Source organism: Camelus ferus, chromosome 21 (genome assembly GCF_009834535.1).
Source record: "Camelus ferus isolate YT-003-E chromosome 21, BCGSAC_Cfer_1.0, whole genome shotgun sequence".
In the NCBI taxonomy this organism is placed as follows: Eukaryota; Metazoa; Chordata; class Mammalia; order Artiodactyla; family Camelidae; genus Camelus; species Camelus ferus.
This window is the reverse complement of record NC_045716.1, coordinates 27,196,621-27,339,295: the sequence shown is the minus strand read 5'-3', so window position 1 is coordinate 27,339,295 and position 142,675 is coordinate 27,196,621. Positions and strand designations below refer to the sequence as shown.

At 51.9% G+C, this 142,675-nt stretch overlaps 2 long non-coding RNA genes across 2 annotated transcripts; one reads left to right on the top strand and one right to left on the bottom strand.

Moving 5' to 3' along the window:
• The first annotated feature begins 36,652 nt into the window (after positions 1–36,652).
• LOC116658778 lies at positions 36,653–127,832 on the top strand. The gene is made up of 5 exons (XR_004314081.1): positions 36,653–37,179; positions 38,382–38,918; positions 94,555–94,687; positions 108,315–108,360; positions 127,621–127,832. It is a non-coding gene; the product is annotated as an uncharacterized LOC116658778 (long non-coding RNA).
• Positions 93,873–97,551, bottom strand: LOC116658777. The gene is made up of 2 exons (XR_004314080.1): positions 97,046–97,551; positions 93,873–95,577 (listed from the first exon to the last, which is right to left on the bottom strand). It is a non-coding gene; the product is annotated as an uncharacterized LOC116658777 (long non-coding RNA).
• Positions 127,833–142,675: the final 14,843 nt, after the last annotated feature.

Below are 142,675 nucleotides of genomic sequence, written 5' to 3'. Positions count from 1 at the left end.
TGCCAAGGCCTCATCTGCTTCGATCTCATTCATGTTGTCACATGGGCCTTTCTGAGTCCAGAGGAGTGGCTTTGATGGTAGAATTCTAGCCGCTTTGGCCAGGGCTGGAACATCAGGACATCAGGGAGGTGGTTTTCTGGAGACTTTTTTCTTCCTTCCACTCACATCTGTTCAAGTCTACACTCCAGTTGAGTCCCCAACCCCCGTCACTGCTCAGTGGATACCTAAGGACGAGGACATTGATTTTTCCCACATTTTAGCAAACGGGAAAGGTGCTGGCACCAGACAGCGGGGTGTGAGGGAGAGATTTCTGTCTGTTTCGTCTTGGGGATGAATTGCTACCACTTTGCTATATCCAGCCACAGCGGAGAGCCAGCATGAGCCAGGGTGTGCTGGGGGCTGGTGTACATCAGTGTGTGAACACACATAGCCCCCACCCTCCCGGAACTTAGCATTTATCAGGAAGAGAGTGTAAACCCAGTGACCACACGCATACTCACTTAGGTTTAGAAGCTCTGATGTCCAGAGTGACAGCTGGGAGAAGAGCACTCACAGGTGGGAAGAGCACATGCAAAGGCCCTGTGGCAGGAAAGGGCCTCTCCCACTGTGTGCGGCTGGGGAGGGAGACAGGGCCAGTCCAGCACGTCTTGGAGTCCACGGGAAGGGCTGAGGTTGTGCTCTGTGAGTCCTGAGTGTCATGGGAGGGGTTTCAGCAAGGGATTGACAATCCAATCTGTGTTTTTTTCCCCTCATGTTAATAAATGCACATGGTTAAGAAAAATTAAATAATTCTGGAAACCTTTGAATGGAAAACACTGGTGTCCTGCTCTGCTCGACCCCATCTCCAGTTCCATTCCCCAGAGTAACCATTTTCAGTTTTTCACTTTTGTTCGTCGTAATCTTCTGTGCTTTCATCCTGCTCACAGTGGTGGAGAACATCAGCCAGCACTGAGTGAATGAATGAATGAATGAGTGGGTTCCCAGCCAAAACACACAGGCCAAACTCAGCCCAAAGGTTTGGAAGTTCAGAGCAGCCAGCAGCCTCTCTTCGCAGCAGATCCAAGCACTACTGTGGGCATGTTAGAAAGGGTTCCTGCTGTATAAATAAGAGTGCTGTGTTCTCTTGGGGGCTGAACACCAAGCAGGATGAGAAGGTGTGGCCAGAGGTGGTGCTTCATCCTCCCTGAGACAGGGAGCAAACCCAGGGGACCTTCCCATGAGGGGTGTGCAGACAGGGGGCATGTGTGCTTTATTACTTCTCTCCCCGCCCCTGTCTTCCCATGAGTGCTCTCCACTGAGCTGTTAGGAGGCTTCCAGAATTCCTAAATGTTGCCGGGTGAGCAGGGAAAGCGCTGAGGGAGGGCATCCTGAGACTGGCGGGAGGATGACACCAAACCAGACAACTGCTTGGCACCTCCAGTGTGCTGGAAGCAAAGGGCCAAACTTTCCTCTCAGGTGTAGAAGTTCTCCAGATTCTAACCCGCCCCTCCTGGCCCCTGGGCCCACACAACCTCCAGAGCTCTGAGTGCTGCTGGCCAGAAGGCGGGGGCTTGCTCCAACACCCTGGGGTCTGCATCTGGCCCCACTCCCCACGGAGAACTCCCCATAAGACTGAGAGGACATGTGTGCGGGAACCCAGAACCACCGGGCCAGGCCGACTCCTATATTTAGCCCTGCGCTGCGGCCAGGCCGCTGGGCCCAGGCCCTCCCTCTGTGGCAGGGGGCTATGACCCCTGGAGACTTGGAGCCCAAGAGCAGCTGTGGTGGGGGACATGCAGGAGGATGACCAGGAGGCAGGGGGCTCGGATGAAAGATGAAGAGGGCGGGGACAGAAGAAGGGATGGATGCAGAGGAAGAGGGGGCACGGCAGGGGAGGGCGCCCAGCCCGCTCCTTCTCCAAAGGACCTTCTCAGAGAACTTCCTGCAGCTCGTCCTTCCTTGAGAAAGCCTTGCAAAGAGGTAGTTGGCTCGTTTCAGTTCAGAAGTGTATTCGGAAACTGAGATAAGGTTTTAAAGGATCACTAGGTCCGGGGGAGTTGCAGGTCCTGTGTGGGTGGAGCTATGTGTTGGAAGTGACTCTTGAGTGTGTGGTGGAGACTTTGTGCCTCAGGGACACAAGCAGTTGGAAATGTGACAGGAAAATGCATATCCCAGGAGAATGTCTATTCACGCTCATTGGAAACGGCCGTGACTGGCCCAGAAAGTGAGCTGACAGCCGAGTGGAGGAGGCAGGGACCGGATGACTCATTCATTCATTCACTCACTCACTCACTCACTCACTAAGTACTGCAGGGTCCCTGGCTCTGCTCTCTGCGCTGGAGGGGCCGACCGACACCCCAGTCCCTGGGAAGCTTACCGTCCAGTGTCAGACAGTGAGACACGAGAGACTGTGTGGTGAGCTTGCAGATTCAAGTCTGTGAAGAAAAGTCAAGGAGCTTGAAGGGGGCAGGAGGTGTGGACAGTGCTGTTTCAGTAGGACCGTCCTGTAGCCTCTCTGCTCAGGTGACATCGGATTGGAGGGGGCTGTGGACGCCCAGATCCCTGCCCTCCTGGCAGAGGGGAGTGAGTGCAGGGATGGCTCCGTGGCTGGACTGTGTGAGGGGCAGTGGGGGCGGTGAGAGGTTGGGGTGGGGGCAGCAGGTAGGGACAGGGACAGGCAGGGCCTGGCAGTGCGGGGTCCAGTGTGGGGGTCCCCTCGGCCACGGTGAGGACCTTGCATTGTACTGGGCTGAGGTGGAAGTCATGGAGGGGTTTTGACTCAAGTGAGGTTTAAAGAATCATGTAGGCTCTTGTGTGAGAGTTGGCCGGTGTAGTTCCGGTGCAGGCAGGGCTGTGCTCATGGAGTGGGGGAGGGATGGAGGCTCCGGACGGAGAGGGAGCTGGGGAGGAGGGGGTGAGAGTGCCCGGCCAAGTGTGCGGCTAGGGACGTGGACGTGGACGGGGGGGGGGGGGGGTGCGGACAGAGAACGCGAAGAAGGAAAAGAGGACAGTGCCTCTAGAGTTTGGGTGAGAGCCCTGGGAAGGGAAGGATGAAACTGCTGGTCCTCTGCAGCAGGAAGACTCCGGAAGGAGCGGGAGGAGGGAGGTGGGGGCGTGAGGGCAGCCTTGGTGAGCACTCAGGGGACATCTTGCAACCCTGGGATGACGAGGGAAGGTGCGGTGCACGGCCTGGGCTGGGCAGCAGGGCCCCCTGGTGCTGTCCCCATGGGTCCCCAGACAGAGGTGCCAGGTCCACATTCCTGCCTGGCCTCCTGCTGGGAGTTTGCACTTACAGGACAGTGGCTGGAGGGCCAGACAGACATTGAAATATACAGATAGTCTGTATAAATATAGTTCTATATCAATACACTTATTTCTCTATTATATATAAATATGTAAAATATATCTTATATTACATATAAAATATAAATTATATGCTATGTCAATTATATAATTAATCATAATATAAATATATTTATAGATCACATAATATTTTGTATAAATATAAATAAATATATTTATAGATCACACATTTTGTATATAAGTAAAATTATAGATTTAACTATTATATTTTATATTATATATTATAAATATTATATTCTCCATTATAAATATAAATATTATATTATATAGTATAAATATTATATTTATATATTTTATAGTTTATGTAATTATAAGTATATAATACACAGCATATAAATATATTTAAATATTTACATTGTAATATATAAACTAGTCTATACATTATAAATGATAGTTTATAGAATATAATTATTTTTTATAATATGTGATTCAAAAATAAATACAAATACACAAAAATGTATAAAACATGCAACTAAATGTACATAACTTTCAAAAGAGCTCGTTCTGGGCCAGCTGTCTAGCCCCAGGGAGGCAGAGATGGGTCTGTCTTGTGGCCAGCGTCGAGACCCAGCAAGGCTCTGCTAGGCACTGTCGAGCGGCTAAAAGCCATTTCTTGGGGAGGATGCTGCCACCCCAGGGATGTGGTCCTGGCCCTGGCGGACCCAGGCAGTCCGTGGGTCCATCCCCCACCCGCCTCGCTGGTCCAGCACAGCGCCTTTCTCAGGGTCCCTGTGAAAGCTGGTGGGAAAAGCACATAAAACGGCCCTCGGGAGGTTTACGAGTGTGGTCGGTTCCTCTGGGCAGTGCCCCGAGATAAGATACCACTACCATGTAAAGGGGCTCCCTGGGGATGGCCTCCCACCCTGCAGAGGCAGCTCCCGGGCAGGAGGAGCCCTGTGTCCCTCCTCCCAGGCCCTCCGGTCCGGTTCCCAGAGGCTCGCTGTCCACGGCCGGCTGAGTGACCATCTCAGGGCCAGCGCCCGGGGCTGGGGCCAGCCGGCCTGGGAACTCACAGAAGATAAGGCGGGCCCTGCTGCTCCGCTGAGCCCGGGCCTGGCAGCCCCACCGCGTGAAACCGTGTGCTTGCCGCATCTGCTCTGGGAACTTGATAAGCATCAGGAGAGAAAAGAACCACGGTTGCAAAACTTAAAAACACCCATGGAAAAGGTACATATTGAAATGGCCATACCGTAGGCATGCAGCTTGATGAAGTTTTGAGAAATAAACAGGCCTGGAACCAGCCCCTGCGGCCCCCAGAGCCCCTGTGCCCCTTCCCGCTGTGCCTCCGCCACCCCCGCCCCCTGATAAGGCTTATCAGGCCTGCTCAGGTCAGGGAGGCAGGACTCCCCTGAGTGATGGAGGCTGGCAGATTGATTTTAAGGGACTGGAGTGGGATTTTAGGAAGTGGGAGCGGCTGTGGAGGGTCAGAGATGAGTCCTGCCCCAGCCTCCCGGAAGCATCAGTGCCGTGGAGTGGGGCTTGCAGGGGACCCTGGAAAGCAGGCTGCGTGGGGGTTGCCAGATTGGAATCGGGCAGGAGGGTCCTCTGTGGAGGAGAGTTGCTTCTGTGACGGGTGGTCCAGGGGTCACTGGCTGTCAGCCAGGCTGGCGGGTGGGTGGGAGAGGAGACTGGAGCAGGTGAGACCCGCCGGCCCCTCCGCGCCTCTCCCACCAGGGCAGCCTTGGACTTCGGAGGGGGCGGCGCTGCTCCCCTCTCCCTTCCAGACTGAGTGCACGGCCCACTTCCCACCAGCTCCAACCTGGGGCCACGCGGTGAGAAGTGGGCTCAGCTCAGGCAGGTTGACACAGCCCCAAACCCACATGAGCGCGGATCCGGGGTCCCCTGCTGGAATAGGTGTTTGTGCCAACTCTTTGGCTCAGCGTGACGTGAGTGAGATTCACCCACGGGGCTGTGCGCGGCAAGACCGGGTCATTCTCAGTGCTGCATGATAATCCATTGTGTAACTATCCCGTAATTATTCAGCTGTCGAAAGGCATTTAGTAGTTTCTAGTCATTGCCTGTTACAACCAGCGCTGCCTGCATACGTGGCGCATGTCCTTTGGTGGACACGCACACACGTTTCTCCTGGGAAGCGCCCGAATGTGGGATCCCTGGCTCACGGGCTAGGCTTGTACTCGCTTCTGCAGGTACAGCCAGCTTCCCAGAGGGGTCTGTTATTCTGAAGGCTGCTTGTCCTTATCTGATCCGTGTCTTGAGCTCAGATTTTGACTCTGTTACTTACAAGCCGAGCTTGAGCCAGATGCCCTTGGGTTGAGGGGAGGGGCACGTGTGGGAGGAGGACTACTGTGAGGTACCTGCAAACACATTGATTCTTCGTTTACTCGTTTATGGTCTGCCTTTCGCCACCCTCACCTCCCACCCCAGACTGAGCTCCGTGCGGTCACAGACTGTGTGAGCAGGATGGTGGCTCCCCAAAGACGCCAGGTCCTAACCCCCAAAACCTGTGATAATGCTGAAAAGGGCAAACGGCGGTGAGGGTCGCAAATGGAACTGAGGCTGCTAATCAGCTGACCCTGAGCGGGAGATGATCCTGGATGACTTGGGGGCCCGCTGTGATCACAGGTCCTGAAAAGCAGACGAGGGAGGTGGAAGAAGGACTAAAATTGCAGCCTAAGAAGGACTAGTCTGATCTTGCTGACTTCAAAGATGGAGGACGAGGCCACGAGCCAAGGGACGCAGGTGCCTCTAAAACTGCAAGGAAAAGGATTCTCTCCTGGAGACTCAGGAGACACCAGCCTCGCCACCACCTTGCTTGAGCCTGTGAGACCACTATCGGACTGCCGACCCCGGCACCGTGAGAAAATACACGTGAGCTGCTTCAGCCCTGAGAGGCGTGGTATTTACCACGGTGGCCGTGGGAGACAGATACTGTTCACTGCCCGCCGTGTCCCCAGGCTCTGGCCCCAGTGGACTCACAGTGAATATTTACTGAATGAATGTAGTGAAGAGAACTCTGCTGAGTGCGTTTGGGATGCCAGTTGCTTAATGTGCAGTGAAGGTTGCTGATGCAGCCAAAAAAAAAACACAGCGTGTCCAGCTAAATTTGAATTTTAGATCCACCACAGGCCATCTTTTATAAAAGTATGTCCCTTGCCATACTACACAAAAATCATTGTCTAATTGCAATTAGAATTTACCTGGGCGTCTTGTACTTAGCAGGCCGCCCAGTCATTTCCCAGATGGTGAAACGTGCCCCAAAGTCACAGCTGGGTAGGGCAGACCTGAGGCCTGAGGGCAGCCCGTGACTCCCAGGCCCCCTGCTCCTTCCGCCCCGCGCCCGCTGCTGATCCTCGGAGTGGCGGGGATGGGCACATGCGGCCCCCCGGGGCCCGGCACCCTCTCCAGGCAGGTCCCTGCCTGCTCTGCGGAACTAAGTCCAAGGGGCATCTCTGCGGAGCCAAACCAGGGTGAGTCTCTGGGCCAAGTCCCGTCTGGTCCAGGGGGAAGGAGGGGCTGAAGTGGGACCCCCAGCCAGACAGCTAAGACTGTGAGACCTTGGCTGCGTGTCTTCCTGCCGAGCTGGCTTCCCCCTGCGCGGGGGTCGAAGGAAACCTACTGAGGAAGCAGGAGGCGGGGGAAGTCCTTCCCTCCGAGGCGAGAGCTCTCCAGGAGGTAAAGCCACCGGAACGCAAGCTGGACAGGAGCTTGCCTTTCTATTCTGGGGAAAACAGTACAAAAATAGGGTCCACATGGAATTCTTTCCCCCCGAAGTGCACTGCTGGAGGAGGACCGGTCGGTGGCTTGCAGGGGCCTCACAATCACCTCCAGGAAACGCCTTATCAACACACTCACCCGCACAAAAATAACCTCTGAACCCAGGACCAAGAATGGATACTGAACTCACTCTGGCAAAGGGCTTTGCAATTATTTTTATTAGTGAGGACTCCAAACTGCCTCCGATTTTTTGAAGGAAGTGAAAACGCCAGAGATCAAGGGATTTGCCCAAGGTCGTGCAATACAATAGACGCTTCCCTAACCCTCCACTTTTCAGGCCTTTGGATGGCCTCTCCTTTGAGACTTTAAATATAGCCAGCGGTCAAACCTCCCCCTCCCGAGCCCTCCATCCAGGTCGCCTGACCTGGGTGTGATGGTTCTGAAATGATGCCAACTTCAAACAGATTTCAGTTTTTGTGAGCTCTCCTGCAAATATGATCTTCCTGGAGGTGGAGAAGCTAATTCTGAATTGTTGCCCCAAATAATAAGGTCGGGGTGGCGGGTGATGTGTATTGTCAGGCTTCTGGGAGGAAACCGGACGATGGTAGAGTCAGATTGGGAAATTTGAGGAGAGTCGGACAAAAGGACTATTTACAAAGTTGAGGACCGGTTATGGGGACTGTAATGAACTGTGGTACGTGGGGGTGGTGTTGTGGGGGCTGTTACTACCTCAGGACAAGAAAGAGGGTTTCTGGGAGCTTGGAGAGAGGGGCTGCCTGGCAGGAGCACGGATGGCCGGATGGACGCAGCCAGTGGACCCGGTGGGGAGGGAGCTGTGGAGGTGACACCACAGGAGGCTCATCACTGCTCCCACGTTACAGACCAGGAGGAGAGCCTCCATCACACTGGACGCCATGGGGAACCAGAACTCGCCTGTCTCGTTTATTCAGCAAACGCTTCCTAAGCAGACACGCTTCTGTGTCCTCAGCAGAGGCCCGCTGGCCAGTGCCGTGGCCAGGCAGCTCTCGGTGCCGCTGACGGGGCAACCACAGCGCCCGTGTTCTTGGCTTCTGGCTTCTCAGCCATCCCCCTTCTTTGCTGCCTGGTATCCAGAGTGTCAAAAGCCAGTGCTTCATAGACCATACACTTTCTCAATTTTTTGTTTCTGATGCGAGGAGCTATCCCGTCTGTCACTGCGCCTTGATCGTAAGAGGAGCTCACCTGCTATTATTATTAACCTTCTACAGGAGTCCTCTCCTTCCCTCCTTGTGTTCAGCCTATTGATAAGCCTTGTTCCCTCATGGCACTGGCTGTCACAGGTCCTGGCTTGGCCCTGGGGGTCTCACGTCCAGCACCATCCACAGCCGTCTCTGTGCTTCTGATGTCATGGCTCCTGAGAGTACCTGATGTGCCTCGCTCACAGCCAGAGGATGAGCTGCCCTCGAGTGTGCAGCCAATCAGCTGTGCCAGTGGGGGCCACAAACATGGCTGCCTCCACGCAGCCCTTGAGCAGCTGCATGAATGGGAGGGAGCTTGCATCCGCAAAGATGTGGGTAGAGTTTTCATTGACTGAGACGGGACAAAACCCCAGGAACATGTGGCTCCTGCCCTTACAGACTGTCCCTCCCCCATCTATGCCCATCGAGGAGACTCTTTCCATATGGAAGTGCAAATAGGAATTCAAGCACAAGTGGGGTCCAGTTATCACCAGTGCAGGTCTCTGGTAAACCTGATTTGGGACATGCAGCCAGGCCCACTCCCAGATCCACCTTTTGACCAATATCAAGATGCCAAGATATGAGGGACAGCAGCTTTGTGGTACAGGATCTAACCCAGGGCTCAGATGTGCAAAGATGTGGGCAGAGTGATGATAAATAACCTCGTGACTAGTCATCAACCAGTTGAGAGTTGAAAAAAAGAGGGAAGCAAAAGGGAAATGAAAGTGTCACCTCTTTTACTGATCAATGTGATAGTGTAGAATGTGGCTCATATATGCAGGTCAGGGTGCTTTCTAGTAAATCTCATATTGAGGCGGATTTCTCTTCCCTAGTCACAGGCAGCCCTGGACCGGCTCAGCCTCCCCTCTCCGAGGGACCTATCCCTGCAGAGCTTACAGCATGAAGGCCCCGAATGGGATGCATGCTTCCTGTGCAGAACATCCTCCCCAGAGAAGCAGGAGGCCACTGAGCAGGGCTGGGCATGCCCAGCTTTTCCTTCCAGCTTCACTCACCCTGGGAAGGAAGGACTGGGAGAGAAAGCAGAGGGACCAGGAGTCTTACTTAAACGGGTTCCTTCCACATGGAAACATCAGGAATGAGGATGAATCATTCTCTCCCTAACAGTAACAGAAGTCAGAACTTAATGGCTTAAGCTTTAAGCTTTTCTAGTCTCAAGACTGGGTGAGTCTAGGGGTATTTAATTTAGCTTCTCCATTCTTCCTTTCCCTTCTGCCATCTTCAGCTTATTGGCTCTGTCCTCAGCTAGGACCCTCACGGTCACAAAGTGGCTGCAGAATCTCCAGGTATCATATCATCACACAGCATCCAAGAACTGGTTAGGCCACTTTCCCCTATGTCTCTATTTTATTTCTGTCCCAGTAGGCTCCCAGCTGACACCACACCTCCCTTCTCAGGTGGCCAGAATCATATGTCATATCTATGTGAAAACCAGGTATGGACAAAAAATGGAGTGAGCCTGATTGGGTTAGATTAGCTAGCGAGGAACCAGGTTACTGGAAGGGCATGGCAGCCCCACACCTGATCAAAGTCAGGGGTCTATTATCAAACAACACGGTGGAGGGAGGCCCAGAGTGCAGTCACAGGGTGTGCAAGGTGGGGTTGGTTAAGAGATCGTGTCTGGCAGACTTACAGCCGAAGTGACTTACAGAAGCAATTGCACACCAAGCCCTGCCAGTCAGAGCCTTACCTCCCAGGGAAAACGATGAGAAGCTGAGATTCTGTGTCACAGTATAGAACTTGATTATGAATAGTAGATAAAACGCAAACACACTTTACCAGGCAGACATCACATCTGTAAAACCAAAACATTTCTCAAAAGCGCTCTCACTTTTGCTCGTTCAGGGGGACTCTTCCGAGTAGGCTGGCCTGGCTAGGGGCCTGGAAGTGTCTCCTGAGGCTTTAAGCTTCCTGAGGGCAGGAGCTGTGCATGCGGTGTCCACTGCTTCAGGCCCCCGCCCGGCACACAGCGGCGGCTCCAGAAACGTCCCACAGCCCGGAAAGGACCACAGTTTGCTGCTTTATTTCCCTGACCAACCTCCTTGGAGACGGGGGAGCACCGTTTACTCCTTTAAGGGTCTTCTGACTTGGTTTGAAATGAGGATCCTGTCTGGAAAATTTCTGTTGCTGATTCAGAGTTGGTGAAATGCTTTGGAATGTCAGTTCGGAGGGAGGGAGCAGTTTCCGTGGCGACACGGCTTTCTCTGACGTGGTCCTTGCTCCGGGCTGGGCTGAGTCACTGAAACAGGAGCACAGTGACTCACACGGGGTCAGAGTTCACAGGGATGGTCGACCTGTGTTTTGATCCTGATTTTGGAGTCCTTGTTCCCGACCATAAGGGCCCTCAAAGCGGGGATAGTGGGCGGGGAGATTGCCGGGTGAGTCTCCCCAGGATGAGGAGACGGCAGACTGGCTTCAGACTGACGTGGGGCTAGGTCCTGCCTGTGATGCGCAGGGGCTGCGAGGCCCTGGCGAGTTAGTTGATGTAAGCAGAATCTTGCCTCTGCCGCCTCACCCGCAGGCTGGGGAGAGCCCCGATGAGCCAGACACAGAGTCTGCCCGCGCAGCGCTGGGGTGGGAGACATTTCTGTTTTCTTAACCTAGAACAGAGTTGTCCTGTCAGCTGACGGTCACTGGCACCAGTGAAAGCCCCCATCTCTTGGTCTCTGCAACTCGTTGTCCAGCAAACATACTTCATGTGTTCCTTTTCATTTCCCAGCGAGCCAAAAAGAAAACAGATGGGAGGAAGGGAGCCAAATGCTGTACGATCTGTTCTTCCCCCAAAAGCATGACAGCATCTTCTCTGCAGGGTGATGTAGGGATGAGGCCTTGCGCTGTGGCCCTCTCACGGCTGCCTGACTCTGCCAGGCATCTGGTCGCTGGAAAGCCTCTGGTCCATTTCCATCCAGATGAAGCAGTCCTGCAGGGCCGCGTTCTCAGCGCCAAGACCAGCAAGCCATCCTCCAAAGCCATTACCTGAGATCATCAGTGCCTTTGGACGTGTCCCCGCTTGACTGTTCAAATCCTCTGTTGCTGGAAAGCGGTCTCCTCAGCACATGGTGCGGTCGGTAGCTCCGGGGCCTCGTCTGGTTCAGCCCTGCCTCGGTAACCGGTTGAGTATGTTAACAACCCCGAGCTCGGGCTCTTCCGAGTCCATCCTTTGTCAGCGGCTGTTGAGAGGATCACAGTAACGTAACCTAACGTGGCCCCGTGGCCGTTTCTGGACTATGAGTCATTAGACCGACTTGGTTGAGTTCTGCTGTCAGTGCCCTGGGGAGGCTGTTTGGAGAAAGGAACTGGATTCAGCATTGCGAGGACAGCCCTGCTGGGGCACACGGGTGATGCTGGATGCGTTCTGAGGAATCCAGAAGAGGGGAGCCTTTTGCTCTTTGTTTCACCTGAGTTGTAATAGCAACTCCTGCGGGGGTGCGGTACCTCACGGTGAACACTAGGCTGGCGTTTTCAGCAAGAATCTCACGTAATCCTCACAACTACCTTGTGAATGACGTGAGCACCCCCACGGACACACACAGCCGGAGAAGCTTTGTGTCCGTGAACTCAGGCAGAGCCCAACAGCCAGGACAGAGAGGACCCGGGAAGGCCCACCTGGGAGGGCCCACCCAGGGCCGGGGCTCGGAAGTCCGCCGTCTAACTCGCTCCACTCACCGCGCTTCGTGCTGCTGGTTCCCTCTCGCTGTGGACACACGCTTGTTATTCCGCGATGACTGGCCTGGCCTTGCTGATGGCCGGGACCTCTCCGAGTTGAGGATTGGATGTTGTGCCCGCCCCAGAGTTAGTCTGTGCAGAGACACCAAAGTATGTAAGTCCTGGACCCCCCATCAGGCTGTCACAGTCGGGGGACAGGTCGCCCGGAGTGGAAAGGCTCACTGAGAGTGTCAGGGTGAGTGAGGGTGTCACTGACTGACCGCCAGGAACGGGAGGGAATGCGCTGTGGCCACCTGGGGACCGAGGGGAGGTGCACATGTGTGTGCATGATGCAAAATCATTCGTTTATTTCTGAAACATTCTATTTTGAAATAACTTTAGACCTTCAAGTGACGAAAGGAGTGAAAGAATTCTTGTAAACCTTTAACCCGGCTTCCCCAATGCTGGCGCCTTTCCATGCTAGCCGCGTCACGTCGGCAGACACGACGCCCCCTACCGCTCACATCCCAGTGTGTTTCCTAAAGACAGGGGCGCTTGGTCGCATCGCCGCAGCACAGCTACCGAGACGGAGAGCTCCTCCCCGACCCGTGCTCTCTCCTGCTTTAGCGAGCAGTGGTCCCAGGAGGGTCCTTTACTGCCAAAGCGACGGGGAGACACGTCTCTCTCCCTTTGAAGGGTTCAAAACCCAGTCCAGGCTCTCAGGTCCCATCCAGTTGTCCTGTCTCTTTAGTGTCCTTCACTCTGGAACATTCCTCAGGCTTTTTTATTCTTTCATGACTGTGACATTTTTGAAGCGGGAAGGCCTGTTCTTTTGATGAATGGCTCTCAGTTTGGGATTGTCTGATGCTTCCTTGTGATTAGATTCAGTTTATGAATTTCTGGTGGGAGCACCCCAGAAGTGATGCTGCATCCTTGTCAGGGCATCATATCTGGGGCCCATGGCGTCATTTGTCCCATCACCGGTGATGGTAACTGATCACTTGGTGGTGCCTCTGTCTGTAAAGTTATTATGTCCCTCTTTGTGACTGACACATATCTTGTGGAGAGCCACCTTGAGACTACGCGAAAATCCTTTTACTCACCCTCCTTCCTCCTGCCAGCTCTAGCATCCATTGGTAATTCTTGTATGACAAGAGTGGCTTCCAAACAGTGACTTATTTTCTTACCCCATCACCCTTTCTAAAGTTTTTCATTGCACTTTTATTGCAAGAAAGCGCTTTTCCTTCTCCCCCAGTTATATATTATAACAGCATAGATTCATGAATTCTTATTCTCGTCTCTGGTTGTAACAGGCGATCAATAACCAGTATTTACTCTGTGGCTCCAGTTGGCCTGGATGTGGCCAGTGGGGGTCCCTTTAGGTGGACCCTGACTTGTGCCCATTATTCATCGAGCACTTCCTAATGTCTGTCACAATGAGACGGTCCAGGCTCTGAGCTGTTCTCCCGCAGCAAATTTCAATTCCTTTTTCCCACGTACTTGCATGACCATAAGTAGAATTTAAATCCTCTGGTTTGTACTCAGGTACCAGCCAGATTTTCACACATCTGCCTCTATGTGAAACGTAAGGGGCTCTTTTCTGGAAACAGCATTCTAGGGCCAGCAATCGAGATGACTGAAAAATAAAGTGGGTCAGACAGGTTTCTTGGATCCGTGCAGACATTCCAGCATGCAGTTGTCCATCTAGGAAGCGTGCTAGTCACCCAGGATTCACTTTAGCCTCCCCAATTACCTTCCTCCAATTTTGCAAGTAAAGCCCAGCTGATAGACAGTTTATTGTTGCAAGATAGTCATTTAACTTGGAGAGTGGAGGATTAAAGCAGTCCTAAGTCAGGATAATGCTCTAGGGTAAGAACACTTAATCTCCAGGGAGTGCCCCGAATCCCCACGACATGCCTTCAGTGCTTTTTTGTGCATTTGGAAGCCTTGATGAGCAAAAAGAGGTAGAATCTACACAAAGACAGGGGCTTTATCAGTCAATGATCTAAGCCGTCTGCCACTAGCCCGTAGAGTATCTCTGTGCAAATTAGAAAAAGATGCTTTTGTCTGTCCCCTGGTAAACAGAGCCCAGGCCATTGGCAACCCTTGTGAGTGCAGTGTGGGCTAACCACTTGCCCCTTGTGGAGGTACCTTGTGCAGTGAACAACCTGCACAACTAGACCCAGCAGCCCAGAGTCCAAGAGAGACTTGGATGTTTTCTTTCTCCATAGAGGTTCACTGTCAGTAGAACCATAAAGAGTAAATACGGGCAACTGCACAGGTAAACGTCAGCGTTTGGTTGTCAAATGCCAGCTCCTTGAAATCTTTGCTTTCATGAATTCTCATCACCTGGGTTCTTGCTAAGGAACAAGTAGGTTTAGAGGCCTCTTGGCAGCACCTTGGCTTTGCCTGTACCTCTCAGGTGGTGGCAGGAGAGTGAAGGACGGTCCAGTCTAACAGCTGCCCTCGCCAGGGAGGTTCCTCTGTGGAAGACAGCATCTCTGCAGCTGCAGTGATCACTCAGTGGCAGGGGCACTGAGCAGCCATAACACAGGGACTCGGGTTTCCCCAATCACAAAGCCTCTGAGGATGTGGCTGGACACCTCAGGGGCAGAGACAGGCTGCGAGGTGAGCATGGAGTGCAGGAGGGAGAAGCCGGAGCCAGGAGTCCAGGCGAGGAGGTGGCCCCTCTGTCTCATGTTGGCATTTTCATCTCCATTTCATGAAAGAAGCTGAGACTCAGGAAGCAATGAAGCACCTTTATACCCAGATATGATCATGTGACAAAGTTCCGCCCAGACTGCATAGCTTGTGTTTTGCTCCCGTGTGTTACCTCACCTCACCTTTGCGGGATTCCTACATTTTTAGATGCAAGGAATGGGGATATTGGGATTAGCGCAGATACCTTTCACAGAAAACCCAAAATAATTGTGATTGTAACATACAAGGGTGTGTTCTTTTCTTTTGTGAAAGAAGTTTAGAAGTAGGGAGTCCAGGGTCAATACAGTGGCTCCAAAGTTATCAAGGAGTCAGAGTCCTTTGATCTTTTGCTCCACCATCCTTAGCACCTCATGGTTCAAAATGGTTGCTGGAGCTCCAGCCATCATGTTTGCCTTGCAGGAAGCAGGAGGGAAAAGGGAATGTACTACTCATCTGTTCATCTCTCAAGGAGCTTTCCCAGATGCCCTGCCCAGTAATATTCACTTACATTTCATTAGCCAACCCTAGCTGCAAGGGAGGCTGGCAAAATTGTAATCTCTTCCCTGAGCACATTGCCTTCTGGGATAAACATGAATTAATCAGGATAGGCTAAGTGCTGAAATAAATAAACTCCAAGTCTCAGAGTTTTCATAAAATAAATGTTATTCTGTGCTCCCATCACAATATAAGACAGGTTGAGGGGTGGGATAGTGTCTTGTGGATGTTTGCTCCACCAAGTCACTTAGAGACCCAGGTTTCTTCTGTCCTGTGGCTCCCCCTCCTCTAGGTGCTTGGGGGCAGCAGATGGGGGAAGACAGTGAAGACTGGGCTCAGGGGGTCTTCATGGGCGAGGCCTGGAGGGGCACACCCACCTGCTGCTCACATGCCATTGGCCAGAACCCTATCATGTGGCCACCTAACCACAAGGAGGCTGGGAAAGGTAGTCTTCGCAGCACAGAGGCGCATGGGGGTGCATGGCGCTGGCAGGCACCAGGGCCATTGGGTAGACGACGCACAGCTGGCTGGGCTGCAGAGAGGGATGTCTCCATGTGGGTCTGGAACTCAACCCAGGGACCCAAAGATGGAAGGGCCAGCTTCCCTGAGCAGCAGAGAGCCAAAAGCCTGGGGCTGGAGGCTCGGTGACAGCCCTTCCACCGCAACAGGAAGAGTCCCCTCCCCGGAAGCACGGGGCCCGCCCCCGCCCCCACCGCACTTCCTCTGAAGGACACAATTAGTGCAGCTCCCCCGACAGGGGCTGACAGCGAGGCCTTCCCGCCATGACCTGAATGGCTCATTTGTGGCTCGAATGACAGACAAATGCAATAATTAGGCCTATTTAGTAAAGAGGGGGTGAGAGGTCAAACTCGAAGGCCAACGTCTCCTGTTACTGGCCTGGTGACCAAGTCAGGTGATGTTTGCACAGTTAACCGCTGCCCCGCCAGCGGGACCCTGAGGCTGGCTGCCTCCCTGGGGCTTTCAGAGGCTGCGTTTAGAACCCCATGGGCTTCGTTTCCAGGAGGTCCTTGTAGGACCACATCCCTGCCAAGGCCCGGGGGCTGAGATGCCTACGCCAGACCTGGATTTCGGCTAATGGGACCCCAGCGGTGGCGTCCCCGGCGGGGCCAGGGAAAATGGACTTGGGTAATCCACCAGACGATGGGTCAGGGCCTCCTCCCACCCTGCACTCAAGACCTTTGCTTATCTCTCTCTTCTCCTTTTTTCCCTTAAAAATCTGATTTCTCTTCATTTTAACCCAAAACAGATGATCTGGATACTTTTCAGCCTTTACATTGCTCCCTGCCTGGGAAGATTTTCTGAGGGTCCCTCGGGCTTGGGGGCTGAGCAGGGCAGGGGCTGCTGGCCGGGGACCCAGTACCACATGGACATGGGGGGAGGACAAGCACGTGCAGTGCTGGCTCCAGTGTCCCTGCTCGCCCCACACACACCACCTTCTCCTGCCCCATCCCCCCGGCTCCCCGCTCCCCGCACCCTGTGTATAGACAGGTGGGGGGGGACGGGGGAGGGGGACTGGAGTCTTGTCTAGTGACAAGCCAACACGGTCCCCTGAGCCTGTGCCCACTGCCACCTGCAGAGGGTCTCAGAGAAGGTTGTGCAGGCTCGCGGGACAGGCTCTCAACAAACACTGCCACACTGGGATCGTGGACCGATTCCTTCTTAACCTGTATCAGGCATCTCAGGCTGGAGGACGGAAGCTGGGAGCAGCCCCCTCCCCCGCAAGCCACCCCTTCTGCCTCTGACCTGCGGGTTAGTTTATACAAGGGCCAAGGGCCATAAAGAAAGATCTGATCCCCTCTTCACAGCTAGGGACTTCAAAGACTGACAGAGTGCTCTTCTAGGGAGGAAACTCCAAGCCCAGGCCCTCCCTCAGGGACCGCAGGGTGTGCACAGAATCCCCCATCCCCTGGCTGGTTTCACGCTCCGAAGGCCGCTGATGGTCTCACCATGACTGGGCCAGAGGCTCAGGACTCTAGGTCCAGCAGGCATTGGTGGGGGTCAATGGGAAATTCTCCTGCCTTCCGGGGCTCAGTTTGCCCATCTCTGAAATGGGGGTAAACTCAGGGCTCGTGTCACAGGGTTGATGTCAAGATACCAAAGGCGGGCAGGGCCCAGGGTTTAGAGTCTCTGCATTTTCTTGTACAGATTATGCAGAGCCCTCACAGGACAGGATGGGCCCTTCTGGCTTTAGGAGACCCCTTCGTGAAACCTTCTAGCATTCTCTCCACTTTCCTACCTGGCTGTTCTTGCTTTAGAAGGTGGATTCAGCTGGGGAGGGGGCAGAGGTGAGCATCCTGGTCTTCGTCGGGAAAGGCTTCCTCCACCCAGTCGCTCAGGAAACATGACCATCCTAGCGTTCTGTCCTCTTCGGCCTCGCTGTGACCAGGAGGCGGAGGCGCCAGGACAGAGCCGGTCTCCACCCAAGTTTGGCAGATTCTGCCGTGAACTGATGGGGCCTTTGGCGGTGGTTGGGCGGGGACAGGAGGGTTCAGTTCATTTGTTCTTAGACAAATACAACTTCCTGCTCCACGGAACACGATTTCTAAAAAATAGTTTAAAAGAAGTTTCCATCTCTTTCCTGCCTGTAGTTTAGCTTTTTGCAGAGGGACACTGGGGTGAACGAGAGGTCCGGGGATCAGACGCCGGGGGGTCTGGGGGCCGGAGGGCTGATGGGAGGGGAAGCAGGCAGCCCGTCCTGCCCAGGGTGGGAGGGGGCCCAGAGGCGCCAGCCAGAGAGGTGAGGGTCGCTCGAGACCACGCTCACCCGGCCGCCAGCCCCGTGGGGCTGCAGGAGCGGACGACAGGCCCTGTCGCCCAGCCGCTGTTGGAAGGGGAGCCGGAAGGAGGCCTGGTTTGTTTGTCTGTTTGTTTGTGGAGGAGGTCATCGTGTGCCTCAAAGGCTCGCCTGAGTCCAGGGGGCAGACCAGGTCCCTCGGGAGGGGTGGTTTTTGTTTTCTTGTGCAAATTAGAGCTCAAGTGTTGAAGTCACCAAAATCTATAGCCCTGGAAAATGAACAACACTGTGGATGAATTGGGCTACTGGGGAAAAGACAGCCTTATCCAAAACCAGGATGAAATTCAGCTCAAGAGGTGCCCGAGACCTGCCTCACATCAGGGCTTGGCTTCCCGCAGAACCTGACATTCACTGTGTGAGACTGTTTTTATAACTGGCAACCGAGTTAGTTTCTCATTCCCAAGAACTCACCTTTAATTCTTGCGTAAAACCACAAGCTTAAGTCACTTCGGAGAGGACCCAGGTATCCTCTCGTTCGGGCTTATCTGGAGCCAGAGGTGGGAGCTGGGCTTTTAGGGGGCGGGGTTCTGAGCGGGACACCTACCTCAGCCCCGGTGCAGGCAAGTCTGCCAGCGTCTCCCCACGTGGGGCTTGCCGTGGCTCACGGGAGGCCACCACAGCTGCCGCTGCTGGTCCTCGTGGCTCACCTATGCCGGGGGACCTCTGTCTCTACTGCTTCATCTACTCACCCTCCCCATGGTGTCAGTGCCATTTTACAGATGAGGAAACTGAGGCCCAAAGAATCTAGTGGCTGGATGCAGGCACTGAATTGTCTTTCAGGAACACATAAGGCTTTTCTTTCCATGCCTGGCTACACGTTTGCTGGAAACCTCATGATACTGCCAACATCCAACTGCCTTTGACCTACAAAAATGGCAGTTTAGAGGGTAGGGAGATAGCTCCGTGGTACAGCACATGCTTAGCATGCGTGAGGTCCTGGGTGCAACCCTCAGTACTTCCATTAAAAATAATAATAAAAATTAAAAAATAAATAATTGCTTGAAGTGGCAGTTCCATGCCGTCCAGCCTAATAAAGACCACCTAGTAACAGGAGCCTCTACTGGCTGAGCAGGGCGGGCGCTGTTCTCACATGACCGAGGCAGCTGGGCCAGCCGGTCGCCACGTGTGCAGCGTGAGTGTGTGGGCAGGAGGAATTGCGACAAAGGCTTTAGAAGAGCAGGGTGACCGCGGGCAAAAGAGCCTCACTTGCAGAGAAAAAGAAATCAGCTGGGGCTGGGAGGCTGAGCCCATTTTTAAGCTAAAGATGTAGAAGGACCCATCCCACCTTGGACTTCGCAGATCCTCCTGACGTTGCTTAACCCAAAATTGGGAAACCTGGCCTTTCAGGATGAGTTTAAAAGTATGAATACTGATCAGGCTAGCCACCCGTGCTGACTTCGGCCCCTTGCATGTTGCAGACGGGGGAGATGAGTGTTGAGCATTTAGCCAAGAAGCTACGTCGTAAGTTCCTGATCTTTCTTTCCAATGAATCACAGCCGTTTTCTTCTCTGCTGTTATTTCTTCCTAAAGAGCTTTGTGCTGCCGGCGCAATGTCGCTGAAACCAATTAAAACACTCAAGCTGGTACCTCGCTTTTAACCCATTGCAGATCAGATTTGGTAATACTCTGATTTCAAGTCTCTCGCAGTGGGTAAAGAGGAAAACTCTCTTTTCTGTGAGATTTTGGTTTCAGGTGCCTAATTAGGTTCATTCTACCGTTATTGCATTTTAAAAGTAAAACATGATTTTATAATGAACAGTGAAACCACAGACGAGATGGTGTTGCAGCGGCAATCATTCAGATAAGCAAGAAAGTCGTACCAGATGCTCGCCCGAGATCAGACTCAGCAGATGTTCTGATGTCTGGGGTTGTCCCAAACATTCCGCAGTTAAATGACTGGCCTTTCCCTCGATTCTTTACTCTGCAAAGGGAACATTAGAAATGGGAGGGCAGGGATGGGTCAGACTAATCAGAGACTTTTCCAGAATCCAACCCTGGCTGCATTTCTTTTCCAACGTAAAACGCTCTGGGCTGCTTCTTGGCAGCTCTCGACCCCACCCTCCCTCCTCTCTCCTGGCTTTCTGGTTTCTACCCTGGTGCAGACGGAGATGGTCCCCAGAGCCCTGAACGCCAGTCCTCGCCAGAGGAAGGGTCCAGGCTGGCCGCTTCATCCGGCAGATGCTCTGACCAGATCTCCAACCCAATGGTGTGGCATCTTAATGAGGGGGACTCTTGTGGGCAGTGTTTTCTGAGACCTAGGAGGCTCCCCCTCCCCATTACTAAGTGTACTTGCGTGAGCCCAGTTCTCTGAAAACACAGAGGAAAACTTGGCCCCAGGGCTGTGATAGCAGCCAAAGGTGCACACAGCCAGGAGTAAGCCAATGTTGGCCAAAGCCCAGGGCAGGGAGGTGTCGGGGTGGGAGGCAGATTTAAATGTGCTCCAAACATGGGAATGTCACAATTAAAAAAAGAAGAAAATTCTGGAGCAACCAAATTCCCGTGCTTTCCTCGCCCCTCCCCTCTTTCCCTACATCTAGATTGGGATTTTACACTTTTGAAAGAAGACTTTCAAAGACCTTAAAAAAATAAAGTACATTCACTCTATGAATTTCCCTCACTGCAGATCAGTTTCATAATTATCTGGTAGATTGCACGATCAAATGCAGTGACACTGACCAGCTAATAGCCTTTGGGTTGGGCAGATGTGTTGAGCACCTACTGTGCACCAGACACCATCCTGGGTGCTGGGGAGAGAGCGGAGAATGGAACAGACCTCATGGAGTTTCCATGCAGGGAGAGGGGAGAGGACAATAAAATAAATAAGGATGGTGATGGGTATTTTGGAGAAAAGAGAGAAGCAAACAGAGGAAGGAGGATGGGTAATTGCAGTTCTAAATGGGGAGCAGAGCGATCTTTGCCAGATTGCCCTCCGGGTGCGCTGGGGTGGGTGTTACTATTTGTGTCCGTTTTACTGGTGCGAGAGCTGAGCCTCAGCCGTGAGGTTGTCTAGAAAGTGGCAGGACTCAGATTTAAATCCAGATTTGCCTGACGCCACTGTCCATGCTCAGCTATTTTTTTATTACTCGGTCCATTATGCTTTTTCCTAATCATTTAGCATGCTTTCTCACATTGTAGCTCCTCCTGCCCACCACACCCCGCCCCCAGCAGAAATTATTGTTCCTTTTATTGGTGAGGAGGTGGAGGCCCAAGAAGCGGTTTGCCGATGGCCCCACCAGCACTGGGCAGCCGGCCGGGATCAGCCGCCTCTGAGCTTCAGGTCAGCAGACCCTCCCACCAGCTCTGTCCTGCTGGGGCCACCGGGCACATCCGACAGAGAAGGACCCTTGTCTCTGGCCAGATCCGTAAAGAGTGAGAGTGACCCCTGACATGATTTGGTCTGGAAGCTCCAGCTTGAGCCGGCCATAAAGCTGCGAGCTTAAGATTTCAGTGAAAATCGGGGCATTTATCACAGGAAACCTTCCTTCACTGCTGTTGACGGAAACCCCTCTATGCCTCATGACCGCAGCTGTAAGTCTTGATTTGTGTTTCAAGCCTCAGGGACAGAGAAGGGGACCAGATCTGTCAAGGGTCCCTAGGAGACAGGCAGCTGCCACTTCGCGTCTCTTCCACTCATCTATTTGTTTCTGTTTTTTAATTAAAAAAAAAAACCCCAGAGTTGAAGTGGCTGGCTGGAGCCCACCTGCGCCGGGCAGGGCTGGTGTGGATGAGGTGGCGTTCCCGGAGCCCCCTGACTGCCGCAGGCTGGAGGAGCCTGCAGCTGGCAGGGGCCGGCACACTTGGCCGTGGGGAGCCTGAGGCTTTTCTCCGGATGGCTTACCAAGGCCTAACCCAGCCTCCACATAGAGGTTTCCTGGGAGAAGCTTTCCTCCTTTTACATGTGTGTTCAAGTACACTCCCCCCTTTTTTTTAATTAGGAAAAGAATAGATGCTTGTTTTAACAAACTCAACCGATATAGGTGGATACAAATCAAAGGCACCCGTTTCCCTCTCCTCATCCCACATCCTGCAGGGAGAGCCAGGTGGGAGACGCGGGACTAACATCCAGCATTTTCCAATATCGGTTTTGTCTTGTGCTTTCTTTACAAAAAGGGGGTTGCTGTATACACATTACTCTCTAACTTGCTTTTCACTTACTCATTTACTGGATATTTCTCAAAGTCAGTATGAAAATTCAGTCTTTTCCAGATGATTGGAGTAACTTAGCGACCCATCCTGTCAATGCAGGTTTTAAAAATCAACCTTCTTCTTTAAGCAGTGAGACTCGTATCACTCTACCCACTTCACCTTTAGGCTGAATTCCACTTCGGCTGACGTCATTAATTCCCTCCTCTGTTCTCTCCTGGCATCGGTGGGCAACACTACCCCCAGCCTTCCACTTGGTAACACCAGAGTTATTCTGCGCGTGTCTCCAACCTGCTCTAGATGCTAAACTTCTTGGAAGCAGGAGACGTGTGCTTTCTCCCTCCGCCCTGTGCCCAGATACGCACCACGGATTGTGTTTGAGGCTCAGTGGTGGTGATGGTACCTGGAGTGTCCGGTATCCTCTGTTCCCCTGTGCTTTTCACTGGGTTTTGTTCTGTTAGAATTGTTCAATTATTCTGATTGCTATTCTGCTTTGTTTTAAAGGGCATGTTAAATCATGTGGTGTTTCTATTGGACAAAAACAGGTTGACCAAACGCAGCAACATGAAGGGAGGAAACAGATCACAGAAACGACTCTGAAAACATTTGAAATGATCCTGATGTCAGGACAGCCTGAGCAGAGGGGGGCCTGATCAGGGTGATTAAATGACGATTTATGCAAGGGACTGTTGGCACCTCCCACCTGCCAGACCCTGTGTTAGGTGATTAATAGGACAGACCAGCGCTCTTCCAAGACGGGGAGCTCCCGACGCCCACATCCCATCTGAGGGCCTGGGGCATCAGCCTTGACGGGGGGAGTGCAGGGAAGTGTGTTGCTTTTACCCAGGTCATTTGGGGGGACTTTGGCGAGCTCCTGGTGCAAAGTGGGAGGTCACCAGCGCCCACGGAGCTTGGAGACCAGCAGGGGAAATTGCACTGGGAAACTGTCCCGACACTGAGGCCCCGAACAGCAGGGTGGACAGTCTCTCTCCGTCTGAACAAGCTCGCCTCTGTGGAGGAGACCTGGGGGCAGTGTCTGCCCAGAGCCACCACTCTCAGCCCCTTTCTCTGCAGCCACCCCTTTCTAGGAGCTGCTTCTATCCATTGCACCTCACCCCGGGCATCAACAGCCCAGCTGCACCACAGACTTCCTTCCTCCTTGGCAGGTCACCCACAGCCATGACGTACCCCGTCAGTGACATGAAGGCCATGGTGCCCAGTGATACCCAGAGATGCCCAGCAATGCCCAGTCATGTCTGATGGTGACTGTAGTGCCCAAAGATTCTCAGTGGAGTCCAGTGATGCCTGGTGGGAAGGGCCCCTTCCACAGCCCCAGCACCAGCCCACTCTGGGCGCACTTCCCTGGCCACACAGCCAGGAAGACTCCTGGCTCCCTGCCCCCTCACCTCCCTCAGATCTTCCCCACTCAAGCCCCACGTGCCCCTTACCTGCCCCGCCCTCATGCTCCAGCGTTTCCACCCGGCTCATGCTTGTGGACAGTTGTCATTACTCCAAGCCATCCGTGTTTAGCTCTCGTAAAGCCTTCCTGACAAATCCGTTCAGCTCCTTCCTTAATCATCCTGTTGCAATTCTCTAAACAACCTCCAATTTGTTGACATCTCCAGGATGTGCAGCCAAGAGCTGCGCACAGAGTCCAGGTGCAGTTTCAACAGCCCCAGATAAGGAGGGGCTGGGAGGCAGCACCCCCAGCCCGGGCCGAGTCCACGCGGACAAAGGCAAGGGGAAGGGGGCCCGCCACCCCAGTAATTTTCACCCGCGCAGATGGCAGTGTGGAAGATGCCACCTGGCCTCCGTGTTCAGGTAGTTTTATGAAGCCCTCACTTACAATTCAGTGGCTGCATGTTCATCGTAGGAAAAACGAGAATCCATACACGCAGAAAGAAAAAGAGGGCAAGACGTCTGCAGCGCCAAGCCACAGACCCAGCCAGCACCGACGCCGGGCCCCACAGCCAGCCCTGGGCCAGGGAGAGTGCGCAGATCCCGGCGTTAACCGCCTGGGTCCAGGGCGCTGCAGCTCTATCTGCCTCAGTTTCCTCGTTCTGAACGGGCTCTCACTAGAGTCCCGGTGCTGCTCCTGACTCAGACGTGACCAGATGACCTGACGCAGCAGAGCTGCAAGAACCACGTCTCACGCTCCTGGGTCCACGATCTTCCCTCCTTCCGGCACGTTCCCTGAGCAGCTATCCTTCTAAAAACTGGGTTATGCTATTTATAGTGTCTCCCTCAACTTGCTTTTTAAAAATCTTACAGCATACTTGGACTTTTTATGTCCATAAAGACTCTTCCTCAAATTATATTTAACAGCACAGGATGTTCCAGAGTCTGAAGGCAGCGTGCTGGGTAACACTTTCTATATTGTTGGATTCTTAGGTTTTAACAACTACGGAAGGCTTTGGTGGCCATCTCCGCAGCCAGAGCTGTGCCCACGCCTCACTTAGGTCCCCAGGGCCGTGCCTGGAAATGCAGGCATGTGAACGAACACACTGCCAAACCGCCCTTCCAGAAGGTTCCAACCACCCATACACCCCAGCAGTGCAGGAGTGTGTCCGTCTCGGTGACAGACTTTTGAGAGCCTGATTTCCCCAGGCGCTGTCCTTCAGGAGTCTGGAGGAGCAGAGACCACAGGCCGCTCAAATAATTTGCACTGAGTAGTTTTCCGCCGCCCAGCTCAGGAGGAAGTCGCCCTTTCATAAAACCTGCTTGGGTTCCTTAAACTGCAGTGCGTCTGAACCGCGGGGAGCTTGTTCACAAGGGGCAGGGGGGTCCTGGCCTTTGCCTGGGAGCTGCAGAGCAGCCTGGGAGTCCCAGATACTGATGCCAGCTCTTAGGGGTCCCACTCTGGGAGGCACGCCAGTCAGACCCCCAGTGCTGCTTGGACAGGCAGGGAGTCTCCAGAAAGGCTAGTTCTTGCCTTTGAATGTTCATGTCGACTTTTGCTCGACAGTCGAAGCAGCAGCAGTTTCCACGTGGCTGGGCATCAGCTGCGGGTGCCCAGGGCCCGTGAGGCAGGAGAGATGTTTTGCCAGAAGAAAGTTGACTATTCCTAAGGACATGCAAGGTTCTTCCTTTTCCCCACAGCGTGTCCCTCTCTCATGAGTGAGCGACTTGTGCGTTTTGGGACTGGATGGGATTGAACAGAGCCGAGGCCAGGGCTGCCCGGATTTCCCATTTCCAGAGGAAGCCTAACGTGGTCACATGGGCGGCTGTGGGGCTCCAGGGCTCAGGATGCTGGCAGCCTGGAGAACATGTGAGAGCACAGGGACCTGGGCCTGGAGCTGGTGCTTCATACAGCGAGGGGGGACCGATGGACAGAGAGACACCCGAAAGAGGGGCGGGGAGAGAGAAACTGAAGGAGGAGAGAAGAGGGAGAGTGGGGAGGGTGGGGAAGCTCACACGCAGACAGACAGACAGAGACAGTCGGAGCAGAAGCAGAAAGAGAAACAGATGGAAGGAGAGAACAGGGCAGAGCCAGAGAGAGACCCCAGAATGGTGGTCAGCCCCTCCTGGCCTTCGTCCGTGAGCCGCTCACGTTTCCTCTCCCCGCTGTGTCTGTCCCCACATGTGGCAGGTCCTCAGGCTGCAGCCCCCGTCATCCTGTGTAGACAACAGGAGCACAACCCTGAGAAATGCAGCCTTTGTAGATTTTTGCAACCTTCTGAGGAAGTTTCCACGGGCAGCTCCATCCAACAGCGTCCAGCTTGCCTGTGGGCATTGCTTTAAAAACCCTGGGGCCACTGCTTGAATCCACCCACACGGATCTGGGGGACCCAGACCCTGGCTCTTCACCCCAGAGCCTTGGACACAGCAAGAGAACCTGGCATCCCATGGGTTTCCAGTGGGACCGCCTGGGTGGACGAGGGGTGCGGTCCCCCATCCCAAGTCAGGGGACCCCACAGCTCCTGGGACAGAGGGGGGCCTCGGCGAGTTATTAGTATAGTGCGACTCTTTGGGGTCTTTTCTGGGAGGAGACACCCAAAGAGCCACCTTTTGCAGACACGGACAACGGAGCCAGAGGGCTCGTGGGTTTCAGCTGACTGGACGTAAAGCCAGCATCTGTGGGAAACCGCCCGCGCCGCCACCTGCCCTGGGGCGCGCAGGGGCTCCGCCACGGAAGTGCCGGCTTAGCGCAGGTGCCGCGCTCCCGGAGAAGGCCTTGGAGGCTGGCGCAGCCAGAACACCGAGGCTGGGGGCAGGTGTGGGCCAGTCAGCGTGAATGGGCTGGGATGCTGAGGAGGAGGGGGAGGAGGGGGAGAGGAGAAGGGAAGGGATAGGGCAGAGGGGAGGGGGGCGGAGGAGGACGTGGGGGAGGAGGGGGGAGGGAGGAGGGAGGCAGAACTTGATATACAAGCTGCACTTGGGAAAAAACACCTCTGCTCAGTTTTCCTCGAAATATCCCAGGAGCCGACAGCGAGGTGCTCCTCCGTGTCTGAACAGCCCCGCAAACCCTCCGTTAGCTCTGCGAAGTGGCGGGATGAGACTCGGTATGCCTGCCGTCCCTTCCGGCGGGGACATTCTGGAATTCCGTGAAGTCACCCCGACCCCGGGTCACACTCAGGCTAGCGACACCCAGCGAGCGCTGCCCTGTGTGCGCACTGCACCAGCAGCGAATGAATATTATTTCATTACAAGAACAAATCATTATTATTGCCCAGTGGAGGGCCGACGGGGCCCGAGGGTTATTGAAAACATACTTCCGAGGGCTATGAGCTCCCAGACGTGGATCGCTCCTCCGGGCAGCCGAGCCTGGAGAAATCCACTTTTTATTACCAATCGGCATTGGCTTAATGCACCATAGCTGTCTTACCACATTTAAAGAACTTGTCTACTTAAGATATTTAATTTAAAGTGATATCCTTAATTTCCTCATGGTTTCCAAAGTTTACGTTAACTTTAACGTACTAGTTTGCAAATGCACTCTCTCTTTGATTACCTCAAGTCAAATTCTACACGTTTAGCCCCAGTTACTTCAGGGATGATACCCAAGCTTGGCTTTATCAGCACTGCCTGGTCCTCCCACACCTGAGTGATAACAGGCCTGTGCGTCAGGCCAGGGCTTCAGACACACAACAGCTACACTGCCCGCTGACCCTGAACTGACCTAGCACCTGACACAGGGCAAGGTCTAAATGCATCCCCTCCTGGTGTTCGCCCAGAACCTAGGGGGCGGGTGCCATCGTTCACCCGCTTGCCCAGGAGGAGAATGAGGCCCTGGTCACACAGCTGCCCTTTTAAATGTGGTGCCCACCTGGACAGACGTCATGCCGTGGCCCCAGCACAGGGCACACTGGAGAATACCCAGCACTGCCAAAGTGTGGCCCAGCAATCGGTCACGTGGAGCCTTTGGGGGTGGGGTGGGGAAGATCTGGTAGCATCCAGCCCCTACTCTGCAGACAAGCACACCCACGCCCAGGACGCCTGCCTTGCCCAGGTCACTTAGCTAGAGGCCATGTCCACTTGGGAATCTCTGAGGCCAGCGTCCGAGCCCTCCCTCCATGCCCCTCTCCCCGGGTGGACACAGTCCTTCTCGTGCTCCTGCCAATGGGGGCCACTGGAGATGGGCAGGAGTGAGCTTGGGAGTTTGCTGCACTGGTCAGAAGGGGCAGGACAGGTCTCCCCTTTGAATCTGACAGCAGAGTCCGAGGGCTCAAGACCCATGCTGTGGCAATGCCCCCTGTCTGCACCTGGTGCAGCCCCAGGGCCGGGGGAGCAGCCAAGTGCCAGCACATGTTGTCTCTACACGTGGGTTATCTGACTTGACGGAGTCGTATGAGTTCATCACGGTTTATCTGACTGGCCATCGTCATCCCCTTGCCCGAGTATCTTCTGGTTCGTTCTGTGTAAACGTCTGTGAATAGATGATTTTTTAAATTTTAGATGAGAAAAATGAGTTTTACTTTGAGGTGTGTGACTTTCTGTAGAAGAGCGTGACATACGAGGCTCACAGCACAGTGAGTGACTAAGAGCATCGATTCCGGGGCTGAGCAGCTGGGTCTGGTCCACCGTTCACAAGCCTGGGCGCCCGAGACCAGCTGTGAGCCTTTTCCTGTGCCTCCGTCTCTTCCTCTGCCGGGCGGGGGTCACGAGAGCTACACGGTAGGGCTGTCGTGAGGACTGGATGAGCTCTGTGTGAGTGCTTACCAACGCCCTGATCTTAGTGACTGTCATGTCAGCATGCGGCTTATTATTATTATTATTAATTAATCAAGGGGGAGGGTATAGCTCAGTGACAGAGCACATGCTTAGCATGCTTGAGGTCCTGGGTCCAATCTCCAGTACTTATCTTTAAAAATTAAATAAATAAATAAATCTAATTACCTTCCCCCTGAAAAAAAATTTTTAAGATATGTAAATAATAATTAATCAACAAGAATACTGCATTATGCCAGGATTCTGGTCAAACACGACCTCAAAAATCAGAACCCTCGTGCAGGGCTGGTGAGGCTATGAAACGGAGCCCTACCTGAAGAACTTCCTTCCAGATGCCTGAAGTCCTCAGAGTGTGTGGCTGTCTCAGTTCCGCGGCTAGGTAGTGGGTTTTCTCCTTTTCTGAACAATGGATTCCATTTAGAATATGAAACTGTAACATAAATGACTCCCAGACTTGGAGTCAGGAAAATCAAATCATATTTCTTTCATCCATTCTTCTCGAAGTATCCAGCCACCGACCTTTATCCCAGCATTCCGTTTGCATCTCAGGATCTTCTACGAGAACTCATGAGACACTTCCTCACAAGTGAGGTACAGAGTGTGCCCCGGCGGGAGCCGGGTCCAGGGCATTTCTGTGCTTTATTTCCTTTTCTGTGAGGCAGGCACCCCAATTTAGAGGTAGAGAAACTGAGGTTTTCAGGAGTTTGGTGGATTTTCCAAGAGCACACGTGGAGCCTGGGTGCTGCAGCCGGGCCTGCCACGACAAGGGAGTGAGGTGACTGACTCTCAGAGACGGGCCTGCGTGCTAATGTTTCATGGAGGGAAAGGAGTCGTGTCACTCTTGATCCCATCAGACAGCTCACGAGGCGTGGAACCGCGCAGGAGAAGCACGTGTGACTGTTTTCGCTCTCCCCTGAACAAGGCTGTGCCCGCTTGTAGCCCTTTTAAGCATGCTAACATGCACTGCAGATTTACACAGCTTGTAAAATCATCTGAAACTTTTGGGGGGGAGTTGGGTAACTCCTTCCTCTGCGATGCACTCAATGTCTTAAGTTTCTGAGAGAATTTTATAGTTTCTCAACTTTAGCAAAAACAAACATTTTCCCTGTTGAATGTCAACAGAGATTGCTCAAAAAAAAAAAAAAGTTTTGTGATCTTCCTAGAATTATGGATTGAAGGGATTCCAGGATAATTTTGGAGTTGGGTCACAGAGGAGCCTGTTAATTAATTAACCCTGAGACCTGAGAATTCCTGAGGGGCTCAGTAAGGGCTGAGGGGCTGGGAACCCCTGAAGTTTGCGTGGACTCCGGGATTGCCCTCTCCGGCACAGGCTCCATGCTTCCTTTCCTCTCGTTCTCCACGCAGCTCCTGACTCACAGACACAGAAAACAGACCACCCTTAACCCCCTCCCAGCAGGGGCGCCACTCACCACCACCCCTAGCAAGCATGTCCCAGACTTAGCTGGGGACCCCGCCTTGAGTCTCACAAGGAAAGGGGCTGGCCACTCCCCTTCCTCTGGGCACTATCAGGTCAATATTTGGAATCCACCAGGAAGTAGGTACTTGGGTTAACAAAAAATGTCTAATATTTTTGACCTAATTTCAGGAAATCACAAATAACCATTCCAGAGCAGCTATTCTATTTTTTTCCACTGGTAAAGGAAGTCTGCATACTTTAAAACGTTTTTTTAATTATAAAGGAATAATGAAATAAATTATGGCACCTCCAGAAGATGGCATATTAGGCAGCCATTAAAACGATGTTTATAAGGGATCTTTAATGACTTGGGAAAGTGGTTATGAAATACTGACAAGAGCGCAAAGCGCAGTATGGAATTCCTGACGCCGGCTTTGTAAAGGACGCAGCACGTGACACTCACGTTCACTTGAAGAAAAACGGATTGAAAAGAATTTACCACCATGTTAATAGTGGTGACTTCTGAGCAGTGAAATTTAACGTCACCTTAATTTTCCTTTTTCACCTCTCCTAAATTCTCTCGCAAGAAAGAGCCTGATGTTTATAACAGAAACCAAAGGATTACAATAAGACACCATCTCTCCAAGAGAAAAGATGTTGAATTGAGATACAAAGAGAAAGTTAGCAGCGATCATGTTATTAAGTTGGAAGGTTTCAAAATGACCTTTAAAAGCCTAAATCCAAGTCCTCAGGTTTTATTTATACTTTTGAAAAGTAGCAGATCCTGTTCCATATGCGTCTTTATTTCATATGTAAGCAACTGGGTCGAGGCATCAGATTCTCTTTCCTCGTCAGCGTTAAAACATGCGGCCATTTCCATTTCAGACAGCCGTGCGGAGAGTTCTGATTGCTGCCAGGTTCCGCTTCCCGCTCCGGGTGCCTTGGTGGAGAGGTCCAGGGGAGCGAGATTCTAATCCAGTTTGCAGTGTGGCCCAGGGAGAGAGGGACCTGTCCCCATGTGGGCTAATCTCTTCTTGTTTCGTCTAAAAAGCAAGAGAGGTTGACGTTGGCCCTGAGAGGGAGTTTGCAGAAGGTATGGAGTGCAAGATGGCAGGTCACTGCAGACCTGCTTTGCAGGGTGTTCCAGTCCCCGGGTGCCCAGTGGGAAGCGGCTGCCCCTGACCTCCCCAGCCCCAGCCCCAGAGCAGCCCTCGCCAGCCCCACTCCCCCTCGCCCGCTGTTTTTCCCAAGCTGGCGAGTCTGGACGCAGCCCTGGGGTCAGCGCCAAGGCGGGGCACAGCCTCCCTGAGCTCACGCAAGGGCCCTGGCCCGAGGATGGAGTAAACAGACTCTCCTTAAAGGTCACTTCTTCAGGCTCTGGCTCCAGCAGCCGGAGGAAGCTGCAATCATTTTTCAGGGCTGTAAATGCCAGAAGAAAAACGCACTGACTCACAGCTTTCCTCCGTGCCCCTGGTCAGCGAGCGCCTCTCACAAGGCATTTCCTTGCCAAATAAAGCTTCTCCCCCCACCGGCCTGAACCCGGAATAGACCTCAAGTAACCTTTGCTTAAGGGTCTTGGGATGCAAGCTTTTAAACTTAGTTTGCAAGCCATGGTGGTTCCCAGCTAGTGGACTTTACACGAAAAACTTTGGGCCCAGGGTGGCATTTTTACATTAAAAAGGATCACAGTGGGCACTTTTGTTTTGTTTCTAGTTTTGTTTTGTTTGGTTTTTTGGGTTTTTTTCGGTGTTTTTTGGCTGATTGCTGTTTGGTTTGGTTTGCAACAACATGAAAGATTTTATTTCGATGGCCCCACCTTCCTCAGATTAGGAGCCCATAGCTTAACCTGCTACTTGTACATCCTGAGGACAGACGAATGTGTGTCCACTGAGATGAAATTTAGGGATTACTTTCAGTGAGGCTGAGCAGTGTCCTGTCCAACTAAATGTATCCTTCCCACTGTCCAGTTCACAGACATCCGCCTCAAGGATGAATATGCCCGCTTTTTTTTTTTTTAAAACAGGGGGTCACCGGAATTAAATGTTTGCAATACTTATAACAAAAAGTTAGCATATAGAATAACAAATTTTTGAATATTGATGGTTAATTCTTAAGGGATAATTAAAAAAGATGAACATATTGACAAAGAAAAATATAAGAAGATGTTCACACTAAGAATCCACAAAAGATGATAAAACTTGGATAAAGTGGTAGAGAACTGGACACTCGTACCATTCATTCCTCAGGAGAATATAAACAGTTACATCCTTCTGAAACACAATTTAGGCGTGTGCATCAAAATGTAAAATCCATAGCATCCTTGATTTGTAATCCTGATTTTAAAACTATAGCTATAAAATACTATGAAAGTATGTGTATATATATATATATATATATATATATATATATATATATATATAAATGTATGCTTAGTGTAGAATTATTTACATAGCAAAAATATAGGCAATAGCTTAACTGTCCATCAATTGAGAAATGGTTTTAAATAAATAAAGGTATAGTTATATAGTAGAATATTGTGTCACTATGAAATAATGAGTGATTATGTGGATAGGTTATTATGTGAAAACAATCAGTTCCACATCTTTAATTCAAGGCAGCATGTGATGGGTCACAAAAGATACAAAACTGCCACAGAGAAAGAGCCTTCATTGCTGGTTGGAATACATTTTTTTTCTTGGTCACTTAGGTAACACTGCATCTACACAGAAATCCCTCTGCCCTCTGAAACTCTTCATTATCTCCCTGGAGCAACAGGATAGAAATTTTAGGAAGAAAAGTGTTTCATAAAATAATATTTATACATCTTAAAATGAATTTCTAAATATATTTAAATACCTTGCTGAATGAATATGCCCGCTTTTAAAAAATGCATGATTACTCCTGGCAAAGTACAACTGTTTAATTCATTGGACTAATTCATACTAAAGTGGGGTTGACTGAGGCTAGACCTGAGGACTAATCTGATCTCTAAAAACAGCTCCCAGTCGGGGGAAAGATAGGAGTGAGTGCTTTGGACTAATCTGGGGTCTCTGTCGAGTTAGACTTTTTTTTTCCATATGGGATGTGTGAGCCAGCTGACGGGAGGGAGTCATGGGACACCTTTGAGGCTGGGCTGGCCTCCCGCTTCTCGGGAGCCCCAGCCGCCAGCAGTGCACTGTGCATAAAGCCCAAACTCAGCGAGTGTCTGCTGCGGCTCTAGTTTTCTTGGGCAGCTGAAGATGGTGTCTGTAGCAGAAGTCTTCAAAAATCTGTAGTTACATTTTCTAAGTTAGATTTCAAAGCAGCTTGACGTCTCCTTTGTGAGCCTAAGTGGTGCCATTTCCACGTGTTTGAGAAACAGCACAACTCAGCCACTCACCCTGCTGCTTTATAGCTGTGGGACCATCCACGGGTTCCTTCACCTTTGTGTCTCAGTGACCTCGACTGGAACAAAGATGAATGTAGCCAAACATGCATCCAGCATTGTTGGAGGCTTGAGACCCTTGCTCCCTGAAGGGCTTACTTAGTGCCATTTGTACTACGGCAGGGCTATTCCAGACGTCCTGTCTTTTAAGGGTTAACAAAGCAGAGCTGGGAAGGCAGCAGACCATCTTGGCGCGGAGCTCCCCATCAAAGGGAGTGTTCAAACACCAGATTCAGGGTGACTTGTTTTGAGAGAAACAGTTGGGCTGATTCAAGTATTCGATGGATGGATGGAGGTGTGGAGGGGGTGGGGCATGACCATTAAAGACCTTTGCATCATGAAGATCTAGGGCTAAACAGCTGCCCCAGTTCACAGGGGCAAAATGACAGAGGGAAACAGGCGGAAGAGTGACAGTGAGATGCTCCTTTGTGCCTCCAGTATTGGCACATGGGAAGGACCGTTGGCGCCCAGCGTGAGGTAGGAATGGAACGGGACCCAGCAGTAGCTGGTTTGTGGAAGGAAAATCGGCAATCCCTTGTTTGTGGACGGTTTGCTCTGACACATCACTATTTTGAACGCCAAAGCTTTATATTCCAGGAATTGGAATATAGAAATATATTCTACGAATATATTCAGGAATATATTTCAGGAATTGACCCCAGGAGATACTTAGGTGGATCCTCAGTGCAAAGGATGTTCATTGCAGCGTGGTTTGTAACATGTAATAGCAAAACTTGGGAAAAGTCTGAATGCCACCGTTGGAGTTTGTGGGACACGACAGGAATATGTGTAGATGATGTGGATCTGTATTTACTGACATGAAAATACATCCGGGCCTTACCGCGGAGCTAACAAGAGAAGCAAGTCTACAGCAGCACGTGGGGTACCATGCCACCTTTGTAAACTAGTATACGTTGATCTCTCTGGGTATAATTTGCATAGACAAACGTTTAAGGAAATTTTACCAAAATATTATTTCTGCATAATGAGGTTTTAGACAGACAATCATTACTTTTTCTTTACATTTTGATGCTTTTTTCGGGCAATTTATAATAAGAAACTTTTATAAGAGCTTTAGAGGACTATTTATGTCCAAATTTTGCAAATAAAAATGGAATAACTCACTGAGCCCTGCAGAAACTCTCTAAGCTATCCTGCCTGGCCTGGTCCATCTAATAAGATGACATTCCAGGACAGGGAGCTTGCGGTGGCAGTGGAAGACAGTTGACGGATGGCAGAGCCCTCCAGCCTATCTGGGCTGATGGGCTGATAACCCCTCACATGGCCTGGCTCACTCTGGACCACAGGGCTGGCTGCAGACCCCGCAGTCCCCAGCCTCCCTCCGAAGTAAACAGGAAGCAGAACCAGCGCTGGGAGCTGGCGGGGGACCTGGCTTCCCTGCCGTGAGCGGAGCAGATCTGGGTCCCCGGCGCTCGCAGCACAGCCTGAAATTCCCAGGAAACAGGCGGCAGGCTTGGATGCTGGAGGCGGTGGGGGCGTGAGTCGTGAACTAAGCTCCTGAGCTTCTCCCGACAGGGAGGGACCACGGGGAAACAGTCAGACGGAGATAGACAGAGGGGGACACGAGGGGACCGTCGAACAGAGGAACAGGGACAGAGAGAGACAGAGACCGACGAAGGGAGAAAAAGGGGGTCAGACCCACTTTATGGCAGGGTCAATTCAGGAAATGAGGATGGGAGTGGGGATATCGAAAGGGAGAACCCTGAAAACTGCAGAGTTGCCCCCTCGGCGTGGAGACGCCGGTTGTGATCACTCACGGCCACCCCAGATGACTAATGCCACCGAGGAGGCCTGGGGTCCTTATTCCAGGGTCCGTCTGGCTGGGCTCAGGCTGAACGCTGGGAAAACAAAATCCCATTTGTTCTGCTTACCATGTGGGATTTCCAAGGTGATGAATGAAGTACAGCCTGGATGTAAAATGATTAAAAATCATAAAGTGCTGCGCTAGTGCACAGCATCCCGTTTATATTCTAGAATTACTTTGAGTAAATTAAACCAAATTGTAGGTCACTCTGAGCTGAAGAATAAAAACAAACAAACTCACAGAAATTACCTGTCCAAAAATGTTCTAAAAAAACTCACGAAAGCATCCTCCTTGTAAGGTTCATTTTGTTTTCCATTCATTCATTCACAATTATTTATCAATTTCTTCCTGAGTTCCAGACTGTCCTATCCCAGAGGACAGTGTGGTGAACAAAAGACAGAAATCTCTGCCTCCCCAGGGTTCATTTTTGGCGGGAAACAGAACAAACTTGTAGAAAATGTGGCCCCATACAGCCACAGCAGCCTGGGGGGTGATCAGTACTGAAGGAGTGGCCATCAGAGGATGGTCCTCATTCCAGGACAGGGGACACAACGGATGCTGGTGAAAACCCAAGCTGAAGTGGACCCAAGGCCTGGAACTGAGCCCCTAATGTCAAGCGTCCGCGTCCACACTGTGCGTGTGCACACACAGATGCCCTCCGACCCCCCGGGGTCCTGACTGCAGAGGGCAGCCCAGCTCCAGCGCCCACAGGTAGCTCCTCAGCTGGTGTATTTCCAAGGAGAGCAGCTCTTGAAGCTGTTCTGTGACAAAAGACACAAAAACATCTATGTGTTACAAGAACACCTGAAGGCAGGATTTATCTGAGTAGGAGTTTTGCAGGACTTTTCATATCATCATCATTTTTGCCAGGCTGTTGTTTGTGCAATACTTTGTAAAGATTTTATACTGAGAGTTTGGGAATAGCCTTTCTCCCTACAACGATGACAATAAAAGCCAGCTGACTGTGAGCCAGGGACAATTCTTAGTGCTTGGCATTTATTAACTCATATTATCTTCACAACCATTATTGTCCTCATTTTACAAATGAGAAAATCAACAGAGGCACACAGAGAGGTTAAGTAACTTGCCCAAGGTCACAGAGTGGGCAAGGGGCAGAACTGGGATTTGAACCCAGGCCTGTGGGCTCCATCATCTTGTGTTCACCTTTACCACACTCCAGCTGTGGGTGAGAGTCACTGGTACATGAAGCTGGCTCTGTGTCTGGCTCTGCTGGGTCATCCGTGTTCTCACCTCTAATTAGCTCACATTTTGGGGGGCTAAGTCTCAGCCCCACCCCCAGTCTACTAGTGAAGGGGACACCAAGTAACCTATCCAAGACCACAGACCCAGTGAGTGGAGGGGCTGGGGTCACACCAGGTCTGTGTGACACAGTGGCTGTGTCTTTGCAAAGAAAAATAAAACACAGAGAACACAGAACACAGACAAACAAAATAGCATCACTGTGTTAAATAATTGTGATGTTGATTACATGAGTCTTTGAGGCCTTGGAGAGGATAAACTTTGGGGGAGAAAAACCTACCTAAAAAAGCCACCCAAATCCAAATTAGATTTTCTCCCAAGAAGAAGCAATTTCAGAGAGCTTACGTTCAAAGTCTGTGGCATGCTATAAGTCATGAACGCAGAGACTGTTTCCAGGGAGCCTTTCCCCTTGTCTGCACCGTTCCTGGGAGGGAATTAATCAGGGAGTGTTTACTGCACGCCCCGGAGCTACTCTGAGAATGTGTCCCAGGCCAGCAGAGCGGGGTGAACGGCGCTGCCCCGTCCTCTCGCTGCATGTCCTGCTTAAAGCGCAGCAAGTGAAACTGGTTTGCTTTCCCTCTCCCTGCGCTGTGCCAGCGCCTCTGGATCGCATTAAGCTGCATAAATAACAAGGCTGTTGTCAGATTCCCCGGCGAGGCGAGGGCAGAGGGGGAGCCCCGGGGCATGACCTCCGTGTTTCTCAGCGGGAGCGCAAGCGCCTCAGCGGCCCGCGCCAGGGCTGGGCCGGGGGAGGGTCTGCGCGGCGCTCGCGGGGCGGCCGGACCTGCGGTGGTTCCCGTGCGGGAAGCCACGCGAGATTCCCGCCGCCGCCGCGGGCCGCGAGCCTCCCGGCCGCGCACCTGGGCGCCGAGCTGCGCAGTGCTCTGCGCATGCGCCTCGGGGTCCGCAGCCGTCGAAAGGGGCGTGCGTGGCGGCGACACCTGGACAGAAGCGTGAGTCTACCTGGGACCCAGGGACGCAGGGAAGCTGGCGCCCCCTCTCCCCCGCCGTCCTGCCTTGGGCAGCCGCTTCCAGGTACACAAAAGCCTGCTGCCTGTGAGAAGGCAGGGGTCAGGGCTCTGCTTCCCCGGCTTCCTGGCCTAACCCACCTCCGCACCCTGCTCCCTCGGGCGGAGGGGGCACGCTCACTCGCTCAGCGTGAGGTGGGTGCTTGTCCAGATTGGCTGTTCCTCCAGGTTCTGCCCCCCCTTGGTGGGGGCACTGGGAATTGCTCTACCAATGAACTATATCCCAACTTGTTTCTCCAGTTTTTAAGTGCAATATGTTAGTGGTTTAAAAAAAAAAGGAAGGAAGGAAAAGGCGTGGGGCGAAGGGAAAGGAGATGGAACTGCTGACCTACTACGTGCTGGGCACGAGCTGCACCTTTCAAAACTCGATGTCCACAACCCTCCTGGTGACAGGGTTATAGGCCCATTTCATGGATGAGCAAACTGAGGTTCAGGGGGATTTGTAATTTGTCTTGATCACACCCACGCGCAGCGTGGGATCCAGCCAGGATTCAACCTGGAAGTTCTAGTGAGAGGAGGCCCCAGAATGAAAAGCACCCTCTTATCACCTTTCTTGGGGACTGCAATGAGATCCTTCCTTCTCCACTGCGTCATCCCTCTACTACTTTAGTCCTGCTCCGTCCCCCTCTTTATATCTGCAAGGCACGGCCTTGCCTGTTTCAGCAAGGAAATGATTTCAGGGTTCCTCCTCCATGGAAAGCCCTTCTTATCCTTGTGATTATTCACTTATAATTTAATACCGTCCCAAGGAACAGGGCAATGTGGTAGAGAGAACTTTGAGGAATGGGACCAGGTCTTTCCTCATGCCCAAGATGGCAGAGCCTCTTCAGCATCTGATGACCTCACCCACGGATTAACAAGGGGCTTCTCCTGCAGTCCCAGGTCTCACTTGGGCTTTGCCTTTGTGACCTCATTCAATCCTCACAGCAACCGTAGGCCCATTTTCCAGACAAAGAAACTGAGTGCAGGTGTCCCAGGCAGGTGCTTCAGCGGCCTGGACCTGGGAGGATGACTCAAGAGTCACGGACACATTCCACCTGATGGTGTTCCGGAAGAATTTCCGGGATATAAGTTCAAACAGAGCCCCAGCCAGGGATGCTCTGACGGCAGGCTCTCCACCCCACCATCCTGTCCGGTTGTATTGGGTGTTCTCCTTGTTCTCTGAGAACCTAACGTATGTCTCTGCTCCTTGTCTGCTTCTCCCTCCAGATGACGAGACCTCTGTCCTTGGTGTCCATTGTTACATCCTTGGAGTGTGGGCTGGTGACTCCCACAGCAGGTGCTCATTAAACATGGCTGGACAGTGGAGGGAGATGGACAGGGCAGCAGTGCCGAGTTCAGAGGCTTGGCTCACACCTGATTCTCCCAGGGAGGGCTCCCTGAGACCCAGTACTGCAACCTCCCCCATTCTGTGGGGACGGCCCAGGGCTGCCCTCCGTCTGGCTCTGATCTGCGGAACAGCAACCTTGACGGGGGCTTCAAAGCACGTCTGCCAGTAGATCAAGGCTTCTCTCAGCCATGACAGCCCCCATCGCTCACCTCCCCAAATAAACCTGCATAATGAAGACAGATGGCCCTGGTCAGCACTGGCCGTGCTGGGAGCCGAGCAGAGCCTGCAGATGGGGCCGTGGCAGCGCGAGGCCACACACCCCACCCTGGAGCAGTGGTTTGGGGTGTTACCAGGATGGAGACTAGCTGCACCCCCTCCATCACCCTAGGGGGCAACATCTCTATTTGATAAGCCTGGTGAGTCTAAGGAGATGGACCCCCTTCCCAGATTCCTCATTAAGGAAGCATCCGGGGACTTGGGAGCCCCACCCCGGACGTGGAGGAATGGCAGGTGGTGGGGGTGGGTGAAGGGCGGTGAGCAGGGGAGGAGCAGCAGACCCTGAACAACCCCCTTGGCTCACGAGCCTCTCATGTCCACGGGAGAGGGGGCGGCTTCATTGAAGGGGTGGCACAGACGTCAGCTCACACCCAGGGCCTCCACTGGTGAGGCTTTCTGGAGGGAGGCAGCTTCCAGCTGTCTCAGGACAGGGAAGGCATGGCTGGCACTCAGCGAGGCCCACCCGGGTCTTGTGCAGAGCCTGGGGAGGATGCAGGCCGCTAGCTGGAGGGAACCGATGGGAGTGCGAGTCCTAGGGGGGTGAGCGCTGGGCCCCAGGAGGCAGCGCCCAGACACCCTGCACACCAACCGCAGTGACCACCCCAGCTCACAGACGGGGAAACTGAGGCCCGAAGGGGCGCAGCCCGCAGAGTGAGACCCCGAGGCACATGCACGCCTGGTTAGAGGGGCCCCACCGGGTGTCTAGTCGCTTCTCCCAGCCTCCCGGGGCACAGAGGAAACGCGATGAGGCGAGGCCAGCCTGCGTGCGTTGTGTGTGGGGAGGCAGGCGGGCAGGCGATGCCTGTGTGGTCCGAAGGGGCTTTGTGTGTGTGGTCCGCCACCAGCCCAGCGCTGATCATCTGTCCAAAGGCTGCTAACTGCCTGCCCGGTGACCAGTCTGTTTACTTTAGTCCTGTCTGCACCAACTGAACTCAGAGAGCTGTCTCTCTCCAGCTGGACCTCCTCAGGGGGAGAAGGAGGGCGGGGGAGGGAGGGAGGGATGGGAGAGGGAAGGAGAGGGAGCCCCGGGGAAGGGAGGGGAGGGAGAGGTGGGGGACGGAGAGAGGAGAAAAGGGTTTGGAAGAAAGTGACGACACGCGAAGCTCTACACCGGGTAAGCAGTACAGGCAGTTTCCAAGAAATCCAGATGACCACCGAGGGGCCATTGCTCGTTCAGCCTTTCTCTGGCACCTTCCGACCTCGGCCCCTCCCCGCTCCCCGCCCCATCCCCACACACATTTGCTCATTTGGACTGGGGTGATGAATCACCCCTACCGAGTGTGGCTGGAGTTTGGTCTGTGTTCCTCCTCACTCACACGGAAAGATGTCCCGTGGGGACGTGCGGTGTGCATGTCTGCAAACCTGGGTGCAGGGAAGGCTGGCCGGGTGGGAGGTTTGGGCGAGTGTGGGCAGGGTCTGCGCCTGGTGTCTGTCTGTCCATCCCGTGCAGGGATTTCAGCCTTTGCTGGGTTTCCTGAGGGTGGGATGAGGGGGTGTCCCCTGGAGGGAAACCTCCCACGGAAATACATCTCGGAGGTGAGTTTATGACCTGCGGCCACGCGTGATTTCATTGCTTCAGCGGATGTGTTCAGATGATGTCCCCTCTCAGTATCTTGATACTCAGCTTCAGTTTACATTTACCCCAACCTTACGTTTTCGATTGAGGATTTACTCCTCTTCAATATGTTTCGTATAAATCGTCTCAGTATCATACGCCATCAAGAGGGATGGAAATGAGAGAGACAGAGAGTAGGTTCTAGAAGGTCTGGTTTCAATGGATGTCAGACTGGCACTTTTGTATTGAGGTGAGATCTGCAGTCTGTAAGAAAATGATCAGATGTCATGCGTAGAGAGGTTTCATTCTCCTGAGCTCTCTTTTTTGAACCGAAAGGCATCTTGGCAGTTCGTTACCTAACCCCCACTGGTTTGCCGTCCCTTCCTGTGGTTTTACACAAAAGCAGAGCCCCCCCCCCCCCCCGCCTCCGGACAGACCAGGCGTCTGACTACATCGCCGGTTCCGAACCAGGTGGATTACAAACACACAGCCTGGAGGTGAACAGGCGGTCTCATGGGGCGGCTTGTTTCCCAAAAGAGCAGCAGACTCCTTTTTTTACCCTGAGGTAAAACCCACGTAAGAGAACATTGAAGTGAACAATTCCGCTGCATTTAGCTCCTTCACAATGTCGTACAATCACCGCCTCTGTCTAGTTCCAAAATGTTTTTATATTTCATTCTTTGCAAAAGAACACCCCACAGCCACTAAGCAGTTTCACTCCAGCCCCCGCCGGCACCTGTAATCTGCTTCCTATCTCTACAGATTTACCTGGAAAGTCAGGCATTTCTTATTCACCAAAAGTACTGAATGAAAATAGCTTAGTTGTTTTATTAAGATTATGAAAAATCACATACTCATGTAGAAATATCAATCATTACCAAAAATATAAAAAAGACAGTTGAAACATGCCCCCTCCCAATTTCTAACTCTAAACGACTAAAGGCAGCATTTGGTGGCCCCCAGCCTTCCCTGCTCCAGCTTCTCTCCGTATAAACACTGCCATCACACTTCCTTTTAAAAGCTAGTGGAATCATATTGGACAGCTAGTTTGGAACCTGATTTTTTAACCTAACAATATATGTCAGGGACATATTTTCACGTCGGCACACACAGCTCCTCCCTGAGCGTTTTCATCTGCCCCGGCTCCATCCTGCAGACCCACAATTGCTTTAAGCCACCCCCTGGCTGGGTGACTAGGTGCTAGCATCTAGTTTTCATTCAACAGGACTGACTTTCTGGGCTGTTAATTGATTGGATTTAGGGGGCTTGCTCTCTGGCGGGAGGGATTGAGGAAGGATTTAAGAATTCTGGGGAGGAATTCAGGACTTCCTGACACCACCAGTGAGACCCCAGAGACCTGCAGGCACACCCGCGAGGTGCAGCCCCAGCAGAGATGACCCGGTGTTGTTAGAAGGAGTTGCCCAAGGACGGGTGACCTGCCAGCAAGTCCTCCACCATGCGTGCCCAGCATGGGAGCAAGTTGTGCAGTGGTCGGGTGTGGCGATGGTTCTGGGAAGAGAGCAGCATTGAGGGTGAGGGAGGAAGCATCCAGGCCGGCATCGCTTCTGGGATGCTGGCCTGGAGGTGCCAGCTGGCTTGTGCCTGTGTGTGTGTGTGTGTGTGAGAGAGAGAGAGAGAGAGAGAGAGAGCCAGAGAGGAGAGAGACATTCCCCTTAAAGGGAAGGACGTGTCGGTTTTCCAAAATCCTCTTTCGAACAGGGTAACTCAGTTCTGCAGTTTGCCTTTGTAATGTAAATGGTTGCACTAGGAGATTTTTTAAGCCAGTTATTTTGCCAGAGTTCTCTCAGATATGTGCTTTCTCTCTCCACCTCTTGGAATTTTCTGGGGCCCAGACAGTCTTGGCTCCTCTGGGAAGGAGGCCTCCTGGGCCCCCAGGGCTGATCCAGGCTGAACCGTGCATTTGCTCCTGCCCATACAGCTCACACGTACAGCTTTGGGATGCCTCCCCATCCCGTCGTTTCACCTTTCCTGCCATATTCGCGCCTCCCCAGTAAGTGGCAAGCTTGGAGGGCGAGGCTCTCTTAGGACTTGGCCCTTGGCACGTGGGTGATGGTCTGGGAGTCGAACGCTTAGTCTGAGGCTACAAAGCCCTCAGAAGCGCCTCTTGTGTTTCTGAGGACACTGAGGTTCAGAGAGGTGAGTATTCATGGGGCCGGGGGCGAAGGGGAGGGAAGAAGGACCCTCGCCTCGCGGACAGAATTGAAGGAGTTGTGGGGAAACAGCCGTGAAGAATGCCCTAGTCCAGGGACAGCGGTGGTGGAACCGGGACAGACATCAGCCTTCCGGGGGGACAACTTTTCTCTTATGCTGTTGGCCCAGAGTTGTAACTGCCTCCCAGACTCCCGAGTCTCTCTGTGACATAGCACTGATCTGCCGGGGGGTTCCTTGGGTTCTCGGTGGAGCAGATGGAGAGACGGGTGAACTCTGCTGAGGCACCATCAGCACTCAGGGGACTGCGCACAGAAGTCAGTCTTTATGCTTGCTCGGTCCCGTCCCCTCTGGACCTCCAGCGCCTGTCTGGAGACGTCCCGAGATGTTCGAGGTTCACAGTGCACTTAAAACTTCCTGGCGTCGCATTGCTGTCGGCGCAGGGCCTGTCGGTGCAGGGCCTTGCGACCCCGGGCGCAGCACTGATCCATCTGAGGCGCTGGTGTGAACTCCTGGAGCAGAGCTTTGTGGGAAGGAGTCAGTGTCTCGTGTGAAATGCGCACGTCCCCGCACAGCACGTTTCCTCACAGCGCTGACAGCAAAACATCCTCCTCTTTTCACTCAGTGTGTGATTTAAAAAAAAACATTCCCTGAACTCAGGCCCTCAGAATCTGGAGAAGGGGACGTTTATAGGATACATGGAAGGGTCATTTATAAATTGATGTCACTGTTGACCAAACAGTTTTGCTTGTCTTTTTAATGAAATGATAACATTCTTAAACCAAGACGCACCCCCACCCCCGCTCTGCCCCCAGCACACGCCCCCAGCGGAGCCCTGTTTTGCTGAGATGCAGGCTTTCAGTACCAAGGCAGGCTGGCTGCAGTCCTGGCCACGGGGGCTATTTGCCTGCCGGCATTAATTAAACTGATGGGCCAATTCAGTTAAAACAACAGCAACAACGGTGTAATTATTTGGTGGAATTGAGCATTTTTCCAGCTGAATTTGTCCACCATCAGGACAGATGGGGAAGGAAGCATCAGTTGCGGCAAGGAAGCATGGGCGGCAGACCTGCGCCATCCCATCCCAGCTGGCTGCCTGGCCTGGGGGCTGGCTTGAGCTTCAGGGAGCCTTGGCTTCCCCATACCCTCCTTCCAGAAGCTTCCAGTCAGATGGGTGGGATAAGCAGTGCATTTGACTCAGGACCTGCTACCAGAGGCTGTCAGTGTCCCCTCTGCCCTGGTCTTCCTCACACCCCCCCCCCCACATTGTGCTGAGAGGCTGAGGCATCTCAGACGTCAGGGGGGAAACCCACTTGCCCTGAGGGTTGGGGTTGGGGGGGCGGTTACTGGACTTTGATGTGTCTGGGAAGGCTACCGGAACCGTCTTTTTGAAACATATTATTTAATAGCATTCATTGACCGTCTGGCATATGCAAAGACCTCCACTAAGCTACTATATGAAAACTTAAACCCAATCTGATCCAGTCTCCCGGCAGTAACAAAAGTAACAAACGGGACCCAGCTAGTCCTAGTCCTGAGGGCGGGAGGGGAGCCGGCGTGGGCCTGGCCGCCTCTCAGTTCGGGGCTACTGTTCACCAGCAGTTCCACTTAAAAGGGTGCTTAAACCTGACTTTTCATGCATGTTTCTTAGGGGAAAATATATAGAAATGGTTTATAAATGTAACACTTGTTTATCATAGAATATCTGGAAAATACACAAGGGCCCAAAAGTGGATTTAAAAAAAATACAAAAATGCCACAACGGAGAGATCAGCACTTTCTGCATTTCGGGGTTTTGTCCGCGGGCGGCACACACATGCCCCGCCGTGTGGAGCAGTGTCTGAGCTATTGTTATTACTGTTAATTATCTTATCAAAACAGGGTGGAATTGTACATGTGCTGGTTTTGCAAATTACTTGCTTTCTTTGATTGCCCGAACATCTCCCTCGCCCTTCAGTATTTTTCTACAGTGTGATTTTTAGTGTCCCCTTTCCTCGCTGCAGAGGCTCGGAGCGCCTCTGTATAGCTCAGCCTTCCCAGGGAAGGTGTCGTGGAGACGCGTGTCTGGCACTGGCACCTGGGGGCTCCGTGGACTTTGGCGGCACTGACGTTAATCTATGCAATTTCGTGAACGCGGCTCTTTATTCTAAGCTCCTATGTCCTGCCCTGCCCAGATGCCGCCCAGGAGAGGGAAGGGACGGGAGCGAAGCAGCTAGGACTTGGATCCGCCTGTTCTGTGGCTCTGCCCGTTTGGGGAACTTCGGAGGCAGCCTCCCCCTTCCAAATCGGAGTGTCGCAGACCCAGGCTGGGAGTGCTGAGTGTCAGGGGAGCAGGCGGCACTTCCTGCCAAGGCTGCTTCACCACTAAACACGGCAGGCGGCTCCAGACCCAATGCTGTCCCCCAGGAAAGGCACAGAAATCAAATTTTATCTCCCAAAGTGTGTTGTGGATGGAAGCGTGACTATTGCAGCAACGCCACCAATACGAACACTTCACCCTCACTCTGAGGCAGGCAGTGTTCTAAAGGCTCTCACAGGAACTCATTCCACTGTGCACCCGTCCTTTGAGATAGGTGTGCGACACCAGCTCTCTGCAGCCGCAGACTGCCTGGAAGTGGGCTGGAAGGTTCTATACCTGCCAGGTTGCCCGTAATCGCATCCCACCCCCAGAAACACATCCTTGTTTATTTGACTTGAACAAAACCCAGTATGTGCAACATTCACCGTTCGATTCTTTTGTCCCCTCTTATTACAAAAACAGTGAATGGTTGCCACCCAGGTTTTGAGCGTCACCAAGAGAAATGACTTAACATGGAGGTTCTGCATCCACACGGATGAGAACCTCCGACACTGGCCCAGAGACTCCGTTCTAAGGAGAGAGCAGGTCAGAATTATGAGCTCGTTGCCGGCATGTGGCGTTTCCGTGCTGCTTGCCCTGGGCCTGGCCTTCCTCCCACCGCTCCCGCTGGCCCGTGCTGCTCTCCTCTTGTGAGTGGGTTTTAGTGAAACTGGAGGGGCAGGGGGCTGCTCAGCAAGAGCTGATGACACTTCACAGAGGAGTCTGTGCCCTGCTTTCTGCTTTTCCACGACTTTGAATCTGGCCACTCCTGGCTCTTTTGTCCCCAGCTGAGCTCTGAATCCCCGGGGTCCTGTAAGCTGGGGCTCTAATAAAAGACTCGGTTCCAAGGAGCTCGGGGACCAGCCTGGGATGGTGCAGGTCCGTGAAGCTCACTGTCAGCACTGATGCTGCGGCTCTGTTCCTTCTCGCTGAAGTTCCCAGAAGCCAGTGCAGGAAATGTCAGAGATTTTGAGTCCATCTTCATGGTGAGCAGACTAGGCTTCCACAGGTCCTGTATAAAGCTGCCACCTTTTCTCCTTCCAACCTGAACTGCAGACAGAGCCCCTCCTCCATCTTCCAACCTTCCCACTGACAGCACCGGACAAAATGGGGTTATCGCTATTTTAACTCTTTTCTTGGGAATTTTGCCCCTCTACTTTTAATTAAAAATTTAATTTCACACGCTCAGATCCTTAATTGAATCCAGGTTCAATTTGACCACCTTCCTACCACATTCTTTTTATTTGAAAGGGAAACGGGTGATGACCATGCTCCCAGGACAGGGTGGGTCAGTCTCCGCGGCCCCAGGGCTCCCCTGATCCTGGGAGTGGAAGGGCGCCATGGACGGTCTCCGCGCAGGGGTGGAGGGGGCTGGGGTGCGGGCGCCTGGACCTTCCTCTGCACCTGCTGGCCAGACCCGACTCCGACTCCGGCCAAACAGCCCTGGCGCCGCCAGCGCGGGGAGGCGGCTGGGGAAGAGGACGGTGCGCGCTGGGTCAAGGCGGAGCAGCCTGGCTGCGCGGCGGGGAGGGGAGAGGGGCATGGAGGGCGGAAGGAGCAGGGACCCCAAGGGATGGAGAAGTGCGGGGCTAGTCGCTGAAGGGGGGAGAAGGAGTGAGAAAGACAGGAGGGCGCCTTGGAGAGGGGCGAGGACGGTTTCGAGGGGAGTGGGGAGAACTTCCAAAGAGCCTCTTTGAGGAGAGGAGCAAGCGGAGGTGAGTTTCGGAGGAGAGGGCGGGCCCCGAGGTGTGTGTGGGGTTGGGGAGGGAGGGAGGCAGAAATGCGGAGGGAAAACGGGAAAAAGGGAGAGGGAGCTCCAGCTGAGCCGGGAGGGAGCCGGCAGTGGGGCAGCCTAATGCGCCTCCTACCCGCTCGCTCGGGTGGCCCTTCGGCATCCTCCCTGCCCCTCCCAGGGTGGCCGCTCCTGCTCAGGTGGTGCTGTGAAGACTATGCTCCCTGCCCTGAGTCCTCCCTGCCTCCCTGCCTCCCTGCCTCCCTGCTGCTGGACCCCCACTCCCTTCAGTGCTTTAATACCGGGCCTCCTGGAGCCCCGCTGGTGGTGGGCGCTGTCACTGAGCCCCCCACACTCACCAAGCCCTCTTCGGCCCCACCCTGCAAGCCTCTGGGCCTGATGACAGTGATGCATCCCTCAGCCCTCCCCCCACCACGGGTTTCCGGGGTCCAGAGGCGAGGGGACTGAGGTGGGAGCGGAGTAAGGGAGAAAGGTTAGGGTGCCACTTGCTGGTGGGGGAGGCTGCACACTGAGCAACTGTCCTTTCCCAGCCAGGCCCACGGCCCCAAGTGTGATAAACAGAGCACACCACCCTGTGACAGGGGAGCAGGCCTTGACACCTGGGGCTGGACTCAGGAGCCTTCAGTTTGCAAGAACCAATCCCAACCCTGCCAGATCACACGAATCACCCTGACCCTTAATTGAGAGTCTCGGGCCCCAAGCCTGGGCCTGTTGGATTTCCAGGCCTGCAGAGGGGCCCAGGAATCTGGATTTCAGGTGCATGCCTTGGGGTGACCTTTCCACATCCAGGAGTGGGCGGAGATGCATGTAGCAGGCGCCTAATACGAGTTAGCAGATGTGAATTACAGCCCTGTCTACACAGCCTGAGAGGACACTTTGGCACCTTTGAGAGACTGGCCCTGCGGGGTTGGGTTGTGTTGAGCCCAGTGGGGTTTCATTATCCTGTTTTGCCAAGGAGGCCGGGACTGTGCGAGGAGGGCTCGGGCCTTTGGCCTCTCCTACACTCAGTGCTGCCGGGTGAGTCAGTAACGAGGGCAGTCCCGGCAGCCCCCACGCCTGAACTCCTCGGGTCTAGAGTCTGTGTGCCTCCGGTCCAGTCCTCGCAATGAGGCTCCAACAGCTTGCCGCTTGTTCCAGGCCCCTCGGTGAAGAGCTGGGGCTCCTGGGCCTGCCCGGTGGCTCGTGCGCCCCTGCGCCAGGCAGTGAGCCAGTCCTGGGTGAGGGCGTCCAGGGGCCGTGGGGGGCTGAGCACCAGGCCTCCACTGAGCACTGCAGTCCCTCACGGTAGCAGCGGGGAGCCAGGTGAAAGCTGGGAGTGCAAGCCCGAACTGGGGATGTGGGGCTTCAGGAAGGAGCCCCAGAAGCTCCAAGGAGCTGACAGTATGAACTGGGGTGGGTTGGGGAGGGGAGAACGGGGCAGGGGAGGTGGATTCACATGCTGAGTCTGGAGGAGGAAGGGGGAAGGGGAGGGGAGTGGAGGGGTGCTCAGGGGTCTTGGCCGGTGGGTGGGGTATCAGGCCTCCTCAGCAGCTCCCCAAACCATGAAATCCAGATGGGAGACCCAAGGGAGGTGACGCCAGGGAAGCACGTGTCCTCTAGCTTCCTGGCAGCGCAGCAGTTGGGCTGGGGAGTGAGATCCTGCGTCCGCTCGGGGTACCAATTCCTGGCCTCTTTTCCAACATCACCTCATTCAGTCCCCATAAGTTCTGGTTCTGGTTGAGCAACTTTTGTGAAACTGGCCGCCCTCCAGAGCCCAGATCTCAGGGTTAGCTCCACCTCCCTGGGGGACCTTGTGATACCCCCGAGCTTCTGCACCCGGGACCCGCCAGCCTTGCTCCTTAAACCCCTGTGAAGGGTGCAGCCAGCCCTCAGAGGCGGGCTCCAGGGGGGGGGCTCCAGCGCCAGTTCTCACAGGAGCCGTCTCCCCTTGGTGCTGGAGCTTGAGTAGCAGTTTTTAAACAACACCTGGAGATCCCCAGGATGCCAAATTAGCTGGTGTGTGTTAATTAGTTCTTGGCCAAGTCAGGGCACCTTCGGAAGAACCCAACAGCAAGAAGAACTCTTCTCAGCAAGTGCATGACATTAGCACGACACGGCTGAGCGGGACCCAGAACCTGAACTCCCCCTGGCCGGCCCCCGTGGGGGTGGCACGTTAGCTTCTGGAGGATTCCTGGCAGGTGCCAGTCTCAAGCCTGACCGGGAATCTGGCACATCCCTAGGCTTCTCAGGACTTTCCTTACCTTGGCTGGAATCCAGGCTGAGGTGTTCAGCATTACAAGGAGCTGTCCCAGGTGTCCGTGAATATTCAGGTTCGACAAGCACAGTCAAAAGTGTCTCCCTTGAAATGCAGATGAAGTGCGCCAAGTCTTGGCTTGGGGGGAAACAACAAAAATGAGAATTCAGTGTTGGGTTTTTCTTGAAGATGTGGTGTAATTATCACCAGCCTGGACTAATGGATCCTTGGTAAGCACAATGCATTTTCTTCAGTAGCATACTGAGTAATGTGGGGGTTTTCCTTCTGTTCTGGTTATTCCTGCTTTGTAACAAATTACCCAAAACCTAGTGGCGAAAATGGCCATGTGATTTTGTGTGTGCCTGTGGATGCGGACTGCAGGAAGGGCCCAGGTGGGTGGGCCTCACTAGAGAGCTGTCTTTTGATTGTGGTCAGGTGTTGGCTTGCATGTACAGAATGGCGCACTCTCATAGCTGCCAGTCAGTGCAGTTGAGGCTTGCTGCCGCCCCGTCCTGGGAACTCAGCCGGGCTGTGGCTTGGAGCCCCAGCACGTGGCTCCCCCAGCATGGTGATCTTGGTGCTGTGGGATGTCTTATGTGGCAGCTGGCTTCCCCCCTCAGAGCCAGTGGCCCCAGAGGGGCCGGCAAGAGCTGCCTGGTGTGTCTTGCCCCTAGTGGGGCTTCTCTGGACTTTGCTGTTTGCATGGAACACACACACACACACACACACACACACACACACACACACACACACACACACACACACGGCACCAGCAGCCTTTGATAAATACCCCATTGCTTTTGCTGGGGTAACAGAGTTTTCATCTGCACAGGCTCCCGGAGTCTTCCTGGCACAGCAGGGTTGAGCTCCAAGGCCCGCTGGTGCCCAGCGCCCAGTGACCCACCCTTCACGGGCTGCGCTCTTCCCCCTTTTCCCTGTCCGGCTCATCTGCTGATATTTCCTGGGACCATTAGCTAAACAAACTCCTTCACTTGAATGTTGTCTCTGCCTCTCTTGGGAAGGAACCCAAATGAAAACAGTCCCCAAGAAGGATGGCTGCTTCTCTCAGGCACAAAGGCCTCCAGACCAGCCGTCCATATGAGAGGCTCCCAAGAAGTAAACAGAAGTGAAGGACCAGCAGACTCATAGCAACTTTCGAAATCAGAGCCGCCCCATGCGAGGCTTAGGGAACATCCTCGAAGCAGCCTCCCTGGCTATTGCTCAATACTAGGTCCCTGGGTGGGGAGGGTTGGGGTCTGAGCAGAATGAGACCCTGCCAACACTGTCCCCTAGAGCCGAAAGCAGAGATTTAGTGAGAAGGGACTTTGGCTGGTGGCTGGAGAGGGTCCTAATGGGAGGATCCTGTATGAGAGGCAGTGATGGTGGGCCTGCTCAGCCAGCCTGGACACTGATGAACTGGTCCAAATCTGCTGCAAATTCCTGAGCCAGTCTCTGAGTCTGGGCACTGTCAGAGGGCCTGTGGACTGCAGACTTGCCCATCCTACTGATGGCCGAGGCAGGATGCAGATTCTTTATCTTGGCCACCCTGGACGTGTGCAGTGGCTTAGAGCAAGCTGTGGGTTGAGGGCCGTGCTGGGTAGGATTCTGTGCTTGTGGTCAACTTAGGGGAAGGGAATTTACTGTATTGCTGAGTTCAATAACCAGCCCTAAAGATGGAAAACCAGGCTCAAAAAGAAAAAAACAAACAAACAAGAAGGTACTAAAGTCTGTTTGTAGTGCAGAACCATTTGATGGTTTCTGTAGGTCACCACGGCTGGGAGCTGTCATATTTTTTTTAACATGTGTGTGTATAGCTCTTACTATTACATATATATATATGTGTGTGTGTGTGTGTGTGTGTGTATAATCTTCATAACAATGTTGTGAGGTCAGTAATTTTATTATCTCTGTATTTTAGACAAGGAAACTGAAGCACAGGAGAGTTTAAAATGACTTGTCTGTGGTTAGTGGCAACCAAAGTAGAGGCAACAGAGAGGATTCAAGCTGAACTACTTGGTTTTTGGAATACTGTTGCTTTTTCAGTTAAAACCAAAAGGCCAAAAGATGGGAGAATCTGGCTATTATCTCCCTGAAGGTCTTCAGAGGTCTTTCTTTAGAAGCTTTTCAAGCTTCTTTTTCTGAGGGCCAAAAAGGCTGCTGGAGCTCCATCCATTGCATCGACATTCTGGGAAGAAGAAAAAAGTGGTTGTGATGGGAGGAAGAGGATGAAAGGCTGCCTTTTTAGCTGAGTCAACAACACTTTAAGATGTTTTCCTGGAAGTCCTACACAATTGCTTTGGCTTACATCTCAACAATAGTAATAAATAGGATAAGAATAATTATTACAGTAATAATAATAGAAATCCTTGCACCAACCTCTTTCCTCTTTCTGGGGCCAGGTAGTAAGAACCATGTGAAATTATAATGAAATCTACCATATCCTGGTTAACACTTGAATTCCTGCCTTTAAGAATGCTTTAAGTATCTCGTGACCACAGCAGCCTTCACTAGGCAGGAATGGAGCACAATTACTGGGGTGCTGGTGGACTTAGTTAAATAATTAGAGTGAACTGCTAGAGACCTTCTAGTTTCTGTGTTTAGGTTAAATCGGCATTGCTGATTCTCCGTGGCAAGGCTTGCTTTCAAGTTCTTATTGGTGTAATTAAGGGTGGTACTTTGCAAAGAGGACGCCCCCTGTTTACTTTTGCACTCCCGGAGACCCAGCAATTACCTCCTCCAGGCCTGGGAAGGTGTGAGAGCAGACACGGCTCCTGCTCCCAGCTGGCCCACCAGGCATGCCCCATTTCACAAATGCAGAACCCAGCACACCATCAAACCCAAATTTAAGCACCAGGTCACTTCAGGTAGGTGTTGGGGGGTTGTCTGTTTGTTTTTCCATCAGGACAGCCTCCCCAGGGTCTCTGAGATCTTCGGGACCTGGGGAGGACTGGGTGCTGGGCTGTCTGGCACCAGTTTCAGGATGGACTCCCTCTTATCCCAACTGTCTGCTTTGGGCCTCAACCCTGGGAGAGGGACAGCTGTGCGAGCCACTCAGGGACATTTTGGAGGTGACGCTGCCTCCAGCCAGCTGTGTCATCCTGGGCAGTGTGGCTTGCCCTTTCTGGACCTCAGTTTCCTCAACTGGAAAGTGGAGATCATCCCAGTTAGCGAGCAGGAGGTGTCCCCCACTCCCCGCTGTATTTTGATTGTGAGAAGCTGTGTGAAGACCAAGGGCAGAAGAGAGAAGCCGAAATCAAGAAGTCACCGGGGAGCAAACAGCTCTGCCCCCCTGCAAAGAGCCCCCCCCCCCCGCCAGCTATGCTTTAGTTCCCATTTTGAGCCACCTCCCCTCCTTCTGGGCCGGATGGAGTCAGTTGATGGTCTTTGACAAAGAAGTTTTGAAGGGCAAGACACACCGCTGAAGGCGCTCAGGTTCTCCAGTGTGTGAGGTGGCGTTCTGCGTCGCCATACAGAACATACCCTTCTGGGGTTAAAAAGCAGAAAAGGCCCATTGAGGAAGAGGCTTCTTCCCTCCTGGGCAGTCCTCTGTGTTCCCGGGGGAGTCCAGTCCACAGAGAGGCCGCACGACGGCACCACGCGCGCGCCGTGCTGCGCTCAGAGGCTCCAGTCCTGCTGAGGGGCCTCCGCGGCACGGGAGTCCGGGTGCCGGGCACACGGAGCTTCGGAGAAGCCGTTAGAGAGGCTTGTCAGTGCTTCTCAGGCAGCTCCCCTGGGGTTTTAAAATTTGATTTCCTTGGCTGAGAACTGAGTTCTTGGCTTAACCACAACCTCATGAAATATTAACAGTTTCCCCACTGGAAGTCGTGTGCATGCACACACGTGCGTGTGTGAAAATATAACTTTCTTCTAGAAAATTCTAAGAATGTTGGGGTAGCATGGCCCAGGAACACTGCCATGTGCCTGGACCCCTGTTGATATCTCATGGAATCGTCCTGATACCCTACCACCCCCATCACAGACAGGAGGAGACTGAGGTCATACAGGAGCCTGGAGAGTCACCAGGGTCGCCTGGGTGGTCAGGGTGGAGCTGGACCCAGCTCCAGGGCTCCTGCTGCCCATTAGTCACAGGGTCGGGGTTCCACCCGGGCCGATAGTGCCTGTCCCTGACTCTGGAGTTTTCCCTGGGAGTTCCTCCCTGTCAGGGAAGTGTCTGCACCTTTCTTAGTATCAGTGAGGACAGGCCCACGTCCCCCATGGTTCCTGGGCTGCCCCAGAGCCCAGCCCTCTGGTGCTCCTTGGCAACATGCCGCCCTCTTCCATCCCTCGCCCTGTTCCTTTCTGGCACCGGAAGACTATTTGCTTCTGCCAGCAGCTGGGGACCAGGCTAGCTCTCCCAGGCACTGGGCAGCTTCTTCTCCTGGCACCTGTCTACTTGGACATGCCACACTCCCATTCTCCATCAGCCTGGGAAGAACTTGCAAGGCCATGGGGGTCACCCTCTTCAGGGCAAGAAGAGTCACTCGAAATGGCTCTTAGGGGAGTCTGGGCTCATTTCTGTCAGTGACTCCCTGATAACCTCTCCTGGGTTTCATCTTTTTTGATGTCTGGATAGACTTCCTTCAATTGTGAAGTCAGCCTCAGCCGGGGTGTGCGCCCAGCTCTCTGCCACTTCATGCTGTGTGACCTTGGGCAAGTGACTCAGTCTCTCTGGGCCTCATCTGCCTCATCTGTAAAATGGGAGCAACAGTCACCCCCACCTCATGGGACCATTGTGGTGACTGTGTTGCTTGGTGCACCCAGACTTTGAAGCCCAGCCTGCACACAATTAGTGCTGAGTGTTTGCTGCAGCTCCTGTCTTTGTCTTTAGTACAAATTCAGCGATCAAGAAGCCCAGAGCCTCTTTGCAAATAAGTGATGTAGTAACTTCACACTTTGGTGGCCCTGAGGGTTCACGTGAGGCATATCTGAATTTAAACCCTAGATAGAGTCCCCCTTTAAAAAAGTGTTTTCTATGGAAACCTGTCCTCTGGTCCTTCATTATGCACTGCTGTACCGTAGGGAAAAGGCACCAGAGAAAATCAAATCGTATTTTTCATCCTATAAACTTAAATACCGGTCACTAAAGGAAACATGGGAATTTTCTGGTGTTAAAATACTGTTGCTCAAAATAAACCAGAGGATATGAATTCCAAGGAGTTATGGTTGAGTTGAGGTTCTAGGAGAGTCCTTGAAAGGCCACTTGCCGGGGTCACCAGCTCTGCTGAGCCCTTGAGACTCAAATAGCTCCCCAGTTTCGACCAAGACGCTTTCCCATGATCCCACAGCAGGAGACTCGTCCTGCTGGCTGTGGTCCTCCAGGCATCTCCCAGAGGAATGAATATTTAAGCGAAGTTGAGATTTTCTTAGCAAGACGGAATATAGGGGAACCACATCCAGGATGGATGGATGGGTGGATGGATAGATAGACAGATAGATTGTGGGTGGACACCTACATACACAGACAGAGGCAGACGTCTGGGCAGTTGGAACCTGAATGCTCTGGTACCCAGGAAAGGGCTGGTTGCTGGGCTTTGCTCTCCCTTCACATATCCGAAGGGATTCCTCATTCTGATATTCCTTGCATGGTTACTGAACCCCTTTCTTATTTTGCCTCCATAGGAATAGCTTTTACCTATGACACGTCAGCTCTTAGCAAGGTCACTGGGGAGTGGCCTTGCAGTCTCTGGTGGTCTCAGGCAGCTGATGTGCTTTGAGTGATAAAAGCAATCGTCCCAGGACCCTAATTCAGCAATTATCTGAAAGTGATGAATCTGCATGGCAGAGAGGCCCTGGAACCCCCCAGATTTGGCTGGTGGCTTTTGATAAGGGTCACCCCATGTGTAAATGTCCCTCAGTCCCTGAGGAGCTGTAGGGGTGGGTGGTGGAGCAGTGACAACTCCATAGAATCTTTAAGTCGTCATAGCTCCACTAACTCCGAGTCTGAGCCTCTGTTCACAGAATCTTGGTCCCTTCCAGGGTCTCCCATCACTTTGCCAGGGTGGTACCTGAGAGCTCTGGGACTCACCTGGTGCTGATATTACAGGGAGACACACCTGCCCTGGACGTCGATGTCCACTTAGGTCTCCACTGATACGGCCTGCCTCCTGTCCCTTTGGCCCTTCAGGTGTGGTGGCTATTTCCAGGCCAAGCTTGGGGCCGCTGGCATCCTGTGAAGCCATCTATTGCCCCGCCTGCCGTGGTCAACTCAGTATTTCCTCTCTGGGTCTTACTGCTTCTCAGTAACGGACAGACTCTCCTTTGCATAATTTAGGAAGTAGGTTGAACTTATATAACAGACATCCAGAGTTCACAGGTTTATTTCTCTCCCATGTTAGACACAGGCAACCCAACTTGAGTTTAACCAGTGCATGAAGGGTGTTAGCACTGGGGAGGCCAGGTCGTTGAGGGGCCCGGGAGTTGGAAGGGTTACCCGTGGGTGCTGGAGAGGGGAATGAAGAGGAGGAGCAGGAATGAAAACGCACTCCAGGGGTAGAGGAGAGACAGTGGAATCCCTCCATGACGGTGACCTCCAGGAGCACGAGATTGTCAAGAGATGGTCAAGATGGAAGAAAGTGGTTTGGAAATGGCGACGATGGCTAAGGAGCGGGGGCAGGCAGACGGCTCTCTGTGTGTGGTTACTGAAAGGGTGAGCCAGCCTTCCCCGTGTAATCAGGAGATGCCTAGTGTCATCCTTAAAAACCCCCCACCTTTTCGATTGCATTCAGCCATTGCCCTCCCTTCTCAGCCCAGCCCAATCTCAGACAGAGCCCAGAGCTGCCTTTGGGGTGAGCTAAGGATGAGAGTATCTCCCTGCCTGCACCAATCTCTTAAGCCCAGCTGCAGACACTAAGTAGGAGAACGCTAAGTGTTGGTTCCAGGTTTCCCCACTGCTGCCTCCTTCGGCCTCTGCTGTGGATGACGGGGGGCCACGGCTCCTGGAAGAGAGGTCCCCTGTGTAGCCGCCGCCGCTGGTGCCTCATGGCTCAGGCCTTTATGACGTCCCGTGTCTGGTCTCTTCTGTGGGGCTTTCCAAATTCTGTCCCTTTCCCCAAATTTCATGTGGAAAAATGAATTTGAAGTAAGGCGGATTTGGAACTGAAAGAAAGTGTGTAATGGTTCTCAGTTTTTTGAAAAATTTTGTTCCATAATTGCATGGGTGAGAGACCGAACAGAAAACAGGTGTGATAAAAGCCTAAGAAACAATGAAAACTTATAAAAAGAATCGTTCTCGCCATGTGGACCTCACTAGAGGGCCAGGCTCCGTGGGCACCGGCTCGCACACGTGCCCACACCCAGTGACAGCGGTGCCGCGCCCTAGGTGCGGGCGCGCGTCCAGGCTGCAGGTGGGGGGTGGAAGGGCCTATTTATGTCCAGTTGTTCTCGCTGATTGACTGAGGTAATGCGCAACTTCTGTGAAGAACTCATAGCTTGTGCATAAAAAGTTGACAGGAAGAGCTGTGTTGAGGGTCTGTCCCTGTAACTGACCACCACCTAGCAGGTCCCCCGGCAGTGGCCTTGACGTCTGGCTCTCTGCATCTCTCTTGCCTCCTCAGGGCCTCCAGAGACCAGAGATGGGATGAGGAGATGGAGGTTTTAGCGTGTGCTGATGGATTTTCCTTGGGCCACCCAAGGAGCCATGGACCAACAAGGGGCTGAAATGTCTCTCTCCTGAGCACCCCTGCAGGAGGGGACTGAGTGATGGAAGGGGAACGTGGAGAGTCGGGTGAGGAACCCTTGGGTCAGATGGCTTCAGAGGCCTCCACAGGAAGCGGTCAGAGCACGTGCTCTGAGTCAGCTTCCAGCTGAGAGAGGCGAGCAGGGTATGCCTGGCAGGGCTCCTCGGTCAGAGTAACTGGGGCAGGCGCAGGGGAGGTTAGCGTGCCTTCAGCCACAAGTCCCAGCCAGGGGCTGAGAAAGTGACCCTGAGAGAGAATTGTCCCCACAGCCTGGGGGCTGAGGGTAGCTTGGTGGATGGAAAAGCAGGGGCTCTGAAGGCCAGGACTCAGGTCCAGATGTCCCCTCCCAGGAGACATCTGGTTCCTGCTGAGATGGAGAGCACCATCCTCCAGGCCCTCCATCCGACAGCCAAAAACCTGAGTGCACCCCCACAGACACACTCACAGAGCCCGGGAAGTGGGGGTGGGAAGGGCCGGCTGCTGAGGGAGCTCGGAACTTGGGGCATGACTCAGTCTCGGTGGGGCGTCCCCTGAGCATCCGTATCTTGCCTCCCAAATACCGCAGATGGGGAATGGGAAGCCTGGAATCTGTTGAGAGGTGGTAATTTTTAGAGCCGGCCCAAGGAAGCTGTAACAGCCATATACCCAAACACGTCATAAGTGAGTCAAAACAGAATCAGACGAATGTGCAGGTAACGTGCAAGAGGCCAAGAAAAAGGGAACAAAGGAATGAAAAATGTACATAACAAACAGAAAATAAACAACAAAACAGCAGATAAGCTGTAACAGATTTATGATCACTTTAAATATAAACGTTCTAAATACAATCAAAACAGAGGTGGGCAGAGTGGATTGGAAAAAAAAAAGCCACACCTGAACTGTGTGCTGTCTACAAGAAACTCACTACAAATATGCTGACATAGGTAGGTTGGTTGAAAGTAAAAGGATGGGAAAGGATCTGTCATGCAAACATTAATTTAAAAATAAGGATCGGCAGCTGTGTTAATATCAGATCCAGGGGACACTAGCAAAGAAGCTACCAGAGACAGGGAGGGGCCCCACGTAATGAGGGTAGGGCCCATCTGCCCAGCCTTCACCTCTGCCATCTGCCGTCTCCATCGGCCAGAAGCGCAGCCTCTGTGGGCCTCAGCCTCTCTGTCTCTCAGGTGGGGACAGTAAATGCTTTACAGGATACTGTGGAACTGGGAGTTTGGGGTTGGCAGATGCAAACTACCATGTACAGAATGAACAACGGTCCTACTGTGCCACTCAGGGATCTGGAGCCAGTGGTGTGTGGTTGTCATGACGGAAACAAGCATGTGCAGGTTTGTGTGTGGCTCAGTCCCTGTGCTGCACACCAGGAACCAACACGACATTGTAAATCAGTTATACTTCAGTTTTTTTAAGTGTTTAAAAAAGACTCTGAAGGTTAAGTACTTAGTACAGATTAGCACCCGGTAAATGCTCGGTAATGTCTCACCCACATCTTAAACATGTATTTCTGCATCACCATTTAAGTGATGTGTGTCAGTCAGGAAAACAGGAACCGTAACGTCATGTTGTGGGTGTGCGTGCATGTGTGCGAGAGAAAACATACAAAACGTAAACTTTACCATTTTAATCATTTTTAGTTCAGTGGCGTTAAGCACATCCACGTTGTTGTGCTGCCATCACCACTGTCCACCTCTGGAACTTTTTTGTCATCCCAAATAGAACTCAGGACCCCTTAAAGGCACCAGTTACTTTAACAGAGAGAATTTAATAGGCAGTTTTTAGACCAGGTGTCAGAAGAATGAATGAGCAAAAAGGCAGCGTGAGACTCGGCCAAGGTGGGAACCATAGACAGATGCAGCTCCCACCTCTAGGGCTTAGGGTGCAAAGGGAAGAGGTGGGATTGGCAAGAATTGGGGAGCTTGGAAGACAGGTCCTGTGAAGCTGGGACCCAGACCCCAGAGGGAGGGAAGCAGAACTCTGGGGGCACAACAAGGCTGGTTCTGCCACGGCGGAGGGGACAGACCTGGCCGGCTGGCACCAGCTGCCTGGCTGGGATGGAGGATGTTGCTGTTATGATGCTGGTGGGTCGGGGGCATACAGGAGGAGCACCTCCCCCAACCTCCCCTTCCTGGCAGCAGTCTCCCTGTAGCACTCCCACATGCAGAAGCAAATGGGGAGCAGCTGGGAGAGGTGTTGAGGGCAAAGCCCCAGCTCCCGCCTCACTGTGCAAAGGACAGAGGGCAGTGTTGGAGTGTCCTGGGGCAGCCCAGGGGCTCAGCACCACAGAAATGTACTCTCTCACCTTTCAGAGGCCAGGAGTCCAAAACCAGGGCACAGCAGGGCTGCCGTGAACCCACCAGATGCTCCGGGGGGCGTCCTTGCTGCCTCTTCCAGCTCCTGGGGACCCCGAGGTCCCTTGGCTGGTGGACACATCCCTCCAGCCTTTGTCTCTGTCTTCACGTGGCCTTCTTCCCTCTGTGCGCGTCTGAGTCCAAATTTCCTTCTTCTTATGAAGATGGGCCAGCACCCCCCACCAATTCATATACTCACGTTTCCACCCGTAGCAGGTGGATTTGGAGCTGAGAGGCAGTCACCTAGTAACTAGTACAGGCATTGCTCTGAGAATCAGGGAATATCGGCCCCTACAAGTCACTGGGCCCTTGCCAAACCTCAGTTTCCCCATCTGTAAAATGGGGGTGGTTAGCAAACCGGAAAATCAACCAGCTGTGAGCCCAGATGTGGGACACAAGACAACATGACCCAGTCCTGCTGTTGAGGCACTCAGGGTGGGCAGAGGTGGCCCAGAACCAGCAGGTGAACACAAGTTAGGGAGGGACTCTGCCGGCCCGCGGTGTGCGGGCATGCTGGGAGTCCTGGGCTGACGTCCCTGTTTGTTTGACCCTGGGGGACGAGTGCTGCCCAGCTGGAGTGTGAACCAGGCCGTGGATCTGTAGGGCAGGAGGCCTTTCCTCGAAGCTTTTTGATGGGATTGAGGGATCCCAGACGGGGCACAGAGCTTATGTATGTGATGCAAAGTGGTTTTCAAAGGGCCGAGGCTACAGCTTCCAAACTCATATGATCCAGGGTAATGTAAACCACCTTCTGCGCTAGACCTACAGTTTATTTGTGCAGTTTGGGCCATTTCTGTAAATGTCTGACCCCTTTGGAAATCCGATCCAAAGGAGAGCAAATGAGGGCTTTTATTCTCCATAGTGGCATGGCGGTGACATTTACCTGTTGCAATTTCTTTATTTTTATTTTTTTTAGCAGAGGTACTGGGGATAGAACCCAGGAACTCGTGCATGCTAAGCACACGCTCTGCCACTGAGCTGCACCCTCCCCAGCCCCCACTGCAATTTACTAAATGCATAGATAAGCAAGATAAAGAAAGGGCCCGTTTTGTTCTGTTCTGTCTTGTTTTTGAACATCTTGGCACTAAGGAGAAAGAAAAACGTGTGGATTGGTGAGGAGTGAGGAGGTGTGGAGCTGAAACTTCTCCTGAACTCGCAGCCCAGGCTTACGTGCTAGGGGCCCAGTAAACTGTGGATGGATGGAAAGGCCCAGGGATGGACAGGGAGGGCCCTTCCCGGGAGTCAGAGTGAGGGTGCCCAGGTGAGGGGTTCCCGGAAGGGGCACACAGCAGAGCTGTTTGTCAGAACACCAGGAACCCCCTGCAGATCATCGGACCTGCTGTAAACGTGCCTGTTAAGGAGAAGATACTTGGCTTTCGCATAAAACGACCAATTACCACCAACTTCTCAGTATTCACAAAGCAGGACTCGCTGCCGCTGACATGTCAGAGGGGGAGACTCTGCTGCTGTCGGCTGCAGCGTGAGCGCCGTAAGTTCTCATGTGCATAACAGGTTCCCAGTTTTTAAACTGTTACGTTGTTCTTACAGTTTTCTGGGTTTGGAGACACATTACAAACAGCAGAAAACTATCAATGGACACAATGAACACATCAGTAGTTCCCTGTATAAGAATTCAGGGGTGATTTTCCAAATCTTTAACCACCGGTGCTGGCAGCCTGGGTACTGGCACTCACACGGCTGCTGATCAGCTCGGAGGCCCCTGTCCAAGATGCTGTTTCTGCGCCCCAGCAGGCCGCGTGTAAGGTGCTGGCTGTAAGAACACTGAGCAGGAACCCTGGCAGCTCTAAGCGGGGTACTTGGCCCCTAGTTGTGGCCAAACTTCAGTCTGCACAGAAATCCCTGGGAACCTTGTTAACATTCAGACTCCGGGACCCTCCCCAGAAGTTCAGATCTACTGAGGCCGGGGTGGGGCCCAAGAATCTGCATACTTACCGAGGTCCCCCTGGTCTTGTGTGGATAGAGGACCCACCTGCGTTGTTGTCCTCACTGTGCCCGGCACATATGTCTAGAAACACAATGAATGCCTGTGACGTGACCCCAGACTTCTGAGAAGTGAATGTAGCCTGTGTTTCCACCAGGGTCCTGATCCGAAGCAGACAAACCACTCAGATTTCAGAATTCCACAGGATCTGTTTCATAAGGGATTTTTATATGAGTAGGGTGGGGGTTTGGGGGGCCCAAGGGGAAGTTCCAGAAACCAGGGCCGGTGGGCAGTGGAGCTGTTGCCACCCGTGTCCGAGGGGACAAGGGGAAAGAGGTTAGCAGGACTTAGGAGAGAGTGTGCAGAAGTGACCATCGTGAGCCTTGGAGTGAGGGACACGACAGCCATGGTGACCTCCCAGGGAGGGACCCCCCCAGGAGCAAGTGGATACCTGCCCAGCCCCTCCCTCTGGTCTTCTGTGTGGCTCGCCTTGGCTGGGCTTCCCTGGAAGCAGAGGGTGAAGAATGGACAGGCGGTCTGGAGGGGCCATGAGGGAACATCCCAAATCTTCCTAAACTCCTCCTGAGTCCACGCTGTGCCCTGCCCCACCGTCTCCGCCACACTGTCTACTCAGACCTTCACTGTCTCTTGCCTGATTTATTCTCACAGCTTCCAAACTGGTCCCCCTCCCCCAGCCTTGCTCCCTTCCAACCCAGCCCACCTTCCAGGGATTTCTAACACCCACACCTGATCATGCCACTTGCCCATTAGATCCCTTCCAGGGGCCCGTCTGCCTGCAGGGCAGAGCCCCATCTCCAGGCCCAGCCCCCTGGCTCTCTCCAGGTTCCCTGCCCATTTGTGGGGACATCACCCTGGAGAAACTGGAATTCCCAAGAGGCCCCTGATTTCCTTAGCACACCTGCTTCCTCTGGCTGGAGTCCTTCCCCCAGTCTTGGAGGGCCCCTCCACCTCCTTCAGGATTCTACCGCAGTGCCGCTTCCTCCAGGAAGCCTTCCCTGACCTGCATCAGGCTTCCTTCCTCTTTACCCATCATCATCTGGGTCTGGAACCCAGGTAGCCGCCTGCAGGGGGCAATGCCAGGCTCTGCTCCACTTACTAAGTAAAGTTTCTGGCTTCAGTAACTGCACTGTCCTTCCGGCCACTTCCCCCTCTATCCCAGACCCCTGGGTTTGGACTGGGTCCTGTTCCGGAGCACAGTGAAGCCTCTATTCCTCGGGCGCTGAGTCCAGTCCGACCTGGGGCACTCACATTTCAGTGGGCTTTGTGGTCACATCCAAGCTGTTCAGTTTCACCTCAATCAGCAGCACTGGGGGTGCCGAGATCAGCCTTGTGGGTTTGGTCACCATCAGCGCCAGTTAAACAAAATGCCAGTAGCCAGGGCAATTCCACGTTCGAACCGGCCAACAGCAGAAGAAAAATTGTTCCTAAAGATACCTGAAGCCAAACTGAGACCATGAGTTCCTTCTGGGGGAACTGGCCCCAGCCCCCTCCCATCCCCATTTCCTCCCATGGTGTCGAGTCCCACCCTACCCACCGCACATTTTGATTTTTGTTCAGTTCACCTTTGTTGGGATCTGGGTTTGACTTCTTTGAGTGGTTGATTGAACCAACAGGCCGTGTGAATGTGAGCATTTAATGGGCAAACTGGGTCATCCCTCTGCTGAACAAAACGTCTGTCCTGTGGGGATTTTTGCCTTTACACAAGCACTAAACTCCAGGATTATGAGAAATCAAATCATAATTGGTATAAAGAGAGTGAAGAGAGCGTTTTGACAGAGTTGGTGGGGTACTGAGTTACTTCTGAGACCAGTTGAGTTCTAGAACCTGTCCAGTTCTCTTGTGTGTCCGTCGTGATGAAATGGACTGAATCAATGATCCAGAAGTGTCTCTGGCAGGTCTCCAAGCTCGGCCTCTTCTCTGCTGTTTTACCTTTGATTGTCTGCTGAGCAAAGGCTTGGCTAGTAAGAAACAAAAATTAGGGGTTAGGAGCATTCAGTCTGGAAGTATTCTTGACGATCGATTGCTTTATCTTTTATTTCTCAAAGGCATCGTTTGAAATTTTTATTTATCTAAATTTATCTTTAAGTGGTTTTATTGAGTTATAAATTCAGATATCATACAGTCCGCCCTTTTCAAGTGTACAATTCAGTGCGTTTTGGTGTATGACCTTACTAACTTTTTTTTAGTTGTGGGATCATACAACCAACACAAAATTTGCAATTTTAACCATTTCTAAGTGTGCAATTCAATGGCATGAAATACGTCCACGATGTCCCACGACCTTCCCCACTGTCTACTTCCCAGACTTTTACCTCAGTCCCAAAAATGTCATTTTTAAAGGACTCTTTGCTGGCTGTCCCACAGGTAGTGAGAATATCAAGATGAAAAATAAAAAAAAAAAAATTGTCAAGTTTCCTGAAAGTATTAACTCCAAAGTATTAACCTGGACTGCTGGCTACTGGAAAGTTCTAGAACGTTCTGTTTCTTGAACCTGAGCTCCGTGGAGGAAGGGAATTCGACTTAGTGTCTCCAAGATCAAGAACAGGGTTTGGCACACGTAAGCACGTATACCGGTGAGACTTGTTCTTGGCCACGTCTTAAAATCAGGGTGCTGTGTGGACCCACTGGCCTGGTGTAGGCCTGTCAGCCACGGGGGGAGGAGTCTTTGCGGGGTGATGGCGTCTGGGATCTGGTGTGCCCTGGGACCACTCGGGCTCCGTGCCAGACCCACCCACCAGTGGCTTGTGTCTGTCTAGATATTTTTCCAGGACTTTTTTTAAATGTTGAGAGAACTTTTAATACAATGAGAAAATGCTCATACTGTATTAATAAAAATGCAAAACTGTATTGCTTGGAGGGGGAGGTTCTAGTTTTGTGTTAAAAAGCCCTAGATATGTATAAACATTCCTGGCTTTCTGAAAGACATTAAGCGTGATGTGAGATGGTACTGGGTGTCTGTGAGCCTCTCAGTTTGGGGAAAAGTGTTCTGCAGTAACACACCGCCTGAACCTGTGGCCCAGCCTTGGCAGGCCTGCCCCCATTCCAGCCCCCTCCCTGGTCTCCTGGCTTGGCCCCGGCCCCTCAGCTCCATGAAATCCAGTTCAACTCCCTAAGCCACAGGCCCTTCCTGGCTGCCTCTGCCTGCCCTGCGGCAGCCACTCAGAGTTCTGTCTGCTCCTCAGGCATCTCCGTCGGCACCTGCCAGCTCTTCTTTCTGGAATGACCTCCCCCCAAGTCCCCACACCGCCCGCTCCTTCTCCGCTTGCAAAGCCCCTCGTCTGAGAGGCCTCTCCTGCCTCACATAGCACATAGTAGGTGCTCAACTAATACTTGTGTTCTGGTCCCCAGTCGCCCAATGAGCAATTGAGGGGTGGGGCCATCTGGAGCCCCCACACACACACACAGGCCGTGTTGGCTTCCTCTACCCTGCCCCTGGGACCCCTGCCCCTGTGGGCCAGTGCCTCTGTGCAGGATGTACCGCTCTGTCCACACTGAGGGCCTCGCAGCTAAGGCGACCCTGTGGACAGACGCTTGGGGCAATTGTCCTTGAACAAATAAACCCGTTACTGCCTGCCTGTGCAGTCTTCCAGGAGCTGGCCAGGAGAGTGAGTTATTCTGCAGCGAGGCTGCAGACCTCTCAGCCAAGGGGGCCTCTGAAACCTGCCCAGCATCAGCTCCTCTCAGGACGGGGCCATCCATAAGTCTGCGACTCTTGCAGTGACAAGATCACTGTCACCAAGCTCCTGACTCCGGCTCCTCTGTGTTCCTCCTGCCTGACTGCCTGGAGCTGGGGGTGGAGGAGAGACCCAGCCTCCCGCCTAGCTGTGCCGGGTGATGGGGAGACACATATCTCGCAGGGTTGGTGCCAGCGGCTTGACGGGAAGCAGCCAGCCAGGCTGTGGAATTAGTGTCTATAAAAAGGATTCTGACGGAGGGTGGTTAGCACCGCCCCCTGGTTATTCCACACTGGGTGCAGGGCTGACCCTTGTGGGGTAATGGCACTTTTATGGTCCCATTAAGAAAGATGAGGGTCTCCAACACCACGGAAATGCCAGGCATTGGCCTGCTGGCCAGGCTCATCAGGCAGAGGCATCGGGAGCAGCCTCGGTCCCCGCCGCTCACACTGTAGGGCACCGGCTCCCTTGCCAGGGACCCTGAGAGATTATGCAGATGCCAGCAGGTGCCTCCCCAGGAACCTGGAGCTTCCCTAGGACCAGGGAAGATGGGAAAATCCTGCTCCGTAAGGCATATTGTTCCAAAAGGGGGTGGGCTGGGATTTGATTAACAAGACTCAGGGAGGGGGCTTCGTGCGGTGGGGAAGTCAGCTGGGGGCCCTCCCTACTCTGAGGTGTGTCCTGCACACTTGTCACATCACAGGCCAATGTTGGCTTTCAAATCTAGAATCCGGGACCTCGTCAAGGGATCACAGCAGCAGGACCAGCAGTCGATGTCTGTGTATTTCACTGTAATTCTCGCCGTACTTCCCGTCAGACCTGGTGGATACCCCACCACCATCAGACTCAAGGCCACCCACTGGGCCTGAATCCCTTCAGACACGGAGTGCTCTGGGCCAGGCTGGGCGCCTTAGGGGAACCAGTGGGCCCAGCCCCTCCCCGTGGGGAGCTTGGCTTCTGCAGGGAGACAGGCATCAACTGGATAGTCCCACGATGTCAGCCCCACCCCGTGGCGAGTGCTAGCACAGAGAGGTCCAGCCCGGGGGACAGCATTTTCCTCTTTCCCTTTTTAACTCATCTCATGCACACAGTCTCCACAGAGAGTAGGCAGAAAGGGGTTTAGCCCCATTTTTAGATTCAGAATTGAAAGCTGGATGAGGTCAAGTGACTGGTCCCGGGTCCAGGGAGTGGAAATGACCCAGCTGGAACAGGACTCTTGGGATTCGCCAGTCCAGGTGGGGACCCCCAAGACTCAGCAGCGGGAACCAAGCTCTGTTCTGTGGAGAGATGAGATTCACATCAGGGCGTCACGCAGCTCTGAGGAGTTAAAGTCCTCTGCCTCTGCCTTTTCACATCCTTAGTATTAACACTAGTCACTAGTTGCCGTTTTTGCTAGTTGCTTGGTTGGATGTGCCTTCTAGTGTTTATCCAAACATTTACATACCTGGTGGAGGTGGCAGTTGGGAAGAATGCTCTGGAATGCGCACGCTAGCTGCGCCGCCCAGCTTGCCTCCCCCCGGACTGCCCGGTAGAGGCCGGGTGACCCGCCTGCACCTCCCTCAGCCCGTGCGCCACGCGGCGCTCTCCCTTTGCCTCCAGACGTCCAAGGCCCTGGAGACGTGGCTGTGCGGGAGAGGCCCTTGGCTATTTATTTATTGCCATCCTTTGGGTTTACTGGGGCCTCCATAAAACCTGCTTGTTGAGTCAGAAGGTTTACAGTCCGGCTTGTGTCCTGGGGCTTGAGAGTCTGCGTGTTTGGTTTGTCATTTTGAGAAAAGCCACAAGTTTTGTTTTGTTTTGTTCTGTTCTGTTTTAAACAAAGGAATTTCAGGATTTGTGGGGAAGCTGAAGAGAACCCTGCATCGTGCAGAAAGGAAGAAAACAGCGTCTGGGGCGTTTTCGGGGAAACAGAGGCTTCAGGGGTTCGGGACAATTTGTCTGGTGTTTCTAACCTTCAGTTCTGAAGTCCTTAAATCTCCCTCTCTCTCTCACACTCACACACACACACACACACACACACACACACACACACACACACACACGCAAAGGAGGGCTTCAGGGGAATAAAAATGTTTCCTCTGTAAAGTTTCCAAAGACTTCAGAGACCGGATAGTTCAACACAATTATAACACGTTTGCCAACGTGAGAAACACATGTGTGTGTGGGGAATGGAGTATTATGTCTTTTAGAAAGGCATGTCTTGTTTCTTCCACGGAGAATGTAGATTTTAAAGCTAACCGAAATATGTTTGCCTCCGTGCCGGATTTCTCCTAAAAGAGTCAGAAAGGCATCAAGGGCGCTTCCCCGCGGTGAGCGGGAGCGCTCAGCAGAAGCCCCGCCGGGCCGCGCGCTCGCCAGAAGGGAGTGCGCGGCTTCCCCCGCGCGCGTGGGCCCCCTCGCTGCTGCTCTGCTGCAGGTTCTAAAGGAGCTGCCAGTGCGGAAAAGCCCATACTTCCTCTTTTATTCCCTGCGTGTAGTTTTTGCTTTCAGTGATAACTATTAAAGGGAAAATTAAATTCACAAAAACCGTCATTCTAAAAGCAAACTTTTGATCCGCAAAGTCATTCCGAAACTTACTTTTTTGTGAATGTCACTCATGAAGTATCTCCTCTCTTTGTATATTTCTGCATATTCAGTGTCCAGAATCATCTTAGCTGGGGACCGCTTTTTTGCAGATCACACCCGCCAAGATTCACGTTGTTAGGTTTACTGTGATGGTGACATAGCATAGCATTGTGCAAAACAACTGAAGAGAATTCACGAGTAACTCAGACTTAATGGCCAGTTTTAATAGGTTGGTGAATACGTCCTCGGGCGAGCATGTAACATCCCCGCTTTGGCGGCGACGGGAACAGGTTCACCAAATAACAGTATAACAGAGGACCGTAGACAGCACACAGCTTGCCTTTTCCACACCATTTAAAAAGGGTGGCAAGTGTGGGAGGCATTAATTGACCACAAAGAGCACTTTCACTGCCCCACAAAACAGCGACCATTTCAAACGACCCCCGGGTGAGCTGTGGGGGCCGTCCCCCCATGAGGACAGCCGCCCCAGCACCTGGGGGCCGACGCACGGCCCCACGCCACACGCCTCCACTCCAGAGAGACCCACTGGGAAGAAAAGTGCTACCCAGAGGCCACCACTCGGGAGACAAGGGAGGGCCCCACCAGACATCCAGATTCCCGTCCCGCCAGACGAACAGCCAGCTGGCTAGTTGCTCTGTGCGATGCGGCCTCCCTCCACGCCGGGTGGGACCGGCACAGTCGATGGAGAGGGGGCGGTTCCGTGGGCTGCGGCAACAGGGCTTAAAGCATTCCACAGCAGGGAAAATCTTGCGTCTGGCTCGGTTCTGATGTCTTTCTCTTGGATTTCTGGTGTAATAGATGCAAACTGAAGTATTTCTCTATTGTGTCAAGAAACGCTGAGAGCGGTGTGCACGTCCTGCTCCGTTATCTCAGGAGTCCTCCCTCTGGCCCAGAAGTGGAGGCAGCCGTGCCAGGGGCTCTGTGGCAGGGGTGGCCCACGGCCTAAGCCCGGCCCGGCCCGGCCCAGACCCAGCACAGGCCAAGCCCTGCCGGGATGTGCCCCTGCCGGCTGGCTCTCCGATGGGGCTGCAACCCCCACACCCCACTGCCTGCCGCATACAGGTGGGAGGGTACAGCCTGCGTTACACCCTGGTCCTGGCACCATTACTCGTGACACCCTCTCGCTCTCAAAAGTGTCCCGACTGAGATGGTCAGTTAAACAGTCACCCAACCTGTGCATAAATGTGTGAACAGACGCTCCTCACTGACGTGCTGTGAGCAGTGTTTTGGGTGGCTGTATCCATGGGTGTGTTTGTTTATGATCTTAGGCAAATAAAACAAACCCTGGGACCCCGACACACACACACACATATATACACATCCATGCCCACACATACACACACTCCATCAAGTTAGAGCCAGTTGAATTGCATCCTGAGGGTGCCTGTGTCCTCACTAGGAATTGCACTGCCTGCATTCTGGTGTTGATTGGAACTTCCTGCACATGGATCTCTGGGTGAGAGAGTGTGTGTGTGTGTGTGTGTGTGTGTGGCAGAAGAGCCTTGGGAGAAGTGAGCTGGCACCGCAGGGTGACCCAGACAAACTCAGAGAGCAGAGAAGAAAAGAGGGACAAAGAATCAATGACAGAGAAACCCGCACCTTGGAGAGTTTTCAGACAGTGAGAGTGCCTCATTAGCAGCAAAGAGGGGGAGAAAAGTGTCTCTCCGTAGATTTCAGGTTGAGGCTTCTGACAACTGCCACTTAGAATCGGCCCAGATGTCCCAAACGTCCCAAACACAGGATGCAGAGGGAAGGCAGGAGGCACCTTGAGTAAGTGAGAGCCGTGCAGGGCAGCCAGGAGGGAGAGGAATGGTTTACTGAGTCCTGAAGTGTGGGCTCAGGGTCTGGTCTGGGGGAGGGGTGGGTGGCAGAGAGCCTAGGGTTCGATTTAGAGACGTTCTTTCCTATCAGCTGTCGGGGCCAGAGGTGTGTGGGGTGGAGACAGCTCAGTGTCTAGGGGCTGGCCCGCAGGGAGGGGCCCTCAGCTGGCAGTCTCTGAGGGACTGCAGCCAGGTACCATCCTCAGGCAGCTCGGCCACTGTGTCCCCCGGCCCCACCTCCCTCCAGATGTGGGTGGCCTTGGGGAAGGAGGGGTCTGCACACCAGGATTCCCAGGCCACCCAAGGAGAGAGTTGTGCCTAAAGCCATCTTCTGTTCTTAATGGACACGATGCGGGTAGGGATCACGTGTAAGGTTGGGGTCTGATCAGATTCCCAGTGCAGGGCGGGCACCAGCCATCACAGCCCCGACCAAGCTCCTATTCCCCAGCAGGGGCACCAGCTAACAGGTAGCTGTAGGCAGCGATGGGACTCAGCCAGCGGTGCCATTGGCCCTGGGAACTCAGTCCTTACAGACAGAGGATAGAGGTACGCAGTGAAAACCCTGTGGTGCCTTAGAGCTGTCAGCAACCCCACCCAGGGCTCATCAAAACCCAGTAGTCTCGGCAGGCAGGCTTGGTTTTACAGCCCCTCCCTCCCAGAATTCCCGCCCCAGATGCTACTGCCCAAAGCCAGTACATGGTGGCCCCTCAAGACCCCCACCCAGCACCCCCTTCCCGTGAGAACCGAGGCTCACAGGTCACCCTTCATCCTGGCCCCGGGCGGCAGCGGCAGCCTGCGTCCAGCCTCTGGCTTTGTGTGTCATGGGCCAGGGAATGAGAGGGACTCAGAAAAAGGCCTTAAACTATGGAGAAAACAAAAGAGCAGGCCAGTTTTACTTACATTTTAAAGTAAGTGTTCCACCCTCACCCACCAGCATGGCTAAAATTAACTATTGGAAGGAAGTGAGCAGCTGCTCATAGGAAGACAAGCTCCCCCTGTGGAAAGCGGCTCTGCATCTTCAGTGCCTGACACAGCACCTGCTGGGTGACCCCGCAGGCCCGCTTCGAGGTGCACACACGGCAGGAAGGCCAAGCAGGCGTGCAGACAAGCCCTGTCCCTGCAGCCCCAGACTGGAAACGGCCAGCAGGCCCTCAGCAGGAGCACAGATAGATGATCATCGGGAGGTGCAGTGCAGAGTGCTGCCCTGCCCCGGAGACAGACCGGTGCAGGGCAGTGCATTGGTCGCATCTTGCTGGGTCAAGAGCTGCTCTGCAGAGTGTGCACCATGTCAGTCTGTCCACATCGGGCTCCGCGCCTGTGGAAGTGGCCCAGGATGCCAGGGGCTAGGAGAGCAGCTGCCTGTGGAGAAGTGGGTTTCAAGCTGGGGAGGAGCTCTGGGTACCACTACAATTTTATTCCTTGATGAGCAGTGGCGGTGGGAGGGATCACACAGGTGTGTTCCCTGTTGATAACACATTGAGCTTTGCACATGTACCTGACACTTTTCTGTGTGCATTTCATGCAGAATAAAATACTCTAAAAATGTGCTCATGCACAAAAGGTGTGAGGAAAAGCAGTGGATGGGCAGTGGGGGACGGAGGCCAGCTCTGCATCTCGCTTGCTGGGTAGCCATGGCAACCTGCATGCCTCTCTGCTTCTGTCTCTGAAAAATGAGGGGTGCAGGTTTTGAACCCCCTCGGAAACCCTCACCCAGCAAAATGCACGATGTTCTCTGTGCAAATCCTGGGGGCTTCCAACCTCCCTGAAGCCCACTCAGTGACACCCAAAGGAGCCCATTTCATGCAGGCTAAAAAGCCCTGCACAGGGTGGTTGTGGGTGCCCAGGTGAGGAAACAGTTTCCAGAGCCCAACAGACCCTGGCTGAATCAGGGCCCCACCGCCTTCTAGTTGTGAGGTCTCGGATGCATGGCTTGATGTTCAGGGCTCAGTTTCCTCATCTATAAAATGGGGACAATAAAATTCACAGAGGGGATGGGAGGGTTCGCGGAGATAAGGCACCCCTTGCTCAGCTCAGAGCCCTGTCCCACAGTCAGAATGCCGTGAATGCCAGTGGCAGTTACGAGGTGGCCCGGAAGCCTCCTTTCGGCTCTGACGTCCCCGGGCCTGTTATCTACCAAGAATCCCACCCCGCTCTCAGGGCTGGGTTACACGAGTCCGCGATTGTCCTCCCCGGCAAAGTCAGATTTCCACTGCAGAGACGTGGTTTTGGCTCCTCCATCTCTGGAAACTGAAGTCAGCTCGCAAATGAGATGTCACATGTGTCCAGCAACAGCGTCACGGGCCTCCTGCGTGCAGAGAAATTTCCAGAAGGATATCCACTCCAGCCCAGAAACCACTGGACAGCCACCCGTGGTCTCGGGCTGCCTGACTCTGGTTTTGCAGCAATCGACCTGGGGCCAGAAGACTGTTTGGAGCCTCCCTCAGAGCCTGCTGGCTGCACTTGGGAAGCACAGGCCACATGCCTGGGATTCCCGTGGGGCCGGGAAGGATGCTCTTCCTCCGCCCGGCTTATCTCCTTTCAAGCCAATAAAAAAGAAATATTTGCAGCAATAATAAGATAGGCCCAAGGATTAGCTGTGTTCCTCCCTGCAGTATTAGGAAAGTGTTTGCCTGCCAGGGGAGCGACCAGGGGATTAGGGAGCTCCTGGCTGGAGACGTGGGGCTGAGAGGAGAGAGGGGGATGCCCCTGGGAGAGGCTGGACAGCCAGCGGGCTGGCCTTTGGAGGGGGGTTGTGCTTCCCATCAGACTGAAGCCCGACTCCTTCCTCGAGAGCTATCACCAGTGTCCCCAGCCCCAGCATTTGGGGGTGGGCTGGGTCACATCCAACTGTCCCACTGTTGAAAGGGACAAACAAAAACAAAACCTCTGCAGGTTTTATCATAATTATCTACGTCGGACGCTGGACATTTGTAGCATCAAGAACAACAGGCAGTCTTAGGCGACGGCTCCCTGTGCTCAGAGTTGCGTGAAAGCCTCACAGCCCCTTCTGAGTGAGGAACCATTTGTGCCCATTTTACAGAGGAGGAAACTGAGGCTTAAGGAAACTAAGTGTCTTGGCCACAGTCCCCACGTGTGAATGCTGGAGCTGGGATCTGAACCCAGCAGTACCTTAGCCTTCCCCGGTGTTACACAGCATTCCCAGATACAGAGAGAGGACCATTTTCTTCATCCTCACTTGACAAAAGAGGCTCATAAACTGACTAGGACATGCGTCCAAAAATAACATGGATCCCTGTCTAATCACGAGCAAACACCAGGGAAATCCTGGCAGAGGGATAGTCTACAAAAGACCCAACCAATATTCCTCAAAACTGTCAAGGTCATCAGAAACGTGGAGAGTTTGAGAAACTGTCCCAGCCAAGACGATCCTAAGGAGACATGACAACTGTCATGTTGGATCCTGGTTCGGGTCCTGGGACAGACAGCATAATGGGAAATACGAATAAAGTATGGGCTTGAGTTAATCATGATGTGATAGCAACATAGTAGTAGTGGCTCACTAATTACACTGCATGTGCTGTGCTGACACTAAGATGCTAACAATTCGGTAAACTGAGTGTGGAATGTATGGGGACTCCGTACCGTCTTGGCAATTGTTCTGTACATCTAAAACTGTTCTAAAAATAGAGTATTAAAAAGAATAAGGTGGCTGGCTGGCTGGAGGGATGGATGGGTGGATAGGAGGATAAGTGGATGGAAGGATGGAGGGATGGGTGGAAGGATGGATGAGTGGATGGATGGATGGAGGTTAAGAGAGGGAGGAAAGATGGGAAAGTGATAAAGCAAGAATCACAGAATGTTGACAGTTGTACAATCTCAGTGGTGAACATGTGGCTGTTCACTACGGGTAACTTTTCTGTATGTTTGAAAGTTTTTGTAATACAACCTTGAGAGAATAAAAAAGACCAGAGGCTAAGGGATGTAGACAAGTCTCCCCTTTAGGTTTCTTTATTGCTTTGCACTCTGCTCCTCTGCTAATGGTCGGGGGTGGGGTGCCCCTGGAGGTAAGCAGCCTGGTCCTCTTCTACTTCCAAAGTGGATCCAAATTCCAACAGGGTGGGCATCAAAGGCTACAAACACCAGCGTAAATTGAGGACTAAAGAATGGAGGCAAGGGGTCCTGGTTCACCACCCTTCTCTCCTCACCACGCACAGAGCCGGGGCGTCAGTGGTGATCCTGGGATATTTGTGAGCACGAGATTTGAGCTAGGCACCTCCTCCTCCACGCAAGGAGAATCTTACGCCTGGGACTAAAGAACCTGCTGGCGCTGTGGAAAACAGAACAAAGAGGACAAGGCATCTGGTGACAGGTGGACGGCACTGGGGGTAGAAGCTGGAACTGGGCACAGTGCTGCTACCAGGCGGCCCCGCCTCCGCCTGCTGAGGATGGGCTGCACAAACAGCCCAGATGCTTCCAGTCTGGTCCTTGAGGAGAAAGGATGTTTGTGGTCACAGAGAAATTTGCCACCCAGCGCTGGTGCTTAGGTGTCGTGTTTCTGCGGTCCCAAGTTATTCATCCAAAATTGGTCTCTGCTAGGAAACGGCAAGAAAAATATTCCATGCTACAGAATGAGATTTGAAGTGATCTTCCACCCTGGGGTTGATGTTTGGGGGCATGAAGAGAAGAAAACTATCAGCAGAGGGAAAGAGACTGCGCTGGGTTGCAGAAGCCCTTTCTCCTCGCCCTTGAAAGTAAGTTCTGTTATTCTGACGTTAACACCAGCTGCCTTTTCACGGAGCAAGGCTGGTCTTCCTGCCATAGCTCGGGAGGTCTGCGTCCAGCTGTACTGCGGATGCTGGGGCACCTTCTCAGGGGTCCGCTCGTGGTGGGCCAGTGCAGACGGCTCTGAACACACCGTGGGGCCCCTGCAAGATGCCGGGACTCCCAAGACTTGTCTTCCCTCCCCTCCTGCTGCTGCTTTGAGGAAAGAGGTTTGGTCAGTCAACCTTCAGGGCTGTCCCCAGGTGACCCTGGTGATCCCTGCACTGGCAGCCTGCTCGCTGGACCAGTCCCCCACCCATGCCCCAGGCTCTCCATCCCCAGAATGGACGGCTTGGCCCTGTCATCTCCAGCCTGGGGAGCTGCAGCCCTTTGGGGGCTGATCGGCCCCAGTGCCAAGACACCCAGTCCCACCCTGTTGCAACACTGGTCCTCTGGAGGTGTCAGACTGGGTCCGGTCCTGGCCCTGCCGTGTTATTCGTCAAGTCGCTTGAACCTTGCTAGGCTTCAGCAGCTTCATGAACAGCATGGCAGTGACGTCCGCCCCCACCCCGGCGTCTTGTGAGGGGTGGCGAGCCGTCCCTTGGGAAGTGCTTGTGTGGTGCTGGACCAGAGCGATCGCACAGCTGTCGCCCTGCTTACCGGGCACGTGCGCTGTGGAGGGTCTGACCTGTCTCCCCGGAGCCTGGGTCTTGCCTGCCTGCAGCTGCAACGTGAGGGAGCCGGGAGTCTGGGCCCCTCGGCTTCTTAGAGGAGTGAGTAAGGAGGGGCTGGAGGCCGAGCCGCCGGCTGACAGGACGCGCCGCCTGCCCAAGAAACGCCCTGGTCAGCCTGCTCCTCTTCCATCCTCCCCGAGCTGTGCGGGCAGGTGGGGCACGCTCCTCTCGGTCAGGCCCTTCCCAGTACCCCCCCCCCCACCTTTCCAGCTGCCGTCTGACCTGACAAACGGGAAGTGACACTGAGGATCATCCGTCCAGGTAAACACGTCCCCTTCCAACAGCTCACAAGGTCACGGGCCGGAGGATAGGCTAACGCGGCTTCTCGCCTTGCCCCGGAATGCCAAGCACAGTGTGTGTCTCGGTTAACAAGCACTACGGTGCCTCAGCTTTCCCTGGTTTTTTTTCATGTTGTTTCTTTTGATGACAGGCTTTCCGGAGAAGGAGGGAGATTTTGAGCTCACTAGAGGAGGGAGTGGAGCTTCCCAAGACGGGTGCCCCAGCTCCCAAAGCCCTGCTTTGCACCAGTGCCAGGGCTGTGGGTTGATAACTAACTGGCCCAGTTGGCAAGGACCAAGCAATTCAGCGTGGATGTGGGGTCTCCTCGGGAGGGGTCCCTGAGTGTAGAAGTGTTCCCCAGCCGCTGGCCAGCACCGCGCGCCCTTAGAGGGAGCTCTGCTTGTGTGGGGAGATGTCACTCTGCCCGCCACCCCCACAGCTGGCCCTCTGCTTAGGGGAGCCTGGCTCCTGCAGACAGAGCCAAAGGCCCGAGACACCAGAGGCCTCAGAAGCCGGAAGCAACTACTGGTTCTTGGTACTAATCTGCCCTGATGCCATCTGTTGCTTCACTCCTCCATTCACTCAGTCATTCAACAAACACCCATGGTATCTCCTCTGGGTTGAGCTTTGTTCTGAGTTATTTCAGAATGGATGCTAAAATGCCTCTGTACCCTCAGGGTCTAGCCCAACCGGTGCTTGGCACGTGGTCAGAATACATTTTTGAGGAATGGATGGGTAGATCGGAGGATGGATGGATGGATGGGTAGATGGGTAGACAGATGGGTAGACCAATGGGTGGGTGGGTGCGTGGATGGACTGCTAGGTGGGTAGATGTGTGAGTAGGTGGCTACTGAATAAGCAGGTAGGCAGGGTGAACTTTACCCTCCAGGAAGGTAACCTTTCCTGTGCTCACATGAAATCCAAACAACACTTCGTGTCTTTTTTCCCCTCACTTTTTCTTTCTGGGAAGAAGTGGGCATACCACTCAGAGGCACAGACCCAACCTTTCATTCCTACGATCTCTTATGCTCAGCGTTCACTGGGCACCTGCCACGTGTTCAGCATGGTTCTAGGTCCCCAGGGTCAGGGTCACTCCCTCAGCTGCCTTGTGAGGCCAGTGTCTGCTCCGGCTGCGCCCCCCAGGTGCCGTGCCCACAGCAATGGGGGAGGGGAAGACAGAAGGCAACATGCAGTTGTGCAACAGGCTCTGACCACTTGGGATTGAGAGGGAGGAGGGATGTGGGGCTGCAGGACCCAGGGAAGGCTAAAGCCAGGCAGGCAGTGGCCGGACAGAGCCAGGCGGACAGAGTGGGCGGTGGGTGGGGCCACCCTGGGCTCTGAAGAAGGGAGTGGGGGCGACGATCAGGTAGGCAGACAACTGGGTCAGCCTCAGATTCAACCTGCTCCAGGGATCAGGGCCGTCTTCCTCCCGCCTCCCTCCACCCACCACCTGCGACCTCACAACAGTAGTAACGGCCAGAGACTTGACCCTGACCATGTATGGGGCACTGAGCTAGGAGTTCCACTGACGTTCTCTTGTTTGATCTCCTGAGGGAGACCCACGAGGGAGGCTCTGAGGGGACGCCCTCATTTTATGGATGAACAACTGAAGTGAAGACAATTGAAAAGTTAGTCCAGCCCCTACCCGCTGGACCCAGACGTCGGACTCTGGAATCAGTGCTCTCGACCGGGGCGGGGCGGTTCTGTGGTGTCCGGTGAGGGAACCAGGGGCGCTGCTCAGTGTCCCTCAGTGCGCGGGCCAGTCCCACTTTGAAGAAGCAAGCCTCAAGCGCCAAGGCGCAGAGCCCCTGACCCAGCGGGTCTCCAGCTCCCGGAAACCAGCGAAACCCCAAAGCTTGTCAGAGATGGAATTCTCCATCCGGGCCCCTAACGGGGAAAAAATAAATCCCTTCTCTCTGCCCCCCCCCCACTCCAGCCCCAGAAAACACTCTCCAGTCTCACACACATGAATCCTTGCAAAGCTGGAGTGGATGCTTGAGAGTGGTTGTAATCCAGACAGGAAATCGACTTAATTCCCCAGAATGGACCCCGATTTTATGACTATTCAGTGTCTGTACAGGATTACAAATCCCTTCGTACTGCCGTTCGGCTGCTGGGGCAGTGATTTCCTTTTCTTTTTTTCTTCCTTTTCCCCTCCTTGCTGCCCTCAGACTGAAGCCCGGTGAGCTCTGGCGTGGGTCGTAAGAACGTCTCTGAAAAGGGCTGCACGAGGGCTCTTACCGTCTCGGAGCTCCCGAGGATGACGTATCACATTACTAATTCCCTTAATTGCATGTCTGGGCTAAAAACAGACTTTCTTAGTTTTCCTAAGAAGTCACATTCTTAATGACATTAAAACACTGCGGTAAATGAAGCTAAATGTTAACCGATGTACTTAAATCATGAATCAGTACATAGAGTGTTTACTTAAACTTGCTTACCCTTCTTGGTCACTCATTTTGTAGGTTTTGCCAAAACTGAGAGACGAATAGTGGTGTCAGATTCAGTATCTGGAAATGACTCAAGAATTTTTGTTTTCTTTCGATTTTTAGCCCCGGACTGAGTGGATGCCGCAATCATGTAGTAATCAAAGAATTAGAGCAAGAGGCTGCAGGCTGATTCATTTCCCTGGGTCTTTGCGAAGGATGCGGAGGGCAATGGAGCTGTAGGGAGAGATGATGCTTTTCCCCTAAGGATGGAAAACTTAACCTTGCACTGGTTTGGGTCTTTCCAATTCAATTTTTTTTTTTTAAGTAAAAGCAAAGGTAGGGAGATGTGTGATTTATAGCAAGAGACAAGGGTTAAGGAGCACCCACTAGACAACAGATGCTCTTCTAAACACGCTGTGTATTTTAGCTCACGGAACCCTCCCCACAAACCCCAGCAGAAGCAGGAAACAGCATCCTTCCCAGATGAGGAAGCTGAGGCCCAGAAACACTAAGAAACTTCTCCAAGATAACACAGCCAGCCAGCAAAGGGACGGGGATTTGAACCCCGCAGGCTGACGCCAACACCTCCAACTTTATTGCACCTCCTGCCTGAGGATCTAGCTATGAACATTCCAAAAGGGGACAAGCTTCCTGGGAATAGGGATAGTCCGTAACTGAGACCCATCTGTACAGACCTCTGTCACTTGTAAAGCCCTCTCCACTAGATGCGTTATCGCATTGGCTTCGTGATGTTTGTCCTCTCTATGGGTTCAAAACACTATTTTGGCTTCTGTGTCTCGGTCTCTCTCAGCCACATTTTACTAGCAGGTGATTTATGTTTCAAATAGGCAATGCATTATCAAAGCCATCGGGCAGACACCTCAGATCTGTGCACTTCCTCTGTGTGAGTTTTATCTAAAAAAGCAAAACCCATAGACAAATACTAAACTCCAGCTGATGATGCACATGCCAGAGAGTTTAGGGGGAGGTGCACTGATACCTGCAGCCTACTTTGAAATGCATTATGAAAGTCATATGAGGGATTGATGGACAGACAGGTGGATGGATGAATAGATGGGCAGGTGGGTGAGTAGAAAGGTGGAAGCATGGATGGATAGGTGGGCAGACTGATGGGTGGATGGATGGGAGGCAAAGCAGCTACAGCAACACACTAATTACAGAGCTGAGGTGGCAGGAGCGTGGACGGTCACTGCTCGGTTCTTCAACCTTTCTGCGATGTTTGCAAATTTCATTTAAAATACTGAAGAAAATAGAGAATGCAGATATGTGATAGAAATTCAAAAGTCACAAGTTAAAAATGAGTCCTCCTTCACTTCATCCTGACCTTCAGCCTTCCAGTTTCCCTGGCAACAGCAACCCCTGTCAGCTGTGGCTCCAGCATGTCCTCACAGGGGTGACCTAAGCCTGTGTCTGCACGCATGTGCTTCCTCTTTGATGCTGAGGATGGCGATGATGGTGACGGTGATGACACAGCACTTTCTACGTGCCAGGGGCTGTCCTAAATGTTTAGTCTGTACTGGTTCGTGAACTCTCTTCGATTTCTGTGCTACAGTGTAGGTGCTACTACTACCCCCATTTTACAGATGAGGAAGGTGAGACCCAGAGAGGTTAAATAACTTGCTCAGCAGCACCCAACTCATCAGGGGAGTAGACGGCATACACTTCCACAGCTCAGAGTTTCTCAGGGGTGTGTCACAGCGATGTCACAGAGTCCCATCAGGGACTCTGGATCTGCCTCTTCATTTTACAGTCTGTGTTGCTTTCCACGGCATGGATATACCAGGATTTATTTGACTCATCATCTATGGACCAGCATCTAGTTTACCTCTAAACTTTTGCTAGCACAAACAGTGCTGCAATAAATAAACCTGCACGTACTTGTGAGAGCACACCGTCTAACGGTGGGACAGAGTCCCCCAAGGGGAGTTGCCGAGTCCAAGGGAAAACGCATTTTTAATTTGGGTAGTAATTGTCATACGTCTTTCCAAAGGGCTTGTGCTGAATCCCACTGCAGCCAGCAGTGCATGAGAGCGTCTATCCCCACACCCACTGCAGGGTGCAAACTGACCTCCGCCCGTCCCGCACATGGCACGGTGCTGCCACCACGTGAATGGCACCCACTGGGGTGGTGCTGTGTGCAGTCTGTGTGGTCTCACGAGCAGCCCAGAGACATTGGTAAACCAGGGTAACAGAGGCTGGAGTTTATATTTTCTTCAGTGGAGATGGAATAGAGCATCATTTTAGAGACCAGTTCATTTCTACTGCCTTTCCTTTGACTAGACCATTTTTTTCTCCAAATAGGGGACTTAAGGGGTTGACACAAGGCTTATTCCTCCCTCCCAATGTTCTCCTTGAAGGTGGGTTGAAAAACAGCCTTCACCAGGGAAAAAAACACACACACAGTTATTACTGCCCTGAAGGAAGGGGGGAAAAAACACAAAAAGAGGGTAGGAAAGCATGATGGAGGAAGAAGAAACCAGCTGAGTGGTGGAAGCTGCCAGAGTCCCTGGCAGGTCACCCACTTGAATCCCGTTATGCTCAAGCCCTGTAGCAACATTTTCCAAAAGACGGAGAAAGGGAACTGCTGGAAGTAGGGGGAGGGAAATGCACTGGGAGCGTATGCGCGTGCCGTGGGGCAACTACGGGTGTATCTTAGACCCGGCTGTACAAGATCCAGGGAAAAACCGCATAAGGGAGAAAGGAAGAAAACAAAAGGCGAATGTTATATACAGGAGGCGACACATGGGGAGACGTGGCAAGGGGGTCCCACAGTCGTGAGGGTCTTTGCAGATGTCCTCAGCGTCCATAACGTTCCAGCCCACCGCGCATGTGTGTTCTCGGAGAGGAAATGGCGTGGTTCTCCTGTGCCCTCTGAGTTACTTGCTGGTATTTACGAGAAGAACGCGGCTTAGCTGACTTTTTCTGATCTAACTCATGTGGAACGTAAGTCAGAAGGACGGCATCGTGTGTCCTCTTGCGAAATCGGTCCCTTGTCCTCCCCGCGTTGGAAGCCCCGCCTCATCAGGGAGGGATGGCCCCCAGGTCTGGGAGGGGAAAGGCCGGCCTCTTTTTTTTTTTGTTTTGTTTTCGGTTTTTTTTTTTTAATTGTGATGAAATTGCAAGCTTACATCCTGAGACAAAAATTAAATGGAGGGAAGTCTGCCGCCGTGGGTGGTCTTCCTTGGGCACTGGGGAGGAGGGGTCGGATGGAGCGGAGAGGGGGTTTAGCAACATTTCCAATAGGGTAATGACAGCAGTAATGATGGCTGTCCCACTCGGGAAGGGGAAATCTCAAAGGCCTACTGCGGGACACAAATAAACAAGCGTGCAAGGCCGGCCCAGGGGGCCTGGGTCCGCTCTGAACTTGAAAAACATCAAAGGGAAAGCCAGTTATCAGGCCGTCCAGGCTCCAGGCTCCGCTGCGTCCTGCCCAGAGCTTTTATCATCCTTGGACGAGCACAGAGGACGCCGGCCTAGCACAGCTGCGGGAGAACACACTGGACCACAGAGTAGAGAGAGATGGATGCGTTCAGGCTGCAGCGAATGGAACTGAACAAGGATGCGCAGAGTCCCCCGCACTTGGTGCCAATGGTGCCGGCCACAGAGGGCAGCCCTTCCTGAACAGAAAGGAAAGCCTGGATGGCAGTCCAATAGAGCGACTAGGAGCCCACACTCGCCCAGGAACACGGTGGACGTCTCTGAGCCCCCGCATCCTTGTCCACAGGAAGGGGGTGTAGTCAGGATGAAACACACCCAGCATTTAGCCAAGTCCGTACATTTTGAATTTCTGCCAAGTGCCAGGCACGGTTCTGGGCACTGGGGATAAAATGGTGATGGAATCATATTTTAAGAGACTCTTGAGGAAATCCAGTTAATAAAAACTCCTGAAGAAATCAGGTTAAAACCATCGTTGTAGTTTGGAGATGTTCTGTGCCATGACTGTGGTGATGGATACACAAACCTACGCGTGTGATAAAGGTGCACAGAAACACACACACGACCACGGTAAACTGGAAAGTCTGAGTAAAGCGGGCGGTCCGCGTCAGCGCGACACTTAGGGCGTTATACTAATGTTACCACTGGGGGAAACCGGACAAAGAGTGTGTTGAAAATCTCTGGATTGTTTTTATTGCCCAGAGATCTCAGTACAAATTTTAATTAAAGCAAAGCCCTGACCTCCGGGAGCTCACGTGCTGGTGGGACCTTCGAGGCTGGACTCAGACACGAGAAGGTGTGTGGGGTGTGGCCTCCTGTCCAGTGTGGGTAATAGAGGATGCGTAACAGTATCACTAGGGACACAGGACCGTTCAGGGGCCTGCCCAGTGGGAAATAAACAACCACTCAAACAAGGTTTTAAATGGAGGCGGTTTTAACAAAGGCATTGTCCGCAGATGTGGGCAAGTTCGCTGGACTTCGACAAGGACAGGGCGGGCAGCAGTAGACAATGCAAGGCCGAGGGGCCAGAGAGGCAACAGGAGGCAACAGGAGCCACCGAGAGGCCCAGCCGAGGGCGGCGGTCATAAGGAGGAGGATGCAGTGGGCTGGGTGGCCCAGTGAGAGGGGCAGAGAACACCCAGCCTCCTTCCCTGCTCTCTTGTACCATCCACTCAGCTCCCAATGGAAGAGAGGGCCCGGAGGGTGGTCATGGGTCCGGAGGGGTGAGCAGAAGACAGCCAGCAGGGAAACTTACCCCAGGGTGAACTTGGTTGTGACAGAGCCAGCCAGCACAGACGTCTGCTCTTCTGGCCCCACCGTGCCCCAGGGCACTTCCGAGGGCTAGCACGCTGCACCCAGGGGAGGCATGGCTTTGGGGAAGCTCGTGGCTGGGCCAAGGGGGTGGTGCTCCGAGGCAGAGTGAGACATTGGGACCCCAGGGCTGCCTGTGGCTGAAGCCCCATGACACGGGGGACTGGGGTCAAGGACGCGTGGCAGTGATGGGGAGCTCCATCTCCCGGAGCGTCCCGAGGGAAAGGCCTGGGCACGCACCGCCTCCAGGTGGTGGAGGTTGGAATGGGCTAAGCTGGGTTCTGAGCAGGGCACCTCAGCCTAGCACCCCTGGGGCTCTGCACGCTGCTGTGGGTGCAGGACACACTGAGAATCCGGCTTGGAGAACCAAGCAATGGCTGCTCCCCCTTCCCTGGGGCCGGGGGCTGGAGTTTTGCCTGATGAGGGTACTGGGGCTACACATGTGGACACCACATGCACACTCCACTACCCTCCTTCCAGTTGAGTGGGGCAGCCCGTGGACAGGTTTTCGGAAAGTAAAATAGACGGTTGGACTGTGCGTGCATTTCCTAGGACCACCGCAGATCCCAGGACCAACGCAGATGGCTATCCCAGACCAGGGGGATAAAACAACAGTTCATTCTCTCCCAGTTCTGGAAGGCAGGAGGTCTGAAGTTGAGGTGTCAGCAGGGCCGGGCCCCCTCTGAAGGCTGAAGCTCCTGGGGGCGGCAGGCATCCCTTGGCTGGCGGCCTCATCCCTCCCGCCTCTGCCTCTGTCGTCACGCGGCCCCTCCTCCTCTTCCGTCTCTTGTAAGTACACCCAGGTCACTGGGTTTAAGGCCCACCCGGGCCCATTTAGGATGACCTCAGCTGGAGATCCTTAACCTTGTTACATCAACAAAGACCTTTTCTCCAAATAAGGTCACATTCACAGGGTCCAAGGATTAAGATGTGGGCATGTCTTTGGGGGGCCATCTTTCAACCCCTCAGATGGTTACAGGTAGGGGGGAGCCCAAGAGAGCAGCAGAGGGCGGGGCAGTGTCTCGGGGGCAGTGTCTCGGGGGCAGAGACAACGGAGAAGGGTCAGGGAGGGCCTGGAAGGCACCGGCTGGCACTGCAGCCATCAGTCCTCCCCAGACAGCCAGGGCGATGATTACAATCAGGCCTCAGATGAGGCTCCCAGGCTGCGTGGGCCCAGCCCTGCGCCGCCTCTCGTTTCCAGGCTGCGGTGTTGCCGCCTGCTGGGTTTCACGCTGCGGCTGGTTTTGATTCTCTGCACTGTGTTTATTCATTTGGATTGATTACCTCGTGTTATATACCCTGAGTGGCTACAAGCAGCAATCTGCGTTTTACAACATCCAGAAAGCCAGCGATGGCTCTGGGTGCCCGAGTCGGCAGCCTGGCCTGTGGGAGAGGGGCCGGCTGAGAACTGGGGGCCCTTGTTCAACAATCACACATTTCCACACGGTGACGGGTGGGCGTTCAGCCCGCTCAGGCCCTTGCGACAGGCTCCCGAGGGACACCCGCTGAAGATATGGGGACCTCACTGCACATGGTGCTGGGTTAGGGCCAAGCTTTCAACCCAGCCGCTCTTGAGAACCACCAGGGGCGAAACAGAAACAACAAACAAGTAAATAAACAAAGACCCGTGGATCAGAGCGTCCAGGTGGCCCGGACACGAGTGTGTTTTAAAGCCTCCCAGGTCTTTTGCTTACAATGAGGGGTGTTCTTTCCCCCAAGGGGACAGCCACATCCTCTGCACACGTGAGCACAGTCCGTGCACCTCTGAGCCTTGGGCAGCCACCCGTGGAGTGGGAACACCAGGGCAGGGAGCTGATGGTGCTCCCACACTCTGCCCAGCTCCTGGCAGGCCTGTCCGCGTTATCCGTCCTGACATTCTGGTTAAGTAGGCACCCCATGCGGGCACCGTGCCCTTGCCACACAGGTGGCCCGCAGGTGCTTGTGTGTGAATGGGCTGGGGCACAAGACGATGAGTGAAGGCACGCGGCTTCCCTGAGGCCCTTTCCTGGCTCCCCATTTGGACTCATTGCTAACAGCAATGATCAGCTTGAACCTTTGCCTAAATTCAGCAGCCCCCTCCCACCCCGAGCCCCGCGTGCACACGTACTGCTGCAGCCCCAGCACACACAGGTGTTTGTTTTGTTTTCTGTTCACATTTCTCCTTTTGTGGTTCCTCCAATCCTGATCCTAAGACTCGTCTGATTTCGTTTAGAGCCCGGAGCAGGGCGCAGAAGCACATGCTGGTCTCTCTGCTGGAGGCCAGTGGTGGAGTGGACGGGCTCCCATCCCTGGGAGCCCAGGGGGCATCTCCTGGGTGCCCACCAGGCTGGGACACACAAGGAGGCACAGAAAAGTCAACGATATGGATGGAGTCCACACTGCAGGAGCCAGGAGTGTGATGTAGAGGAAGGAGCTGTGGTCTCTGTAGAGAAGAAGGGACAGGTGGCCTAGAGGGGAGCCCTCCGAGCACTCTCGTTTCCTGGGAGCCTGGCGCACAGCCCAGGCTGTACCCAGCCCGACTGCAAATGGGGCTTAGGGCGAGCACCCTACTCTGCAGGGCTGTTGGCGGGTGAAATGGACTCATGTGCCTGGGCTCCCTGCTTCTGAGAGTGCGGCCCCTGGGGCCACTGCCATCAGCCAGGCTCCGGCCACCTCCGCTCAGAGGCTGAGGGCTCCTGGGCAGGTGTTTTGCCCTCTCTGAGCTTCTGTGTTTTCATCTGTAAGATAAAGATGGATGCAAGGTTGTGTCCTGAACAATGCCAGGCATTTAGTAGATGCTCAGTAAATTCATTTTCCCTTCCCTGAAGTTGCTTGCAGTCTGGGGTGGGTGTTGGGGTGCCCAGAGGAGACCTCACAAGTCTGGGTGGGTCAGGAGAGTGTCAGAATGGGGCTTCAGACCCAAGGGCTGTGGCGTCTCAGAGAAGCAGTGCCCCTTCTCACCCCAACTCTGCTCAGAGGTTCCTCCGCCTCCTTTCCATCTGTGTACCCCAGAGACTGAAGTTAGTTGTTAGAGTCCCAATATGGTACTTATACTTTTAAAAGTTCTAGGTCCCCAGTGAGCATGTGTTGGTTGTGGGAAGATGAGAAAACACAGATAAGACAACGACAAAAGCCAAAACCCAGCTGTAACCCACCAGCCAGAGGTAGCCAGTTAGCATTTTGGTCAGCATCCATCTAGAATTTCTTTTCTAAAATGCAGAAATGGGATGACCTTTTTTTTTTTTTTTTTTTTTTTGATCCACCTTTTAATTAAATACACTCTGGTCTGGCTTCTGACCTCACCCAGCCCCTGAGCCGCCCTCGTCCCGGTCACCGGTTTCCCCGACGTGACCAGGACCAGTTGTCTGGTCGCTCACTGAGGCCCTTGAGATGTGGCTGGTCGGAGCGGGGCTGTGTACCAAATTTTGAGTAGTTTGTATAAAAAAACATTAAGTATGCCAATAGTTTTATCTTAATTGCAGGATGGTATAATTTAGAGATACTGGGTTAAAATATTTTGAAAATCAATTCCACCTGTTCCCTTTTACATCCTTTTAAATGTGGTTGCTGGAAATTTTTTAATTACATCTGTGGCTTCAGTTCTATTTCTATTGGACTTTGGCCTGAACGACCCCCTTTTTCATGTATGCAAAATAGTGTCTGTTCATTGAGGAGCATGTGTTTGCCTTCCGTGCTTTGTCTGCTCTCACAGCCCTGTAGGGTGAAAATTCCTCTTCATTTCACAGATAAAAATGTACCCTGTGGAGAGATGGGAGACTCACCCGAGATCATGTAGCCTGTGGGGGAGAGCATGGTCCAGGACCAGAGCTCTGGCCATGATCAGGGTGTACCCTGGCCTCCCCCGGGGAGGCCACCTATCTCATCTCCAAACCTGGGCCTGCCAAGGCCATGCAGTGCCCAGCCTTGGAGTTCCTGCAGGCAGGAGTCTGGACTCCCAGCAGCCAGTGGCTCTGATTCCTGTAGCCTAAAGGAGCTGCGGGACAGCTGCGAGGAGGAGACCAGCCCTGCCCTCCTCTTTGCTGCCCAGGACTGCAGGGCAGCGTGGAGGGGAGGGGAGAGGTCACGCTGTCCCGCTGAGCCCTGTTCCCATTAGGGTGGCCATTGACAGGACCATGTCATGGCAGATGATGGATGCTGGTTTTGCCCCAGAAGTCCTCAGACCTTAGTGCCAGAAGTGGCCCCAAAAGGCCTTTTCTCAGTAAATTACTGCATTTATTTGGCCCTTGAAAGGTTGTGTATAGAGCTCGGCAGGCCGCAGAGGCGGCCACAGCCACTCCCTCCTGAATAGCCGTCAATTCAGGACAGCATCTGCCCCTGGACATCCCACCCTCCCCGAAAGAGGTGCAGTCAGAACCAGCCTGGTTCAGTTCCCCGCCTTTTTTTGGCATTTCTTTACACGTTAGAAGTGCCTTTTCCGTCTTAGACGTGGTTCTAACAGTACGTGTTACATCATTCACAGCTACGCGGAGTATGGAAAGAGCATCAGCCTAGGGCCCCAAAGTCGCGGCGCCTCCTGCAGCGCCCCCACACGCCCCCACGCTTGCCCGTGTGGCCCAGCCGTTCTTTACCGAGTGCCCCTGTGAGCCCGGCGCTGGGCTGCAGCTCGAGGGTTTAGTTGCCTCGTTCTCTAAATGAGGAAACCCAGGTGGGAGAGGTGGAGTGGTAGCTGGGAAATGGGGAAGGGGATCGCTGTCTGCCCAGGGTCTTACATGGAGGCTGACGAGGGAACAATGTGGAAGGCAGCGCCTTCTCCCCCGTCCACACTGGATTATCACGCAGATCAAAGAGGCAGGATGTCGCCTCTGGAAAGATGCTGTTAGAGTAAGCCTGAGCTGGAGAAACTGGAACCAACCCTCCTGCCTTGCTGGTGGGAATGTAAAATGGTGCAGCTGCTGTGGAAGAGCATCTGGTGACTCCTCAAAAAGTTAAATACAAAGTCAGTACATTACCCGGCAGTTCCCTTCCTGGGTGGGTGGGCACCTGAAAGGCTGGAAACAGGCACTTAGGCAGAACTGTGTGCATGGGTGCTCACAGCGGCTGTGTTCACAACGGGCAAAGATAGAAACAACCCAAGTGTCCAAGGGCCGAATGGATGCACCAGCGTCCTCCCGCTGGATGGAAGGAAGGCAGTGCTGGTACAGGCTGCAAAACACGTGAACCTTGACAAGATGATGCTCAGCGAAGGAGGCAGGCACTCGTGTGATTCCACTTAAATGAAACGGCCAGACGAGGCAGAGAGGAGATGAGTGGCTGCCAGAGGCCGGGGGAGGTGGTGTGAAGGTGACAACCCAAGGTCCAGGATGTCTTTCTGGGGTGATGAAGGTGCCCTGCGATGAGGTGGGGTGGTGACTGCACAGCACGGAATGTGCCAAGTGCTGCTGGTCGGGACACTTTAAACAGTTCACTTTACGGCATGTTGATTTCACCTCAACAGGAAAAAAAAGTCAAAAGTAAGTGGGGACAAGCAGAAAACCAGACAACCAGGGCCGAGGTTTAAGCGACTGGAATTGCAGATTTTCTCTGAGATACAGGGCCCGAGGGCTCAGCGCCACCGACCAGATACTGTGGTGGTGTTTTCTGGGTTCTGTAGGGCAGGCGGGGCCGGGTCTCTCTCCTCGATGCACCTACGCACTGATGCCCTATGTCATCTGGGTCAAGGGAGACAGTGATCGGTGGGGTGGGCAGAGGCTGGGGCTCGGGGTCGAGGAGAGGGGACAAGCCACCGCCAGCTTCACAAAGTCCACCCCCGCGGGGCATGTGGGCACCGCAGTCTCCAGAAGTCCTCCCCCAGACCATTTGCTCTTTAAAAGGGGGCAGGCTTCTTATCTCAAGTTCCTTTCAACCACAGGCGGAGAGTTTGCAAGGCATTTCCCACCCACGAGTCTCATCAGGCGTCTGCGTGCCCTTCCCTGGTTCCAGTTCCCCACCAGACCTCCCAGCAAATTCCCCACCGGCAGCCAAGACTGATAAGTACCCAGAGAGGTGGTCCCAGCCCCCAGGCCTGAGCTCCCCAAAGGGAAGGGAGCGGTTTTGCAGAAAAATTTCCAGGCTCTCCACCTCCATCACCACCGCTAGGTGCTCTGCGCCAGTCTGCTGGCTGCAGCGCTTCCTTCAGAGACTGGGTTCAGGATGAAGGTGTCTGGAAGTGAAGTCAGGTGTTTCAGAACCAAGCTTGTGACTAGAAATCCTTGCTCCTTAAGTTGGCAACAACCAAAAAAGGAAGTTCAAGGTCTCATTATTTGGTGTTGTCAAAGGCACGCGAGACAGGCATTTGCATTCGCTGCTGAGAGGCTCTGTAGATGAGCGCGACCTCTGTCCATTCACACCAGGAGCTTAGGTGTGTCCACGCCCTTTGATCTGGGACCTCCATTGGGAACCCACTGAAGGACACAGGCAGGCAGGTTCACGTAGACTCACGTCTAAGGGAATCCATCCACATCATTATTTCTAAAGGTGAATATTCAGGACCAACACAAGTGCCCATCAGTGGGGGAAGGGTGACTCAAACAATGACGAACAGCAAGGTGGGTACCACCACCGGGCCCCCGGCTCCTCTGCTCACTGGCAGAACCACCCTCTGGACTTTTGCCTTCTTCATCTTCCACAACAGGACTTGATTTTTTTATTTTAAAATATGTAAGTTCCCAGAAAATATTTAAAGAAATAAAAATATTTTATGATAAAATATTCATGAGAAAAACAAGATCTAAAATGATAAAATAATCGAAACTGCATTATCTAGAGAGAAGGACGGAGACAGAGGAGAGAGAGACAGAACAAGACACAAGAGGGGAGGGTCTAGCTCAGTGGTCGAGCAGGCGCTTAGCATGCGCGGGTCCTGGCTTCCTTCCCCAGCGTCTCCATTAAAAAAGACCCGAGACATAGCAGAAAAATAAAACATAAAATAAAATAAAGCAGTTCATTCCAGAAAGGCAGGATTACAGTTAATTGATAAACTATTCCTTAAGCATTTCCATTCTTGATAAATTTTCTATAATGAATGTTTTGTTTTATAATGAACATGCTACAATACTTAGTTTTTGATAGAAATAAATATATGTTTGTTTTTAAATCCTTGCCTGTCATGAACTAAAAGGAACATGCAGGGAGAGCAGGTGTGTGCGGGGGTGTACACGTCCCATTCTTCATGTGAAAAGATCCCACATGCAGAGCCGGCACCTCAGGAGGCGGGCGCGGGTTGTGAAAATTCTCTGGTTCCGTGGGTCAGGAGACGGGTAAACACTTGATGCTCAGTGGCTCTGCTCTTTGCCAGAACCCCTCGGGCAGGGGAGCCTCACCTGTGAGGTGGAGGTGCAACAGCTCCTGTTTAACGAATCCTTGTAGGGTTCTGGGCAGAGGGCCCGCTTGGTTTGCATGAGGCCCCAGAACAATGGAGGGTGCGAAGCTGTTTATTATTTCAAGGCAGCAGAATTAACAGAGACTTGATGCAGCTGCACGGTACTTGAGACCCACATCACCCTCCAGAAAGCCAGCCTCCTTCAAGTGACACAAATCGTTCTCGAATCTCTTGTTAGCGATACTCTTAACTGTTGAAAGATCACAGGCCATTAAGGGGCAGACAAACCCCAGAGACCCTGGAGGGCAGTCATGGCAGCTTCCAGAGTGGCCAGCGACACAGGCCAGAGACGCAGGGGGAGTCTCCCTGGGTGCCTGGGGAGCACACGCAGCTCAGCCCATCGTGTTCCATCCCGCTGGACACCACGTGCCAGGCACGGGATGTGGGTCACATTGCCTGATCCTCAGCGCACCTGCAGGCAGGGAGCAGTCAGCCCACTTTACAGGGTTTTTTTAAAGGGAATTCAGAAAGGTTACAGGGGTCTCTGAAAAAGCATCATCCGTTCATCCATCCCTTTAAAAATATTTACTAAAACCGTGTGCAGCGAACACGCACTATTCTAGGCACTGGGGATACAACAGCAAACGCAGTGGACAAGAATCGTCGACCTCATGGAACTTACACTTTCTGAGGGAGTCGCATCATGAGGTTTAACGTCAGGTAGAGCGAGAGGCAGAAAGGGAGTGAGGGGCAGAGGTGGGAGAGTGAAGGAGACATGGTCCGTGCCCCACACGGCCCCCTCGCATCCCTTGTTGCCGTATTGCATGAGTAACGGGGGTGGGTTGTTACAATGTCCTTCTCTGGTTGTGACATTGCTCTCGAGCTATGCCAGATGTCGCCATTAAGGTGACAGGTACAGGAACCCGCCACGTGACTCCTTACAGCTGCATGTGGATCTCCAGTGACCTCAAAGCAAAAGGGTTTTTTTTTTAATAGAAAATTGTCTTTAACCAAAACCTAATAATAATAACTCCCATCTCTCAAGTCCCTGGAGAGACAGGAGAAGCTGATGGTGAACAAGTGGCCCTTCAGGCTGACAACCTGGGTTCAAGCCTCAGCTCCAAGAGTGACCCACTCTGGGCCTCAGTATTTGCATCTGAAAAATGGGTTCGGGGTGGTAACTACCTCCTCTGGCTGGCATGACAATGAGATGTTTATGAGTGAGAGCCCCACTTGTGCTGTTTGCTTTTCATTGCGATGACTCTGTGGAAGGTTCTGGAAGGCTCTGGGCTGATCTTTTATGAGCGTAGAGCATTGACTGGCTCCTGTAACCCTCCCAGGGTTGAGATTGGCAGGTTGGTGGGACTCAGAGGGCGTGTGGTGGGGGTGTCCTCCCGCCGTCTTGCAGAGAAACCAGAGCTGTGAGTCGTCCCCATCCCACAGTCAGAACGTCAGAGAGCTCCCGCGCTTGCTGCTTTTCCAAGCCTGCCTCACTTCCCTTTTGTCTCAGCCCCAAGGTTTGTCCCAGCAAAGACTGGCTTGGTATTTCCAGAAAAGCTTCTGCTTTTCCCTGAGGACAAACAGACCCCAGCTCTTCACAGTCTAAGAGAAAAGGATGGAGGACACTGCCTCACTGATCCTGCCCACGGCAGGGACAGAGTGTGGGGCAGGCAGGTGCAGCATACCTGGGACCGCTCCCACCTTATGGGAGAGGAAACAGGCCTCTGAAAGGAAAGGTGGTCCCCAGACTCACAGAAAGCGGCACGGCGGGCTGGGGCTGCGTCTCAGAAGTTCTCCTAAGTAACAGCCACATCTTGCAACTCAGCCATGCCATCCTTGCTCTGGGCCCTACCGGCTGTGGGGCCAGCCCTCCTGGGCCCGCGTCTGAGCCCTGGCCTCCCTCTGTCCGCCCGGGGCACGTCCTCTACGCCCGCAGACCCCGTCTGCAGGGCGGGCAGCCCTGCCTCGGCGGCTCCCTCACACCTGTGCCTGGCTGTCTAGAGACTCTTACGTTACCTTCCATCAGTGTGACCTGTGATTTACACGGGAGCGAGGGGCCAGGGAGCATCAGAACTACTTAGAACACATAACTGGAATGGATGCTTCATCAAGATTTGAGCTTTTTTTCAGAAGACTTTAAATTGTTGTCTTTGTTTTGTCTCAATACATTTACCAAGAAGGAGAAAGCACTGGGGTGACATGAGGGGTCCTCGTGGAGGTCTTTGTCCAGCTCAGAAGCTGCTCTGGGAGCCCCGTTTGTTCGTTCTGTGGGTTTGGACAGCGGGGCACACAAGTTAGTGCGGGGTGCCTGCACTTCCCAGCGCCACAGAGTGGAGTCGGCCCCTGGGAGGTGTTCCCCCGTGTGTGCTTCTGCTTCACCAAGCCCCCCCACAGGCCCCAGCCCAAGTGTCTGGCTGATGGAGAGGACACTTCCTCCCGGAGGCTGTGGCCGCTGGACCACCGGCATTGCTCAGAGAGGAGAGGAAGCCTGCCGCCCGACGGGGCGTCTTCAGTGTGTGTGAATTAAAAACAAACCTCTGACGTCTTCAGTCTGTCGAGTGGAAGCTTGCACAGGAGGCTGGAATCTAGAAGTGGATGCTGAGGGCAGGGGATCTCAGCCCCTGACTGCACACCCTGCTGCCTGGAAGCAGGTGAAAAACACTGAGGCCGAATTCTGCGCCCAGCCGAACGTCCTCAGAGGCTCGGTGGGGCCGGGCGCCTGGGTTGTCAGAGCTCTGGGAGGCCGCACGGGACAGTCGGGGGGGTCCCGGGAGGCACGGGAGGCTTGGGGTGGGGGCTTTGGGGGCCGGTCTCTCCAGCAGGTGCCAGCCAAATGGTGGAGCCCCCCCCCCCGTCTTTCCCCTGCAGCCGCTTATCTCCCCCAGCTCCCGCCTCGCAGCCAATGGCCCCGGCCTCCTCCCCCTCCCCCAGGCGTCTAACACCACAGCTCTCTCCTCTGTCCCCCCACCTTTCTCAGTTCTCCACCCGCCTCGTGTCCCGGGGGCCGCACACCCTGTCTTGCGACCCCACCTCCTGCCCGGCCCTCAGTCCCAGGCCCTGATGCTCAGAGGTGTGAGGTTGCAGCCGCCGCCGAGGGAACGAAGGCCAAGCTTCCTAGTTGCTCGTACTGATTAACTGAAGCAGCACCACTCGAAAGTTTGCCTGGAACCCCCTGCGGGGCATGTGAGGACCCTGAAGGCCACTGCGCGCCCACCTGGGTTTCCAAGCCACGCTGAGCTCCTCCCTCCTGGGGCACGTTCAGCTCCGCTTTCCCTCCGGCCCGATCGTTCCTGGGAAGTTCAGCACAGAAGGAAGCCTCCTGCGGCCACCGTCCTGCTGGTCCCTCCGGGCAGGATGCACAGTGGTCTGCAGATCGGCCTAGCAGGGAGGCAAGGACACCTCTCCAGGGTCAAGGAGGGGACGCAGGGATGCTTCTGGAGAGCTCCGGGGCCCTGGCGCTGAACCCGGTGCCCCGGCAGTGCCTCATGGGCCATGCGCGGCTCTGCTACCCACATGGTTGTCCCAGGCTGCTGAACTGGAGGGAACAGTCTGGGCATTTGATGTGGGTAGGACCTAAAAAGCCAACTGCTCCTCTGTTGAGAAAGGGGATAAAACTTCCCCAGCAAGGGCCCTGGGGAGATGGGGTTGCACGCAGGGAGCCGGCAGGAGCTTGCATTGCTCGGAGACGACAGGGGACTCAGTCTCAGGAGAGAAATCTGTGTGGGGCTCTGGGTCATGGGTTCCTGGTCGGGTCTGGGCACCCAGGCAGTTGACCACGAAAACAATAAAGTGAGCAAAAATACCAACTTGTACTTTTACAGCATTTTCCAATCACCCCTGGCGTGGGCTGGGTATTCTAAGACCACTCTGAAGGGTGAGGGACGAAAGGCACCGAGGGACTTGCAAGCCCGAGGGCACGCTCACACCATGGCTGGGGAAGCCCTGCAGCCGCTGCCTTAGGTCTGCCTAGAGCGGGTTCTCAGATGCTCTGACCCCACATGTGAGAGCATGCACTCATGAGGGACTGGGGTCCTTGAGAGGTGCAAAGAATCTCCTCACTGGGACGTGCCAGCCCCTTCCCTTTCCACGGGAGAAAATGTGGCCCGGAATTAAAGGCGTGCTCATGGTCACGCAGACGATGGGGGCCGCGCTCCTTCTCCACCTCCCAACCCCGGAGGGGACGGCGGCCCGAGCTCTGAGGTGGCAGCCACATACACGCCTGGCAGCGGGAACCCACAAATACCTAATACGCTATCGAGTGTGGGGAAGGGGTGGGATTTTATATTCTAAATGATTTTTTTTTCTTTTGAGTGTGGACATCTGGTGTCCTATAAATAAAATTGAAAATGTAAATATTGTAAAACTCATTAGAGAGTGGTTTTAGGTTTGGTGGGAGCGCGGGTCAGCTGCTCCCCCACCGCACCATGGCAGGAGAGCACCCTCCCCCGCCACGCGGGCGTTCTCGGCCCCAGAGCAGGTCGCCCGTGTCCCCCGGGCGGCTGCGCTGCACCTTGTCTGACGAATAAACATTCACACGTGGCTCAGCTGTCTCCTAGTTACTATCTTGCATCAGCAGTTTTCCAGAGCTACCTGAAAACCTTCCTGCTTTCATTTTATCCGTGGTGGGAGAAATACATCGTGAAGGAAGGGCACTTTCTGTCGTAAGAACTCAGATTCCCGCGCCCAGCGATTAAGCCCCGAGACACGCGCCCAGCCAGGTTTCTAATATCAGGTTTACAACGCTCTTCAAAAGGTTTTCTGTGCGAGACGTATTAAACACGCTTTATTTAATAATGCTCGATTTGACTTATCCAATTTAAACATCTGCTCTGATCAGTAACCATCTGATCCCAGCTTCGTTTCAGGCTACAGAGTAATTTCTCCTGGTTATTTTTCTTTGGTGCAAGGTTGATCCTGGAGGCAGGATGGCTCCTCTCGAGTTCTCTCCGCTGCTCTAATCCGCTGCTGTGGTGGAAAGGAATAGAGCCATAAAAAGCCCACAGTGAAGGCTGCTGTTACAATGTTTCCGTGGCTCCTCCTCACGTCTGTCTGGCTGAAGACAGAATATATCATTTAAAATACTCCTCCTCACCCAGTAATTAGGAGAGTTTTTTTTTTAATTAGACCATCAGAATGTAAATCCTCAAGTTGGCGATCTCGGGGGGATGTTTTCTGCCATGTGCCTCCCCCCATTCAGGGATTTTTGTAACAGTCACTTACACCAAATGGTCATCCGCTAGAAGTCAAGGATTTCAAGACAGTGGGGGAGGAGAGAGAGTGTAATGTCTCAGTTCACTGCGTTTTAAAAGTGGGAATGCCGCTTCGGTTGCTGCTGACCTTGGGGCTTTGCACACGGAGCGTTTGGTTACCGTTATTACTGCTGTGAGGATCTTACTATCGTGATGTTAAAGCACAAATTCTTTTTTTTCCCTTCAGATTTCCTCTTTGCATGCCGCCTTCAAAACTCTCCACCTCGAAGCCAGTAGCCCCGGTCCCCTCGCTGGGTATTGTAAAGCCATTCATAAGGACATAAACCTCTGACAGCTTCACTCCGTGACAGCAGCTCAGGGTAAGTCGGCCAGTGGGGAGGGTGGGAGGCTTCTGTCCGCTATCTGGACGTCTACACAGGGGTCTGCTCCCGGCTGGGAGGGGGTCTTTCTCCATGAAAAAGCCTTTACGACTACGCGGGGGCCGCGCCTGGTTCCCGACCCGGGCCGGGTGGGAGGGTGCGCCCCGGGTGCGCCCTGCCCCGCCCGCAGCCCGGTCTAGGCCTGAAGTGTTTACCCCTGGGGTGATTTACATCACCCAGGTGTTCATTTGGGAAACATCTCGGCTCCGAGCTGACACGGTGATTGCCCTGGACTTGCAGACTTCGGCATTTTTCTGTGCATAACGGTTCTCGGCCAAAGAGACATTAAAAAAAAAAAAAAAAAAACAGTCCTGGCCCAAGCGGTTCATCTCCTGTGATTTTCATGCAGGAGGGCCAAGGAGCCTCGTCGCCCGGTGCCCCTCGTCCTGCCCAGGGGGGAGGGAGCCCGCAGTCCCCCAAACCGCCCTCTCCCCATCCTGTCAGACTAGCGTCTTCTGTCGGCGGCTCCGGCCTTTTGGTGATGGCGGAGACACTACGCCAGGCTTCCCGGCTGCTGTTTATCACGCCGGGGGCCTCCCAAACCAAAAGTTCTTTCCTCAGCCGAGGCGTAGGGGCCTTGGGCACCACAGACACATTTTGGAGAACGAGCCTGGGCTTGGTGTGGGTTTGTCCTGCAGGGATCAGCCCCTGCCGGGCGCTTTGCAGGAGATTCTCGCACAGGAGAAGCACTTTCTGTGGTTTCTGCTCATGTTTTGATCAGTGCAGGTGGTACCGTCACTGTTGTGACCCCGAGTTTTGCCCTGGGAGTCTCTGACACCTCTGCCGGTGCAGCCGAGTTCCATTCATCCGAACACCAAATCAAAACATGGCTGAGAAATCAAAATTTTTTTGTTTGTCAAAAATGCACATTTATAATTTTGTTTCATCCTACCCATCTCACCCCTATTTTAAGAAGCTTGGACGTTTGTCTATTTACAGTTGTACCCTTCATTTTCTCCAGCCTTTTCTGATAACTCTGATGAAAAAGAAAATACATGTATTCTTGCCACATAGAAATACACATTTATATAGGAGATAGGAGAGGATGATTTCAGGGACATTGTCTGTATTTTCATTTTCACTAGTACCTTTTTTACTGATCCACAGAACACTGGGCTGACTTTAAAGCTCGTTATTTGCTTCTCTCTCCTTGATGAAATGCCTCCAAAAGCAATCAGTTTGCCTTCTTACCTGAGCTGTGGACGTGAAACATTTTGTCAGACACAGACGGGTAAACAGTCGGGGCCGTCAGATCGGGTTTGGCATGTGATATCATCCCTCCTGCTTTGACTTCTACGTTTAAAAGTCCTTTCAGCCAGTGATTTGACAACAAAGCTACTTAAAAAGCATTCAGATTTGCTTAGAAAGCAATCACACCTCCCTATCTGTGCTCCTTTCTCCAAGATTATAAATACGTAAACCTCCCGACATAGAAAAGTATTGCTGATTTGCTGGACTAAACAGGGAGGCATTTTCACCAGCAGTGACTGTTGAAAATTACCAGCCCTGCCTGAGGAAAAAAAATTCCAGCAATAGAACAAAAAACTCCCCTTCCAAGCATCAGGTTGAAGTCCTCTCAAATGACCACGGACCCCCTTGGAAAATGGTTTTTCTCTGTTACCACTCACAGCCTAGTACCAAGAACGGTGGAAAATACCCCACTGACCTGAAAGGAAAGATGCAGTGTTTAGAAGGACTGTTCTTGCTTTTGCTGCAGACTTCGTAGCTGTGTGAATTTGTGCATCTGTGTTGTGAATCTGAGTGAGATGCCCACTTGTGGATACAGACACGTGAAAATATATGTGTCCACAGTCTATTTTAATAAACTGCCAGAGTGTTGAATTTTCACACACTTTATGTGGCATCACTGCCACTGAGAACAATTTCCCTAAACTACAGGACTCATTTATTTTAAACTCCGCTGGAACTGCCCGCCTCCCCCTAAAAGCAGGTGACTATTGAAAGATTTTTTTGTTGTTTAATTCTAAATAACAAGAGGGATAAAAATGAATGTCATTTTCTGAGGTCTGAACAATAAAATGTAAGCGAGAGTTAGCCAGGGTCTGGTAAATGGCTAAACAGATTAGTAGCCTTACTTTTTAACATATAAACATCTGAAACCCGTTTCCTGTTTAAGAAGGGGGAAAAAAGTCTAGGTGGATGACCTCGGGCACTTTTTTTTGATTAACAAACGTGAATTGTACATCACGGTGGGAAAAAAAATGGCCCACACTTGGTGGTCTTTCTACAGTCTGTATACGGGAGAGAGAGAGAGAAAAATACAAAAATAAACGTTACCTTCTCGCTTTCCGGGTGGGCAATGCCATTTCTGCAGCGGCGTCCAGGGCTCTGGTAAGTGTTAAGGCTGTCACCGCGGACAGAATCTCCATGGTCTGTGCGCCTCAGTAGAGCCCGAAGAAAAACATTCCCTGCATACTTGCTGGCGGGTCCTATCTCCAGGCCTCGAGCTCGGCCCTGCAGGCTCGTGTCACCCCGACAAGCCGCCTGGACGTGGCTGCTCTAACCCCACGCCGTCCCCGGCCAGCCCGGCCGCGGGGTGAAAACCGGACCAATTTACTGCCTCGACCCGGAGGCCACACAGGGTTGACTCCTGACCTTCGGGACGAAGCACCAGCTGCAGTTTGTTCAGCCAAAGAGAGCTTAGCGGTTCTGACACATTCTGACAAGATACATTTTATAGGGTTTGTGCTAAAATTTGATATTGGAAGTTGGGATTCCAATTTTATGTCTCAAGATGATAACATTAGCAGCTGGGACCTTTAAGAAATGTGTGTATTCCTTCCATTAAGAGTTACATAATAAAAGCTATTTATGTCAGACACCTTATAAGGGAAAGATTTAGCCCAAATGTCAATATAACATATAATACACTTTTTATATTCAGATGGGGGAAAAATCCATTATCATTATATTAGTTTCCATTATCTATATTAGTTTGGGTTTGGGCTATTAGATATACGGGGGCTTTTAAATTTTAAAGTAAGATCTTATGCTTTAGTTTTCAGATTCACTGAAGTGCTTCTTTTTGGTGTTATTTCTGTGTGTGTGTGTCTCTGTGTGTGTGTGTGTGTGTGTAATAATATTTGTATTAAAAAAAAACACCCAAATGCAGACACATCATTATTTGTTTTTTCAAGTCCTTCTGATGAAAAGACACAAAAGAAGGGCACACTTTTATGCTGTTTGATTTGATTTTGATCATTTCCAAGCAGGCAGTAAAAGAGTCCCCGGCCCGAAATCGCTGAGGCTTCTTTTGTTCTCTGGAAGCACTTGCGGTCTTGGAGAGGGACTGGCCGGCCAGACCTTCCCTAATTCTAATGAACAAACAGAGCCACAGCGAAGAAGGAGACGCTCCCCCAGGAAAGCAGCAGTGGCGTGCCGGCTCAAGGCAGCGCCCGCAGCTAGATTCCAGAGGGGCTTCCAGCCGCCCTCTGCCTTCCTCGGGACATCGCACTGAAGCGTTCCGAGGAGGGTGACTCTGCTGCCAAGTAGACCGGGGTTTCTGCTGAGGCTGGTTGCTTAGAAACGACCGTGCTGCCCTGCTGGGCGGCTTGTTAGGAAACCTCAGCCTCCTTCTTACCTCGTCTGCTCAGACGAAGGGCAGAGCCTGACTGAGGTGAGAAGAGAGCCCCAGTTAGCAAAGCTGGGAGATACCCAGCCATCCCGTACGGGTCAGGTCCTCTTTGACTTATGGGACAAGTGTGACCGCGGGTTAATGAGAAAAGCCCTACAGAGGCAGGAACCCTCATCCGGATGCTCTAGGTCCTCCCACGTGGGTCAGCAGCCCTGTCCACCAGGCACAGAGAGGCCACGGAGACAAATGCAAAACCCCCTTCTCCTCAGGCCCTGCTGGAAGCAGCTGACCCCAGCTTAAACTCAGCCAAATGCCAGCTTATTGTCTTTTGTTATTAAGTCACAACTGGAATGTAACAGCCCCCAGACAAACACAATTTAAAACAATAACTTTTTATTTAGCCTCTCCCTTCTCTTTGTGAGAAATTTGGTTCAGCCTCCATGGAGGCTCTTTTCCTTTCCTTTTCAAAGGAGAGGCCATCAGCCCTCACCTGGCGTCCCCTGCCAGCCTCACTGCCAAGTGTCAGCACTTACAAAGGCCACCCCTCTCCAGGTGGACGGCAGCATTTCATGTGCGGATTTCATGTCCGTTACAAGATGACTGTCAGACAGAACCGCCCTCCAGGCCATGACTGGGACGGGTGGCTGAAGACAGTGTGAATATTTGAGATAAAAATGCTCGTGTCCAGAGGCGTCTGCAGGCACTTGGTATTTGGAACAGATTTACCTACATCCTCTCCCAGCTTCTCAGTGACCCTTATGGTGACTGTCACCGCCCACACGTAGCACGAGGAAATGGAAGACAGGAAAACTAGCTCCTTTTCACAGAGAGAAGGGAGACGGGAGGCTCGGCAGTGCGTGATAATCACACCGGCCACGGCCGGTCTTCGTGGGGGCATTAAGAGGTGCTGGGAGTGCTGGGCTGCTCCACTGGCTTTGGGGGCAGGCTGATTTGACCCCCACAACAACCCTGGCCAGCAGGCATTCTTGTTGCCTTCCTTCTATGGAAGAGGACATTGAGGCAGAGAGAGGTCAGTCCATCTTTGAAGACCAGTCCACTGGAAAGTGACAAAATGACAGAGTCAGAAGCCACCACCAGCCATCTGCCAGCAGAGAGGTTGTAGCCTCTGGGCTATGACATCAGGGTCCAATATCAGCAGTGAAAGCCCAGGTCAAGCCCCAGCCTGTCGCCTGGGCAAGTGACTTTACCATCCCGAGCCTCAGTTTGCCCACCTGCAAAGTGGGGCTGGTAATGTCCCCATGTCATGGAGTTATTTCAGGATCATGTGGAACAGGACAGGAAAAGTACACATCCCTCCAGAGGTGCTGCACCATCCCTGGGTGCCGTGGTTGGCGGGGGGTGACCTCAGCCCAAAAGCCCGATCTTCTCTCGCTGAGCCGGCCGTGAATTGCAAGCCTTGATTCAGGGATGCATCTGGGAACTTGGGCTATGTTCTCAAACACGAGGATAGCAGCTCTGCTGGAGGCCTGGAGGCTTCCCAAGATGGAGCTAGGCAGCATGGCAGTCGGGGGCTTGGCATCCAGTAACACTGGTTCAAACCCTGCTTCTGCCTCTGACAAGCTGTGTTTGTTCAGGCAAGTAACTTGCCCTCTCTGGACCCCAGTTTCCCTGTTCGTACAAGGGCAGCAGTGATGGGTACAGTGCTGGTTTGCACTTGCTGTCAGCTATTGTATTGCTGTTTACCTCAGGCTAGGAAAAAAAGAAAACACCTGAATGTGTTGTGAGCAATACTCATTTTTTTAAAAATGGGACACTGCCCGGTCACAAGAAGGGCTAGAAGAAGAGTGAAGCACAAGACACAGCGATTAGCACAGCGGTTCCTGGGAAAGGTCTGCCGTCAGGAGTCCTGGGTTTGGTTTGTTTCTTGCCACTTACCTGCAGTGCAACCCTGGGCATATTGCTTAGTAATTCTGGACTTGCTTCCCCATCTATAAATGATGATCCCTAAGTTTTCTTCCTATCTCTTCCTTTAATTACCAAAGAAAATCTTCCGCCAATGAGAAATCACCTTAACATAAACACACAGTTCTCCGGCTGTTCTCCACGGCTCGAGGATATTCTTAAAGTACCCCACACACACACAATTTAAATGATGGCAACATTTTGCAAATACAAAAAAAAAAAAATAGAGCACGGGATTGTGGGTGATTTTTTTTCTTTTCTGTAATATACCTTTGATTGATGTAACTTAACTTTTGCTATGGCTTTCTTTCTATATACGTGTTGTGATCATAGACAGGGCTGCACGCTCCCTGCGGCTCCACGCCTCCCTACGTACAATTTTTAACTGGGGAGCCACAGTCTCCCGCTATTGTTGGGGTTTTTTTTAAACATTGTTTCACATTTATGTTACACTTTTATCTCTGTAATAGAAACATTTTATCCAAATGCTTTTTACCAATTTTTGTTTTTTGTTTCTTTACAATAGAGTCCCAATAGTAATAAATCAGAGGCAAAAGCTGCCAGCCTTTGATGCCTTTTGATACATTTTAATGACACTTAAGGAGGCCCCCAAGGAGACATGACACACCTAGAGCCCAGCCGCCCCGAGTCCCCGTCCTGGGGAACGGTGCTTTCTGCTTCTGAGCCTTTGCCTCTGCAGTGCAAGGACCTGCGTGACGCAGTGGAAAGTGGAAAGTGGACTTCATGGAAAACAATTTTTTTTTTGAATTGCCACAAGTTCTTTGGAGGACAATAGCTTTAGTATTAAGGGATTTATTTACAGAAACTATGGGGGAAACATTTCTGCTGATTAAGGACATATGTAAAAGGGAAAGAGAGAGAGAGGAAAAACACAAACTGTCACACTAATACAAGGGCAGGCAGCTCCCCGTCTGCATCATCTCTTAAGCCCACGCCTGTGAGTGGTGGAGGGAGGCGGGTGGAGCCGAACCACAGACGTCAGGGCCGCAAGCACCTCGGGATTCATCCCGTTTTGTGCAACGTGCACATAAACCAGGGGGTCAGGCTCAGGTTCAGGCTCAGCAGGTCTGGGTGGGGCTGAGTGTGTCCACCGCTAACCAGCACCCAGGGATGCCCAAGTTGCTGGTCCATGAGCCACTCAGAGTGGCCGGGTTTAGAGCAGAGTGGCAGTGGGTGTCACCTGCTTGGTGGGCTAGCTGCCCAAACCTCCTTGGTTTGGAGCAAGAGTTCCCGGCTCCGACCACACTTTAGAATCATGGGGGAGGTTTTTAAAACCCCCAATGCCTAGGCTACACCCTAGACTGATGAAATCAGGGTCCTTGGGGGTGGGCCTCAGGCATCAGGATGTTTTTAAAGCTCCCAAGCACTCCAATGTGCAGCTGGGGCTGAGGATGGCTTGTCTAGACACTGCCTCCGTGAGGTCTGGGGAGGAGGGTGTGGAAGACCGATTAGTGGTGCCTGCAGGGAGGGAGGCCTGGGGGCCTCCACTGAGCTGGTCTTTGCAGGGATGAGGGACTTAGACCTGAGATCACGCTGCGGCAGAATTAGGGTTAGGAACGAGGTCTTCAGAGTCCAGGTTGTGTTCACACGGAGGATGACACACAGACAGAGACCCCTGTCTGACGCACATGTCCCAGTCCACATCATTCACGCCCCTGCTGCACTGCTTGGCCAAGGTCGGTCAGGCAGGGTCTGACATTGACCTGGCTCGGTCGTGCTGGAGCCGAGGCTGGATGAGTAGGAGGCCATGAGAGATGGCTGCCTCGAGTTGCCCCCCAAAGACAGGGCGTATCTAGACAGTCTGGGAAATGGAGTGTGTTCAAATGATCACCGCTTTTGGTGATGCCGGAAGTTTACGAGGAAGGGTTCAGACCATGGTGGGCTGCCCACGGGGCAGCATTAGCAGAACATGCTTGAAGAGTTTGATGTGTTTCCAAAGGCACTGAGGGTAGGAGTCAGAATAGAGGCCGTCTCTGGAGAGGTTTAGGCCAACAAGGGACAGGGCTTGGGGTGGCAGGGGGGGGCCCTGGGTGCTGGGAGTATTGCCTGTCCTTATTGAGGTGCACACACTTGTAAAACCGTCAAACTGTAAATTTAAGATTTATGTACTCTCTATACTTTCCTGGATGTAAATTAAGCATCAAGAAAAAAGAAAAGAAGAAGGAATTAAAAGCAAGAAATATAAACGTATGTAACAAGTAAGATGCCTGGGAAAATGTAGAAACATAGAACTACAGATTAATGAGTACGTGATAAACAAGCCAGCAGAGGAGGAAACTGGGAAACACATGACCGAAAAATAGGAAAAAATCAGAGGGCAGTTACCAGAGATGGACCAATAAAGCCAGTCACACTAAACACGCTTGTTGTAAAATATAATCAGAACCCTCCGCTCTCTGCTGGGGTTCCTCACGTCCGTCCTAGGCTTGGAGCTGCTTTTACGCTGAATGTCATACAGGTGTGGGGGCGGCACCGTAATCTTTTCAGGGCTTGTCTCAGTCTGCTCTGGGCTGGAGTAAATGTTGAAACTGATCAGGTGATACTTGAGGATGTAGAAGGAATAGTTCTAAGAATTTGAGGTCTCGAAGTTTTAAGCAAGGAGAATCCGTGAAGTAGCCAGGGATGGATTTAGCCAAAGCCAGAACGCGGCCTCCAAAGACAGACATAACTAACAATGAAATCAATGCCAAACTGGAAAATGGAAACTACATTGAAGCTTTTCCTCCTCTCTTTGATGTATCAAATACCAAATGCATTTGTTTTCCATGAAAAAAATGATTTATATATTTTGGGGAGGAGGGACCCAGGGAGGGGCCTGTTTTTCCAGGTGAGCTGAGCGCAGTTTGCTTCAGAAAGTGGCGTGATGGTGGGGCACTGAGCAGAGACACTGGTTTCGGAGGAGAAATGAAGGAGTTCAGACACTGTTTATCACTGCAGGCCAGACACTCCAGTGGGCGTGTCTGTGACAAGAAAGAGACAGAGTAAAGGGGGCACGTTCAGAGTGGGAGCGTGTCTGGGGAACGCCCCCTGGAGACGCGGACGTAGTTACAGGGGCCGGGCAGCCTGGACAGCCGAGGGCAGAGAACTCAGGGGTCCTCAGGGAAAGGCGGCGAGGGCGGCCCCACGTTACCACAAGCACCTGGGGAGCCTCGCCGACCCTGCCTGCTCTCTCTGAAATGTTCCTCCTGGGGAACACATCTTACTTCCACTCCCAATGAGCTGCGATTTATAAAACGCCCTCCCCAAGAGGGGTGGAAAGGCGGAGATAGAAATTCACACAAAGGTGTAAATAAATGGGTGCCCGCAGGCCGCTTCCCCAAACCAGGACTAGTGAAGAGCTTCAGGAAACTGAAAGGAGGCTGCAGAGGGGACAGGAGGGGGACCCTCCAAAGCAGGAAGAGCGGACCTAGGCCAAATCACCGCCCACTTTGAAGCTGCAGCCCTCAAAATGAGCAGAGGGGAAGCTCTGGGTGAATGTCCGTTCTCATCATTGGCATGGAGGATGCAGATAAATTCATGTGTCATTACCGTTTTTGAGTCCCTCTCAGCTGGGTGCTGCTGAGTCAGGGTCCGAAGACACTGTGTGGCTTCCAAGTCCATTGCAGCCAAAATAGAGAAACGAACTGTGAACACAGGTCCTGGGAGGGGTGGAAGGGCAAACCCTGAAAGTGGGGACAGCCCCTCTTCCTCCGTGGGCCACCCAGGGCAGGCGGAAGTGAAACGAGCCACGTGGCGGGGAGCAGAACTGCTGCCAGCACGCACACTGTGGGAGCAGCAGCCCCGCCTGCAGCCTGGGACCCTCCCTGACGGCCCCTTGCCCCTCCCCAGTGCTCCCTTCCCGCTGCAGTCACCCTGGCGGGCGCTGCCCTTCTAAACTGTTATCGTGTGGCAGCTGGGGGTGGGGGGCTTTCACTCCCCACATGTCGAGAAGTCACCCTCTTGCTTAAAGTACTTCGTAAAGTAGAGGTGAAATCTATTGTTCAAACCCGGACATTTTTGAGAATAAAGGTGGAGGTGTTAATAATTACAGTGGAATAACAGCCCAGAATCGCCTGTGTGGTTTACAGGGCTCCAGTCTGGGGTCTTGGCCCCGCGCCGGCCTTCTCCCATCGCCGCAGCCCCGACCTGCAGGTGTCCCTCCATCTGCCCTGTCCCCGAGGCTTTGTGCATGCAGCTGCCTCTTTACCTGCCTCCCTCCTCCGGCTGCCTCTGATGCCCTAGCCCAAGAGGAGCCAGGCTGCTTGCTGCGAGGTCCCCTTCCTGTCGCCCTCAGCACACTCTGTTGTTTCGTCTGGACAAAGAGCTGGTGCCCAGTCTACAGCAGACAACTATCAATATTTGCTGAGTGGGTGGAGGAACCTCACTAGATGCTGCCTACAGAAAAGGAAAAGTTCGTAGCGCCAAGTCCGCTGGGAGCCTCAGCAAACCAGCGCAGCTGGATGGGGCTTTCAGGCTCCGACATTTTCTAATTTTTGAAAGACAGCCATCCAGTGGAGAAAAATGCAGTCTAAAGCCACGTGTACTCCTGGCCTCTTTTCCCAGCTGCGAGCAGCCTCAGGACCCATCCAGGGCATGGTCCTGAGACCCGCTTCTGAAGAGGCAGGTGTGGGCAGGAAAAACGCAGGAGCCAGGGGTCCTGGGGGCAAAACAAGTAAGTGGGAATTGAAGAGCATCTGGGGGAGCAGAAGTGGCCTCCAGAGCTGGTCTCCGTAGAGCCTTTGCACAGGTTCTCCAGATGGTGGCCCACCTGGGCAGACCCAGCCCCGCACGAGGGTGGGCAGCTCAGCGACGGCCTGTGGCGGGAGCACCAGCCCCACTCGCCCTCTGCCCAGCTACACCAGCCAGTGAGCCCCGGGACGTGGGAGCAGAGTGCGCCAGAAACAGCAGGGGCCTTTGCTCTGAGTCAGGGTTCCACACAGAGCCCCCCTTTCCCCCTTTCCGCTCCTGGACCCCCCACCCCCACCCACCCACCGCTGTCTCTGTGCACCGGCTGCAGGAGTGAAGCCCTTTCTTTACAGCGGGAGTGGCAGCTCCTCAGGGCCTTATGTCATAGCCGTGCTATTTCCTTTTATTATAAATAGGAATTTCACTCAAAGGGGCGCAGCCTAATACCCCTGGCTGCTTTGTACTTTAATCAGAGCTTTCCTGCCGAAAATGTTTATCTTCCAGCAAAGAGGTGCTAATTTTATCTTGCAAAAGTGGGTATCTGCTTACGTCCCTCCTACCTTAGAGAAAGATAACCAACAGCGCATTATGTCATCTAAATACAGCATCCTTGGAGATCAAAGCGTAATGTACACATCTGCCAAGGTGATGGAGCGGCCATTGGCGAGCTCTTCCGCCGGCTGCGTGCGCGTCATTGATAGACGCGCTTGGCCGTTTCTCTGAGAGAAACTCCCAAGCGCTCTGTTTGTGCCCGCTGATTTGGGTGATACTGGGAGGTTTTGAAACGAGACTCCAAAATAGACATGCCCTTCTCACCCCTCTGTGCAAGCCCTCAGCACAGGAAGTGGCACCAGTTCAAGTTTTCATAGTGGAAGCAGCACGGGACCAGATAAGCAGGGCGTCCCTTACAGGGACATTTTCGTGTTTAAAATATTGTCGGAATGAGTGACCCAGAGCCAGAGCCCACCTGAGCGTCCGTCCTGTCCGCGTGACTCGAGTCCTAGTTGTAATTCTGCTCCAGTGTTCTTCACTTCCTTGGGCCCCAGTTTTAAGAGGACATATCCTAGCCCCCACGCACACACAAACACACCCACATCCCCCCAGAAACGAGTGTTCACAAAATGAGCTGTAGGCTCACGGCATGTGCTGCACTGGCATGTTTTGTCTGTTCTGGTCTAGCTGGGCACCTCAGCCTCTGCTTCCCAAGTGTGGTCCACAGACCAGCGGCGCCAGCAGCCCTGGAGAGCCAGAAGCACAGACTCCCAAGCCCGCCCCAGGTCTGCACAAGGACGTCATTTGAGGAGCACTAGTCTAGTCTATTTCATTTTTTGAAGTTTTAAAACTTTTAATAATTTGGTTGCAACTCTCTAAACGGACTCACCACTCATTCCTGCCTCATGATCTGAGCTTTAACAAACCTCCTTCAGGACTCTGGAGCCAGGATTCCGAGGGCTTCGAGCAGCTCTGCTGTGAGAAGAAATTAATGTTTGCCTACAACTTGGCCCTTGGGAGACACTTTCCGCAGACCCCGCTGAGGCTCTGGACCAGAAAGGGATTATCTCAGACCCGTACCCCCTCCCCAGTCCCTGCCCCCAACAGCTCCCTCCTCCTCCACCTTCTCCTCCTGGGAGATTCCTCCTCCCACACCCCCCAGAGGTCCCCAGTACGATCAGAGAGATGAAGTTTTCCCATTCGATGTGGTTTTACAAGCTTCGTCGCAAGTTGGAATTGAAGTACCCGCCCTCTGAAGGGTTTGCAAAGAGTCCTAAAGGTTAGGAGGAGCTGCATGGGGGGGGGGGGGCTGACACAGGCCAGGAGCCTGGCCACTTGGTTCACTGACCTTGTGACCTCCCTGGAAGTCCTTCTCCCTGTGGCCTCATCGCTAAGGGCCCTCTCAGTGCCTTTGGATTCAGGACGATCCCTGGGGCAAGGCTGCCTGGGGGTGACGTGGAATTAAGGAAAATGAGAGGGAAGTATCAGCTGTCGTGGAAAAAGGCTGACCCTTCCCTCCTGGAATGAGAGGTGAGAATAAAACTTAAATGCCTAGAACATCTTCAGACACACTCACAAGAAAGGCGATTGTCTCCCTCAGCTCAAGATGGATTCAGAAGATACAATGAAGTTATAAATGTATAGACCGCTGGAAATTGAGAAGCATATTGGACCTGCCGGGCTGGAACAGCAGGACAGCTGATTTCCCTTACACGGTGTTTAAATATACTGTAAAGCGTGTGCCACCTCACACACTTTTTTACCTTTTTTAAAAGTTCAAAAATCTCTATCTTGCAAAAGAGACAAAAAGCACAAAGAAACAACAAAAATCACCTGTAATCTCTTTATGGAGAGAAAATTACTTACCAGTTTGCTGGAGATCCTCGAGACATTTTCCATGATTTGCACAGACATAAATTTGTGTACATAGAAGAGTTGCCGCCTTGTGGTCTTCGTAAACATAGATGGCATAAAACCGAACACATTCCAGAACCCCCTTTTTTTCCCCAACAATGTCATAGAAATCTTTTTTTTTAAATTGAAGTATAGTTGATTTACAGTATTAATTTCAGGTGTACAGCCTAGTGAGTATTTTTACAGATCACACTCTATTAAAAGTTATAACAGGATAAAGGTTATAATTCCCTGTGCTGTGCGATATACCCTTGTTGCTTTTCTATTTAATATACACAGGAGTTTGTATCTTTTAATTCCATGTCCCTGATTGTCCCCTTTCCCTTCCCTCTTCCCAGTGATCACCACTAGTTTGTTCTCTGTATCTGTGAGTCTGTTTCAGTTTTGCATATGTAACCATTTACATATTCATTTTCTGTATATTCATTTACATATTCATTTGCATATATCTACACATATTTGTGTATTTTTTTTATGTTCCATGTAAAGATTTTTCCATGTCCCCAGTGATTATCGATCTTATTGTTTAAGCCAGGGCTCAGTTTTCCATATGGAAATACCAGTTTGCTTTCCCATGTCCCTACTGAGAGTCACGTCGGCTACTTCCTGTGTCTTATTATAATAAAAATGTTTGCCATGAGCATCCTTAGACCTACCTCTCTGTGCACATGTGGGTATTTCTTCTCCAGAAATGATTTCTGAAAGTACAGTGTCTGGGTTGTCGCGTCTGTAGGTTTCCAGTTTGCACAGATACTGTCAGGTGCTTCCATAAACGACGTATCCTCGTGGGGACGAGCGGTGGCTAGGCTTGCCCCGTCCCCTCCCGAGGCTGGCCGGGACCGTCTCTGCACTATGACTAATGTATGGAGGAACAGCAATACCGTTACTTTAATTGGCCTTTGTGCGCTGATGCGTTCGCACACCTTTTCACGTTTGGTATGTGTGTTCCACTTCCAGGTTCTGCCTCCCACTATCCTTTGAACGGTTCTGCCTGGATGCGTAGGTGAGTGTTTATCTTTTTTAACTCAATTTTTAAGAACGTGTTAAATATTTTGGATGTTGGTCGTTTTCTGTGTTTTATAGTCGGCGAGGACTTTTTCCCAGTTGGTCACTTGAATTTTCACTTCTTTTCTGGTGTTGACTGTTACACAGGTTTTGGACATAATTTGCATTTGCATTTATATTTTTAAGAAAATGTTGCATTTATATGTTTAAGAAAATGCTCAAAGTCTTCTAAACTATTCCTAATAGTTTTATGGTTTAAGTTTTCTGCTTTTGCTCTTTTGCTAATTGTCTCAACACTGTTTGTTGACTGGTTGTGCCTTTTCCGGACATACTGAAATATCTTTGTCACGTGAGACATCCTCACGTGACCGTGTGTCTCCTGCTGGACCCTCTGTTTTGTGCTATTGGTCTATTTGCTTTATTTCCAAATGTTGAAGAATTTTTTTCAAATACTTTCATGTTAATAATTTGCCAGTTTAGTTTCACTGTGGTCAAAGAATACACTTTGTAAGATTTCAATCTTTTTAAATTTATTGAGACTTGTTTTATGACCTAAAACAGTGGAAGGGAAGGTTTTTCTGTAAAGGGCCAGATTGCAAACATTTTAGGGTTTGCAAGCCAGGTAATATCTCTGTTGCATATTCTTTATTGATTTGTCTAGTTTTATTTATTTTTTGCAGCCCTTTAAAGATACAAAAACCACGTTTAGGTCACGGGCTATACAAATACAGGTCGTGGTCTAGACTGGCTGGTCTACCTCGGTTGATACTCCACGTGCCCAGGGAAGGCTGTGTGCTCTGCCGTTGTTGGGTAGCACATTCTACCGATGTTGTTTAGGTCAAGTTGGTTTGTAATGTTCAAGTTTTCTGTATCTGCCATGATTGGTTTTGTTTGCTTGTTTTACCAACTACTGAAAGAGGAGTATTGGAATTTCCTGCTGTATTTATGGATTATGGCTTGAACTCTTTCTCCTGTTTGCACTGTCGGTTTTTGTTTCCTGCATTTGGAAGTTTCAAAACGTCATCACTTGGCCTCGTGAATAATGATTACATTGAATTGGTTCATTGAATGAATAACTAAAATGTAATTGATGTATTTCTTATTGGCAATTCTAGCAGGAACTTCTTTAGATTCTGAGTTGTGAAACAGCATTCTGTGGTTTGCAATTCTTCCCGAAACCAGGAGTCAGGACGTTTTCATTGGTCCTCAGTTTTCTCATGTGGAAAAATGGGAATAATCAGGCTTATTGGGAAGATTAAATGGGATGATGGGTGTAGAGCTGATTGCGAGCAGATGCTCAGTGTGTTTTGGTGTTAGGGTTAGAGTCCACACTAGGGTTAGCATTCCTTCCTAAGGCGATAGAGGCAGATATGAGAAAGATTTTGCTAGGATGTGGCTGCAGTTGCCTGGAAAGGATGAGGAACAAACTGGGAGCAACAGCTAGCCAGACTCCAACCACACTACATGGACTGTATTCTGATTTCCACCAACTCTCCAAATATCCTCCATCCCACTCCCTCTGACAACCACAAGAGATGCCACACTCTCCAAAATGTTACATCCTAGGCTGTGTCGTGAATGTGAATAGTTATGAGAATGGCAGTAAAACTAGAGTGTCAGATGGGAGGGACATGGGTGGTGGAATCAACAGACTTGAGCACAATTTCTGATTCAGTGCTTACTGGGTGTATCGGTTACCTTTTGACATGAGAGTGCTGTGTAACAAATAACACAAAACCTCAGCAGGTGGGCATTGCTTGTGTATCTGGGCTGAGCTGGGGGTCAGACAGGCAGCTCTGCTGATCTGGCTGGGTTCGTACACGTGTCTGGGATAGGCAGCAGGGTGGATCTAGGCTGGCTGCCCCTGGGATGCCCACCCAGCTGCACTTGTGTCTCATCTCTAGCAGGCCAGCCTGGGCATGTCCTTGCAGCTGGGGCATAGACACAAGAGAGCATGACCCAGTGTGGGAGCCCACATCAAACCTCTCCTTCTCACATGCAGGCTGACAGCCATTGGCCAAAGCAAGTCACGTGGCCCAAGTCAGGGGTGGAGCACTGTAGAGGGAGAGCTCTTCACAGATACAGGGCAAAAGCGAAAGTACAGGAAGTAGAGAAGAGTTGGCACCATTGACACCACTACCACCCCAAGTCTGTGATTTCTCAGAGCCGGCTTGTTCCACTGTGACTGGGGGACGTTCTCCACCTTGTATTACTGGTGAGAGGTGAAGATTAGAGAGTGTGTCCAAAGCAGAAAGCATAGCACCTGCCACCAGGGAGATGCCCAGTTAGTGACAGCCCTTCCTTTACTGATGACAATGATTGAGGATGGTAACTGGTCTCACATTCAACACCCCAGGGCCTACCTACGTGTATTCTTCATGTCTAAAGAAAACATTTTGTATTTCTTGCAGTCTGATGCTTGGTCTTTCATTTTTAAGGGTATTTTTAAAGAGCAAATGTTTTTAAGTTTGAGTGTTACCACGTTTTTCATTAGTGCATTTTTCTAACATGTCTGAGAAATCTTTGCCTGCCCCAAGTTTGTGAAGATAAATGTTTTATGTTTTCTTTCAGAAGTTTTATAGTTTTAGCCCCTGCATGTAGATCTTAGGTGGATTTACAATTAATTTTTGTATATGGTGTGAGGTAGGGGTCAGAGTTCATTTTTTTCCCAACTTTACTATCTAGTTGCTCTTTACCAGCCTGAGGAAGTTCCTTTCTTGTTCTTATTGGCTGAGTGTTGAATTGTGTCAAATGTTTTTTCCACATCACATCACACACTGAAATACTAACAAACATGAACTGCAGAATTATAGATTGATAATAGTCAGGAGGACTGTGAGATAGATTGATAATAGTCAGTAGGACTATGACTTGGGAACGGAAGGAGAACACAATCCTTTTGGGGGATTTATCACCTCAATTGCTAGAGATACGTGACAGGCAGCCACACGCAAACCCCTCTTCCTCTCCTGCCCAGATCATCATGCTTCCAGCCTCCCTTACAGCGAGCAGGGAGCACGTGATCCAGTTTGGGGCCAATAAGCCATAAGAGCAAGTATGCTATAAGACTGCTGGAAAAGAAGCTTTCTTCCTGGTGAAAAGAGAGAGGTCATTTGTCCATTACCTGACTTTGGAGGAAGTCATGTGAGGATATGATGCTTAAGGGGACACTTGCCACCTTGTGACTATGCTTGAAAGGTCAGGAGACCTTCAGAGATGCTGAATGTTACTGCAAAACAGGCTCCCTCATGGGGTGCTGAAGCTAGACTTCTTTCTTCTAGAGATAATGTATTTCATTACTATGTGTGCCACATTAGTTGGTATTTTATTACCCATAAACCGTATAAGATCCTCCTCCAACCCCTAAACCCCAGCCCAGCCTTGAATGAACCCTTTCTAGAGCGAAGATTCGTCATCCAGTTTTCTCCACACATGGAAATCAGAGGAGGGGCTGGCTGCATACAGTGCAGAGTCATGGGGTGGGACCTACAGGGCACAGGGCACAGGGGAGAGGCTGCCAAGCCTGGAAGCCACAAGTGTGGGTTCTCACACTGCCGGCCAGCCCAGCACCTCTAGGCTCCTTCATCCTCTCCGTGTTCTGTGCTCCTTCCTTTGTTAGAGCCTTCCTTCTGCCTGAAATGCCCCCCTCGACCTCCACCTTTTCCTTTGGCTGGCTGTTCCTACCTCAGGTCTCAGTTTAAAGATTGCTTCCTTGGGGTTGGGGGTTGGGGTTCTTCCAGAACCTCCCTTCTCTCTCAGCACCCTGAAGTTTTCTTCATAGCAATGATCCCAACTGAAATTAAGTATGTGATTTGCTGTAATTTGTCTCCTGCACTGGACTGTAAGCTCCCTGGGGATGGGGATCAGCCCTGCTTGTTGGGGCCCCATGCTCAGCACCTAGGACAGTGCCTGACACATCAGAAGTGTTGAGCACATATCTCTGATTGATTGAATGGCTGATCGATGGGTGGATGGATGGATGGAGGGAGGGATTGGTGGACCGAATGAATGGCACTCCCACCAACTTGCTGTATGACCTTAGGCAAGTCCCTTCCACTTCCTCAGCTGTAGTTTCTCATCTGCACATAAAGAGTCTGAAGGAGGTGGAATCTCAGAGTCCTTCCACCGCCAACTCTTTGTCAGATTAAATCCAGATGCTCGGATGTGGCTTTCTTTTTAAAATTGGCCCTTCCTCCATCTAGCCATTTACTTTACCACTGCTGGCGACCCTGCAATTGTCCCAGAAGCGCATTCCATATAAGCACCCCGGGGAGAGCAGCTGGAGCCAGTCACCTCGACTACCCCGAGATGCTGGTGCAGTGGCTTCCAGACACGGGAAGGCTGCAGTGTTTCGTGGTTTCTCCAAAGTGCCAGGTCCCTGGTGCCTTTGTCCTGTGATGGGAAGGCAGGCATTTGGGTGGGTTGGCAGTAGCTGTTGGAGGAGCTGCACCTGTATTTGCCTTCATCCCAGCACATCTGGTCCTTATCACACACGGCAAACAGGGAGTGCCCGCTTTTCAGATGAGAGAGCTGAGCCAGCGCCGTCCCCTGCAAGCCCCAGAGTGGGCGTTCACATCCTGAGCCCCTCGTGGTACGTGGGAAGCTGCCCTAGAAACCCGCAGCGTCTACGTTTGCACCTTAAATTTCCTTATCATAACCCACACTAGAAGCAAAGGCTAAGGAAAGTCCTATCCCTTTTACCTTTTCTTGCTCATTCACGACCCCTCCTCTGGCAGGAATCTTGGAAAGAGGTGACCGTGGACTGAGCCCCGCTGTGCCAGGAGCAGGACCGGGGCCATTCCATGCTTTGTCTCTAATCCCCTCCACAGTTCCTGGCTGTGCATTCTCACCCCTGTTTGACAGATGGAAAAACTGAGGGCCAGAGGCAAGCTCAGACCCGCCCATGTAGCTCTAAGTGGTGGCTCTGAGATTTGAACCCCGATCTGAACCTCTGAGGCTGTGCCTGTGTTCCCTCCAGGCCGCCTGCCCTATGGGGACCGAAGGCAGGGGCCGGATACGGAATCAGAATGTGGAATCAGAACCAAGCAGCCCAGCTGTCGCCTGGCCCGGCCCGGCCCGGCCCCGTGGGTGAGGCAGCGATGCGCAGGGAGACAGGCGGGTGCTCTGGGCTCGCGGCAGCTCTGCCAACCCTCCACCTGAAGCCAGTTCTCTGGGATTGTTGTATCTCTCTCTGAAACAAAGATGATGGCATTTTTTTAATAAATGAGAAGAGAATGTTTCAGAGAAAGGGACTGGGAGGAGTGGGGAATGTGTAAATGGGATGCTTAGCGCTGCTGCAACACTTTGGGCTGGGGGCTAAGGCAGTCTGCAAGCTGCCCCCACCCCCACCCCAGAGCGGTGACAGAGCTCAGCTGCCTGCTACCTGCATCCTTTGTGACCTGTGAGAAAAGTCAGCTCCGAGGTTTGCCTTCTGTTAGTCTTGAATGAGTTACTTGCAGCAGACAGCACTCCTCACTGATTCGCAGTCCAAGCCACAGACCACCTTTCCCACACACAGCCCCTTCAAAGACTCTCTCGGGGGAAGCTCCAGCTCCTTAGCTCATATTCAGAGCCCCCACCCCACAGACATCTGAACTTCCCCCCACTCGCCTCCCGCAAGCTACCCGGTGCCCTGTGCCTCCCCCTGCAAAGCCCCATAGCAAATTCCGGCTCATCCATTGTCAAGGGCGCCTCAGCCACTGTCTGTTCTCTAGCCGCATGCCCAAATTAAAAACAAGCAAACAAAAATCAGAGAGAATTAGCCTCCCTGCATTTCCAGCTCAACAAATACCATCAAGTGATGGGAGATGAAAATCCAATAGCCAAGCATTCCATCTGAATCAGGAATCTGCAGCCCAGATTCTCCCGGCTAACACATGCCTCCCAGCACCACATCATTACCCAACCCTGCCATTAGGGAAGGCAAACCCGTACTTACAATCAAAATGAACGTAACGTGGAACCAGGGGGCAGTGCGCTTCCAGGAACAGCAGCAGAGCCCGCCCGTCCCCCCGCCGCCCTGCCAGCCCTGGTTCTGCGCTCAGCAGGCATCCCCTGTGATGCCAGGGAACGAACACCTCCTTCCCCCCGCGCCCGGTTCTCCTGCCTCCCGCCGCCCCCTCCCCTGGGGCTTTCCTCTTCTCTGACGCTGGTCTTTGCCTTCCTGCTGCGATCTACTTGGCCTCTGGTGGGGCTGCAGCGGAGAGTCAAGATCACAGGGCTAAAGATTTTATATTTTAGAGTGAACGTGCACATTGTTGGGCCCCGTGCAGGGGAAATAGGAAGCAAGCATTTTCTATTTGGTTTCAAGGAGAGTGAATCAGGCCACCAGCCTGGAGGGCGAACTGGCCACGTGTAGCCAATCCCTCACGACATGTGCATCCGTTGGCCGGCAAGTCCACCTCCAATAATGTCATCTAAGGAAAAATCGGAGATTACACACAAGTGGGTGTATGTGGATGCAAAAATGAACTGTTATTTTTATAGCAAAGCACTGGGAACACCTGAGATTACAACAACATGGAATTGTTATATTGGGAAGTGATAAAAACAAGAAAGAGATGCAACCATTAAGATGCATCTTTGTGAAAAATAGTTAAAACTGAGAAAAATTAATGATAATTCCATTCATATACCTGAATGAAACGTGCCAACTGAAATAAGTAATAGAATGAGACACATTGCTGGCTACAACTTTCATCATCTAAGCACTCGTGTAAAAAGAACGCGGTGTGCCTTTCACTGGATGCACCGGATAACAGACTCTTCCATGCTGCTCGCTACATGCAGGGTGGGTGCTGTCCGAAGGTCCCTGATATCTAAGTAACACATCCTAAGTGCATGCGTGCATTCATTCAGCGACCACAGCAACCCTCTAAGGTGTATGTCTAAGCATAGCAATTAGTGTTATTTATTTTAATACAGTTACTACTTTAAATGCCATTATTTTGTAAACTGAGGCTTCATGTCACAGCTAATCAGTATCAGATCTGGGTTACAAAACCAGAACATCCAGCTCTTTAGCTGAAGGCAGCGAACAAAAATGTTCACATCAAACATGTTAGGGTGATCGTCAGTACAGAACGGGATGAGGGCTTGGAGGACAAGAAGGAATAGCAAGCAAGCCAAGAAGAGAGGGTCTTGCCCAGTGCGCTAACACCACCCTCTCCACGAGGCCCAAGGAAGGAATGGAAGACGGAAGATGTACATGGACACAGGTGTGGGTGAAGGTGTAGGCTACGTATATACGTGTACAAGGTTTGCGAGTCTGCATATGTATGTTAACTCTGGCGCTTCCCTGCTTCCTAGGAGCAATGTCGTGCCTCGGAACCCCGTATCCCCCGCCCGCCCACCTCTTCACCCTGGTCACAGCTGACTTGGTCAGGGCTGAGCACAATCCATAGGAAAAATAATGTACAAGCTAGCCAGCGATCTCTAACCTCAGAAATGCTCAAAAAGGTTATGTGAATCCCTCCAAGTCCAGAGAATTTGAACTTGAAAACATGGAAAGAATCTTCCAGTGATGGCAGAGCTGGAGCATAGACAGGGCGATGTGGACGGTGCTGAGGGGGCTGCCGTGGGGCAGTCCAAGGGACAGGGGTGTGCCTTCCACAGATGCTGTGAGGTAGGCTGACAAAGGCCTAGGTTGTGCAGAAAGTGGAAGAATAAAACCTCAGAGAGGCAAATGAAAGGGGCAGAGAAAGAGAGAGAGAGAGAAGGAAGGGGGTGAGAGAGACAGAGAGAGAGGTATCTCACCACACTGAGCCCTCCCAGGTCCAGGCATTCTGAATCTAAGCCCATTCAATCCTAACAGCAGCCCTCTAAGCAAACAAGCCAAAAACTGGCAAATACCAAACGTTATCTGTTTTGTTAACTGTGCAACGCATCATTATTTTGTGAGCCACAGAAATCCACTGCAAAATAATCTGTAAGATGCCATGAATTGTACAATGCTCCCAGATTTCAGAGATGCTAAACAGTGGGGAAATGGGCATCTTAGAATAGACAGATTTTGAAGTGTGCAACTACTCTCCTCTTCCCCTATCCCTGGCACACATTACTAATCAATCATGGCACTGTTTTCTGCCAGGTCCGGGTGTGGTCTCAGCACATCATGCCAGGAAGGACCAACCAGTCTAAGTAGGCATATGAAAGGAGACCAATCTGTGAGCCCTGGTCTGGGCCTCTGGTTTCTTGAATGAGTTCATGAGGAAGCCACTCCCACAGTGGGGTGGGGGGCCCTGGGGACAAATCTCTGCTTCCTGTCCTAGAAAAATAAGTCAATGATGTAGGGAGGCCTCCTAGAAAATAATTTGTTGGATACATCCATTTTGTTTATTTATTTTTAACATTTTTTATTGATTTCTAGTCATTTTACAATGTTGTGTCAAATTCCAGTTTAGAGCACAATTTTTCAGTTATACATGAACATATATATATATTCATTGTCACATTTTTTTCTCTGTGAGCTACCATAATATCTTGTGCTATACAGTATAATCTTGTTTATCTATTCTACATTTTGAAATCCCAGTCTATCTCTTCCCATCCCCCGCCCCCTTGGCAACCACAAGTTTGTATTCTATGTCTGTGAGTCTGTTTCTGTTTTGTATTCATGCTTTGTTTGTTTGTTTGTTTGTTTAGATTCCACATATGAGCACTCTCATATGGTATTTTTCTTTCTCTTTCTGGCTTACTTCACTTAGAATGACATTCTCCAGGAGCATCCATGTTGCTGCAAATGGCGTTATGTTGTCAGTTTTTATGGCTGAGTAGTATTCCCTTGTATAAATATACCACATCTTCTTTATCCAGTCATCCGTTGATGGACATTTAGGCTGTCTCCATGTCTTGGCTATTGTAAATAGTGCTGCTATGAACATTAGGGTATGGGTGTCATCCTGAAGTAGGGTTCCTTCTGGATATATGCCCAGGAGCAGGATTCCTGGGTCATACGGTAAGTCTATTCCTAGTCTTTTGAGGAATCTCCATACTGTTTTCCACAGTGGCTGCACCAAACTACATTCCCACCAGCAGTGAAGGAGGGTTCCCTTTTCTCCACAGCCTCTCCAGCATTTGTCATTTGTGGATTTTTGAATGATGGCCATTCTGACTGGTATGAGGTGATACCTCATTGTAGTTTTGATTTGCATTTCTCTGATAATTAGTGATAATGAGCATTTTTTCATGTGCGTATTGATCATTTGTATTTCCTCCTTGGAGAATTGCTTGTTTAGATCTTCTGCCCATTTTTGGATTGGGTTGTTTGTTTTTTTCTTATTAAGTCGTATGAGCTGCTTATATATTCTGGAGATCAAGCCTTTGTCAGTTTCATTTGCAAAAATTTTCTCCCATTCCATAGGTTGTCGTTTTATTTTACTTATGGTTTCCTTTGCTGTGCGGAAGCTTGTAAGTTTCATCAGGTCCCATTTGTTTGTTCTTGCTTTTATTTCTATTGCTTAAGTAGGCTGTTCTAGGAGAACATTTTTGAGATGTATGTCAGATAATGTTTTGCCTATATTTTCTTCTAGGAGGTTTATTGTATCTTGTCTTATGTTTAAGCCTTTGATCCATTTTGAGTTTATTTTTGTGTATGGTGTAAGGGAGTGTTCTAGCTTCATTGCTTTACATGCTGCTGTCCAGTTTTCCCAACACCATTTGCTGAAGAGACTGTCTTTTTTCCATTGTATATTCTTGCCTCCTTTGTCGAAGATTAGTTGACCAAAAGTTTGTGGGTTCATTTCTGGGCTCTCTATTCTGTTCCATTGGTCTGTATGTCTGTTTTTGTACCAATACCATGCTGTCTTGATGACTGTAGCTCTATAGTATTGTCTGAAGTCTGGGAAAGTTACTCCTCCAGCCTCTTTCTTTCTCTTCAGTAATGCTTTGGCAATTCTAGGTCTCTGATGGTTCCATATGAATTTTATTATGATTTGTTCTAGTTCTGTGAAATATGTCCTGGGTAATTTGATAGGGATTGAATTAAATCTGTAGATTGCCTTGGGCAGTGTGACCATTTTAACAGTATTGATTCTTCCAATCCAAGAGCATGGGATATCTTTCCATTTTGTAAAGTCTTCTTTAATTTCCTTCATCAGTGGTTTATAGTTTTCTGTGTATAATTCTTTCACCTCCTTGGTTAGATTTATTCCCAGATATTTTATTACTTTGGGTGCTATTTTAAAGGGGATTGTTTCTTTACTTTCTTTTTCTGTTGATTCATCGTTAGTGTAAAGAAATGCAACTGATTTTTGAACGTTAATTTTGTAACCTGCTACCTTGTTGAATTCTTCAATCAGCTCTAGTAGCTTTTGTGTGGACCTTTTAGGGTTTTCTATGTATAGTAATGTGCCGTCAGCATATAGTGACATTTTACCTCTTCTTTTCCAATTTGGACCCCTTTTATTTCTCTCTCTTGCCTGATTGCTGTGGCTAGGACTTCCAAGACTATGTTGAACAGGAGTGGTGATAGTGCGCATCCTTGTCTTGTCCCAGATTTTAGTGGGAAGCTTTTGAGTTTTTCACCGTTGAGTAATATGCTGGCTGTAGGTTTGTCATATATAGCTTTTATGATGTTGAGATATGTTCCCTCAGTACCCACTTTGGTGAGAGTTTTTATCATAAATGGGTGTTGAATTTTATCAAATGCTTTTTCTGCATCTATTGAGATGATCTTGTGGTTTTTGTCCTTTCTCTTGTTGATGTGATGTATTACGTTGATTGATTTGCGTATGTTGAACCATCCTTGTGTCCCTGGGATGAACCCCACTTGGTCATGATGTATAATCTTTTTTATGTGTTGTTGGATTCTATTTGCTAATATTTTGGTGAGGATTTTTGCATCTATGTTCATCAGTGATATTGGCCTATAATTCTCTTTTTTTGTAGTGTCTTTGCCTGGTTTTGGTATCAGGGTGATGGTGGCTTCATAGAATGAGTTTGGGAGTATTCCCTCCTTTTCAATCATCTGGAAGAGTTTGAGAAGGACTGGTATGAGTTCTTCTTTGTATGTTTGGTAGAATTCCCCAGTGAAGCCGTCCAGTCCTGGACTTTTATTTGTAGGGAGGTTTTTAAATTGCTATTTCAATTTCATTTCTAGTGATCGGATTGTTCAAGTGGTCAGTTTCTTTTTGATTTCAGTCATGGTGCACTGTATTTTTCCAGAAACTTGTCCATTTCCTCTAGGTTGTCCAGTTTGGTTCCGTATAGTTTTTCATAATATTCTTGTATGATATTCTGTATTTCTATGTTATTTGTTGTAATTTCTCCATTTTCCTTTCTTATTTTGCTAATTTGTGCTCTCTCTTTTTTCTTCTTTGTGAGTTTGGCCAGAGGTTTGTCGATCTTACTTACTTTTCCAAAAAACCGGCTTTTGGTTTGATTGATTTTTTCTATGGCTTTTTAATCTCTATTTTATTTATTTCCTCCCTGATCTTTATAATTTCCTTCCTTCTGCTGCCTTTTGGGGACTTATGTTCTTCTTTTCTAGTTCCTTCAGCTGATGGGTTAAATTGTTTATCTGAGATTGTTCTTCTTTCTTGAGGAAGGCCTGTATCGCTACAAACTTCCCTCTTAGCACTGCCTTTGCTGTGTCCCATAAATTTTGTGTGGTTGTGCATTCATTTTCATTTGTCTCCAGGTATTTTTTAATTTCAGCTTTGATTTCCTCATTGACCCATTGGTTTTTTAATAGCATATTGTTTAATCTCTGTGCTTTCCTTTTTATCTCCTTTGTTTCTTTGTTGTTGATTTCTAGTTTCATGGCATTGTGGTCAGTAAAGATGCTTGAGATAATTTCTGTCTTCTTAAAATTGTTGAGGTTTCTTTTGTGCCCAAGTACATGATTGATCCTGGAAAATGTTCCATGTGCACTTGAAAAGAATGTATATCCTATTTTGGGGGGGTGTAATGCTCTGAAAATATCCTCCAAATCTAATTTTTCTATTGTATTATTTAATTTCTCTGTTGCTTTATTTATTTTCTGTCTGGAAGATCTGTCTAGTGATGTTAATGCAGTGTTAAAATCTCCAACTATGACTGTATTCCCATCAATGTCCCCCTTTATCTCTGTTAGGAATTGTTTTATGTATTTAGGTGCTCCTATATTGGGTGCATATATATTAACGCGTGTAATATCCTCATCTTGTATCACTCCTTTAATCATTATAAAATGTCCTTCTTTATCTTTCTTTACCTTTGTTTTAAAGTCTATTTTGTCTTAAATCAGTACTGCTACACCTGCTGGATACCCCCACTCTAAATAGTCCTCCACTTAGTCTGCCTCTTCCCTCCTGAGGAAGGTCTCTCAAATGAGCTCTCACAGGTGACTGTTCAACGTCTTGAGATTGCTTCTCAAATACCATGTAAAGCACAGATAATTTTAGCAAGAACTAATACCGTATTAGCCGTTAGCAACACAAAATCAAGAAGGCACACACACGCACGCAAACTCGGCCATCCTCAGGCAGGGTCTGTCTTCTCTGAGGTTTTCATTAAGCTCATTTTGTCCTCTGCTAGCAAACAGATACCGGAAGCTGTCTGAGGACTCAGAGAGCCCTTAAAAGACAAGGGTGCTCACCAGAGGTTCTGTCTGCCCCCTGAGGACCCAGCCCCTTACATTTGGGCAGAGCCACGCGGTAGTGCTGGCGGTGGGTGGGAGGGATGCATCACTTCTGGTGTGGGGCTCAGGAGAGGCGGGAGCACCCGTCACTTCCTGTTTGAGGCTCAGGAGAGAAGGGAGAATTGCATCACTTCCAGTGTGGGGTTCAAGAGAGGCAGGAGAGTTGCGTCACTTCCAGTGTGAGGCTCCAGAGTGCTGTTCCATGACCCTCCTGGTGTCCTTTCCCCACCTCGGTGACCGCAGAGACTTTGTGATGAGGTGGCAGAGCCAAAACTCCCCACACAAAGGACTGGACCCACCGCAGACTCTGTGTAGGTGAGAAATAGGTCTTGGTTGTGCAGAGCCACTGCAACTGGGGGCTACTTGTCACCCAGCACAGCTGGTCTATCTTGACTCATACATGGAGGAGATTCCTTTCTCTTGATGAACTTTTTAGTGACGCAGGGAAATAGCAGCTTGGTTTTCCTCCTGGAAAATGGCGTGGCCTCTCACTGCAGGAAGCAGCTTTTAAAAGGAGGCACTCCAGGTGTGAAGGCAGTGGCTTTAGGTGTCTGAAGATCCAGACTCAAAAATTATACTGTGGAGCTTGTACCACATTCTGTGGGTCAAAGGATGAAACAAAACCCCTCTTTCCCTGTGGGACCCCAGGCATTGTTAACTTTAGGTCTGTATGTAGCCTTGGCCTCCTATGTCCTACTGCCCTGCTCCTGCTTAGCAGAGCCCCTCCCTGGCATTACCTGGACTGGTCACTTTCCACCATGAGAAAGGACATGTCTGTCCCAAGGCTCTCTTGGTTTTGCCTTCAGTCTGGCTGGTATCCCCCGCCCACTGCCACTATTAACATGCCTCTTAAAATTGTTACTCATGTAGTCTTTGTACCATGATAGGCCAGTTTAGCTATAGATTCCATAAGTTTATTTCTCTTCTTTTTCTCTCTTTTATTCTTGGGAAAAAAAAAAAAAACTTGACCTTGAAAACTCAAAGCACTTCACCAGTATTGACAGTTTGTCTCCATCAACCAGTTAGCATTGGGACAACATTCCCAGGGGAATGCGAAATTGAGTGTATAAAGTGGTTAAACTAAACCGTGAGCCTGGGAGCCAGCCCTCGGGGGCCTCTTCTCAGCGCTGTGGGTCTGTGTGGTCCTGGGGGACACCCGTCTGTGATCCCCCACCCCGTTTCCCAGCGGAAGTATAAATAACAACGTCCTTTCCTGCTTGAGGCTTTCCCCTCCCTGAAACTCAAATGTTGGGCTAAAAATATTTGGTCAAATGTGAAAATAAAACCATAGAAGGTCACAGCCACACGAGATTCTCTCTTCCTCCGTGCGTGCATTGCAGAGTCCCTGGAGCAGTGACTGATGGCTGGAGACCAGGGTTCTAATCCAGCCTGGGCTCTGCACAAGTCACATGACCTCACTGGGTCCCAATTTCGTGTAAGCAGAGAGAAGAATGCTGACCCAGATTAGCGGTTCTCAACCCTGGTGGCACTCAGAGTCATCTGGGAGGATGTTTTAAAATGCTGGTGCCCACACCCCGCCACGGACCCATTACATCCAAACTTCTGGGTACAGGGCCTGGGTCTTGGACTTTTTAAAAGTTCCTTAAGTGATTCCCAGTGTGCAGTGAGGATTAAAGACCTTTGAGTTGGGTTCATGGTTTTAAAACTGTTTTCAATCAGAGATTCACGTCTTTAAACAAAACTTACACTAGAGGCCCCGTGAGTGGGGCAAGTGCACGTGCAGCGGTTCGGTGGGGGCAGGAGAGAGGCCCAAGGTTCCGCCCGCTCAGCCTCTGGTCCCCTCGCCTCCCAGCCCTGGAACCTGCCGTGGGGGCCCATGGGATTCTTGGAAGCCCTTCCAAGCCCTGGAACCCAGGAGGGCTGCTAAACACAGGTTAAAAACTGCTGGAGATTCCGCGACCTCCGAGACTGATGTTTAAAGAACTAAACTTCTGAATCACGTGAGAACAGTCCACATCTGGAGTGCTATCTGGATCATAAATATCCTCCCTCCCAAATCTACGTGCTTGATGAAACCCAGTTTCCGCCCTGTTTCGTGTCTGGTTGTGGAACCAGGGACCAAACTGGCCAACAGTGAGGACATTCCTCCAGCTGCTGACTCCCCTGGTGCTGTCACCGGCCACTGGGCTGCCCCAGGACCATTTCTCCCAGAGGCCAAGGGGAAGGAGTCCGCAGGGCTCTTAGTCTGCCTGGCGGTGGGGTAGGAATGGCTTCATCAGAAAGACCCCTGGAACCAAGCAGCTGGCGCTTTGCAGGGGAGTTTGTTTGTGTTACACAGGAAGTGCAGGGAACCCATTTTTCAGACTCAATGGTGATCACTTTTGTCAATATCAGACCCCAATCAGGAAGTCCCAGGTCTACCCCCAAAGTGTTTAAAACAAACTTCCCTTCACTGTACAAGATCAGAAAACACAAAGGTGCCAAATACAGCCCTGAAGGAGCAGGGCCAGAGTCTCTCCTGGGTGAATGTCAAGTAGCACGTGGAGGAGTAAGACATGGAGCCCTTCCTCGGACGACAAGAAAAGTCAGACGGGTGACGCTCTTGAGGCATCTGTCCCGCTGGCAACATTTCAGTGGCCACAAAAAAACTCAGTAATCAAGGTTAAACGTATTTTAATACAGCATTTTTTTTAAAAATCAAAATGAATACCAACTATTCCATGAAAAATGAAGTATCAGCAGTTTACAAGGAAGCTCAGTACTCCCGATTGTTCTTGTTGCCATGGGCGCCGCTGTCAGTAGCGCAGCTCCGCTTGGTACTGACAGTCCTTTGGAAGGAAGCAGAGAGAGCCCCACTTGGCCCATGACTAGTGACGATTCCACTGAAAGGGAACCAAAGCCGTGTCACTGTCCTCACCTGCGCTGCCACCAGCCATCACTGTCATCGTCACCCGAGAGTTATGACAACTGAGGACTTGCCATAATCTAAACATTTAGCCAGTATCATCTGCACTAACTTTTCACAACCATCCTGAGAAGAAGAAATTTATGACCATTTTACAGATAAGGAAACTGAGGCCTCAAGAGGAAAGCAATTTACCTAAGTGTGAGAGATGGAAATGTGGAGCCATCTGCAGAAAACCCTCTGCAGAACCCAGCCTGGGGAGAAGCCTCCAGGCCAGACAAGAAGAGAGTCATCCTGGCCAAGGTTTTCCCCAGTTCCTCAGCCAGGAGTAACTGGACATTAACACCCACAAGGCCCCTGCGCAGCACTGATAGTCGTCGTTCTTAACTGTGCTCACCGTAACTTTGTAGGAAACAGGATACAGTGTCTACACTGTGAGGCACTGGGGCAGAGCCCTTCGGCTTTGCAAGTCAGCTTGCTCTGCTGTGAAACCAGAGGCAGGCCTGACTGATCTCTGAGCATCTCAGGACCTTAAGGAGTCGATTCCCCAGCCATCCACCTCATCTATGGCCGCTCCTGGCCTCGTGGGGCAAGTCCCCACCTCCGGCTGTGAGGTTGCACCTGGAATTATCTGGGCCTTTCCCGGGAAGGGATGCGATGGCCCCGAGGCTGAGGAGAAGACTGTCAGCTTCGTCTTTAGTCTCTCATAACTTTTAGGCAAGCTTTATAAAGCTTCGCGGTGGAGGAGCCCTCCCTGCCCTGACCATCGCAGCCTCGACTCTGGGGGGCCTGCCAGGCAGGCAGCCCCCTTGCCAAACGTTGATTCAAGAGGGTGTTTCTGACGCAAGTTCCTGCACGATCCGTTTGTTTCAAGCGCAGCTGCAGAGCCGCCCTGCATACCCCTCTTGTCTGCTCCTCCAGCAGAGACCCGATGACACGGAAGACACAGGAGTGACAGGGAGAGGAACAGAAGGCCGTGCTCGGCCCAGGGGCCCCTGTCGTCGAGAAGACAAAGGAGCAAAGTCTCAGGAAGAGAGGGGCTGTCTGCCACAGCGGGAGGGGGGTTTCTCCGCCCTCAGCTCCTTCCCAAACCCACTTTATTTTATTGTTCGAAGAATTTCCAGGAGTCTGGTTAACAGGCCTGATGCCTTATATAGCTTGGATATATACAAAAGCAAATGGTCTTAAAATGAACAGAAACAGTGAATGTTACTTAGCATAGAGTCCAAGTCTCAGGTAGCTGAGCTCTGTGTTTGTCCAACGTGTTTCAGCTGCAAGTATCGGAATCAGCCTGGATGGTTCAGGGCAGTGTGACGGACTGTGTGGGTGACAGTGCGTGCTCTTAGCAGCGTCTGCGTTCTTCCTTCCTCCTGGGCACATGGCAGACTGCATTTTCTAGAAGCCTTGCAGTTGGAAGCCGTCAATGGTTTATGGGAAGGGGGGATGCATCCCCTCCCCGCAGTTATCCATTCCTCCTCAGCACTGCCCTTCCCTCCGGGGACCCAGAGGGGCCAGAGCCACAGGAATCAATCTTTTCTCACAATCTGCCCAGCAATCTTCAGCAACCTCAGGGCTCAATTCAACTGTCATCTCCTCCTTGAAGCCCTCCCTGATCCTCCAGGGAGGAGAAGCCACTCCCACAAGTCTATGCACCGGGACTCATGCACCTGTGGCCACCTTTGCAAATTACCACCAACTGGTCAGCTTAAAACAAGAGAAATATACTCCCTCCTGGTTCAGGAGACCAGAAGTATAAAATCAAGGTGTCAGCAGGGCCACACTCTCCCTGAAGACTCAGAGGGAGAATTCCTCCCACGCCTTTGTCTCAGCTCCCCATGTTGCTGGCGTCCTTGGCGGCCCCTTGGCTCGTAGACTCATCATTTCAGCCTCTGCCTCCATAGTCCCACCACCTTTTCCCAGTGCGTCTGCCTCTGTATGTCCTTTCTGTCTCTTATACAGACACTCTCGTGGAACTTACAGCCACCCTAATCCGGGACGATCTCATCTCAATTCTTAACTTAAACACACCTGCAAAGATGTTATTTCCAAATAAATCACATCTTCACTTATTTGTTCATATTCTAGAAGAACGTGGATTAGGGTGGGGGGACACTGTCTTACCCACTGCACATCCCTTTGATTGCAGTGCTCATTTGTGACTATTGTGCATCTGCCTCAGGTGACAACCACATCCCTGAGAGGCAGGCTGTCCCATCCTCACTCTGTGTCCACACTGTCTTGCTCGGAGCTCTGTGGACCGAAGCTCCAGGCAGACGCCTGTGAACTGAGTGACGGATGAGCGATCAGAGTCCCTTCGCAGGTGTCGTCCTGCAAGCCTCCCGGTGACGACCTCTTCTGTCTCGGGGGCCTGCCCATTCACCTAAACAGCCTGCTGAGTTCTCCCATCCTAAGGGGCCTGGGAGGAACCAAGAGCAGAGGGAGAACGTTAAGTTGTTTAATGGCCATTCAGCGTCCTTTCCTTTTGTGGGGTTCCAGAAACTCTCCAAGCCAACTGCCAGGGTGATTTAGGAAGTCTCAGGAACGCGAGGCTCTGTGGCGAAGAGCCTGGTGGGAAAGGCTGGCTCTGTGCTTCTCTGTGTGGGCTGTGCGGGCCTGCTGTGAGCATTTTCCAGGAAGAGATGGAGAGCAAAAGTTGGGTGACTTTTTATGAGTGTTTGTTCCAGCTGTTGGTTGGCGATTTGGTTTTTGGTGCATCTGGGGCCAGGCAGCAAGGCCTCGGAATCCCAACCTGCTTTGCAACCTGTTTTACAGCTAATTACCAAGAAATGACGTGGCCTGTGGGTTGGGTAATCCCTCCAAAACCCGAATGTCCCCCAGAGCGACGAATCCCCCACCTGTTGGCTCTTGGAGTCACCTGGGTTCCGAGGACCTCTGTGAGCCCACACCCCGAGGTCTGCGGGTCTTTCTGGGGCTCTCCAGAGATGCCTAAATGGGGCTGCCCCCCAGGCCTCCCTGTTCTGCTTCTCCGGTCCCCTTGCTGATGCCAGTTTGCTGCCCAGACCTGTCTCCTGGGTTCCCGAGGCCGAGCAGCCCTCGAGAGCTGATGAGTTCACTCTGCTGTCCGCTGTGCAGAGCCGGGGCCCATTCCTCCAGCCTCCTGTGTCAGCCAGGGACCCAGGCTCCATCCATCCCATTGGGTCTCCAGTGTTTGGTCCCTGTCTCCTGGTAGCTGGGGAACAAGAGGAAGTGGCAGGAAGGCGATTCCCTGAGAAGAAACAGTGCAGAAGCTGCCCAGTTCCTTCCACTCTGGTCGTCAAGTTGCAAGCTTGGCCTCAAGCCTCCACCTCACTTCCAGGGAGGCTCTATAGACAACAGGTTTCTCCTGTAGAGCACAGGAAACTATATTCAATATCTTGTAATAACGTCTAATGAAAAGGAATATGAAAGTGAATATACGCATGTGTGTATATGACTGAACGTGATGCTGTGCGCCAGAAATTGACACAACACTGTACGCTGACAATACTTCAATTGGAAAAAAAATGGGAGGCTGTAGATGGGTGGCCTTGGGCCTGATTACAACTCAGGGCACTTTGTTAATACAGGCCAACCTTGTTTTATTGCACTTTGCTTTACTGTGCTTCGCAGACATTGCACTTTTTTACAAATTGCAGGTTTGTGGCAATACTGTGTCAAGCAAGTCTGTTGGTGCCATCTTTCCAACAGTATGTGCTCGCTTGGTGTCTCTGTGTCACATTGTGGTAATTCTCACACTATTTCAGACTTTTTCATTATTTTTATTTTTGTTGCAGTGATCAGTGACCTTAGATGTTACTACTGTAATTGGGGCACTATGAAGCACACCCGCTTAGGTTACAAACCTAATCAGTAAGTGTCCTGTGTGTCCTGACTGCTCGACCAACCGGCCGTCCCCCCATCTCTGTCCTTCTCCTTGGGCCTCCCTGTTCCTTGAGACACAATGTTGAAATTAGGCCAATTAATGACCCTGCAATGGCCTCCTAGAGTTGAACATCTCTCACTTTAAATCAAAGGCTAGATCAAGTTTAGTGAGGAAGGCATATCAAAAGTCAAGACAGGCCAAAAACTAGGCCTCTCACCCGGGCGAGGCAGCCGAGCGCCTGCCGCCCAGGAGGAGTCCTCGAAGGGGGTAAGCGCTGCGCCGGCGGGCGCGCTGCAGGAAGGGGGTCCGAGGGGCCGGGACACAGCTCCCCCTTAAGCCGGCGCCCCGCCCAGCGCCGGGCCCCGCTCGCTCCGCTCCGGGAAGGCCGCGGGAGGGGAGGCCGCCGCAGACGGGCGTGGGGCTGCCGGCGCCCGCCTCCCGAGGCGGCAGGGAGGCCGCCGCCCCGACGCGCGGCCGAGGCTCCGGCGCCGAGCCCGCTCGGCTCGTCCGCTAAGGGGCTGGGGCAGCACAGCACCCACACCCACCCCCACCCCCACCGCAGGAAGACGCCCCCGGGGCTCCGGCGACAAGAGGAGGGGTCGGGGCCTGGCTTCGGAGCGCCCCGGGCCAGGCGGCCCTCCCGCTGGCGCTGCCGCCGCCGGTGACCGGAAGCTGAAGCCAGTGTCCGCGGACCCTTCCGAGACCCCCAGGGCCCTGAAGAAGGGCGCTGAATCTACCCTGCCTGTGCCCCAGAAATGGACCCACGAAGCCTGGACGACAGCGCGTCTGTTTACAACATGGTTTAGTGCAAGGTTTTGGTTCCACTGTTGAGACCCGAGGCTCAAATAAAAGAGATCTTTTCAAAATATTACTGCTCACTGACAACACGCCTGGTCACCCAGGAGCTGATGGAGACGTACGAGGCTCATGCTGTTTTCATGCCTGCGACACAGCAGCCCCGCAGCGCCCAGGGATCGGGGAGCGGCTCTGCCTTTCCTGTCTTATCACTTAAGGGACACACCTCGTGAGGCTGCAGCTGCCACAGCCAGTGATCCCTCTGATGGATCTGGACAAAGTAAATCGAAAGCCCCTGGAAGAGGATTCACCGTTCTAGATGACATTAAGAACATTTGTGATTATGGGAAAAAGTCCAATTATCTACAAAGGAATCTGGAAGTTGACTCCAACCCTCATGGATAACTTTGAGGGGTTGAAGACTTCAGCGGAGGAAGTAGCTGCAGATGTGCTAGAAATAGCAAGAGAAGTAGAATTTTAAGTGGAGCCTGAGGATGTGACGGAATTGCTGCCATCTCTCGATAAAACGTTACTGTGCCAGGCGTTGCTTCTTATAGATGAACAGAAAAAGTGGTTTCTTGAGATGGAACGTACTCCTGGTGAAGAGTCTGTGAAGACTGCTGAAATGACAACAAAGGATGTAGAACATTACATCAACTTAGTTGATAAAGCAGGGTTTGAAAGGACTGACTCCAGTTTTGAAAGTTCAACTGTGGGTAAAATGCTACCAAAGAGCACCACATGGAACAGAGAACCGTTTGTAAAAGGAAGAGATGATCAATGTGGCAAACATCACTTTGTCTGATTTTAAGAAATTGCCTCAGACACCACAGCCTTTAGCACCCAGCACCCTGATCAGTCAGCAGCCACCAACATCAAAGCCAGACCCTCCACCAGCAAAAAGGTTATGACTCTCTGAAGACCCAGATGATGAGTAGAATTTTTTAGCAATAAAGTACTTTTTTAATTGAGGTATGAACTTTTTTAAAAAACACAATGCTATTGCACACTTAATAGACCACAGTATAGTGTGAATGTAATTCTTAAGGTGCTCTGGGAAACCAAAAAATCCGTGTGACTCACTTCATTGCGACATTCGTTTTATCACAGTGGTCTGGAGTCAAACCTGTGATATCTCAGAGGCACGCCTGTAAAGGAAGAGAGGAAGAAGGATGCAGGAGGGCAGTTAGTATCAGACGACAACAGACCCACCTGCCCAGCGGCGGGTTCTGGTGGAGACCGGACACAGGGCAGCTGTGTGTCATGGGGCAGTGGGCCCGCCTCTCTCCAGCTCTGGAAGGGGAAGAGGACATCTATATCTGGTCCCCTTTTAGGAATCGCCAAAGAAAAGCCCAGAATTAGGTCAGAACAGATGATCTCGTGCACTATTGGAAGGTTACAGTTTGCGATATAATAGTTTGCAATACAATATACTATCCAATTTGGAAAGAGCTATCAAATTTTTTAATGCACAAATTATTTGACCCAGCCATTAAATTTCTAAGAGTTTTTCTACAGCTATGTTCACAATCAGAGGCAAAGACCTATGTAAAGTCACTCTCATGGCAGCATCATTTGTAATAGCCAAATGCTGAAAGTAACCCAAGTTTCCAGCAATATGGGACTGGCTCAATAAATTATAGTTTAATCCATAAAGTGGAATAGTATACAGCCATCAAAATGTAAATCATTTCAATGTGTACTGATACCAATCTTCAAGATTACGTTTAGGTATCATATACACACACATGCATGTATTATGTATGTAATTAAGGAGCCTGATAGAGAAGAGGGCAAATTGTGTATTTCCGCGTGTGTGATTGGACATGGAGGCAGGAACCCCAGGAACTGACGATGTTGGTGGGTCCCAGGTAGTGATACAGTCTGGAAGAGGAGGGAGAATTTCTTCAACTGTCTGCTCCTCTTTTGTACATGTTGATTTTTGTGGCCATGTGAATAAATCACTTCTTTTCATTTAGAAAGACAGACAAATAAATGAATAGATAAGTAACTGGGGTTTTAAAGATATATAGGGGGGAAACTTTCTGTTTCAACCGCCCCCCCCCACCCCTGCTGAAGGTGACTGAGCCCGTCCCCCACTGGTCTCCCACCAGGGCTTGTCCACCACCCGGCCAGAGGCCCCTGCGCCAGGACGGGTGCTCAGCTCTGGAAACCATCGTGGAGCTCTCCTGTTTACAAAACCTGAATTCAGCCGCCCAACGGAAAGTTCCCAGATCCCTGGGCAAGTTTCTTTCCCAGCAGCGATGTTACTGCTCTGCGGTTATAATTGCAGTGTTTACCGGGTCTCTACAGTCAAATTAGATCTGTTCTGTCCAGAAAACTGAGATTTCAAAGACTTGTCAGAACACAAAACACTCTGCATTGTGATTCCACGTGTGTTAAAAACAACAGCATCAACAACAAAAACAAACCAGAAAACAACGAAATAAAACACAAAAACTGGTGTATTTGGAATTCTGCATGCCGAGGTTCCCTAGTGGCTTGTTTTTAAGTGGTAGGATGCTGTTTTCTATCTTCTTCTTTTTGGTTATCTGTTCTTTTTAATTTCTCCGACACAAACAGATGGCAAGAAAAGTTCATAAGGAAATTTATTTTTTAACAGCTCTATTGAGATATAATTCACATACCAAAAATTCATCCATTTACGATGTACAGTTCAGTGGTTTTTAGTATATTCAGTGATACATGCAACCATCACCACAGTTGATTTTAGAACATTTTCATCACCCCCAAAAGCAACCCTGCCTCCTTAGCCGTCACTGCCCATTTCCCTGTAACCCCACGCAATCACGTATCTACTTTCTCTGTCTAAGCATTTGCCAGTTCTGGACATTTTCTATGATGGAATCGTGCACTGTGTGACCTTTTGTGTCCAGCTTCACTTAGCAAAATGCTTCCAAGTTTCATCTGTGTGTGGTGCAAATCAGAACTCCATGCCCTTTTTGTTGCCATACAATATTCTATTAAATTAGACTAACACTAAGTTTTTTAAAAATCTCAAAATTTTAACCGTTACAGTGAAGATAGCCATTTACCATAATGTATTCGCCCAGCACCCCTCGGCTTCCATAAATGTAGCACAACTCTGTGTGTTTCCCCAGATTCTCCACTTGTGGGCGTCACCATCCTGTTGGGACCCCCCCCCCCCCAATTCTCCCCTCTCTGTGAGGTCCACAGACATGGCCATGGCTTTGGCTATGGCTTCTGGTCCTGGCAAGTGGAGGGACCAGAAGAGAAAGGAATTCAGCCTGGGGAGAAAATATCTTTAATAGGAGTCGGACATTTGGGGGTCTTGCTCTCCACTGAACTCGCCCCTATGCTGTAGCTGTCAGTCTTTGGGAGGGAAGTGATGGCGGGAAAACAAGACAATGACTACGGCATGAAGGGCCATAGAAACAGCTGGGGCCAACAAGGCAGGGCAGTCAGGCAAGGGCAAGATGGGGAGAGATGTGTGCTGCCTCCTTTGAGAAGCTTTCCCTGACTGACTGTCCTTGCCCCAAGGGGTCTGGACAAATGGAAAGAGGAACCTGGACACTAAAAGAGGCTCAGAAACAAGCCGAGTCACTTGAGCTGTGTGGCCTTGGGCAACTTCCTGCCCCTCTCTGTGCCCCGGTCTCCCCATTTGTCAATCAGATGACCTTTCCCAAAGATGACCATGATGATATCTTCCACCCATCCTGCACGTCTCCCACATGACCCTCCTCCCAGAGAGAGGAGGGGCCGTGTCCCTCCCCTTGGGTCTGGGCGGGGTATGACTCAAGTTGTAGCCACCCGATGCGTCCAGGGGACACTGCTGACCTCTGAGGCTGGTCCTCAAGGCACTGCCCCTTCCACCCTGTTCTCTGGAGTGGTCACGCTTGGGTGCTGGGCCACCGTGTAAGACTTTCAACTGCCCCAAGGCTGCGCTCAGCGAGGAAGCCCCAGCCTTGGGAGGAGGACCCAGGAAGGGGCTCCGGCAAGACTTGGGGTCCTCCTAGCCCAGCCAGGAGCCTGTAGAGGGTTCCGCCCCCAGCCGCTGAGTCATCCCTGCCTCTGAGTGCTCTCAGCTGAAGCCCCGTGGTTCCAGAGCAGGATCAAGCCATCTCCATGTGCTCTGTCCAAACTCCTGCCCCACAGAGGCCATGCACCTAGGGAACCCTTGTTATTTGACACCACTGGGCCTGGGTGGTTTGTTCCATGTAATAGCAGCTCCACAGGGGGACGCCGGGCGGTTCAAACCACAGCTCAGGTGGAAAAGCCTGCTGTGCGGGGGCCTCACTGAGTCCTAGCTTCCTTCTCCTCCTCCCCCGAACCCTGTGCCTTCTGCTCTCCGAGTGACACCCGGACCTCAAGACTCAATGAACGTTAGTGAAAATTCTGGGCAAAACGTGTCCTGGCTCAGCTGGACTTGGGCATCTTAGAACCAAGAACCTATCCTGACTCATCTCTGTAGAGTAGAGCTGGCACATACTAGATCCTCAGTTAATATCTGATGAGTGAATGAGTGAATGAATGACTCTGTCATGCTGACTAGCACCACGCAGAAGGCAGAGACTGGACCGTGGTCACTTCTGTGACCCCCATGCCCTGCACACAGCAGGGTTCGAGTGATTCTGGTCCGTGACTCGGCCATTAATCACCATCATTTCTCTTAGAGTTTTGAACTTTTCCCCTCTCTGTTGGATTTTTTTTTTTTTTTTTTTTTTTTTTTTGCTAAAACCCTTTATTTTGTAAAGGATAACGTGGTAACAATCCAAGCCAACCCTGCACTGTCTGTTTAATCTTCTTTCCCCTAAATATTAGCTCAGTGGGAAAAGAAGCCTAACCTCTCTGTATATTTTTCCCTGTGTATACTTTTGGCCAGAAGGCTGGAAAAACCAGGACTAAAGCAAGATGCTTAAAGATTCTGAGAAAAGACGGGGAGAAAACGCCTGCCAGAGGACGGAAGAGGGGGTGTCGGGAGGGCAAGAGCAGATGTGACACGTCTTGTCTAGAAAGGCTCCGTCCGAGGCTTTGCCTGTCTCACGTGTGAGCAGTTCTCAATGACAAGCCACTTGCATCTCTGCGACCCCAAGGAGAGGACAGTTTCCATCTGGGCAGCTGCTAGGACCAGTCTTAGCCAGGCTGAGGGTGCCCTTCACAGAGCCCGAAAAATGCAAGCTGGACCCTGGGTTCTGAATCTTGCTCCAGAGGAGCGAGGGGCTGGACCGTGCTGGTGGATGCTCAGCTTGTCCATGCGCTGAGGTCACTGACCAGTGCGCTCGAACTGGGTGAAGTTTATCGTCAGTAAGTTACACTTCAGTAAAGCTGTTAAAAAAGTAAAACATGCTCATTGGAAAAACCATACATACATATATACACCTACATGTATGTGAGTGTGGCTATATATACACATACATGCAGGGGGTGTATTACACACCTGCACACACATCTGTGTACATATATACACATAGGCACATGTATATTACATGTACATATCTACACAGATATACCTACATATGCACATGCGTCATATATACACATAGATAGATATGTGCATACAATTAACGTATAAAGAAGAAGGTCCTTTCTAAGGGAGAGAGCCCCGACTGAGACCTGGATCTGCACTGCTGTGCGGTGGCCCTGATGAGCAGACACGTTCCCCCTCTGGGCCACAGCTGTCAAGCTCTCCCTTTTCTCAGCAGCCAGAGTGATCCTTTGAAAACGTCAGTCCTCTGGGCAGAGCCTTCCAACAGTGTCCCATGTCTGTCAGAGTAGAAGCCGCAGTTCTCATGATGACCTTCACAAGTCCTGCCAAGGCCTTGGAAGGTGCTGTCCAGTGGAACTTTCTGCAAGGATGGGAGATTCTAGATCTGCACCAGGGCAGCCACCAGCCCATGTGGCTCCTGAGCACTTGAAATGTGGTCAGTGTGGCTGAGGAGTCGCTTTTTAGCTCGACTGTCCTTTAATTAACATAAATGAAAATATAAGGGGCCAAGCGAGACCAGAGTCTCCGGAACTGCCCAGTGCAGCTCTGGACCACCTGCCCCTCCAACCCCCCATTCACTCCTCTGAGCTCACCTCTCCTGCTCTCCCCTTGTTTCAGTGCTCCAGCCACATTGGATCCTCGCTGCTCTGACAGCTGTCCAGACATAGTCCTGCCCCAGGGCCTTTGCATCAGCTGTCCCCTCTGCAGCTTCCTTTTCGATGTTTCCTGCTCACTCTCTGTCTCCTCCCTTGGGAACATAAGCTCCGTGGAAACAGGGACCTCTGCCTGTTTGGTGTATTCATGCTTCCCAAGCTTCTAGAACAGTGCCTGGCACGGAGCAGGTGCCCCCAAAACATTTGTTGAATGGAAATTTGAGTGAAGACCCCTGCTCTGCTTTTGCTTGTGCAGAAGGATGGTCTGATCACTCACTGTGCCACATCCAGCCTCCCCTGGCTTGTCCTGGCTCACAGGGCCCAATTCCCTCATTCTCTCAAGTCCCAGTAGATGGAAGGCTTTGGACTGAGCCACCATGCCCAGGCAGCCTGGCTCTGCGAGACACACATGGACACTTCCACAGCTGACCCAACAGTGATAGGCTGGCAGGTGGGGGGAGCTCAGCCTGGAGTGGACAAGCCCCTGTTTGGGGGGTAGGTCCCTCCAGCCCCGATCCTCTAACCTTCCTCTCACCCATACTTGCTGGATGCTGGGCCCTTCTGCCTTAAGCGAGGAGCTGGGATGGGGAGCATGGGTCGTTGAGGGTCTTGGAGCCCATGTGCTCCCCCACCTGCCTTCCACAAGCCTCGTGGGTGGGAAGCCTGGGTTTGGATTCTCTCAGACACACGCAGCAAAGGCCCTCTGGGCCGTCCCCCATGGTGTGTGTCTCCGGGTCTGCAGGTCAGTCTATTTTCTCCCTTGAAAAAAAAAACCCCACCCTTTGAATCTCTCCATGAACCTGAGCATCCCCCAGGTATAGATGCGTCCTAGGCTCCGTCCCCTCTAGAAATTCTGCTTTGCTTGTCCTTTGCTCTGAAGCACTTTGTCCATGTAACGATCCCCAGATCTCCTGAAATCTGGGGAAGGCTGTTTGCTTCCTGGCTGATAGATCCCCGGGCCCAGCGCCCCCGCAGCTCTGACGAGTTTGTAAATGCCAGGGCCGCTCTGCTGGCTGGAGCGGCGCTTCAGACTCGGGGCCAAACTAAATCTTTAAATGGTAGAGAGGCATTTAGATTTCTCTTCTGCCCAGCTGACAGTGGGTTTACAGTTTATAATCTGGCCTTTGTAAAAGCATTTGTCAGCCTGGATATTTCATCCTAAGCCCGACCACCCAGGCGGAGGGACAGGCAGGAAGCGGCCCTTCATCCGCACCAGCAGTCAACTTGGAGGTTGGCTGCGGAATTACAGAATTCGGTCGCAAAGGGGGACTTTTTTGGCATTATCTACTCCGCAACTCGACGGCAAAAGCAGCCCTTGTTTATACAAAGCGATTCCTGAATGCTAAATTTGGAAATTCTACGTATTTCTCTAATCCACCAGGCCCTGGGCAGGATGGGCCTCCTCTAAGTCCCCGGCACTCCCCGGTCTCCAGCCGAACCTCCCAGCGCGACGGGGAAGGCCTCGGCGCTGAGGACCGGGCAGCCGGGGCCGCACCAGCACCGACCTGAGCGCTTCGGTCCGCCGGGGGTGCTCCGGGGCCGGCCGGCTGTTCAATAGTCAAGTGTCTGTGTGCACATGTCTATAATCCGGCTCCCTCCGGGCCGGCCAGCCCACTCTTCGGCAGAATCTCAGGGCTTCGGTCCATGGGAGTGGACCGGGGATGAGGGGGAGGTCTCTGCAAAGGGAGCAGGAATCGATAAGGAATCTCAGCAGCCCGTGCTGGCGTGACAGCGGGGAAGGAATGCGACATAATAAGGAGCACTCCCGTTTTATCTGTGTTGCCTGAAGACATTTTCAAGGGAGGAATTAACACCATTTCAGGCAACAGACGAAGGAGATGGAGTCGGAGATGGTTCATTTGCAGAGGATACTCCCCCTACCCCCACCCGCCAATCCTCTACCTGGGTGAAAACGCTGGAATTTGGCTCTGAGTCTTCCTGCTGCCCCTGCAACGTCTTATCACGCACCAGCCTCCTCCCGGAGGCTCCAGCCTCCCTTTAAGCAACGCCCTCTCCTGCTGCCAGGCCTTCCCCATCACAGCGCACACCTCCAGGGGTCTGCGCTCTACACTTCAGCGCCTGCAGGGAGTCCGGCCACCTGGTGAGGACACAGACGCAGAAAGCCAAGGAGCCTTCTGACTCCTGGCCTCCACATCTCCCCTTGCCCTGGAGCTGTGTTTTTGCCACCCCAAAATGGGTGCGTTCCAGGCCCCGGGACCTCTCTGGGGCCAGAAGGAAGAAGTCGCCCTGTGTTTGGAGCGTGGTTCCTGCTGCTGGGTGACTTGCCTTGTCTCTAGGGGGGAGTGTCTCCGAGGCAGAGCCTGAGACAGGGGTCTCACATGAGTGGATGAGCTGGGGGGCAACCCCAAGAATCAACAGCAGGGAGGGAGGGAGGGAGTCCAGGAGGGGACGCACCTGTGCAGGGCACCATGTCAAGCCAGCCACTCAGTGTCAGGCCACTGGAGCACAGCCCCTCCAGGGAGCTGCGGGGAAGAGCGTGGACATGCGCCCCAGAGTCAGCCACACCCAGGGGACAGTGAGCTGGGCGAGTCGCCCGCCAGCCCACTCACTCCAGTATCGCTGGGTGAGGGCTGCTCCCGTGGGGTGTCGCTCCCCGACGCTGACGGCCTTCTGCATGGGCAGAGCCCGCTCCTAGAGCCAGACAGAGCCCTAGGGCAAACGGCACAGGGGCAGTGAAACCACACTGGCATTTGCTAAAATGGCAAGAGTGAGGGTCACGGATGGACACAGAGAGCCTCGGGCCACTCACCTGGGTAGGAACGGAAATGGAACCCACACCCAGATGGTCACACATCCTTAGCCATCATGCCACAGCCCCGCCTGTCAGCCGTGAAGCCTGACTTGTTTGGCATAGACCCCTCCCCCTAAAACAGGCTTCTGTCCATGCCTTATCAGCTCAAACGAGCGCCCCGAAAGCTTCCCAGCTTCCTGCCAGGAACACACACTTTGTTTGAATAGATCTTCTGTGTACCGCGCTGCAGATACTCCAGAGGCTAATGTTACCCTTTAAGCAGCTATAACCAGATTCTGTTGGGCCTGTCTAAGTGATAAGCAGATTCAACAAGAGTTTATGCCAAAACATATTTTCTCCTCTAATAAATAAAATTAAGACACTGCTACATAGGACAGCTACGGAGACTAGCTTTTACTATCTGACTATGTAGATACTGGCTTGAGCTGAGCACTTACTCAGGTAGATGTGTGTGGAATAGCTCCTGATCTAGAATGCTGATGACCGAATGCAGTTGTTTCTCTAAAAACAGACAACCTAACCTAGAATAGAGGTAGAATCAACTAGTCTCACCAGTAACAATATTACAAATCTGAGGGCAGGTAGAGGAGTGGGCACCAAAGTTGTTCAAACTCACTTATCCAGTGGAGTAGGACGTGGTCACACTGCTGTGTTTTTACAGATATTTACAGATTATTTTACTTTTTTTTCAAGAGACAGAATATTCCTCTTAATCAGAGAATCAACTTAGCTCACTGACTTTGCTGAATGTTAAATTGAGCTGGCATGAAATCTAGAGATATTTAATATAGTGGTTTCTCAAAATTTTCATTTAACAGCGGTTATTCCTATGAAGTCTTATGCAGAACTTCAATATATGAAACAGATAAACATGAAGTTATTTTAATAGAAACGGGGTAAGAGGTTCTATTTGAAACCTCTGTTTCCTATCCCCACCCCCATAGTGTTTGCTCATGCACCTCCCTGCAACCCTAAGGACTGGAAAAAAAAAAAAAAAAACAGCATGAAGAACACTAATTAAGATCAAATCCTGCACCTGGAATATGAGAAAACTAAGGCCAAGCAATATCATTTGTGTAACATAACAGAGAAAGTCTGAAGACAGACGCAAATCAGAACTCAGCTCCCTTAACTCTGGGCTGCCCTCTACAGCCGTTGATAAATCAGGATAATCAGGAGAGATTCCAGAAGGGCCCTGCCTTAGCAGTCAGGCTAATGGGACCCTAGAGTAAGAGCTACTCTAGACCTTTTCTAACAAAGATTAAAAACAAGTCTCAAAAGGATCAAGCTGATTTTCAAGTAACTTAACCTCCTGCCAAAATAAATTTCAACCCTCTTTAGAGGAAGACAACCAAATCCAACAACTCAATAAATAACAAGCATTTGTAACATTTGGCATCCAATCAAAAATGACTAGACATGTGAAAAGCAGTAAAATGTGACCCATAACCAGGATAAAAATCACTCAGAAGAAACAGAACGAAAGTGACAGTAATGTAAGAATTAGCGTGAAAGGACTTTGAACAGCTTTTATAGATATGCTCAAGGATTTAAAGAAAAGCATAAACACAATGAAGAAAGAATTGGAAGATGTAAAAAAGAATGAAATGGGAGGTTATGAACTGAAAATACTATATCTAAAATGAAAATTTCACTGGATGGGCTTCACAGAAGATTAATCATTGCAGAACAAAAGATCAGTGACCTTGTAGGCATAGAAATGTAAACCGTATAAACCAAAACACGGTTGCATGGGACAACATCAAACAGTCTAATATGAGTGTAATTGGAGTCCCAGAAGGAGGACGTAGAAAAAGAGGAAGAAGAGGAAAAATAACTGAAGAGATAATGGCCAAAATTTTTCCAAATTTGATGAAAACTGTAAGCCTATTATTGCTCTAAGATCATTGAAACTCAAGCAGGATAAACACAAAGAGAACTACACCAAGACTCATTATGATAAAAATGTCGGAAAACAGTGGTAAAGAGTAAAATTTAAAAGCAAGAGTAGAAAAGACACATTGAATTTGAGGAACAAACAAGAATCCTCACCGACGTCTCATCACGGTTGCGGCTGATGACTAAGGAGCCGGCAGAGTTAGGAAACTTCCAGGTAAGCTTCCGGCCGGAAAGGCATTCATTCTGCCCTGGTGATGACCTCTGCCAGCAACGTCTGTGCTGGCATGCTGCCTGTCTGCTCACCCGATTCAGCCCCTGTGGTAGATCAGACCCCGGCTCAACAAGTCTTCACTCTGCCCCAACCCAAATGGCCATGGAATGAACGCATTTCTCCACTGCTCGCCGTGAAGCTTGGTCCCGGGGCTTGCTTGGGCTAAGATATTCACAGACACCGCACTAGCAAAGTCTCGACATGATCTTGCATGGTCGGGTCTTCCCCTTGCAGTCCCATCTTTGTGAGAAGAACGCGCCCTGGGCCCTCTCCGAGCCCAGCTCAGCCCCGCCTGCCTAGCTCAGCCAGACCTCAGCAGACGCTTAGCTTTGCCTGCCATTGCATGGCCTCCTTTTCTTTACAACTCATTCTGAAATGTCTGCATATTCACTCTGTTGTCCAAGTGTGTAACCTCAAGCAAAACACTTAACCCACTCTGGGTCTCAGTTTTCCTCTTCTATAAAATAGGGATGTCGGCTCAAATCACTGAGTTCCCATATTTTCCCCACGAAAGACCCCTTTGATTATGTTTCCACTGGAAGCACATTTAGCAAAGATTTCCTTTACATGAAGAAACCGACTTTGCTAAATTATAATTGAGTAATACAAATAAGAAAATCAAATAAAGCCACATGTAACTAAGAGTAAAATGGGTGCAGAGACATGAAATACTATCCCATGGGGGGATGTTTAATTCACACGGGCAGAAAATCACAAGGAAGGGTACAGTCTCCGTGGGATCCTGCGAAACAGTGAAATGAGCCCCTAGGACCCTTCAGGACACCTCCTGGGGGTCTGTGCTGGGGATTCTCCCAGACACGTACGTCTGTGACTTCCCCTCCGTTCAGCCATGTTTGCAGAGAGGGGCCTGCCTTTTCCGGAAGCGGAGAGGAGCTCTCAGCAGGAACACCTTTCCACGACCACATGTCTTCATGTCCTCTTTCTGCATCTGTGGTTCATCACATAGCTCCGTCCCCTGACATGCTGACCATTCCCCACATTCAGGCCAACTTGCTAGTCCATGAATTTGGTTTTTTTTGTTGTTGTCATTAGTTTGTTTAAAATTTTGGCTGCCAGCTTTTCCCTGTCCTTGACTCTCTGAGTTCTGATTCTCATTTCTCTGCCCAATAATTCAGTCCACTGCCCCCATATCACAGCTGTCTCAGTGTGGGTCCCCCAAAGGCAGACCCTGAGACTTGAGTGCCCGTGGTTTCTCTGGGATGTGACCCCTGACAGCACAAACGAGTGAGTGGGGAGTCAGGGCAGGGAGACGTCAGTGAGAGGGCTACCATTGTATGTAACAGGGGTTCAGTGCCATGGGATCTTCTCTGATGAACCACGTAGAATGCGCTTCAAAGCTATCCCACCGAAGGATGGGGAATCTGGGTGTTTATCCACCAAATCCCACCCTTCCTCGATTGAGGATTGCTCCTGGAGGCATTCAATCTTGGCATCACTAGGCTGCCCCCCACGTGAGCTGGTGAAGTTCCCATGAGGCCAGAGAAAGCTCTCAGGTAGAGAAGAGGAGGGTGCAGAGAACTGGGGTGCACAGGACCAGCTCAGCACTGCTGGAGGTGGACTTCAGGGGGAGCCACAGACGGCAGTCCAGCAACTCCTGCTGCCAGGTGACAGTCACCACTGGGTGTGGATGCTGCCGGATACTGAGCCATGCTCTCTGTTGGTGTCACATTACTGGCCTCCTCACTAGTTCTACGCGACAGGCCTTACTGTTGCCCCATTTCACAGATGAAGAAAGTGAGGCTTAGAGAAGTTGCATATCTTGCCCAGAGTCAGCTAGCTTGTGACTTGACACAGCCAGGATTTGGACCCCACGCCTGACTTCAGCCTCGTGAACACCAGGCCACTCCTTCCCTTTGGCAATGACTCCAGAGACTCCATCTGCTCTGACCTCTGGCACATCTCAGCTTCATTTAAAGCATCACCTGCTCCCCTCTCCTACTGCCCACGCTCAGCGCTCTTTGCTCGAGGGGATGGACGCCCACCACTGTCATCTCAGAGCCCTGGAAAATTCCACAAGCCACCCCTCCCAGGCCCTGCTCCGAAGGACGGAGCCTGGACTGCCACTGCTGCCCGTGGCCATGCAGATGCGTGCAGCTGGAGGGCAGAGGAGGGCAACGTTGGAAAACAGCGCTCTGCAAAGATGCCACAGGGCTCTGTTGAGAATACCAGCCTCATGGGATCAGTGCCCAGGGAGCGGGCACGGCAACCACCATGCCTCCTGGGGCGATGCTAAATCCTCCCCCAACCGCACTCAGGAGGAGGCCTGCAGGCAGAACAAAGAGCTCGCGGGCTGGACGACCGGCACGATGCTGGCCTGGCTGGTTAGGGTGATTCCAGGACAGACGATGATTAAACTGCTTATGGTTTTGGCTTCAAACCCACAGAGCTCAAGGCAAAAGAAGAATGATCTAAGAGCCGGCCCATGCGGAACCTTCAAAAAGGGATCCGAAGGCGTCAGCGAAGCCCACCCACCCCCCACACCATCTGGCCTCCCCCACCCCGCCCCGGAGCGGGGGCCTCGGGGCTGAGCGATGCCCTGGGGTGCGGGACGGCTCAGGAGGCAGCTGGACACGGCTTCACATCCCTTCCTCTTACTAACTAGCTGGTTTCCCAGGGCTTCCGTTACAAAGTGCCCCCAACAGGGTGGCTTGAAGGAACAGAAAGTATTCTCCCACAGCCCTGGAGCCCACGGTCAGCGTGTGGGCAGGGCCACTCTCCCTCCAGAGGCTCTGGGGGAGGATCTTCCCTGCCTCTCCGCAACTTCCGGTGTTGCCAGGCATCGCTGGCCTTCCTGGTCTTGCGCTAAATCATTCCAACCGCGGCCCCCATCTTCACATGCCATTTTGTGTTCGTGTCCAAATTTCCTTCTTCTTCTGAGGACACCAGACATTGGATTAGGGCCCACCCTAGCCCAGCTATGACCTCATCTTAGCTCAACTACATCTGCTAACACCCTATTTCCAAGTAAAACTGCAGGTCAAAGGTACCGGGGTTAGGACTGGATCAAGTCTCTGGGGAGGACACGGCTCAGCCCACCACAGCCCCTTCGCACCAGTCTCCGAATTTCCCCAGCCAGGGCTACTCAGA